The sequence below is a fragment of the Rhea pennata genome, chromosome Z (assembly GCF_028389875.1).
Source record: "Rhea pennata isolate bPtePen1 chromosome Z, bPtePen1.pri, whole genome shotgun sequence".
NCBI classification, from domain to species: domain Eukaryota; kingdom Metazoa; phylum Chordata; class Aves; order Rheiformes; family Rheidae; genus Rhea; species Rhea pennata.
In genome coordinates this window covers 82,138,190-82,282,368 of record NC_084702.1, presented here as the reverse complement: position 1 = coordinate 82,282,368, position 144,179 = coordinate 82,138,190, and the positions used below count along the sequence as shown (strand labels likewise).

General features: G+C 44.7%; 3 protein-coding genes across 12 annotated transcripts; all 3 read right to left on the bottom strand.

Moving 5' to 3' along the window:
- Window positions 1–1,557: 1,557 nt before the first annotated feature.
- Window positions 1,558–7,115, bottom strand: GRP (gastrin releasing peptide). Its single transcript, XM_062600226.1, has 3 exons — window positions 6,953–7,115; window positions 5,231–5,472; window positions 1,558–1,689 (listed from the first exon to the last, which is right to left on the bottom strand). Exons 1-3 carry the CDS (start codon window positions 7,113–7,115, stop codon window positions 1,636–1,638), a joined length of 459 nt encoding a protein of 152 aa, XP_062456210.1. The 3' UTR covers window positions 1,558–1,635.
- Window positions 7,116–20,439: 13,324 nt separating this feature from the next.
- SEC11C (SEC11 homolog C, signal peptidase complex subunit) lies at window positions 20,440–30,005 on the bottom strand. The gene is made up of 6 exons (XM_062600266.1): window positions 29,908–30,005; window positions 25,931–26,040; window positions 24,559–24,708; window positions 22,364–22,483; window positions 21,075–21,132; window positions 20,440–20,655 (listed from the first exon to the last, which is right to left on the bottom strand). The coding sequence occupies exons 1-6, from the start codon at window positions 29,947–29,949 to the stop codon at window positions 20,602–20,604; spliced, it is 534 nt and encodes a 177-aa protein (XP_062456250.1). The 5' UTR covers window positions 29,950–30,005; the 3' UTR covers window positions 20,440–20,601.
- Window positions 30,006–46,656: 16,651 nt separating this feature from the next.
- Window positions 46,657–103,692, bottom strand: ZNF532 (zinc finger protein 532). 10 transcript variants are annotated; one of them, XM_062599175.1, is made up of 12 exons: window positions 103,613–103,667; window positions 100,885–100,993; window positions 94,841–94,934; window positions 83,999–86,358; window positions 77,228–77,409; window positions 74,037–74,213; window positions 66,515–66,677; window positions 63,054–63,332; window positions 60,334–60,366; window positions 51,632–51,744; window positions 49,758–49,905; window positions 46,657–48,475 (listed from the first exon to the last, which is right to left on the bottom strand). In XM_062599175.1, exons 4-12 carry the CDS (start codon window positions 86,336–86,338, stop codon window positions 47,981–47,983), a joined length of 3,930 nt encoding a protein of 1,309 aa, XP_062455159.1. In that variant the 5' UTR covers window positions 86,339–86,358; window positions 94,841–94,934; window positions 100,885–100,993; window positions 103,613–103,667; the 3' UTR covers window positions 46,657–47,980. The 10 variants fall into 10 exon arrangements, with proteins under 10 accessions (XP_062455159.1, XP_062455160.1, XP_062455161.1 ...); XM_062599176.1 differs by lacking the exon at window positions 103,613–103,667 and adding an exon at window positions 86,973–87,084 and having other exon boundaries at window positions 100,885–101,077; XM_062599177.1 differs by lacking the exons at window positions 100,885–100,993; window positions 103,613–103,667 and adding an exon at window positions 95,537–95,578.
- Between the last annotated feature and the right edge of the window lie 40,487 nt (window positions 103,693–144,179).

Here is a 144,179-nt window from a genome sequence, read left to right as displayed (position 1 = left end):
CCGGTTGGGTCCGAAGTCTGAAGTTGCAAGTTGTGGTCCTTTGGAAGCTGGAAAACTTGTGTGCTTAGCTAAAAAGCAGCCCACGGAAGTTATGGGAGATGCTGTTAGCTTTTATAGTCAAGACTCCAGGAGCTGTGTTGCTCAGATAGAAACCAGAAGTTCACAGTAACCATGTTGTGAGAAGAGCCTAAGCCCAGAACTCCCAACTCCTTCATCAAGCTCTTCAGCCATGCAACTGTTACGCCAAAGGAGGGCCTACCACCGGGGAAGCTGGTGCCTTGCATATTGCTCGTGGGACAAAATGCTTAAAATTCAGAACCGCAAATTCCCTTCTGGAGACCGGTCAGCCTCAGAGTGCAAAGCCCAGTGTGAGGTCATGCCAGCATGGAAGTGTGTAAAAAGTCCCTCGTCTTCATCACTAACGGATCTTAGGTGCGTATATGTTTGTGTCTGGGCTTGCTCACAACTATCTGAATCTGGACTGGGCAGGGTGGGACCAGTGAACATCTAAATGTCACAGTGGTGCCTTCTGCTCCTTCCCCTTACAGGGTCCCCAGCTGGCACTCGCTGAGCGTACCTGGACAACCCCTAACCTACTGCAGTAGCGACCCAAGAGCGCCGTGCTCAAACCGCTCGCTACCGGGCCTGCCCGTCACAGAGGGACAAAACCACCTTCATGCCGAGCAGTGACGACAAGTGAGGTGCTCGAAGACCTGGCACTGGACTGCAAGTGCCAAACATGCGGGTTGTCTAGGAGCTGCCCCTGCCTCCTGGCCTGTCCCTCGCGAGGGGGTCGTGTCCTGGGCTCTCGCGCTTAGCTGCTGTCCAGCCCTACGGTCTCACGCGGAGCGCCCAGTGGCGGCTCTCCGGGAGGAGGGAGGAGGTTCTCATGCGGCGGAGCCCACGAGTTTTTTTCCCCGGGGGGCAACGCTCCTCCGTTACCCCCGAGGAACCGCGGTGGCCGGGGGCGGCTGGCCACGTCCTGGGGCGAGCGTGCGGGGGGCACGCACTGCTCCCCGCTCCTGCTGCCTCACCCCTGCGCACAACAGGGGGGCAGGCGATGGCCAGCCGATTTCCCTGCTTCCAGCGTGCAGCCGTGCGCCGCGCGTGGGACTTGGCCCACAGAAACCTTGGAAGATATTGCCACCTTCAGTTCATAGAAAAAATTACAGACCAGGGAGCAATTCAGGACCGAGAAGACTTTCAGTGGAAGAGATGAATCATTCCATTGCTTTTTGCTACTAACTGTGTCATAGATAATTTCCATTTTGTTAACTCAGATAAAAGCATGGACTCAGCCTTTTATTAGTGTTATTTATTGTGAATGTTGAAAAATCATGTAGTTTCAAACTAAGAGATGAACTGATTAGACAGGTAAGTCATAATTAATTGGAAGACCCTTCCTGGACAATTGTGTATACCAAAGCAGTTCAAGTGAGAAAATGGAACTTTGGAAATGAAATAGAGAGTTTAGTCAATGCTGAAACACACAAGAGTATGCATATTTAGATATTTTACACAAAGGAAATCTTGTTTACAGAAAAGAAACCTTGTTGTTTATCTAATACAATCGAGGGCTTGTGAAACATAGTCTCTTACAGAAATTATTCCACTCCTTCGCAGCTGAGAGACCTTTCAACTTGGAGTGCTTTCTTTCGTATTCACAACTTGAAGCAGATACTCCATCATCTAATAAAAAAAAGAGATGAATAGTATTTATAGACCAGCCCTGACAAAAGCCACTCACTAAGTTAATAAGCCTAATATATAACTGCTCTGTGTATTCTCATAACAAACACATTCCTAATAATCTTCCCATAACATACCTCATTTGTTTTGGTTAGCCTAATAACTGACTGCCAAAGTATGAGAGAAGTCATTCTCCCAAGTAATTCTGCCTGCCGTCTCATTTATATAATGTCTCATTAGTGCTAGAAAGGCAAGGCACAGAAACAATTGAAGTTTATTTCCAACTTATTTTTACACTTAGGCCAACTTGCAAAAGCAAGATTTTTCTTCTGATTTTTAACTACTTTAACAGTAACGTATTCACTGAATGAACAGCAGGCAAGGTCTTACCTCGCTTGGTATTAATTGAAAACAGAAGAAAACAGCTCAGGTGCACCACACCACGTCTGAGAACTATTTTGCCCATCTCTGTTTGGCTTTCTTGACTATTTGTATGTTGCAGCACTTTCCCTACTCTGGGTCAGTCTTTTAGAAGGAATTTTTTTCTTTTATTCTTGAGAACTGTACAGCACACTGTGAGCATTAGTGGTGAATAATACACTGAATGTATTTGCGCTAACAAGCCAGACCCTGAATTTGGTTGCTTATTTGGTACATATCTGTATTTCCTTCTGCAGCCTCTAGCTTTGGGGGTAGTAACTTCTGATCTTAAATTTAATATTTAAGTTTTAAATTAAATCAACTAAATTTGCCACAGTCCATGAAATAAAGCTCTCCTGAGTGCATTTATTTCCAACACAGCCTGTCTCCACTTACGTTCAGGAGCATACACATCACACACAGAGAAGACTCTTCGTGGCTAGCATCCCTGCAAGGACACGCTCGAGACTATGAGAATTACAGCCGCCTGATCACAGAATTACAGGACAGTTATTCCATCAGCTGGCAACAGAGTTTACCTTTTCTTGTTTACATTTCAATGCCTCGAGCCGATAGACAAATCCACTGTAAATATGGTGTCTTATTCCTCCTAGAACTTGCTCCTGTTTCAAACTCAAAACCAATATGGCTGGGAACGAATTTAATGCCAAGCACAAACTTTCTCATCATATCCACTGTATCATCATCACCATCACCATCATCAGTTAACGCTACCTGGCCATCTTCTGCCTAGGCAGGTACCTACGTTCATCTCTCCTGTACATGACACCTTTGTCAGCTGTGACGCAGCAGCACATTAAATGAAGGTGTTGCCTAACCAAAGTTTTGGCAACACAGAACCCATCACATCCAGAAAAATCTGGAGAACGAAATCCAGAGGTTACTTACACTCTTTTATGACTGTGTACCAGAATCTCACCTCCATAAATAAATAATGCCTCCTTTATTAAAAATAATAACTATAGTGATTTAAATGTTTAGGAAACTATTAAAGCTCTCTAAAAAGTAAAGCATATTCTTTTTGATCTGCAAGTCTTCTGCATCTAGAAGGGAAATCTCAAAAAGATGCATTGTTTGATTTTGAAATGCTTTTTTTCTTTTACTTAACTGAAGCCGATGGAAAAACAAGACATTGTATTTTAAGAAAGCTGCATATAATCATGTATGTGTGTCCAACCACAGGAAAGCACAAGTTACATATTCCTCTCATGATTATCTTTTACTTTGGGGTAGAGACAAACTAATCGTTGCATGCCAGAGATCGCAGGTTCTACCATACAACAGGGCTTCGCAGGTTGTCGTGTATCTTAAGTACATGAAAAACGTGAATTTTTTTACCACTCACCAGAGAACCCTGGAAAATTAAGGCAATAACTTCATTTATCCATGTATATGGTCAATATCCAACTATGAAAGTGTGAATCAATTAATTTAGGATAAAAGTATATATATATATGTGGATGCGACTCAACTTACTGAATGAACATATAGCTTTAGTAAGTACAATTTACTACTAGATACTTTTAGAAGTCAAAATATTTCTCCTTTTACATAGCATACTGGAATTTGTTCATATAACTTGATTTCATAGCTGCACACTGCAGAACCAAAGATGAGATAAATAGTTTACTTTTAGATACCATTAGTCACAGTTATTATAAGTGTCACTGTCATAAAGCCCTAGCCAGAAAGAAACATATCGACAGCATTCACATCAGTGGGTAACAGACTTAAATCGTGGCTTTATTTAATGGTAAATTTGGATCCATATTCAAGTAAATGACAAAGTATTCATGGCCTTCACTGTACCAGTGTTTCAGAAGGGAGACCAGGGTGAAGTAAGTCCAGGAACAGTCACTGCATCACATCACAAACCTAACATCTTTAAGGGAGAATATTAATCTTTCTATGCCATTTCAGTGTTGCCCAAAATAATTCTGTAGCTGTATCAGCATTATTGTACCTAATGCAATATACAGAAAGGAGTTTTCTAGTAAATGCTGCAAGTTGCGTGGTAATTCATTTATATTCTGATTATTTTTTATAAAATTTCACTTCCAAGTATATTTTACAGGAGTTTCAAAAATAATAGGAGTAAATCTGTTCTGAAGTCTTGTTCTTTTGTGAATCACAGAATCACAGAATGAGTAAGGTTAGAAGGGACCTCTGGAGATCATCTAGTCCAACCTCCCCGCTCAGCACGGTCACCTAGAGCATGTTAGACGAGGTTGCATCCAGGTGGCCCTTGGAGATCTCCAGAGAAGGAGACTCCACAACCTCTCTGGGCAACCTGGGCCAGGGCTCCGTCACTCTCACAGGGAAGAAATTCCCCCTCACGGTCAGGCAGAACTTCCTGTGCTTCAATTTCTGCCCATTGCCTCTTGTCCTTAGAATAAGCACATTAACTTAAAGGAAGAAGAAGTGGGTCCCAGGCACATACAAAATTTACCAGTGGCCATAGTCTCATTTTGCAAGACCAAAAATAACCATGGTAGTGGTCAGCACCATCAGCTGAGGAAGCTGATGCCTTAGGAGGAAGAAGGGTTTGCATGAGACAGAGGTAGAGCTGGGAACAGAAGAAACTCTCCAGCCCAAGGCTCTGCATCCCTGATCTGCAGTACTCGACAAGCCAAACCGCAGGATAACAACAGCCAGATGGGCAACACTAGAAGACATTTAACGTGATGCGACCTTATACACAATACCCTTTGCTTTCTTCCTGCCCTCCTATGCTCACGTCTTTCTCATACTAGCTCGGTTTCTCTGAGTTGATACAGAACTTGGTGTTGATGTGGTCATCTGAGCATGAAGTGCCAGAAAAGAAAAAAAAAAACCAACTACCAAGTGACTTGCATGGAATACGGACACCGAAATCTGCCTAATACTTACCGAGCGTACGCCCAGTAGCAAGGGAATTCATGAAAGATATAATCTGTGATGGAAAATTTGTAATCATGAGTAAGGTCTAACTTTTACCGGAGGACTTATTCATTAGACATACTTTTGCTAATTTTCTGGACAATCCATAAATTAGAGGAAGCTGATATGTTACTGTAAAAGAAATGTTAAATATATAGAATCTTTTTTACCATAAACTTACATCCTTCCAGCTGGTACTGTCTTCTGTCTCCCAGGTGTTCTTTTTAAGCCCTCCTTTTAAGATATGATCACTTTTATTTTCATTTCCTTCCAGCAGCCTTAGCAAATATTTGGACATTTCTTCCCACTGCAGATAGTCTTCCAGCTGCTTGACATTTTCAGGTAACGCTGAAAGTGGGATCTTGTTTTCTTCTTCATCAACATAAGGGAAATCTCCAGTGCTCTTTTTGCCCATTAAATGTCCTATGAGAACAATGGCAGTAGCACGAAATTAAACAAGATGTGAGCGTGATCGTTCAAAAATCAGCTGAAACTTCTGAGGGACAGGACGGGAAGGGAAGGGAAGGGAAGGGAAGGGAAAGGAAGGGAAGGGAAGGGAAGGGAAAGGTTAGATGATACCAAAGTTGAAGCACACCTAGGACTGGAGATTTTGTCACTGTGTCACACACAAGTAATTTTCTGTCTCTTACGCTAAATTGGCAGAGAAAACACTGTTGAGAGCATGGCAGAGAGAGCCAAGCGCTTTGCCTGGACTTGGGGGGGCACCTGGGAAGATCTGCTGGAACAGGGAGCTGGTGGAGGAGGTACCCCCTGCCTTGACACGGGGTGCGGGATCTCCAGTATAAGCCCATGTTCCGGCGCCTTTCTAGGAGCTAAGCTGGCTGCGCCTTGATACCCCACGCTTTGACGTCATTAAAACCAAAATTGTAAATGTTTTGGGGCGATGAAGGAAGGCTAATGAGGGTCCTGGGAGGAGGGGGGGTTCAGGCAGGGCCTGAGGAGCCTCCCCCAGGCTGAGCACCGCGGGCCAGCCCAGGGCTCCCCACGGAGGCGGCTGTGCCTCGGGCGCCGCGGAGCTCTCGGTCCTGCCCAGCCGCGCTCGGCCCTGGGTTTGCGCTCCTGAGCCCCCGGAGGAGGGCGGCAGCAGGAGACAGAGTCACCGAGCAAACACTCCCCGGCAAGGGGGAGCGCTGCGCTGCCCGCCGCCCGCCGCCCCTGCCCGCGCCGCTGCGGCTCCGGCTCCGGCTGCGGCTCCGGCTCCGGCTGCGGCTCCGGCTGCGGCTCCGGCTCCGGCTGCGGCGCGGCAGGAGCCGCGGCCGCGCGTGTCCGGGCGGCCGCGCGTGTCCGGGCGGCCGCGCGTGTCCGGGCTGCAGCGCGCTGCCGGCGGCCCCGGGGGCTGCGCGGCGCTCAGCGCCCCGCCGGACCGGGGCCGCCCCGAGCGGGCAGCGCCGCCGGGAGCGCCCGGCTCGGAGCCGCGGCGCGGCCGGGGGAGGCCCCGCTCCGCCGGCGCCGCCCGCTCGCAGGGGCGCCGGCAGCGCGGCCCGCTCCGCCGTCGGGGCGCTGACGGCAGCGCCGCCGGGGCCGCGGGCTCCGGGGCCGCTCCGAGGGCGGGAGCCGCCGGGGCCGCGGGCAGGCAGGGAGGCGAGCGGCGGCCGGCGGCGGGCAGCACCGTCCGGGGCGGGGGGTCGGGGCGGCCCCGCCGCGGCGCCGGGCCGAGCCGCGCGGCCGCGGGGGAAGCCGGAGGGCGGGGGCGGCGGGCGCGGGTCCCCCCGTGCGGGCCGGGGCGGCGGCAGGGGCCGGGGCGGCGGGTGCCGTCCAGGGAGGCGCGGCGGGGCGCGGGCCCCGACGCCGCCCCTGCGGGAAGGGAGGCAGCCCGCGGCCCCGCGGCCCCGACGGCAGCGGGCGGCGCCCGGCGGGCGGGCCGGAGCCGCGGGCGACTTACCCACAGCCCAGTGGCTGCCGCGGGGGTAGATCTTGGTGAGCGCGGGGGAGCCGCCGGGCTGGAGCGGCGCCGCGCCGCCCTGCGCCGCCAGCAGCGCCAGCGCCAGCAGCGGCAGAGCGCGGGGCCGAGCGCGGGGCCGCCGGCAGTCGCCGCCGCCGCCCATGGTGCCGCCGGGAGCCGCCGTCAGCTGCGCGCCGGCTCCGGCTGCGGCTCCGGCTGCGGCTCCGGCTCCGGCTCCGGCTCCGGCTCCGGCTGGGCCACGCGGTGCCGCCGCCGCCGCCTTTATACGGCGCCGGGACGGGCGCGAGCGGAGCTCCCGCGCGTGACGCCTCCCCGCGGGGGCCTCGGCTGCGGCCGCCCCGTCCCGTCCCGCGCCTCCTTCCTGCCTCCGCGGGGCGGGGGCGGCCGGCGGCAGCTCCCCCCCCCCGGTGCCCCGCGCGGCGGCAGCCGCCCCCTCCGCGGCAGCGCGGCCTCCCGGCGGGGCGGGCGGGGCGGTGCGGGGCGGGGCGGGGCGCGGTGGGGCGGGATGGTGCAGAGCAGGATGGTGCGGAGTGGTGCAGTGCTGGGCGGAGCGGTGCAGGGCGGTGCGGGGCGGTGCGGGATGGAGCGGAGAGGACGGTGCGGAGCGGGCTGGGGCCCCCCCAGCCGAGCCGGCCCCCAGCCGAGCCGGCCATCGGCGGGGCTCGGCCGCAGCTGCGCCCCACTGCGCCCTGCCGGGCTGTGCCCCCCGCGCCGCTGCCCCGGCGCTGCCCCTCGGCCGCCCTCGCCGGGCCCTGCAGGCTCCGTGCCACGTCCGGCCCCCCGGCCCCTGCTCCCCCCGCTCCCCCCGTCTTGGGGCCAGGCCGCGGGTGCAGCCAGCGCGGCGCTTGGGCGATTTTCCTGATTACGCTGGAAAAACAGACCCTTCTCAGGGGTCTGCTGTGCCCTTTGCTCCCTTCGTCTAAGCAAGGCCCGGTGCCCTGCGGTGGAGGGCCAGGAGCGACCATCGAGCGAGCTGGCACCGGCACCAGCACCGGCACCGGCACCGGCACTGTCAGTGTCAGTGGCTCCGGCTCCGGCACTGGCAGCAGCCGGGAGGGCCGGGCCTGTGCGCGACCGCTCGGCGTGACAGGAGACTCGAGTGGGCACGGCCGATGCGGAGAGAAGGGCAGGTAGCAGCGGCCCCTCCGCGCGGTGTCACCCCCGAGCCCGGGAGGAGCCGCGCTGCCATCGCCGGCTGCCTTTCTGCTGCAGGGAGGACCTCTCCGAATTTTGCAGTTAAAATGAATCTCTCTCCCATACAGAAAACACGAACACGTCCACAGAAGTTGTTTGTGGCCTCAAATGACTAAAATAACAAGTTGACCACATTATACAAAAGCTAGTGGAGATAAACAAACCAAATTTTATGCCAGCATTCTTATTTGCACTGGACAAAAAAAGGGCCAGTAAAAAAATTGTAAAATGACAAAACTCAAAGAACATCATCATTTGAAGCTCACTGAAAGAGACAATCTTGTGCAAAGAGTTTCATCTAGTTTCCAGCATCTCATATCTTTGCTTCACAGGTATTTATTAACATGATTCACATATTTACAGGCAGTTCTTGTCTTACACAGAAACCCTGTAAACTTTGCGGAGCTCCAAGGCCCCTGAACTGCCCAACTTTCTAAGAGTTGATGAAAGAAAAAAAATTCTGCCATGGAGCAAGAGGACGGAGAGAGCGAAGAGGAAAGGATGGACGAGCCATGGATGGCGGAGGCAATAGACGACTGCAAAGGCTGTGAAGAGGTGAAACCCTTAGATGCATAGTTTGAGCAGGTAAGAAGTCCCACTGATGTGACGGCGAACAAGTAAGTAGGAGATGGCAACGCAGCCTGGCTTGTCCTGGAGGAGAGCAGGCCCGGGAGGGAGCTGCGAGGCGCCGGCACGGCCGATGTGACGGCTTCGCTGTCCGCAGAAGTGTCGGTCGGGAGCAGGCACACGGGTAACGGCTCCCGTAAGGGCTTTGCCAGCTCTCAGCTGACCCTGTGTAACTGGAGCTGAAGTATACCCAGGCCTCCTTCCCGACGGAAACTCGTGGCCTGCATTAGCGGAATTGCTTTACTGAGCACATTATTTAGTACAGTCGCTTGGGAGTCAATTGTGTCCCCTACTGCAAGGGCTAAATTGGTCCCGTGTTTAGTGTTACCTTATTGCGTCTTCTTTTACTGCTTAATGTGATTCATTCTTTGATTTTGGTTATTAATTATGCATTCTTGTTTAATCAACGATAGTAGTCTCATGCCTCAATTGGGAGCGTCGCTGTGCCGCCTGCGGCAGAGCTGCAGGCCGCACGCGCTCGGGGGGCCGAGGGCAGCTCCGGCTGCTCCCCGCGGGGGCTGAGCGCGCAGGGGATGCTCCGCTTCGGGGAACACAAAACCAAAGCCAGACAGGCTTTCCGAGGCCGGGCTGCCTGTCGGGGCCGCTCTGCCGGGGCAGCGGTGCCGGAGCTGCCTCCAGGAGCGGCTCCTGCGGCCTCGCGCGGGGGGCAGCGGGATGGACGCCCGGCTCCCGCGTCCCCTGTTCCCGGCTCCGGCGTCTGCAGTGCCTGGCTCCCACGTCCGCAATTCCCAGCGCCTGCATCCTCAATTCCCAGCTCCCATGTCTGCAATTCCCAGCTCCTGCGTCCCCAATTCCTGGCTCCCGCGTCCACAGTTCCTGAGTCCTGCGTGTGCAGTGCCTGGCTCCCACGTCCGCAATTCCCAGTGCCTGCATCCTCAATTCCCAGCTCCCATGTCTGCAATTCCCAGCGCCTGCGTCCCCAATTCCTGGCTCCCGCGTCCACAGTTCCTGAGTCCTACGTGTGCAGTGCCTGGCTCCCACGTCCGCAATTCCCAGTGCCTGCATCCTCAATTCCCAGCTCCCATGTCTGCAATTCCCAGCGCCTGCGTCCCCAATTCCCAGCTCCTGCATCCGCAGTTCCCGGCTCTCGGCTCTGTGCCCCGGAGCCCTGTGCCCTGCGCCAGCTGCTGCGGCCCCGTCAGCCCGGGGGACGCCGTTTCCCACCCGTCCTTCCGGACAGCGTTTCGGCTGCCTCTCGGCTGCTCCCGGCGCTTCGGCTCCGTCCCCTCGGGCCGGGCTGCGCCGCCGAGCGGCCCGGAGCGGCCGGACCCTCCTGCCGCCGCGCGCTGGCCAGCGCCAGCCGCGAGCTCTTGCTCAGCGCGGTCCCGCCGGGAAGTCCTCGGTCTCTTTACCACAAAAATTATGCAAACAAATAAGGTTTCCCTGATGTTTAGTATATATGCTACAGGTCTTGGTTCCTTTCCTGTACTAAAGCATATGACTTTACATTCAATCTCATTTCACACCATCTTGGGTTACTTTAATTTGAGACTGTTCCTTGTGCACTTCCCTTTTGTATCTTGCACTGTGGACTTAATAAAAATTTAATTTATTTTGCCCTTTACGCGTTAAAGTTACAGTGAAAAATACTAAGTTACAGAGCTGGTCGAATTTGGGGTTGAATTTTCTTTCTAATTAGCATTGGCTTTTCAAGTGAAGGGACATTTTTTGCTTGGAAAAAACAGATATTTTCATGGTTTTTGTCATAAAACAAGTACAAAACTCTGTTTAACTCCCCTGAACATTCAATCTGGTTTATTAGAAGCAAGCCTCCAACAAAAAATCAGTTGGAGGATTTGAGGATTTTTTTATTATTCTGGAAGAACAGCAATTTTTTCTTCAGAAAAAGGATTTTTCTGAAGTAAAGCAACTCTACTGGCCTATTTATCTTTTTTATTCTTTCCTTTGCTCTTCTACCGGCTCTCACCACCAGCGTCTCCTCTCCGCAGCGCGTGTTTTCGGTGCAAGGCCATTCCCCTCCTCTTCAGCAGGAACGGACCCTGTTAAGCTCTGTAATCCCGCGACTTGCAGAAACCCGCAGACGCCGAGCCGGCACCGCCAGGAGGGAGCGGACACGCGGGCGCCTCCGGGGGAGGGTCGCACGAGGGGTGCGCTGACGCGCTCGCCCGTCCCTGCGCGCCGAGCCTCCGCCGCGCGCGGTGTGCGGCGCGCTGACTGCTCCCGCTCTGCGCCGCGGGGAGCCGAGGGAGCCGTGGGAGCCATGGGGAGCCGTGGGGAGCAGAGGGGAGCCGAGGGGAGCCGTGGGGAGCCGTGGGGAGCAGAGGGGAGCCGTGGGAGCCGTGGGGAGCCGTGGGAGCCAAGGGGAGCCGTGGGGAGCCGAGGGAGCCGTGGGAGCCAAGGGGAGCCGTGGGGAGCCGAGGGAGCCGTGGGGAGCCGCGGGGAGCCGAGGGGAGCCGTGGGGAGCCGTGGGGAGCTGAGGGGAGCCGTGGGGAGCCGTGGGGAGCCGAGGGAGCCGTGGGGAGCCGTGGGGAGCCGAGGGAGCCGAGGGAGCTGTGGGGAGCCGTGGGGAGCCGAGGGGAGCCGTGGGAGCCGTGGGAGCCGAGGGAGCCGAGGGAGCTGTGGGGAGCCGTGGGGAGCCGAGGGGAGCCGTGGGAGCCGTGGGAGCCGAGGGGAGCCGAGGGGAGCCGAGGGGAGCCGTGGGAGCCGTGGGAGCCGAGGGGAGCCGTGGGGAGCAGAGGGAGCCGAGGGAGCTGTGGGGAGCCGTGGGGAGCCGAGGGGAGCCGTGGGAGCCGTGGGAGCCGAGGGGAGCCGAGGGGAGCCGAGGGGAGCCGTGGGGAGCCGAGGGAGCCGTGGGAGCCGTGGGGAGCTGTGGGGAGCCGTGGGGAGCCGTGGGAGCCGTGGGAGCCGTGGGGAGCTGTGGGGAGCCGTGGGGAGCCGTGGGAGCCGTGGGAGCCGTGGGAGCCGAGGGGAGCCGAGGGGAGCCGAGGGAGCTGTGGGAGCCGAGGGGAGCCGAGGGGAGCCGTGGGAGCTGAGGGGAGCCGTGGGAGCTGAAGGGAGCCGTGGGGAGCCGTGGGGAGCAGAGGGGAGCCGAGGGAGCCGTGGGGAGCCGAGGGGAACTGCAGGGAGCTGTGGGGAGCCGTGGGAGCCGTGGGGAGCTGTGGGGAGCCGTGGGAGCCGTGGGGAGCTGTGGGGAGCCGTGGGGAGCAGAGGGGAGCCGTGGGGAGCCGTGGGGAGCCGAGGGAAGCTGCAGGGAGCCGTGGGAGCCGTGGGGAGCTGAGGGGAGCCGTGGGGAGCCGAGGGAAGCTGCAGGGAGCCGTGGGGAGCCGAGGGGAGCCGTGGGGAGCCGTGGGAGCCGTGGGGAGCTGTGGGGAGCCGAGGGGAGCCGAGGGGAGCTGCAGGGAGCCGTGGGGAGCCGTGGGGAGCCGTGGGAGCCGTGGGAGCCGTGGGGAGCCGTGGGGAGCCGAGGGGAGCCGTGGGAAGCTGCAGGGAGCTGTGGGGAGCTGTGGGAGCCGTGGGGAGCCGCGGGGAGCTGTGGGGAGCTGAGGGGAGCCGTGGGGAGCCGAGGGAAGCTGCAGGGAGCCGTGGGGAGCCGAGGGGAGCCGTGGGGAGCCGTGGGGAGCCGAGGGGAGCTGGAGGGAGCCGTGGGGAGCTGTGGGGAGCCGTGGGGAGCCATGGGGAGCCGAGGGGAGCTGCAGGGAGCCGTGGGGAGCCGTGGGAGCCGTGGGGAGCCATGGGGAGCCGAGGGGAGCTGCAGGGAGCCGTGGGGAGCCGTGGGGAGCCGTGGGAGCCATGGGGAGCCGTGGGGAGCCGTGGGGAGCCGTGGGAGCTGTGGGGAGCAGAGGGGAGCCGTGGGGAGCTGTGGGAAGCCGTGGGGAGCTGCAGGGAGCCGTGGGGAGCCGTGGGGAGCCGTGGGGAGCTGAGGGGAGCTGGAGGGAGCCATGGGGAGCCGTGGGGAGCTGCAGGGAGCCGTGGGAAGCCGTGGGGAGCCGAGGGGAGCCGTGGGGAGCCGAGGGGAGCTGCAGGGAGCCGTGGGGCGCCGTGGGGAGCCGAGGGGAGCCGTGGGGAGCCATGGGGCGCCCGGTGCCGTGCCAGGGCAGAGGGCCGCGGCCGCTTGCCGACGGGCTCCCGCGGGTCCCGGCGCGGCGGGGCGCGAGCAGCGCGGCCTGCGCGCGGCCTTGGAGGCGCTGCACAAAGGCCGTGCTTGAACGGGTGCGGTGCCAGCGCGAGTGCCGCACTGGTACGAGTGTGGCGGAGCAGAGCTCTCCGCGGGCTTCGTGCCGCGATCCCGCGGCCGTGTGCGGCGCGGCCCACGGGAGCCGCCCTTCTCCAGCGCGTCCTGCGCCTGCCGCGGCCGAGGGCGCCCGGGCTGGGCCGAGCGAGGAAGAAACCTCGCCTCGGTGTATTTGCTGCGTCTGGACCACGGGGAACAGTAGACCCGATGAATTTTTCATAGGCAGGATTAGTGTCTGCTTTCCGTGGCTCACGTAACCTCGAGCGCAGGAGTCCGCTTGGCCCGGGCAGGCAGGTCGCGCTTTTTAGCACGTGCCTGTCCTTAAGAGCAACTTTGGCCAAAGGGACAGCGCCGCCGCACGCGCCCAGCTGCCCTTCGCGGGTGCAGACAGGCTGCACCACCACCACGCGAGTTAACACGTCCGCGGAGGGAAACAGCCCCGCGGGGCGGCGGGAGCCTGGCGATCCCCGGCGGCAGCCCCAGCCCAGCCGGGGCAGCCGCCCCGGGCCGTGTCCCCAGGGTGGAGACGCCGCAACCTCTGGGCAACTGCTCCAGCGGGTCACCATCCTCGCTGCAAAGTCTTGTGCTCGGGGGCAGTTTCCTGCGTTTCAGTCTGTGCCCGTTGCCTCTCGCCCCGGCGCTGGGCGCCACCGGGAAGAGTCCCACCCTGGTCTCGTGACACCTTCCCATCAGACCGACACCGATGATTCCCACCACCATCGCCTCAAGCTTTCTCTTCCTCTGGCTGAACGGTGCCAGGCCTGAGCCTGTTGGCGGTGCGGCGACGGGGCCCCGTCCCCGACAGAGCCTCTGCGAGCACTGAAAGTGCCGGGCGGCCGCGGCTGGGGCGTCTGCACTCCGCAGCCGTCCCGTGCTGTGCCGTGCCATACCGTACCATGCCATGCCGTGCCGTGCCGCACCACGCCGTGCTGCACCATGCCATGCCACGCTGCACCGTGCTGTGCCGTGCCATGGCACACCATGCCGAGCTGTGCCGAGCTGAGCGGCCGGAGCAGCCCCGGGCGCCCCGGCTCCGTGGCAGGGACCCCGCCGCCGGCGCTCCAGGGCTGCGGCACCCGGGGCGCCTCCAGCCGCGGCTGGTCTCTGCGGCTGTCGCCTCCGCACGGCGGCAAGGGCTGCCGCGGCCCCGGGCCGGGCGTCACTGCGCTGCGCGCGTGCAGCGTGGTTTGCACAGAACTAGAACCTAAAGTCCTAATGTAACCACAAAATGAATGCAGCTTTGTCCGCTCTGCTCTTTATTCATAAAACCTAATCCCACGGAAGGGCTGGCATTTCAAATACCCTCAAAATTCAGACAAAGCCCCATTTGGCTTTTTAGATTAGATTTTATGTATCCGCATAAAGATAAAAAATATATGTATTTATCACGTACACAGAATTTCTGCTGAAGCTGTGGCCACACACGTGGAAGAAAGGCAAATTTGGGTCTATGTACAAAAGCGATGCATGTAGGTGTGAATGACGGCACGGAAGAGATGGTTTATTCTCATTTAAGCCAAGCTGTGCAGCAGAGAAACACGTTGAAGTTTTTATCATGTAGGTGGCTTACGTCTTGTTTGCTGTGGGCCACAAGAGCTGCAGAAAACATTGATAAAGTGTATGTGCATAGAGGAAAGCCTCCTTTTCATCGCTGCTGTTCACTATCTCGACCAAACAAGCAGGGAGGCGGCCGGCTGCCGCGGCCGAGCCCGGCCCGGCCCCAGCCCCGGCGCCGCGGGGCTCCCCGGCGGGGCGAGCGTCGGTGCCGCGCACGGCCCGGCCCGGCCCCGTCCGGTCCGGTCCCGGCCCCGGCCCCGAGCCCCCAGTCCGAGCCCCGAGCCCCCAGCCCCGAGCCCCCAGCCCCGAGCCCGCAGCCCCGAGCCCCCAGCCCCAAGCCCCCAGCCCCAAGTCCCCAGCACCCAGCCCGAGTCCTGAGCCCCCAGCCCGAGTCCTGAGCCCCCAGCCCCCTGCCCCCAGCCCCCAGCCCCGAGCCCCAGTCCGAGTCCTGAGCCCCCAGCCCCCAGCCCCCAGCCCCGAGTCCCGAGCCCCCAGTCCGAGTCCTGAGCCCCCAGCCCCCAGCCCCCAGCCCCGAGTCCCGAGCCCCCAGTCCGAGTCCTGAGCCCCCAGCCCCCTGCCCCCAGCCCCGAGCCCCGAGCCCCCAGTCCGAGTCCTGAGCCCCCAGCCCCCTGCCCCCAGCCCCCAGCCCCGAGCCCCCAGTCCGAGTCCCGAGCCCCCAGTCCGAGTCCTGAGCCCCCAGCCCCCTGCCCCCAGCCCCCAGCCCCGAGCCCCAGTCCGAGTCCTGAGCCCGCAGCCCCCTGCCCCCAGCCCCGAGTCCCGAGCCCCCAGTCCGAGTCCTCAGTCCCCAGTCCCCAGCCCCCAGCCCCGAGCCCTGGCGCGGCCCCGCGCGCAGCCCACCAGGGCCGGGGCACCACCGATGTCCGAGCGCGTGGCGCTAGCCAGGTCGGGGCAAACCCGTCCAACGCTTCGCTCCATTGACGGCATCTGGCCTTTTACTGTTTTCTTGAATCTTAACATGCCTTTCACACCAGAGTAACAAAATCAGTTAAACGCTGAAAATAGCACAAAGCCGTTATTGACAGACGAGGTCTTAAAATCACCCCAGCACTGAGCAGAGCTCTGGCGGATGCGTGCACCTTTCCTCTTTTGCCTTCCAGGAAACTGTCAGCAGTGGCCTTGGATTTCTACATCAGCGACACAGAGATTTGGAAAAACGTGGGATTAACATAAAAGGCTGGCAAAGAGCTGAATCATCTTTTCTCCAGTACGTTAAGAAAGAGGTGAGTGCTAAAACCATTCCTTGCTGGGTGGTAACGTTAACATTCAGAGTAATACAAGTATGACTTACAAAAAGCGGGACTATTCACATTATGCTGAACTGGAAAGCATATCTCCTGCAACAAGCACATGCAATACATTTGTGCATGTCTGCTTTTCTTTGCTTCTGAGAAAGAGAGGTGTGATTAACCGATTGTAATAGGTTAAGATTGTTTCCTCTCCACTAAGAAAAAAAGACTTTGTCTACTACAGTTTAAAAGTTGTCATGATTACTGAAGTGAAAGATTCAACCTGGGGATGGTCCTGGATTTGGAAGACACCCCAGACCCTCAGATTGTTTCATTTCATGCCTGTTTATTGCCACAAACTAGAATTTCAGTGACCGGTGGTGGGAGATGCTGGCTGAAGAGCTGGGAACGTGCAGAGAAGGGCTCAGGTGGGCTCCACCACACTTTTGCGCCTGCAGTTTTGCACGCGAGACGCTTGCCTCGCTCTCCTCTCCCGGCAGAGGGTGGAAGATCCCGTGCTCGGCCAGCTGGAGCCTTTGGGAAGGCCGAGGCTGCGGGAGCGCTGCCAACGGGGACGTGCACATGCACATCGCACTCAGCAGCACGAAGAGCCTCGGCGGCGACAGGCAGAGACTGGGGAACGTGGCGCGTTCAGCGTCAGCTCCATCACGGTCTGATCAATCCCAGAGTCTTGACGTTCACTGCATGGTGTTATTGGAAGATTCCTCACCTAAGGGAACACGCTGCCGTGCCATTTGGCTTCCCAAGTCCATAGCAGATGCAGTACCGACATCTCTCCTTGCGTCTCTGAGATGTCTCCTCCACCACATATGTACTGCAGGAAGAACGTACTTGTTCCTGAAGCACACAGGTGGTAAACACGAAGTTGCATGCTACAGTTGGGCGAATTAGCAGATTGCTGTTCCCAAAGGCTCAACCTGCCTCCGTTCTTTGCCTCTGCCCTGCTCCTAGCTCTTTTCAGGTGCTTTCCTGAGCCTGCTCCACAAGAGCTGCTGGCCTCTGGTTAGGTTTGCAGGTTGTGTTGCCTCCAGCGAACATGAGAGCTGGCAGAGAGACATGGCAAAGTAAGTTGTCTGCAGTAGGATTGTCCAATCTCAGCTGATAGATCGGTTCAGCTGGATCACGTGAGGTCAGCTGCAAACTTGTTCTCAGCAAGACTAGTAGGAAAAGCTCATAACATTCAGTTACAAAACATTTCAAATAGGAAACAGCATTATCTCCACAGCTATAATAATATTTAACAGGCATTAAATCATTCAAGCGTTGTACAGTGCCATTTACTCACAGTAGAAAGAAAACTTCCTCCTGATACGCATTTCACTGTCAAAGCCAATTTATCTCTGTTACCGGCTTGAGAACTAAAAGATTCCATACTTTTCTTTAGCAGAAGGAAAGGGTTTATACCAGAAATTTTGATCTTCAGCAAAATCTTTTGCACTTCTTCCCTCCCCCACTTCTCCTGCAAGGTAACAAACAAGCAACACTGTTACAAGAAATGGAAATGGAAATGGTTTGCTTAAAGCAGCTCAGACAATTATGCGAATCCAAGTCAAAAACAGCGTCGAGGGCAGCCCAGCCCCTTAGGTCAGGAGTAGTCTCTAGCCCGTCGCAGGCAGCCAGTAAAACGGGCCGGAGCAAAGCCGTCGGTGGAGAACAAACCGATGCAATTTATTCACAGAAAAGGTAAACTTGCTAGTGATCAACACAAATACGAGTATGACAAGAAAGAAACTTTAAAACAATGATGTGATTCACAAATCCCCCAAATGTCGTTTACCCTGCACAGGACCAGCTGCACCTCGTGACACTGCTCGTTTTGTCCAGACAGCGCTCACCTCCCAGGAGCGGTACCGCGGCGCGGCGCGGCGCGCTTCTGCTGGCCACCACCCAGCCTCAGCCCGGCTCTGCCCGGGCACTGCCTACGCCAGAGCTGAAGCTTTGTATACAGATCTATACAACTCTGGGCGATTTTTTTGCACTTTATACTTTCTTCTAATGTAGAAAACAACAAATATGCAACCGTGGTGTCCTTTGGCTCCCTAGCCTTGCAACTAGTAATGTTGTCCCTCACAGGCGTAAGTGCAGAGACTCCAGACAGTCTCCTCTAATGCGTGGTGTTTAGCTGGGATCCCGCAAACCACCGCTTCATTTTATGGCGTCCTCCAAATCTGCGGAATAGCCCGTCTGAGCTCGAATTCTCACAGTCATCGCCAACAAAACGATGATTTACTGACACTGATTCCTGGCTCCTAAAGCAAGGAGCCAGGAATAAGTCATCATTACACAATACTTCTTTCCTGCACCCATGAGAAAACATCAGAAAGGAAAGGAGTCACTTGGAAACGTTCTGTTCCCCTCAGTCTGATCTTGGCACAAACGGGTTGATCTCAGCATCAGCAGACTCCAAATGCCCAAAGGTGGTTCGAGCCTGCATTTCAGTAGCCTTACTGTCAGCGCGACTCCTTTACTAACACAGGCAGAAGACCCAAGGGAAGATGAAAAAGTGTGACTCAAAAATATCCAAATTCAGTACAATATCAAAAGAATTACCCCTTTACGGGATTAACCTTCTAACACGGAGGAAAGAAACCAGGCAATCCTTAGGTCTGTGCCACATTAAGGAATACCCAAGAAACCAAAACTTGGGTTTCAACAGATGCGTTTACAGCAGTTTCAGCTGGTGGAATAACTCCTAAACCTTGACGGGAAACTACACAGGCAGCAACTTTTCATATTTATGCGGAAAGAGCAAGCGTTACGGCATCCAGTCTAACCAGCTGAAAAAAGCTACTGTGTATCACAGAGGAAAACACAGATGACCTGTATCCTTGAGCAAGTTTTGTGTGGGGCTGACCGAAGCTGCTGTTGGATGCAACCAGCGTGTATCCCTGCGCCCGGCAAAGACCCGGAGGTCGGAGCGGGCCGGCACCGCCAGCCAGCGTCTCCCCAGGCGAGCAGGGCCGGCAGCACTGGCGGCTGTGTGCCACTCTAGTTTGCAAGCCAACTCTACGTAAGTTTTTAAGCTCTTTGTGACAAATCAAGACATCAGATATCATACCCAACAACTAAAACCCTTTTTTCTGAGCGTGAACCCACATATTTAGATGTTACCTTTCCTCCTCATCACCAATCCACGTTTCCTCAGCAAAAGAAAATTTCCGTGATCATGTGCTGGATCTGTCATCTGAGTTATGTCCAAAATCCCCCTCTCAAAATTAGAGCTGATGGTGATTGCAAGAGGGGTAGAGGGAGAGTGCACACGGGGAGGAGAGAGATAAATTCCAATTTCAGCAATAAAAAGAAAATAAAAATCTTACTACTCATACACTGCCTCCAAAAATTAAATTATTTTTTCTTAACTGTGACAGTACCCTTCCAGGAAGATTGCATTAAGAATATCTAAATTATTATGACATGCCATTTATTATACTCAATTTTATTTCTAACCAATTTGACACCAAATAAGTCATTTTTATAATACAGTTTGTTGTGAAAACTGCTTAGTAAGAGACAAAAGATGTAATAGTACTTGGAAAAATTCAGCAGTTGTCTGCCTTTCAGCACTGGTAGTTCCAACAGAAGGGGTGCCATTATTGTAAAATATTATATTTTTATGTAGGTGAGGGTTTATAGAAGAAACAAAACTCCACAGGAAAAAAGCCTCATGCTGTTCCTTATCAAGGCTACAAACTCAAAGCAAGCAAGGAAAATAATTTCTGCTTTGCTGAAGGTACAATATTGACATTTGAAACCAAGAAGAGAAAAGTCCAGAATTTAACATAAGACAGTTATTAGGTCAAATTTTAAAATGAAAAAAAATCAATGTTATGTTATGTTTAACACTCTTCAAGCATCATATGACAGGAGAGAACAATACATTCTCAGGACTGGAATATGGATGATGTTTTTCCTTATTGGTAGTAACATTACCTAAGTATACTATCGTGCTGCTCATTTAGTAATTTTCAGATGTTAGTAAATCCCCATAAAATGTTTTTAGTAGCTCTGTGCTGCAGCTGGGAACGTGAAGGCAGAAAGGTTAATGGCCTGAATTCTAGAAACATGGACAGTCCATAATCCTAAAATCAGGTTGCAAGGTTTAGGTTGTTGTCCCTAGGCCACAAGGGGGCAAGTTTCAGATGCAAAGAGAAAACCTCAAAGGCTCCAATTCTCAGCTCTCAATCAGAATAAAGGTCTCTTTCCCGTCTACTTTTCTCAGGGCATATTGAAACAACTTCCCTCAGGTGTAAGTGTGACTAAATTCCTACAACTCACTATCTGTTCCAGCCTGTATGTTGTGTCCCTGGGGTAGTGAAAAGAGCAGGGAGCTCACAGACGTTAAAAATAATCAATCAAAATAACTGAACAAACAGCAGGGAGCAAGCTGGTTCAGTTACAGTACTGCTAAAAAAACCCACCCAAACCTAAAAAACCTCCCAACCCTCCCTTCAGCCTGCAGTTTCAGAGCACTGTCTTCAGCAGGTCCAGGAGTGTCATAAGTTACTTCAGCACGTGGCAGTTATGCCTTCCATTTGCAAATAGCTACCTGAAAGCAGTAACTACTTAAGTTGGTAAACAGGCAATTACATAATTAATCAGTCAGAAACTTTACTCATTAGCTGTACAGTTTATTTAGACAAGACAAAAGTTTGCAGTTTTGTAACTGTATATAGAAATTAAAACATCTGAAATATATATATATTTTCCCAGTATATTTAACTTCATTCTTGGAAAAGTGGCGCACTCTCTTCTTTTTAAATTTTTTTTATTTAGGATTCACGTTTCAGTAGTACATATGCTCCCATTACTGCCAGAAGAGCATACTGCAAAAGAAAATAAGGACTGATTTTAAATTCTCCTCATGAAAACTCTGATAATACACATTGCTTAAAAATGTGTCCCCTCCAATATTACACCTTCTACATGAGTACACAATTGCAAAATTACAGGAATATGTTAATGTGGTCATATTTATTATAAACAGGAATCACAACTGTATACTCTTAGCTCATGTTATGCTGATAAATAAAATGCTTTCAAATGTTCTAAAATGCTAAGTTAGATGAGATAATAGACAAGCTTTTTATTTTGGAAGCCCAAAACCCAACTAATTTTACATTAGGCAACTGAGCTGGAAGTAAATTTATTAACCTATGTATTCTTCTTATATGCAAGATTCTTTTCTTATTAGTTTGTTATTTTATAGTTTTATATTTCAATATTCAAATGTTCATATACATACCTTAAATTTTGGATAGTCATTCATTATTATAGTTACCATACCAACATAAGGCAAAAATCTGTAATTGACAAAACAGATCAACATAAAATTAACTCTCAAAAATTATATGAAGATGCTTCAGCTCTACTCAAATTTCATTAGTTTAGATAATTGATTTCAGAGAAATAAACATTCAGAGAGACTGCAAGACCTTTAAAGAGCATGTGTGCTTGACAACGTAAGCTAGGAAGCAAGATCTCAGATTCCACTCTCCTCCCATCAAGTAAACACTTCGCCTTGATGCATATTATTTATAGCACTAGAAATACATAAGCACCACAGAAGAGGCAATGTCATCATAACGAGGGGTAGCAACAACAGCCTAGCATACTGCAACACAGGGGAAACTGGAATTAGTCCTTCAGCGTCTCCTCCTGTTCTGGAGCTATAAAATCCACATCATCTAATGTAGTAAGGGTTTCAACCTAGTATGAAGCATAACTTAGTTGGGTTTCACCTAACCTACCACAATTAAAGGCTTGCAGAGGCACTTGTTTAATTTCTTTTTATTTAACTTGAACGCAGGAACAGAAACAAGAAAAAAACCCCAAGCAAATAAATATTCTTTAAAAAGAAGTATTTGGTACTTTTACCCTAGAGTTTACCCTAAATCTGTGACAATTTGTATCACTCTTAAATTAGGCAAGAAAAAACACAAGCAAGTATATCACTTGATATAAAGAAGTCCTACTTTCCACTAGGATTGGCCTGTGACAATCTTAGCCTAATGGATACAACAGAATTTGCATCAAGTTTCTGATGGCATTGCTAAGTCTCTCAAAGTCCAAAACACACTTTGCAAAAGGCTCTAAGCAAAAGTGTTCAAAATAAGAACAGTGTAAAGCAATCACATCATTTATACTTGCTACTAATACATATTTGAAAGGAGAAATAGGACGGTAACTAGGACGGGGCAAAAAGCTCGAACCCTGTAAAAAATTCTTGTGGGATGTAAAAATAATTTCCTAGTAATTTCTGGTACAAGGATGATTTGGCTAAATTTTTTATTTACTGGTGAACTATTTATGTTGAAATTTACTGTGTTTTAAAAAACTAACCCCCACTCTCCAAATTAGTGAGAGGACTACAGAAAGCAACATTCCCAGGTAAACTATTTCTGAGTTTCTTGAAGAAAATGGTAATTAGATGATTATCAAACAAAATCTAATTTGTAATAACACTGAAAAAAATGATTTGACATTTTCTTTATATATTTCTTACAAAGAACACAGACACATTGCACTACTTACCCTCTTGCTCTTCCAACAACGTCTTTCTTCTCTAACCAGTTCTGACCTTCTTTGTATAAGCCCCTATCATCGACTTCATTATTATCACCTTTAGTCAGAAATTTGATGTCCCCATTTTCTCTAGAAGGCAATGAGGTGATAACTAACTTCCACTTAATTTAAAAATCTCAATTAACATCTACAGAGCACAAAGAGGATGAAAAGTACTACAAGATTAGATAACATTCACTTTCAGTCCTCCTTATTTAGCAAATACCATTAACATTAGAGACTTTACAGACAGAGTCAACAGATTTTAACAAGAGGTGTTTTTTTAAACACACTCCCAGATTATCATTCGATGTAAGTAATTACACTCTGAACACCGGAAGAGTATTTTCTATCCAGAGCAGGCATGAAACTCTGTCAACAAAGCAGTATGTACAGAAGAGGAAAACTCCCCCCAACCCTGTATTTTCAACAGAACAGAAATGAAATACTGAGAAAAACAAACAAACAAACATTGATTACCTAACATCCAAATGAGTGAGAAAAGTTTGGGGTTTAGCTTTAATACGAATTGTTGAGTAAAATCCAGTGATGTCATCACACATTAAAGAATGAATTTATCTGAATTTCAGCAACAAACTTCAGCAAATACAAGGTATACCCTAAATCTTCCTTTAGGAATGGAATTATATACAACAAAATATTGCTTTAAGTAATTTTCTTCTAAGTTTAATATACTTGCTGAACTCATAATAGATTTTGCCATCAAAATAAAGCTTGATGCAGAGAAATCCTGAAGATTTAAGTGCGCTGCATATCTGTGTCAAATTCAGTATTTTGTCAGTAAGACTACACTACAACTTTAGGGCGTTTCCTGTTTATCTGTTAAACAATATAGTGAGTTCCTGGCAAAACCTCAGTTATAGTTGATACCTATTAATGTGGTAAATACAAAAAAAAAGTGCTTGCTCTTTAAATGATATCATGTGGACTAAACATTTTTGTGGGTTTTTTTTTACTGGACTGTACGGAGAAACCTAAGAGGCTGAAACGGTTCAGCAGGTGGCACTCTTCCTCCCACAGGAACAAACGCTCATGGTGCTCAGGAACAGCAGGCTGCTCCCCCAAAGACACAAAACTGAAGTCCTGACCTCTCCCAGCCATTAAGAAGGCTCAAAATTCTTTTTGTAGAAATAGACGTTTTAAATCCTGAACACGCCCAAATCATAGCTTTTCCTTACTGATACAAATGGAAAAAATACTTTACATTTCATTCTGAACATTATGTAATTTAACAATTGCTGTTAGACCTGCCATGTTTTCATCCCTATCAAGTACTAGGCATATGTACAGTTGATGCATATATGACTCAGGTTCAACACTATCATTTAAATAAATTAATTATGTCTTCAAAATGATTTTGCTCCATAATCTGCTAACTGCAATTAAGGATATCAAGAAAAAAAGTAGTTTTTCTGAAGACTGATTAGGTATTTAAATGAAAAAAATAAACTAAACAGGCACTACTTGGACATACATATTTGTTTTTAAAAAGTGCTGAAGGATAGACATCACTTGAAAGATAAACACCTTTAGTTCATTGCTAGAACTTCCTGAGGAACAAAAAAATCAGTGCTTGCCACATCCAAGTTACATTTTCAATACACAGGAGTGGAAAAAGAATTGCCTCTCTTTTGTCTGGGAAGGAACTGTTTATCATACCAAGCATATGCAAAAAAAGTAAAAACAATCTGCCTGTTGCTTTTGAGTATGAATTATTGTGGGTATCGTGACTAATACATGTAAGAAGAATAAGATTGAATCAAATCTCTGCTTTACGGAAAGCTGCCATTAGCAAAGCTCACATACTTGTCAGGTTTCATATACAGGTCTAATTCTGAATCTTCAGGTCCTTTTAGAGATTTGTTTTTAGATGGAGCTATTTGTCATAAGCAAACTCCCAACTCTTCAACAATCACTATGGAAGTGGACTCTGCTCCTATACACATTCCCACTGATTGCAAAAAAAATGTGTATAGCTTGTGTTACTAGACTTCCCTCCTTGGTATAGGTTCACCTGCTTATTTTATCCTACTTTGTATCCTCACTTGCCTTTCTGATAAGATACTACCAAATTAAAATGTAAATGAAAAATCACATTAAAGGAAACTATATTTAGGAGCAATGAAAATACTAAGTTGCATTACTTCTCATGAATTTTGATTACTCTGTGAACTATTGGAATGTCTCTGCCTTCAACTTTAAAAACAACTATTTCACCAGCTCTGATTGGGTCATCATGGAAATTTGTTAAGAACAACAGGTCTCCCCTGTGAAAAGCTGGTTCCATGCTGCCACTGCAAACAAACAGAAAGGGAAAGACAATCGGTATTATGGTAAATGAAAGAATAAACCACAAAAGCAATGAGCGTTTCATCCTTACAGATAAACTCAGGATTTTAATTGAAATCTGTAGCTTCACCCATTCAATAGCAGCATACAGACATTTGATACACAATCCAAACCTTAGTAAGACCCAGGTTGAGACAGCCTGTGGACTGCCTCAACAAAAGAAATAAAATAAATGAGCTACATAGAAAAGTATTGATATTGTTGCTATGATGGAAGGAACAAAATGAGCCATTCTGGTTAGGTTAACCAATTCATTAGTGAAAAGCCAAAAGATGTTTCACAGAAGAGCAAGTGCTGCTCTATATAGAGAGAGCTTGCCTTACACAAACACGACTGATACTTATGTCCGTGATTACTGCTCATGATCTGAAAATTCATGCCTTCTTTCAATGCTAGCCATAATATCTTTTGCTAGCAACTTTTAAGATAGGACTCCAAATCCCATTACTAATTATGTGAACAAACAATTCCCATTAAAATATTATTAATCCTGCATTCCCTGTATGTTCCCTATTGACACACATTGAATCTCAGTATGGCTGAACCTCCCACATACCTTTCTGCTTAACTGTGTATTTGATTAGCACGCAGGGGCCTGTAGGACTGAGTCTTTAAATACCAAAAGTAAGATATCACTGAGAAAGAAGCAACGGGTATGTATAATTAACTCATAAAGTGAGTTTTACCATAATACAATTCTAAAATAAATGTACACAAGGCAAACAAGAAATTAACAGATAGACCTGAAAGTGTTTGGTGTCTTCAGCAAGTGCACTATGCTTATTTAAAGCTTATTTTTTCAAAGACAAGAGAAGTTTCACACGTATTTCTATTAAAGCAGAACTTATTTTTTGGAATCCTAATCCCCACACAGATAGCAGTACGCAATCTTGGGTAGTTGATATCTATACAATAAGGAGACAGACCTAGACTTGCAAAGGTTTCACATACCTACTGCTTCTATTGACTTCAATGAAAACTAGATTGAGGCTATGAAAGCGGCCTTTGCTAGATGCCCCAAAATAGAGCTAAAAGAAAATAACTGTCTGAGCACTACTTTAGGTATGTGATATTCTAAACTCCAAGTCTATCCAAAGGGGAAAGGGAGGAGAAAAAAAGACAAACCACTACTTGGACAATAACAAAAAAGCCTTTACATTGACTTACCTGAGCACCACAACGATAGGGCTTTCACTTCCAGTAATGACAATCAGCCCTTTCCATATCATAAGGGCAGAAGATACTATCATAGCAAAATTTAAGACTTGGTAATACAGCTGTAAGACACAAACAAGAAAAGTGTTTAAAAAAGTCACTGTGCTGTATGCAAAACATAGAATTTCACCCTTTGTGCACAGTGCAACCCTGACGCACAATCCAGGCTTGCTTACTTACATTCCAGCAGAAGCTTCACAGATACAGCAAAACAACTGGGAACACTGGCATGAAATTTTAACTCTTAAGTGTATCTCAGTCTTGGCTTATGACACCTATGGAATATTACGTTTGCTGGTGCTAGAAGCTAGCGAACTTCCCACTGGCAAAGACTTCTAAAATACGTGAAACTTTATGGCAAATGATAAAATCTATTTTTGATTACACATCCCTGAGTCCTACTTGAGATGGTAAGTATTCAAAATATACACGGAAATAATGTAGACTACTACTAAAACCAGAATCAGCAAGAGCCTCTGTAGTTTGAATAGTTTTCTTTGTTTACAGAGAAGAGTTGAGGGGAAAGAAGGAGAATGAGAGAGTGCCATTTTCTTTTACATTCAGACAGGAACTTACTGCGTGCAAAATCTTTTATCAATTTCTTCAATTCACTTCCTGCACCCAAATTCAACTGCTTTACCAGCCCTTACAGTAATGGGTACACTTTCTTCCTATCACCTCTTTTATTTTTTTTTTATTGCCTTGGCAATATGAAGAGATGCTCTGGTGCAAAATGGCTCTCTCCATCTCTGTTCATCATGTGAATCATCTACCTAAAACATGGAATTGAAAATTCTGAGGTCATCATCCTAGTTCAAAGATCTATTTGCTGGGGTTTTCAGCGATATGATTCACATAAGTTATCAGTGGACAAGCTTTTAAATTTGGCCTCAAAAATCTCCTCTCCGGCCTTTTTTTTTGTCGAAAATGGTTATTATAGATATTAAAAAGCAACGAAGGAACTTTCACAGCTTGGAAATCAGGGAGTTTGTCACTAAGTCTCATATTCTTCTTTCCAACTATTTATTCACATAACCATTTAGTAAAGATAAAATTAAGATATCTATTTTAGGCTACAAGTATTCAGAAATACCAGTTTGCTTCCACATAGTATACCTCTAAAATAAAATTAATTACTGACCAGAATGTAAAAAACATGGTTTCTTAAGCTGAAGTGGAGATCAGAAACAGTCTCTGCAGGAAGCTGCGGTTTCTCAGCTCTGAATGAGCGGTACGGCCCCTGCTTTTGCAACAGAAGCAGGTGAATGCCAGACCATCAGAGAGCTGGACATTGTTTGAAGATCAGCAACTGGTGGGGAGAGATGGGATTCATCTCACTAAGCAGGGCACATGTGTCTTTGCCAACAGGTTGGCCAGCCTGGTAAGGAGGGCTTCAAACCAGGTAGGAAGGGTAGAGTTATAGAGAGAGGGTAGTTGCTCTTTACGAGCCTTATAGAGAGAGAGTGGAGTTGCTCTTTATGTGAGAGAGCAACTGGAATGCATCGAGCTCTGCCTAGGGATGGAGGAGGAGGAGGAGGCAGTCGAGAGCTTATGGGTGAGGTTTAAAGGGCAGGCTAACATGGGGGACGCTGTTGTGGGTGTCTACTACAGGCCACCTGACCAGGAAGAGGAAGTCGATGAGGCCTTCTATAGACAGCTGGAGGTAGCCTCATGATCACAGGCCCTGGTTCTCAAGGGGGACTTCAACCACCCTGACACCTGCTCGAGGGACAACACAGCAAGGCACAAGCAGTCCAGGAGGCTCCTGTAGTGCATTGATGACAACTTCTTGTCACAAATGGTGGAGGAGCCTAGGAGGAAGGGTGTCCTGCCGGACCTTGTCCTAACCAACAAAGAAGTACTGATCGCAGATCTGAAGGTAGGGGGCAGCCTTGGCTACAGAGACCATGAGATAGTTGAGTTCAGGATCCTGCAGGAAAGGCAGTAAGCAGGACTGTGGAAGAGGGGACAGGCTGCTTGGGAGGGTATAAGAATGCAGTCAGAGTAGGTAGAGATGGGATGAGGAAGGCTAAGGCCCGGCTGGAATTGAGTCTGGCAAGGGATGTCAAGGACAACAGGAAGGGCTTCTTCAGATACATCAGTAGCAAGAGGAGGACTGGGGAAAATGTGGGCCCGCCACTGAATGGGGCGGGGACCCTGGTGACAGGGGGTGCAGAGAAGGCAGAATTACTGAATGCCTTCTGTGCTTCAGTCCTCACTGCTAAGGGCAGCCCTCAGGAATCCTGCAGCCTGGACGTGAGGGAGAAAGTCTGGAGAAGGGAAGACTTTCCTTTGGTTGAGGAGGAAAGGATTAGAGACCTTCTGGGCAGGCTAGGCATCCTCAAATCCATGGGCCCGGATGGGATGCACCAACACGGTACTGAGGGAGCTGGCAGATGTTGTTGCCAGGCCGCTCTCCATCATCTTTGAAAGGTCCTGGAGAGCTGGAGAGGGGCCTGAGGACTGGGAGAAAGCCAGTGTCACTCCAGTCTTCAGAAAGGGCAAGAAGGAGGACCCAGGCAACTATAGGCCAGTCAGCCTCACCTCCATCGCTGGAAGGGTGATGGAACAGCTCCTTCTGGATGTCATCTCCAGACATATGGAGGACAAGAAGGTGATCAGGAGTAGTCAGCATGGATTCACCAAGGGGAAATCCTGCTTAACCAACCTGATAGCCTTCGAGGATGGATTGCCTGGCTGGGTAGATGAGGGGAGAGCAGTGGACATTGTGTCCCTTGACTTCAGCAAGGCTTTTGACACTGTCTCCCATAACATCCTCCTACACAAACTCTGGAAGTGTGGGGTAGATGAGCGGACAGTGAGGTGGATTGAGAACTGGCTGAAAGGCAGAGCTCAGAGGGTCGTCATCAGTGGCGCGGACCTGGGAATCCCAGTAGATGAGAGATTGAACACGAACCAGCAATGTGCCCTTGTAGCCAAGAAGGCCAATGGTGTCCTGAGGTGCATTAGGAAGAGTGTTGCCAGCAGGTCGAGGGGGGTGATCCTGCCCCTCTACTCAGCCCTGGGGAGGCCTCATCTCAAGTACTGTGTCCTGTTCTGGGCTGAGCAGTACAAGAGAGACATGGAGCTACTGGAGAGGCCAGTGTAGGGCTAGAAAAAGATGATCAGAGGAGTGGAGCATCTGCCCTATGAAGAATGGCGACAGCTCGGCCTCTTCAGCCTGGGTAAGGCTGAGGGGGGATCTGATCAATGTGGACAAGTACCTGAAGGGAGGGTGTCAAGGGGATGGGCACAAACTCTTTTCAGTTGTCCCATGTGACAGGACAAGAGGCAATGGGCAGAAATTGAAGCACAGGAAGTTCTGCCTGACCGTGAGGGGGAATTTCTTCCCTGTGAGAGTGACGGAGCCCTGGACCAGGTTGCCCAGAGAGCTTGTGGAGTCTCCTTCTCTGGAGATCTCCAAGGCCCACCTGGATGCAACCCTGTCTACCATGCTGTAGGTGACCCTGCTGAGTGGGGAGGTCGGACTAGATGATCTCTGGAGGTCCCTGCCAACCTTACTGATCCTATGGTTCTGTGATACGGAAGATCTGGATGAAAAAGCAGCTGTCGGACCAACCCAGCGCACGCTGCAGACTGCACACGCTGGGAAAAGTGCAGGCTGCAGCTCACGCAACACGCGGCCACGCGCTCCCGCGTGCCCAAGCTCTCGTCCCTGCGGCCTTTCGCGGGATCATGCAAAAACCCAAGGCGAAAGCACCTGTCTCGCACAGCCTTCGCCCCGGCGCTTCAGCACAGGAGGCACCGAGCCCCGCGCTGCCGCGGAGCCGAGAGCGGGCGCGGCCCCAGCCCACCGCGCCACGCGGGGAAGCGGCGGGAGCCCGGCGCGCCGCCGCCGCCGCCCCGGCCCCGCTGCCCGGCAGCCCGGCGGGCCGCCCCGCCCCGCCCCGCCCCGCCCCGCGCGCTACCTGCCGCTTGTTCATGCGCCGCAGGTCCCCGAAGAGATCCATGGCGGCGAAGGCGCGCGGCGCGGCGCGGCGCACCCGCAGCCACGGCCCGCCACTGCCCGAGCGGCGGCGGCGGCGGCCGCCCCGCCCCCCGGGAGTTGTAGTCCTCCTTCCCCTGTCGCGCCGCTCAAACTGCAGGGGCGCCGCAGCCGCCGGACTACAACTCCCAGAACGCACCGCGGCGGGGGCCTTGACCACGAGGCCCCTGGCCGCCTGCCCCTGGAGATGTCCGGCCAACTTGCTGTCCGACGCGGCTCTCAGCCGGCGCGGAGGCCCCGCGAGACCGCAGAGTGAGCCAGCCCCACCTGCGGAGCAGCGGAATGGCGGCAGCGGCCTCGCACACCGTACCTCTCGGACCAGGCAGCCGCGGGGGCAGCCCCGCCTGCAGCTGTGGCCGCGTGGGCGCAGCTCATTGGCGGGCCGGGGCCGGGGCGGGAAAGCGACGCGGGCGCGCGCCGGGGCCGGGGCGGGCGGCTCGCGCCCGGCGTCCGTTGGCCGTTGGGCGGGGCGGCCGCGCTGAGGGCGGTGAGGCGGGAGCGGGCGGCTCGCGCGCGCCGTCCGTTGGGGCGGCTGGCGGGGCCGGGGCCGCGCTCCGCTCTCCCCCCTCTCCCCTCCCCAGCCTTGGGTGTCACAAGCTGCAGCTCGCCCTGAGGGTCTGCGGGATAACACGGCTTAACCGGGTGCCAGCGAGCGCCGCAGGCGCAGCGTGCCCGGGTCTGGGTCCGGGGCGCGGTTCCCTGCTGGCCGCCGCGCGTCCCCCACGCCGCTTTGCCAGGGTGAAGCAGCTCGGTGTCCAGCGGTGCGCAGCACAGCCGTGCGTGCCCCTCGCTCCTCTGCAGTGTGGCGGACGGGGCGGGTGTTAGTCTCCCCTTACAGCTTACCAGAAATCTCATGGAAGATTTGGATCTAGCTGTACAGAATCTTTTCTGTTCCTTGATACTCGTTTCTTAGAAGAATACCTCATCATTAGTTTCCCTCAGAGGCTTTGGGCTACTACCACAACATGTAAATGGTAATTTTCATCCTCAGCCTGTAATTCCGCCTTTGAACAGCGTTACCACCTTACACATGCTTAGACCACTTTGTTGTCTTGGTGACTGCCAGGATAAGTTTTTTAGCATGATTTGTTTTAATCCAAGGTGAGAAAATCAAGAGATTCTCCACTGATGTTGCACCTTTTTGAGCAGTCGTGAAAAGAATTTCAGATCCTGAAGAATGGGTAGCTAGCCAGAGCTATCATAAAAGCATAAGAAATCCTTCCGTAGAGCAGATAATTTTCTCTTTACCTCATTTCACTACATACTGATTGGTCAAACTAAAAAGCTTTTTTGTAAGTAGACATCTCACTGTTGTCTTTAAAGGCTTCATGGAGCCCTCTGTAGAGCTTTCCTCTGAATGCGCTCCCCCCCCCCAAAGGAAAAAAAAAGGTATTCTTATTTGCTTCTCAGCAGGTCAGTGGCTCAAGCTGACTCAGCAGCACGTTCAGTAATGATCAAGTGGCAGTATTCAGAAACCTCATACCCTGGAACTTGTAATTCTATGTTAATTTACCTATGCTATTGCAAAGCCTATTTATCTCCCAATCTTTTGTTGTTATAAGCCCCAGTTCTAGGGGACCAGTCACTTGTTCTCAGGCTCTCTCAGTGGATTGTCAGTTGTCAAATCTCGTTCCGTAACAGCACAGGCTGCTTCCATTTAATGCTTGAGATGTGTTCTTGCACCTGATGTTTGCAAGATAGCTCAGAGAACTCACATTACCCTCATTAGATACTAAGTCCTCAATTTTGCTAGCAGACCAGATACATCCCTGTGGAGAGTGATCTACCTTGAAAAGCATTTGAAGCTAGGAAACAGCAACTTACCCCATTAACTTTGAGAGGGATCAAGATCACCTAATTTCAGCAGCAAACTTACACCAAACAACCCTTGAAAAGGGAAACTCACAAAATTGTAGAAAAGCTATACTTTTATTTGGCAGCAGTGCAGTCTCTTCAAAGAATAAGTTTGTGATAATCAGAAAAATTGCTGGCAGCAGTTTGGTTCCTCCAGGGCAGGACAGAGGAAGTTTATACATACAGCTAGTTATTATAGTCTTCTCGTCTTCTCTTAGTTCTTTGTCACACAGGAACTGATATTTGTAAAAAAAAAAAAAAAAAAAAAAAAAAGGTGATCTTGGAGAAAATGATGAAGGAACTGGCTTCATTAGGCGGTGATTTTGTGCATGTGCCTCTCAGCAGCAATGCTAGATGAAGGAGTTTTGCCCATCATGCTGCCCATCCTCCTACTTTTGCAGTGTCATACATACTGTATGACTCTGCAGTGAACTAAATCTTGAGCTGTAAAAATAATCCTAAGGAAGAAGAAGAAAAAAGCATGGAGAGGGGAGTATTTTGAAACTGCATTTTCTCCCAAATCCAGTTCATTGCATGGTTTCACAAACAGACCAGTAACTTGTTAGAAATCATCCTCTTTCCATGCAGAAGGCTTGACCAAATGATCTCTGGAAGTTTATTCCAGCTCTGCATTTGAATGAGTCCATACATCTAAAGTAACAATCATGCAAATACGTCCTTGCCCAAAGCTCATTGACTGCCTAGAATTAATTCCTGCAGATTGGGGATGGGAGCAGGAGAAAAAAGATCACAGTGAAATTCTACTAGGATAAATAAAAAGGAGCCATTTGTCTGAAGGAACACTGGAAAAATATTTCCTCATTGACAGAAGTTGCTGAAGACTTTCTGCTGGCAAACGGTTGGAAAGGAATAACTAAGAGTGCCAGAACTGGCATCAGATCACAAAGAAACCTGTCACTGAATCATGAATGGGCGAAAGTGGCAAATAGACACCAGAAAGAAAGCTCCAAGGACACTAAAAAGGCATTATCTTTGTAAAATCCTTGATCTTCTAACCTGATTATTCTTTCAGTGACGCCAATATTTACTGACTACGCAAGAGTTACTCTAAGTTTACGTTATTTCACGTTAGATTTTTTTTGATAGCCTTTAATGCTCAAAAGAGAAAATCAATATTAAAGCTGTTTTCTGCATTAACCATATATCTATGGCTTGTATTAAGAAGTGTTTGGGGAATTCTGGCATAAAAGGAGAAGCTGAGGGAGCTAGGATTGCTTAGTCTCAAGAAGAGAAGACTCAGGAGGATCTTATCACCATGTATAATACCTGGTGGGAGGGAGTGAGACAGAGGCAGCCTCTTCTTGGTGGTATCCAGTGGCAGGACAAGAGGCTATGGGCACAAACGCAGGAAATTCTATGTAAATGTAAGAAAACCCTTTTTGTACTGTGAGGGTGGTCAAACACTGAAACAAGTTTCCCAGAGAAGTTTTGGAATCACCATCCTTGGAGGGATTCAAAACCCAACTGGCCATAGTCCTGATTAAGGATTGTGAAGACAACTGTCTTACTAGGAGCCCGTAGCAGCAATGCTGGAGAGAGTGCGTCGTAGCAGCCTGCACCCCCTGCACATAAATAGAGAAGAACTGAGAAGTACTGGGAAGAACTTTGTCCATCCAAGCCTCGTGCCCCATGACATATTTGTTTTTTGGGGGTCTGTAGCTAGCATTATGTCTGGCTGCTTTGACTACTCAACTCGACTCACCTAGTTGTCCTTTAACACTAGGAATATCAGTGTAAGTCCAGAATAAGACAGTATTCCCTGGGTGTCCCTGCGAATTACCCAATTTGTCACTATGCCCCTCTGTGCAGACATAGTATTCATAAGTAATTACTAAGACAGACATGGAAAAGGAAAATACACAGGAGCAAACACAAAGGTAGCTATGACCTTTCTGAATTTTGGTTGTATAATTAAGATCTAAATGAAAAAGATGTAGAACAAAGGTATTTAGGAAAGAGGGATCTGCCCACTGAAGTGTTTGATAGATTCTTGCCTAGCAAAATGTTTTCTGTTTCCCCTGGAATAGGTTTTCATACCATACTATTTAGATTGATTAAAAAGAAGTAGACTATTACTCCTTTGTGTATTAAATCTGTCTGGCAATTTCAAAAAAAAAAAAAAAAGTGGCAAAGATTAAAAATGATACCTGGGAAAATATGATCAGGAAGTGCAATCAATAGAAGGGAGACTAACAAATCACAGTGTCTTGCTGGTGACTTTTTTCCAGAGTTTATAGTCACGTATTTTTTTCGTAGAGCTTCTGTGATGCACTGAGTCCTTTTGCAGATTTTACAGAAGTTTCTATATACGACAGATACAGAAAAGGAAAGAGAAAAGTAATAGTTCATGAAGTTTTAGAAGTCCAAATATGTGTAAATTACTTCTCACTTCAGCTACACAAAGAAGTCATGATACTAATGCAGAAAATCATATTGCTTCCATAAAAAACCCAAATAACACCTTTTGTTCCAATGTATCGCACCAAATTCCTAATAGAGTAATATTTAAAGCATATTTTTATTTAATTATATATTTACATTTAATTGTAAATATTTGACACTCTCCTGTTACCCAAGTCTTTTAAGCAGTTTGTGAGAAGTAGGTAATTTTATACTCGTTGTGATTTTCCAGCTAGTGGGGGTTCATTAGGTGTGTATTTTCCAGTAAACTCTTTTGGACTAGTTTTTCTGGTTCATATGACCAGTGCAGTACTGTGATGCGTGATTGTAGCTTGGCTCTCCAACTGCAGCCAAGTCTACAAGCCCCAGATGTTGCTACCACAATAGGAAAAATGGAGAGGACAGGAGAAGGACAGGAACTGTGGCTGATAAGCTTTTGGGCTAGTAGACACTGGGCTGTGGTCTCTTGTGGCTGCTGAGACTCAGAATAAATCGGGAGTCGTTTGAGGCTGCTGCAGGATTTCACTGATGCAAAGCAGCTAGAAAGACTTCAGAGACTTGTACGCATGTATCTGCTTACAACCTTAGCTTGGTACAGTGTCGCTGCAGTTAAGGAGCCAGAAAATTAATGGCTGAATTTGCATATAATGTATAGGACTGAAGCTGCAATGTTGTAACATACAGAATGAGACTGCAGTTAGAATAGTTAGTTATGATAGGAGAATGATCTCTGACTGCTACTGTTTCTAGGTGGTTCTTTAATTCAAAAAAGAGGCAGGCAATGAGAAGATGTCTCTGTGAAAGACACACAAAATTATTCTCACTCTTTGTGGGTTAGTATGGCATGAATTCTTGAGTTTAAATACAAGCCATTTAGCAAGATAATGACAGTATCTTAAAGAAAGTAAATGGCAGACAGGCTGGACAGTGTTAGAATAGTTCCTTGCAGTCCTTCCTGGTGGAGAGGACCGAAAATGAAGTTCACGTGGTAAAAACAAATTTGGTAACAAATTGAGGGAGAAGGCAGATCAAAGCTAGAGAGAATTTAAAAAAGTGAGAAGGCAACTTTGCAGTGAGACCCAGTAGGAGTGAAGCTGCTTAGTTTTTGCTTACAAAGATGGTACATTTATTTTTCTAAGGTATAAAACTGCACTTAATTCTGAGATCATAGTATCTTTGCCTGCTAAATTCCTGTTGATTAGACTTCCAGAACTTTGAGCTTTTAGCTACCCGTTATTGGTGAATCCCGACGAATATGAGCAAAGTGCTTTTCGTTCTCTTCCAGAAATGCTAGGAATCACCTGCACTTCTGTTCGTGGATTTGTTATTTTACTGTCTGGATGATTTAGGTTTTTAAAGGTTACATGTATTTTGAAATCTTCCATTCTCTGAATGTTTGACTTTAATATTTGTACAGTAGATCTTCTGAGCCCTACAGCTAGCCAATTATGCTATTTTTTTAGTACACAGAAAAATATAGCTCTTGCCATTCTGTCTGTTTTGCCAGGTCTTTGCAAACATCCAGGCATTAATGCTACCTACATATAAAATATTTGAATTGCAGCTTTGTTTCTGAAGAGACTCATCATGTGCAAATAGCTAGCACCCTGCACCTCAGATGAAAAAAAAAGTAGGTTAATAGAGAAAGCCATGAAATTCCATTTGTAGCCACTCAGAGTGAAACAGAAAAAAATGCAGTAATTGACTTTCCCAGTGAGCAGTTTTTTTTCCCCCCAAATACATTTGGAACTGTTCTGCTTCCTGCTCCAGAGCTCAGCAGCCTGTCAGAGTAGCCGGTAATGCACACAGTGCCAGCCAAAAGCAGCAGGATACCATTCATACCAACAGTACTCACTCTTCTGTGTTCTTCTAATACTTGAAGTGCTAAGTTACCTGTATGAGTAGCTGCATCTGTGTGCCATAACTGGAAAGCAGCCTTCTTTGTTCTGAAAAGAAGTTTCTGCTTTAGCTCTCGAGTGGTAGCATTTAAAGGGATGAGATGCATGTCAGAGAATGGATGTATTTCAGCAGAAAGGGACTGAAGTATGAAACTCAAAGGCAATTTGGGCAAGTACTGAACACATCCACTCTGAACCCACTGCTGGACCTTGGACAGCAATGCTGACCTGTGCGCACACTGCAGACAATATTGCTTTTCACTTTATTGGGCAGTCTCAGTTTGATTTCCTTTACCCATGTCCAAAGGCAGGATCACAGTCTTAATCCTTTTTCTCGTTACTAGAGTCAGAGGAACTCTGCAAGACTGGATCTCCCTGTCTTCTTACCTTTCCACTCCACATTCTCACCCAACATTATACGCTTGAGCCAAGCTGCAGGGGTCTCCATGCTAGACCCAGCATTAGCATTTAAGCATATATATTTGTAAACTGTTTCTCCTTCTCTTCAATTTTACAAAAGAATCCATACCTAGACATTACACTATGCTCCTGGGCACAAAACGGGGTTGAGGATATGTCATGGGCTAACCAGATTACTGGAAATGTTACTCCATCTCATACCTCCTTCCACATGAAATCACATTCCTGAGGAAGGCCGGGATGCTAATGGCTCCTCTGCAGCAGCAGGCAGGTACCACTTTCCTCCCTGTTGGGTACTTTACTGTGTGGCTTCATTATCTTCTAACACTTCAGTTTCATTAATTTTCACACGTATTTACTGACATACTCAAAGGTTGTTTTCTGTGTGTGTGAAAAACAGTGCAGTGGAATATGACTCAAGGTACACACCTTTGCTTTCAAAAGTGATTTCGAAGTCATTTCAGATGCCTCAGACTGCACACCAAGTAGTCTCAGGCAATGCTGCATGCCTTGCCTTTGAAATCCCATTAAAGGTCACTTAAATTGGACCCCCAACAGGCAGGGCACTCAAAATGACCTGACAGTACTGGAAGTGTAGGCCTTAATGTTTGGGGTTATTAATGGGCCTTTCTGGCTTGAGTCTCACTCGTCTGAAAGGCTATGTTTTCAGTTACTGAAAATCTAAGTACTGACATTTCCTTGGGGCTTAGTGTAGGTCCTGATTTATCTATTATTTTCAGTGCATGCTTCCAAGGGGCTCCTTATATTGCCCGTTGTGTCTCATTTTGGTTTTGTATTGCATTCAGATTTACCTGGCTTTCATCTCAATAATATTTCCGTTATTTGCTTTCAGGATGTTAAGTGCTAGCTGGACAGCAATGCTTTTTTAATTTAAAACATCTCATCAAAGATTCCTTTGTAACTAGTCTTTGAAATTTACTGCAGTGTCCTGTCCTGTCCTGTCCTCTTGTCTCCTCTTTTCTCCTTTCCTCAAGCACCAAGTTGGTGCAAGTTAGACTGTTCTCTTTGATTCACTCTTCTGTTTAGAAAGGAGCAGAAAGCCAACATTTGATAATCCTGGGAGGAATCATAACCATTTCAATTGCTGATGTTTCTATGATGTGGAGAGAGTCCACTTGAATTTGCTGTTCCTCTATATCAGGTCCTTGCTGATGTCAGCTTGGAGCTTGTGGGGTGGTTTTCTGGACCATGAGCTCATCAGGCCAGGTATCTCCCAGGTCAGCAGTTGCATGAAATGGCTGATGACAGTTCCGTGGCTTTTGTCAGTGGCCGCAGTTTGGTCTTGGTTGGCTAGATGGTCTCATCACAGAAATTGCTACTTGAGCTGATTCTGTTTTGTGTTCAGCTGACACTCTGAAGTTGTGTTAGATACCAGTCCATACACTCACCCTGCAGTGTGTATTTCTCAGGAGAGGCTCCCTTTAGAGGAAGTTATGGTGATGGCACCTTCCCTGGGGGAGCAGCTGAAGGAAGCACTTTTAAAACTGCCTGCACCTGCTCTGTCCCAGCCATGAACAATGTCTTTATCTTTTCTGATCAGCCTCAAAAACACCATTAATTTACCCATATCATGCTGGCAGCAGCACACACACGTAATTCTTTGGGGAAGCGATTTCCAAAGGGGGTTTCTAATGTGTGTTCTGGGTATGTGTTGGGATTTTACCCCCAGAGTGGCTGCTGCCTTGCTGTGGCTGGTGGGTGCTGCCAGCAGGAGGGACTCCTGGTATGAGCCCCTGCACTCTGGCAGCAGCCCCTGAGTTAGGAGCAGTTTCTGCACAGTTATGTTTGCCATCGTCCGCAGTAAAAATTTCTGTGTCTCCTGCCACACTGCCGGGAGTCAAAGGTTTCTTTGGAGTGTACATGGTTTTTGTCCTGTGTAACTTTTCTCATGAATCTTATTATCCATCTCGGTAGATAGCAAAGATCTATTCATAGGCACAACTTTCAGACAGAATGTCGCTTTCCATGATCGTATTTCTAAATGTATGATTCAACATTTTTAGTCTGCTCTGCAACCAGTATCTGGATAGCTAATATGATTACAACCGAGTGCATTTTTTCCAGGGAATGTTATATGTGAAAATAATTTGGGGCTCTTTTGGGGAAGAGATAAGGAGAGGGAAGGATCAAAGTATGTAAATATTTGATTGTATTTGACAAACAATGTCCTCTTTTCCTTTCTGTTCCCCTAAGAACTAGGAAAAAAATACCCACAGCAAAATAAGAAATAATTGGAACAATATATATAGACTTTTTAAAGTGGGGAGAAAAAAAGGTTAATTTTGAAAATTGTCCAAGAGTAAATGAGGGAGAAGTAGAAAGTTTTTTAAAAATACTAACAGAAGGAAATATTTCATCCTTATCGAACAGTAATATCTTGATGACCTGGGTTGGGTTTCATTTTTTTTGCGGAGGTGAGGAAGAGAACATTAAGATGGCATTAAGCCAGCAATGTGCCCTTGTAGCCAAGAAGGCCAATGGTGTCCTGGGGTGCATTAGGAAGAGTGTTGCCAGCAGGTCGAGGGAGGTGATCCTGCCCCTCTACTCAGCCCTGGGGAGGCCTCATCTCGAGTACTGTGTCCAGTTCTGGGCTGCCCAGTCCAAGAGAGACATGGAGCTACTGGGGAGAGTCCAGCGCAGGGCTACAAAGATGATCAGAAGGCTGGAGCATCTGCCCTATGAGGAATGGATGCGAGAGCTGGGCCTGTTTAGCCAGGAGGAGAGACGACTGAGGGGGGATCTGATCAGTGTGTACAAGTACCTGAAGGGAGGGTGTCAAGGGGACGGGACAGAAAGGTCTGGGACCCCCATGACGCCTGGTCCCTGAGCTGTGGCTGAGATGATGCTAGCAGAGACTGGCAAGGGTGAGGAGGAGGATGGAGAGCAGAATCACAGAAGGGTTGCGGTTGGAAGGGACCTCTGGAGATCATCTAGTCCAACCCCCCTGCTCAAGGAGAGCCACCTAGAGCACATTGCCCAGGATGGTGTCCAGACATCTTTTGAATATCTCCAGAGAAGGAGACTCCACAAGCTCTCTGGGCGGCCTGCCCCAGCGCTCCGTCACCCTCACAGCAGAGTGCTCCCTCCCCACGGGCTTGCGGCACTGCCCCGATGCTGCGCACTGCTTCGCGAGCCACGGCTGGACACTGCCGTAAGGCTCAGAGCCCGGCTGTAACTGCTCAGCAGGGCAAAGCTCACGTCACCTCTGTGCCTTCGCAGCGCATTTTCTTTCCTGGACAGGTTTGATGTTTTTTTCAAGTTTATCTAAGACTCTCAATTTCTTGGCACCCTAATGTTGTTCTTGAACTATTTATTTTTGTGATCTTTTATACCCTTAAGTTTCTGATCTGTTCTCTCTTCCTGTAACTGTTTTGCCTGGGAATATCAGCAATGTTACACCAGCAGCCAAGCTGTCTGATAATAATACTCATTTACTTTACTATTTGCTTAACCTGTGCTTGAATAACTGAGGCTAAACGGTATCCAAGAAAACAAAAAAGAAACGTATGTGATGGCACTTGGTGATCTCAATCATAGCACCATGTAAGAAGATCTGGTCCCTGCTGAGTTCTGTGGAGACAAATTTGGCCCCTAGCCATAAGGTCTGCTATTTGATGCTTATGCCTTGACTTTTATGAGCATTTGGAAAATGCCCGACATTACGTGAGAGGAGCACATCATGTGTGGGACAAATCTTGGTGAGATGAGTAATTCTGAAGTTGCTTGATAAAGAGACATTTCTGTGCGTATGAAGGGCCCCGTTCATTTCGTTAACAGTGGCAGTATGTAAATGTAATAAGCAGGCGGTGTTTTGAGAAAGTAGCTCCTCCAGTTATGGCCCGATTGCATTCATCAGGAATTGCTCTGCATTTTAACTGAAAGAGTGTCAGTCACTTTAAACAGGAAATATCATCGTGCTTGACCTTGAATATCAATGTGTCACGCAGTGCGGTGGCAACGCCAGCCAGGCCGTGGCCAGACTGCCACTTGTAATGCAGTGCATCCGTATCAACACCGTCGTATTAGAGTCTGTGAATGCAGAATAGCAGGATCTGAGAATATAAAATAAACAAAACGGATAAAGGCTTCTGCCAAATCACATTAAAGGACACATCTGTGGGGGATACAAAGTTCAGATTATTTTGCTAATAGTTACATTAGTGCTCCAGATAAATTTTCTCCTTCAAAGCAGAAACCAGGGAGTCAGAGAAGAAAACTGCAGTGCCTCCAGTTCATTTCCCAGATGAATCTGGGTCATTTTCCCCGCCTTGCCGGGCCCTGGGGCTGGTGGGGCAGGGTGGCCGTGGCCGTGCTGCATGGGGCGGAGGGACAACCCGTCCGCACCCGTGCATCCCTCCGCGTCACCGTCGAAGCCCTGGCGGTGTTGCGCTGCGGCCCCCTCAAAGGGCCGCTGGACCCCCGGTAAGGAAAGCGGTCCCGTTTCCAGCGGCGGGAGGGATGACAGCAAAATAACCAATTTCTGTGCACTCACTTGTAGAAGAGAAAATACAATTTCTTTCCAAGGGAAAGGGGACACAGGACACCCAGTCTTTCATACTCCTTCTGCAACCGCCTCTGGCTACAGATCTGGTTGTAAGAGACGCCAGGGATGTAGGTCGAGCACCTTGTGTTTGCTGTGGTCTATACTTCTCTTTTCACTCCTTTGGGGAGCCTAGACAGATAACCTTTTAATAACAATCTGAAATTCAAATACAAAGAATTCACTCCTAAAGTGTCCTAATATTTGAGAAAGGTTTTAAGATAAAATAGGTTTTTTCTTTGTCCCATTATTGGCCTCGCAGCTGCGTGTGTGTGTTAGGTGTACCGAGAAAGGTAATATTAGCAGAATGGAAAGGTCAGAGTTATATAAAAAATCCTTTTCAAACTAAACAGACCTGACATACCGAATTCCCCGCAGGTGCGCAGACGTTAAGAATGGAGAACATTTGGGCCTCTGGCAGGTCGCGCTGTGCGTCTGTAAATGGTCTCCAAAAACAACCAAAGCCGAGTCCCAAGTGCAGCAGCCGTGGCCAACGGGTCGGGCCCGCGGCGCGGCGAGAGCGCCCACGGGGCACGAGCGGGCAGGTCCCCCGGGCACGGCAAGGCAAGGGTGGGCCGGGCGGCGCCGCGGGCCGCTGCCACGCGGGCTGGCGTGGCGGCTCGCGCGCGTGCAAGGCGCTGCACAACCCAGGGCAGCTCTGCGCGGGGGCCGAGGTGGCCGTGCACTGCACGGCCGCTCCGCGTCACCCGGCTCGGGCACGTCTGCAGCTGAGCTCAGAGGCAGACCGGGGAGCACAGCCCCACGTGCACCGTATCGCGGGGGCTGCTGCACCGATGCGGGCGCAGACCCCGGGGGCGCGGGGGACCCGCTGCCACGTGCCGGCCCAGCGCGGCCGTCTGCGCCGCTGCCGGGTCTCTGCGCCGGGCAGGACGGTGCAACGCGCGAGCTGCCCCTCACCCCGGCGTCTGCGCTGCCCGGGCCCTTCGCAGCCCGGACCCCTCGCAGCCTGGACCCCTCGCAGCCCAGACCCCTCGCAGCCCGGACCCATCACAGCGCAGACCCCTCGCAGCCCGGACCCCTCGCAGCCCGGACCCCTCACAGCCCGGACCCCTCGCAGCCCGGACCCCTCGCAGCCCGGACCCCTCGCAGCGCAGACCCCTCACAGCGCAGACCCCTCGCAGCCCGGACCCCTCGCAGCCCGGACCCCTCACAGCGCAGACCCCTCACAGCGCAGACCCCTCGCAGCCCAGACCCCTCGCAGCGCAGACCCCTCACAGCCCGGACCCCTTGCAGGCCGGACCCCTCGCAGCCCGGACCCCTCGCAGCCCAGACCCCTCGCAGCCCAGGCCCCTTGCAGGCCGGACCCCTCGCAGCCCGGACCCCTCGCAGCCCGGACCCCTCACAGCGCAGACCCCTCACAGCCCGGACCCCTCACAGCGCAGACCCCTCACAGCCCGGACCCCTCGCAGCGCAGACCCCTCACAGCCCAGACCCCTCGCAGCGCAGACCCCTCACAGCCCGGACCCCTTGCAGGCCGGACCCCTCGCAGCCCGGACCCCTCGCAGCCCAGACCCCTCGCAGCCCAGGCCCCTTGCAGGCCGGACCCCTCGCAGCCCGGACCCCTCGCAGCCCGGACCCCTCACAGCCCGGACCCCTCGCAGCCCAGACCCCTTGCAGCGCAGACCCCTCACAGCCCGGACCCCTCGCAGCCCGGACCCCTCGCAGCCCGGACCCCTCGCAGCCCAGACCCCTCACAGCCCAGACCCCTCACAGCGCAGACCCCTCACAGCCCAGACCCCTCACAGCCCAGACCCCTCGCAGCCCGGACCCCTCGCAGCCCGGACCCCTCACAGCGCAGACCCCTCACAGCCCGGACCCCTCGCAGCCCGGACCCCTCGCAGCGCAGACCCCTCGCAGCGCAGACCCCTTGCAGCCCGGACCCCTCGCAGCCCGGACCCCTCACAGCGCAGACCCCTCGCAGCGCGGACCCCTCGCAGCCCGGACCCCTCACAGCGCAGACCCCTCGCAGCCCGGACCCCTCGCAGCCCGGACCCCTTGCAGCCCGGACCCCTCGCAGCCCGGACCCCTCACAGCGCAGACCCCTCGCAGCCCGGACCCCTCACAGCGCAGACCCCTCACAGCCCGGACCCCTCGCAGCCCAGACCCCTCGCAGCGCAGACCCCTCGCAGCCCAGACCCCTCGCAGCCCAGACCCCTCGCAGCCCGGACCCCTCGCAGCCCGGACCCCTCACAGCGCAGACCCCTCGCAGCGCAGACCCCTTGCAGCCCGGACCCCTCGCAGCCCGGACCCCTCACAGCGCAGACCCCTCGCAGCCCAGACCCCTCGCAGCCCGGACCCCTCACAGCCCGGACCCCTCACAGCGCAGACCCCTCGCAGCGCAGACCCCTCGCAGCCCGGACCCCTCGCAGCCCGGACCCCTCACAGCGCAGACCCCTCGCAGCCCGGACCCCTCGCAGCCCGGACCCCTTGCAGCCCGGACCCCTCACAGCGCAGACCCCTCGCAGCCCAGACCCCTCGCAGCGCAGACCCCTCGCAGCCCAGACCCCTCGCAGCCCAGACCCCTCGCAGCGCAGACCCCTCGCAGCCCGGACCCCTCGCAGCCCGGACCCCTCACAGCCCGGACCCCTCACAGCGCAGACCCCTCGCAGCCCGGACCCCTCGCAGCGCAGACCTCTCGCAGCCCAGACCCCTCGCAGCCCGGACCCCTCACAGCGCAGACCCCTCGCAGCCCGGACCCCTCGCAGCGCAGACCTCTCGCAGCCCGGACCCCTCGCAGCCCGGACCCCTCGCAGCGCAGACCCCTCACAGCCCGGACCCCTCGCAGCCCGGACCCCTCACAGCGCAGACCCCTCGCAGCCCGGACCCCTCGCAGCACGGACCCCTCGCAGCCCGGACCCCTCGCAGCCCGGACCCCTTGCAGCACAGACCCCTCGCAGCCCGGACCCCTCACAGCGCAGACCTCTCGCAGCCCAGACCCCTCGCAGCGCAGACCCCTCGCAGCCCGGACCCCTCGCAGCCCGGACCCCTCACAGCGCAGACCCCTCGCAGCCCGGACCCCTCGCAGCCCGGACCCCTCACAGCCCGGACCCCTCGCAGCCCAGACCCCTCGCAGCCGGGACCCCTCACAGCCCGGACCCCTCGCAGCCCGGACCCCTCACAGCGCAGACCCCTCGTAGTGCGGATCCCTCACAGCCCGGATCCCTCGCAGCGCAGACCCCTCGCAGCGCAGACCCCTCGCAGCCCGGACCCCTCACAGCCCGGATCCCTCGCAGCGCAGACCCCTCGCAGCCCAGACCCCTCGCAGCCCGGACCCCTCGCAGCGCAGACCCCTCACAGCCCGGATCTGAAGCTCTGGAGGCAGAGCTGAATTTCCTATTTATCCCAAATGCCCGGGACAAGGTATTCAGCAGCTTTGTGTTTCAAATTTGCAATGTAGAATAGGAAATTCTTCCTAACTCCAAAATGTGTGTATAGGAGAAGAAATTCTCAAGGTTTATTATAGGTTTGATATGTAATAACCTTTGGGTAAGATTTACAGGCAGGTAAATTATGAGCCAACAATCTCATCTCTTTGGTTCCCTCTCATTCATCAATCCTTTCTGAAAACCAAACCTTGCCTGTGGCCACCTGGAAATCCTGCTGCAGGTGTGGAGCAGATTTGCCTTCCTATGACTCCTGTCGCTCCTGCCATTCCCAAGATTTGGAAGCCTCTCCAGAGAATTCCCTACTTAGGGCTTATTTCCTTTTCTTGAAGGAAACAACTTGAATTTGCTGCTAACATAAACCAAACCAGAGCTGGGTTCATTCAGACTGCAGCTGTGATGTTCATTTTCAGTTCATGCCTCAGCAGTAGCTTTGGGAATAGCCCAAATCTGGGCTATTGGGAAGGTTTTAGTTACTCCCCTTTCAGCCGAGCAGCAAAACAAACAGGATGAAAAGGAGGAGAGGTCACAAATTTGTTTCCTTCCTTCTCATTCCCCTTTTCAGCACAGCTTGCCAGCAGCTGTCCTTGATGCTGAGACCACTGCAGTTGTGTGGGCTGCTTCATACTGGTTTGCTGGTATCAAAGACACACAGGAAACATCTCATACATTCCCTTCTTTGTGCCATCTTTGCTGGCTGTGGCAATATGCTGTTTTTTTCTTTTTTCTTTTTATAAATAAATTTATTGGAAATTTTGCCATCATTTCTGAAAGGGTCAACCAAATAAGAGTGTGAAGCTTGCTTTGTGCAAGACCAAGCAAAATTCCAATAAACAAGTCAGTCAGTCAGTCATTACCAGGAAATCACTAGTGGAGTAACGGTTGGCGATCAGTCTGCATGAAGAGGTACAGTTTACCCTGGAAGGAAGGAGAGGCGACCTAACATTGCCAGCACCGAAGAACCTTGAGTTGCTTAGAAGATGCAGAGGGAAAACGTCACCAAACTCCAGAGGACGAGGCAAGTCATACCAGGCAAGAAACATCATGATATGAATTGCCCTACCAGATCTCTTTTTTGAGGTCCAGCTGGACGTAAAAAGAAACAACAAACGTCCGTGAGAGAGCTCTGACCCTTGGCCCAGCTGCACAGATTTCCATCTGCCTGGAGACCTTTGGTCAAAGCAGTGCCAGGAAGCAAAAGCTATAGTTTGTGCTACACCCTCACGTATAAAAATGCTGATACAGACGTCTCAGGACAGTGCAGGGCAGTTCAAGACCCCCTATCCACTAACCCTTCCGGAGGTTCCTGGAAGGAGAGCTCCCAATTAAAAAATCCCCCCAAACTGGAGAGAGCCAACTGCCACGCAGCTGAACCCCACTCACTTGCCCTGGTGAGATGAAGTCCCAGGCAGACGCTCAGGGCCAGTTCGGGCAGCAGAGGCAGCGCGGGACCTTCCCTCCACTGCTCCCATCTGACGCAGGAGGACTGTGACCACTGAACGACTCCACGCAGCTGCCCCGTAACTTTCAGAAGACTTTGAATCACTGCTGGCTTGTCTCTTACTGCTGACGTTTGGCCTCTGGGGACTACAAATGGTGACTCAGCTACTGGCTCACAGTATCCTTGGTAGGTGCAAGGCCAGGAAAAGAGAAAATAAATAAAAAGGATTAATAATGGCTGTGAAAATTTAACTTTTATTGTCTGTTCACTGTATACAAAACACCATTCTGCATAGTGATAACTCATTTGTTGTACAGTTGACAGTGCACATCAACAAACAAGTGTTTAAAGAGGTAAACACGTAATGACAGGGCAGTGATGGCCGGTGCGCACTACACACTACGACCGGCAGCGCCGGCTCTACGCTCTAGGAGGGAGAAGCACCTTAGGACCACGCGATACCCGAGTAATGGAATGGGGTAACAAGCATTTACCAACGAACCAAATCAGGAGTGAGGATGAGAGAGAAAGCAGAACTGAGAGATCTGACACACAATTTCCAGAATGATTAAGAACGTTTACAGAGGAAGGTGAGAAGGACCCATATTTTTTCCAACATTTCAGTCTTTAAAATTGTTAAAATTTAATGATAAATAACAGAATCTCACAAATCTTTAGGGGCAAAATGCTCCACATTTATTTACATATGAAATGTGTTTAATACAGTTATAATGGACATAGTGTATAATAACATCTGACAGCAGCAAGACTTTTAAGGAACCGAACAATTACTACTGTATTTCATGCAGCTATCTATATATACACAATTTGTTTTAAAAAAAAGTACAAAATTTTTTAGGGATACATACAAGGTATAAAATGCAAAAAAACCCCAAAACCAAAAAACAAAAATATAACTCTCACAGAGAACTATATATGAAAGGGACAGTATGGTACCATTTCTGCTCTTCGTGAAAGCATAACTAGTGATATTAGATACACGTTTGAAATGATTGAACTAGCTTCATACGGTCTGTGCTAAAGTCAAAAGGCCCAGTTGTATGTACATAGGCTGGTGTGTCAGCTCCTAGACAGCTGTGGTTTCACCTAACACTGAGCACCAGAACATTTGGCATTTGCATACCGAGCTGGGAAGTATCAACCCCTGCAGCAAGGGTTAACTATTTTCTTTCAAGAACCAGAAAAAGGAAAATACATAATGCTGTTTACTCACTTCTATATAATGTTTAATAAATTACATGACAAAATACATCATAATTATAAACCTAGTCCTCTAGTTATATCTTATTTTTTTAATCCAGAGCACCTGATGGCAAGGCCTAAAAAATTACTTCATGATACATAGTTGTGCAATTATACTTTTCAGAAGTACTTTATCATTCTAAAGGGTCTGTACCTGTTCCTGTTCCGCAGTTGCTGCTTAAAACCGTCACTGCACGCTACACGTGCAGCGATAATTTTTTAGAGAAAGTTTAAAAGCTTCCTTAGCCATTTGGAAGCAAAAGTCTGGTGGAATTTAAAACTGCTCCTTAGGCTTGCTTGCCCTTTCTGCCCTCCCGCAAGCACTGCCTGCGATGCACTCGCATCACCCAACCTTTCTTTCAGAAGCATTCATGTAAGACACAATTTAAGAGAACCCACCCAACTGCCCCAGCACTAAGAACTCTGTTTTAAAGAAACTCACTACAAAAAACAGAAACTAAACAAAAACAGATTTTCCACTAGATACCAATACAAACACGTAACAAAGAGTATAAAAGTTATTAGCTTAAATATATACAAACTCTTTTCAACTCAAATACTGCTTTAATGGTTTTGAGAGCATAGACAATGAGGTGAAGAGGACACATTTATGCAGAATATATTGCAACAGCCTGAACAGTACTGTTAACACTATTATACTATGAACTTTCTGTAACAAAAATGTCATTAATATTCCAATGTGGAGAGAGATTTCTGCGTCCTAAATAATCTGATCACTTTTCAGCTGAACTCATTCTTTTTGACTTAATGAAGGCCATGCCATGTGTTCTCATGTGAGTATTTAAGGCCGCTTCAGTTTCAAAAGTCTTTGCGCACACTTTGCATTTTCTGTCCGATACCGAATTGTCAGATGAGTCATCCTCATGGCTGGGTTTATTTTCTTGCTGATTATCCTCTCCAGACCCATTCTGTTTTGATACTGGTTGAGGCTCCTTCAGCTTATGTACAATGAAAAGATGTCTGGAGAGAGACACATGAGATGTGTAGCAGAGTCCACATTCCCTGCACTGGTATGAAGAGCCATCAGACTTATGCTGAGGAATATGTTCGTGAAACTGGAGAAGATTTTCTGTTGTGAAGCCACACACAGCACACTTGTGAACTTTAAAAACATTTATCTTCAGCTTCTTCAATGGCTGAGTGATTGCACCTCGTGGAGGCCTGAACTCCAGTACAGGTTCCTCCATTTTACGCTTTGGACTAGGAATCTAAAGAAGACAAAGAGTATTTCACGTAATCATAAAAACAGAGTTCATTTCTTAACTGTTTGTGACTTGCAAACTTCAAAATCCTTCCCCGGGTAGATGCCAGTAAAACTTGGATAAAGACAGTATTTGAAATCATACAAGCAATTACATTTTGTAGATATCAGATTTTTTTTTACTATAAATTATATGTAAAATTTATTTTGCCAGCTCTGATTGAGTTATAGTATCTAATGCACTGGATAAACATGAACAAACTTTTGCAAGTATAACTGCATCCAACTACACAATACAACTACAATTACATAATGTAGAATGTTCTGTCAGAACATCTGAACTCTTTAGCACTACCTTCAGAAACTACAATTATAATTTTATTTCATGCATAAAGTTTCATATGGCAGGTCATCTCCTGACTGTTAATAGCTACACTAACATATTGCCAAAGAATGAATCAACATGTACAACCTTTATTACTAATTAAATGGATTGCTTTTTATTCTCCTTGTTACTGCACTGACAAGAATATTTCTCAAGAATCCCTGCATTCTCTTTAGCTCACATATGCCCTATGATGCTTCAAAAAGACAATGTATATAGCAGCCATATTTTTAACATTTAAATAAGCAGACAATATATTGTGTTGAAAAACAGTCATGTAAAAGACAATGAACAGTACATTTTTAAAAACATCTGTGCTTGTGCCTCTACTGTCAGCCTTTGATATGGTATCACAAGTGAAAAGTTTTACCACACAGAGCACTTGAAAAATGCTGTTAACAATCTCCCCATGTAAAAAGTTTTTGGACAGGGCTGTCTTCTTACAACACTCCCCTAACATACTTCCTCCTATCGCTCAGCATCAGATTGAAATCAATTTCCCTGTACAATCTGTGACCAGTAAATCTGATGCTGAAGTACCTCTTCTGAGTCTTTGGAAGCAGCTCACATTGCTTTTATGTAACCTGTAGTTTGCCTACAGCTATGAGAGGACTTAGTTGCAGGGTTCTGAAAGATGGTCTTAAAACAAATCACCAACATAAAAGTGCCATCACAACATATGCTATCATTCAGTGACTAAAATCAAACAATGTCTTTCAAGAACCACGCTCCAGTTCAAGCATGACAGAAGTTCTTCAGGGAGCCTCTCAGATTCTTGGGGCAGGACTTCACAGAAGATGAGACTTCTGTGGGATCAAAATAGCTGTATCTATTTAAAAATCCTGAAGGTATACCCACAAAAAAATCCTCTTTTTATGACAAGAAGAATTTTCTAAGTGATTACCTTTGTATCTTCTTTTACTTCCCTTTCCTCTATATTGGTTGATTCAGTCATTTCTTTTACATCAGGGTCTTTAATGCCATGCATTAACTGAATATGTTTTTCCAACATCAACCGTTTGGTGAAAGTACGTCTTGAATCTGGGCAGTGCCTACATAAACACAAAGCAAACTGACTCAAACATGATCCTTAACAGTATTCTGATGAATATAAATAGGATCTGTAAATAAGTCCAGACAAGAGTACAATCTATTAAAGATAGCACCAATCTTTTTCCAATCAATTGCACAGTTACGTATTATAACAAAATAAGCATAATTACAAAATAAATTTAAAATGTTTGAACAACTTAAATTTACAGCAAATGAGAAGTTCTTTTGAGGTAATATCCAAAATTTTACATTGTGTAGGTCAGAATAAAAGCTGGGAGCACCTGAGCTTCTTTTTGCACATCACCAAATTGTACATTTCTATCATACACTTTCCAGAGTTCTCCTTAATCTAAATTTCACTGGAAAAACAATCATCATCCATATAGGATGAATGCTAGCTTCAAATGTCACCTAATTCTGCATTCATGTCTAAACTCTTTATCTGCTTGGAACTAATCATCCCTTCTCAGCTCCCTTTCCAACCTCAAACTAACTAGCAGAACAAAACTACCCACAATCTGCTTTGTTCTCCTACACAGAACCAGCTACAGCAGTTCTGAATCACTCACATGATTCTGGAAGGTATGTGATTTCTCTTGAGCTCTAACAATGATATAACATATTGGGTAGGTGGTATTGTGCAAGTGTCTGGAAGAGGGATGGCCAAAAATAACTAAAAAAAAAAAATGCAGGGAAGAAGTTAAACTGCAGCACTCTCTTTCAGAGTCTCTCTCCTGAAGTTTTAAGTTAAACGAAACAGTAAACATTAAAAAAAAAATAAAAAAAGTCAGTATCTTTCTCTGAAACAAACTGTAGAGATTCTGAGATGAAAACAGAGAGCTACAATATGCTTTCCACTAAGAAGAATTCAAAAAACCCACAGGATCTTGCTACTCATCATATTCCAAGTGAAATAGTGCCTAGGCTAGCCGGTGCAGGGAAGGCCAAGTGCAACTTCACGGTTCAACAGAAATGAGCAGATACACAGGCCGTGTAAAGCAAAGATGATGCTGGGAGACAGGAGGTTATACTGCACTATGTTTGAACACTACCCACGACAGTGCTTCACGTTCCCACACCACTGCCTCTTTACTTTCCACAATAAAGCACAGGTACTAAGGCAGAGAAGGGATTGTTACGATCTCAACCACAGCGAATGGTTGCAGCTTGCAGCTCCATTTTCATAACTTTAGTTCTGCAATATGGACATACATACTAGAATAAGAATGGAGAGATAAAATAGAAAGTTTGTATTTTCTATCTCATCTGATTGACATCTCTTTCTACCAAATAATGCATCACCTCTCCAGCCACTTAAATTTGATTAAGCATTTTTAGACATTACAAATTGTTTTATGTTAATACTGGCTTCTATAGATTAGGAGAGAAGGTTGTGTATGAGAAACCTAAAAAACAAATTAACCACTGTAGAACTATAAGCTATGGAAATTCTCAATTCAGTTAGATTTCTCATTTGCTTATGAAAGCATGTGAAGGACAGCAAACTTTACGTCATGTACAAGCATTTTGAGTAGCTTGCTACGTTTTATGCACGCAGAACAGCCCAAATATTTTGGCTCATCTGTGTATCTGTAAATAACTGATTAATCTGAATCAATGACACGCTTTCATACAATCAAGAAGAGAAATTCCATGAAGAATGTTTCCTGCTGGCTTCTTCCCTGTCTCTATGTACCTTTAAAAATCAACAAAAGTAGAACTTACGAGCATGTATAAACCTTCCTGATGCCTTTGTGTTTGATACGATTGTGACGACACAAACTATGGGATGAGCTGAAAGATTTGTCACATTGTCGACAAGGATGTTTCTTCATTTGCTTTGGAGAGGGGAGAAAAAAGAAGAAAAATATATTAATTTAAAAAGGTAAGTGAAAGTAGTGCATCTGTTCAACCCTTTAGTAACAGGAAGGAAACATCACTTACCAATATCTGGTATTGTATCTTCAAGTAAATACCCTTCCTACAGCAACACTGTAGGAGTCAGGGGTCCCAGACCACTTTCAAAGCAGTACGACCAGCAGGAGTTACACACACACACACACACACACACCCCATCCATCAACGGTAAACCAGTACCGCAAAGTGCAGATGAAGTGATTTTCTTCCACCAAGGAAGCAGTGAAGATCAATGCGTTATTTTTGGATCAATAAAGGCTGTTAGTGAGACATCTGCTCTCACTGTAAAGTAACCTCCTCTTTCTCGTTACCAAATGACTTCTGCACTTGCTGACTGAGAGAGGTTGTGTGTCACCCACAAGACGAAGGGTGAAGGGCACCTATTAAACAGGGACCAAAGCAGAATACTAACGGGGCTTAGAAAAGTCAGGAGGAAAGGAGAAATATGGTCTGTTGTCAGCTTGTGGGATATCTGTTTGTGGAAATCTACTGGTTTTGCATTAAAGTTTATTAAGTGGAAGAAGAAAAAAAGGAAGGAATGAAAAAGATTAGTAGTCTCTATCTATGGCATTTCAGCCAGAACAGACAACAGGAGTTCCAGAATCCGAAGAAGTAACACGTCTCCAAAACTGTGGCCTATAAAAGTCCCAAGAGCAAATGACATGGTCCTACCCTTTAAATTACTAGCACATCATCAGTCCTAGATCTCAGAACTGAGTTCAGATGGCCTGTCCTATCAGCCTGAGTAGCTGAAATAGCCCCCATCAAATTTCCTGCTTCCTATCACATACATGTGGATTTTTCAAGCTCAGATCTGTAATTTTCTGCTGTCTTGGAGCTTGTATAGAAATAAGAAAATCCAAACAGTGATTAAAAAAAAAATCAAACTTGACTTCCAACAATCTGGTCAGGACCAAGATCCTGCACTCACCATTCAGCGTAACAATTTCTGCCAGACTCAAGGCATCCTGAGTCTGAAGAAGAAATAGGTTTTACTGGAAACCTCTGCAAGAAACTCAGATCACTTAGACGCAGATTTCAAGTCTTCTAGTCTGAGAGGGCTTACACTTGCTACTCAGGTTCAAGGGAAGAAACAGCAGAGTCTCATGCAACCAGTCAAATGTCTAGAAGGAAAATCAGATTTCCTGGATCTCTTTTTCTTGTTCTAGCAGAGATGGTATTTTTCTTTAACAGAGTCAACAACCTTCTCTTTCCTATGTTTATTGGAAAAATTATGTAATTTGGTTCCACTATTCCAGGTGAGGTCACTCAGTGAAAGTCTTAGATTAATCACAGAATCATAGAATCAGCAAGGTTGGAAGGGACCTCTGGAGATCATCTAGTCCAACCTCCCACGTGCTAGGTGATCAGCACGGTCACCTAGAGCATGGTAGACAGGGTTGCATCCAGGTGGGCCTTGAAGATCTCCAGAGAAGGAGACTCCACAACCTCTCTGCGCAACCTGGGCCAGGGCTCCGTCACTCTCAAGGGGAAGAAATTCCCCCTCATGGTCAGGTGGAACTTCCTGTGCTTCAATTTCTGCCCGTTGCCTCTTGTCCTGTCACATGGGACAACTGAAAAGAGTTTGTCCCCATCCCCTTGACACCCTCCCTTCAGGTACTTGTCCACATTGATCAGATCCCCCCTCAGCCTTCCCTTCCCCAGGCTGAAGAGGCCCAGCTCTCGCAGCCGTTCCTCATAGGGCAGGTGCTCCAGCCCTCTGATCATCCTCGTAGCCCTGCGCTGGACTCTCTCCAGTAGCTCCATGTCTCTCTTGCACTGGGCAGCCCAGAACTGGACACAGTACTTGAGATGAGGCCTCACCAGGGCTGAGTAGAGGGGCAGGATCACCTCCCTCCACCTGCTGGCAACGCTCTTCCTAATGCAGCCCAGGATACCATGGGCCTTCCTCGCCACAAGGACACATTGCTGGCTCATGGTCAACTTGTCATCCACCAGCACCCCCAGGTCCTTCTCTGCAGAGCTGCTCTCCAGCAGGTCAGCCCCCAGCTTGTACTGGTGCCTGGGGTTGTTTCTCCCTAGGTGCAGGACCCTGCACTTGCCCTTGTTGAACCTCAGGAGGTTCCTCTCTGCCCAGCCCTCCAGCCTGTCCAGCTCTCTCTGAATGGCAGCACAGCCCTCCGGTGTGTCAGCCCCTCCTCCCAGCTTGGGATCATCAGCAAACTTGCTGAGGAGGCACTCTGTCCCCTCATCCAGGTCATTGATGAAGAAGTTGAAAAGGACAGGACCCAGTCCTGAGCCCTGGGGGACTCCACTAGCCACAGGCCTCCAGCTGGACTCCATGCCACTGATGACAACCCTCTGAGCTCTGCCTTTCAGCCAGTTCTCAATCCACCCCACTCTCCACTTGTCTAACCCACACCTCCTGAGCTTCTCTAGGAGGATGTTATGGGAGACAGTGCCAGAAGCCTTGCTGAAGTCAAGGGACACAATGTCCACTGCTCTCCCCTCATCCACCCAGCCAGGCATTCCATCAGAGAAGGCTATCAGATTGGTTAAGCAGGATTTCCCCTTGGTGAATCCATGCTGACTACTCCTGATCACCTTCTTGTCCTCCATATGTCTGGAGATGACATCCAGAAGGAGCTGTTCCATCACCCTTCCAGCGATGGAGGTGAGGCTGACTGGCCTGTAGTTGCCTGGGTCCTCCTTCTTGCCCTTTCTGAAGACTGGAGTGACACTGGCTTTCTTCCAGTCCTCAGGCACCTCTCCAGCTCTCCAGGACCTTTCAAAGAGGATGGAGAGCAGCCTGGCAACAACATCTGCCAGCTCCCTCAGTACTGTGTTGGTGCATCCCATCCGGGCCCATGGATTTGAGGATGTCTAACCTGCCCAGAAGGTCTCTAATCCTTTCCTCCTCAACCAAAGCAAAGTCTTCCCTTCTCCAGACTTTCTCCCTCACGTCCAGGCTGCAGGATTCCTGAGGGCTGCCCTTAGCAGTGAGGACTGAAGCACAGAAGGCATTCAGTAATTCTGCCTTCTCTGCACCCCCTGTCACCAGAGTCCCCGCCCCATTCAGTAGCGGGCCCACATTTTCCCCAGTCCTCCTCTTCCTGCCGATCATGTTTAAAATTGGACCCATCTTGACTCTTCCAGAGTATCCATCCTACACCTGTCCCTATGCTTAGCTCCAAAACACAAACAGTTAAGGTTTTCCTCAGAGAATAACATTTAAGGTTTGGCTCATTTATTCTTGGCTTCTGAAGAAGTGACCAATTCCTTACAATGGAGATGTACAATAATTTGCATGGACATTTTAGTATGACATGAGTCATTTTCTGTGCCTGATCTAAATTAATAATAAAAAATAAATCCTCAGTTCTAAATACTAATAAGCTCAAGCCCTATAGGAATGTTTAAGGAACTGAAAAACATTTTTCTTGTATTTGTTGTCTGAATGCTGCATTTCATATTGATATTCATATTGTCCATAGTGGCTACATTGCTCCTGAACTGCTACAACATCTAAAAGGCAGCAGAGATCTGTAGGGATGATCTTATTTCTGAAAATCATCATTTCCTTCAAGGTCTGGAATGAATCGTGGAAGGTTTGTATAAGCAAAAAGTGATGGCTGGAATGACTAAAGAATAAATGTAAAGACAATTTCAGTGAGACCTCTTACTATCAAGATCAAAATCATATAGGAAGAAAGAATCACAGAATCACAGAATGGTTGAGGTTGGCAGGGACCTCTGGAGATCATCTAGTCCAACCCCCCTGATCAGCACGGTCATGTAGAGCATGGTAGACAGGGTTGCATCCTGGCAGGCCTTGAAGATCTCCAGACAAGGAGACGCCACAACCTCTCTGGGCAACCTGCCCCAATGCTCTGTCACTCTCATAGAAAGAAATTCCTCCTCATATTCAGGTGGAACTTCCTGTGCTTCAATTTCTGCTCATTGCCTCTTGTCCTGTCACATGGGACAACTGAAAAGAGTTTGTCCCCATCCCCTTGACACCCTCCCTTCAGGTACTTGTCCACATTGATCAGATCCCCCCTCAGCCTTCCCTTCCCCAGGCTGAAGAGGCCCAGCTCTCGCAGCCGTTCCTCACAGGGCAGGTGCTCCAGCCCTCTGAGCATCCTCGCAGCCCTGCGCTGGACTCTCTCCAGTAGCTCCATGTCTCTCTTGGACTGGGCAGCCCAGAACTGGACACAGTACTCGAGATGAGGCCTCCCCAGGGCTGAGTAGAGGGGCAGGATCATCTCCCTCGACCTGCTGGCAACGCTCTTCCTAATGCAGCCCAGGAGACCATTGGCCTTCCTGGCCAAAGGCAGTTTTGAACACTCTTATGCAAACACAAAACATCCCAGTTATTAAGAAACACGATATGGCAAATGTATTGGAAGTAAGAGGGGATAGTCTTTACCATAATGCTTTTTGAGGCACAGTATTTCTCAACCTAGATTTCTCTTTTTATAAGCCAATTAAAAAAAAGAAGGAAAATCAACATATTTATTCCTTAAATTGTTAAAGGTGAAAACCTGATACTGTGTACACAGAGCACATCCTCATTAATGTTAATGGATTAATCAATACATTTTGCAGTACGGTTTTGCAGTATGCTTATGACCACAATTCTTTGGAAAGAATTTATAAAATTTATAAAATTAGTATCTGAAGGCATATTATGGCTTCTCAAGAAACAGCAAAAATGAGAGAAAAAAATGGCTTACACTTAACACACTTAATGAAAAAGTACAGCATCTTTTAGAAAGTCTCTATTTAACAATAGTTTCTCTCTCCTAACAAGAAGCTAGACTGAGGCAGAGAGGATGCAATACTAAGATAATAGAACACATACTGCTGCACACTGCAGGCATTCCCAAGCTAGCTCTGAAGCTGAAAACAATATACCTGTGCCACCTCTATCCTATATCAGAGTTGCACAGCTTTTTAGTATGGCGATGATCACCATGTGGCCCTGCACTACACTGCACAATCATACCAGCTCACCCAAAGCAGCTCAGGCATCTCTGCTGAGGCCACTGTACAGTACGGATGCATCCTCAACCACTTAGTCAGCAAAGCAGTGGAACGACTGTGCTCAGCAGGACACTGTCGCTCTCAGAACACGAGGAACGCTACCTGCGACACCATCCATGACGCTACGCTTGTCCTAAATTTGCTGGAATGAATCTGGGTAACAACCCAAATAGGACTCTGGACACTTCTGTTTCTGCAATAATAGCTAAAAATGAAAGAACAAAAACAGCTAAAATCAAGCAAAAATATTAGTATATGAAATTAAATGAAAAAGTGGGTAGGCATACTACCGTCTCAGCTGGTATAGAGAACAAGGGCGCATTTCACCTTTCCACTGATGCACTTTACCTCCAAGAAACTCTATAAAAATAGGTTTAACAGAAAGAAATGTTTCAGGAATGGACAATGAGAATGACTAGTGTCATGAAAGTAAGTTGATATCTGAAGATAAACCAGAAAGATGGGCTTTCTAGGAAAGAGTACGACAGTAAATTTAAATGTGCCTTGCCACTTACTAAGTCACCAGCATGAAGAGAGCAAAACAGGCTAAATATTATATAGGTCAAATTTATGATCGGTCATGCTGCTGCACTTTGAAGAAGCTATGAGCAAAAGAAACGCTTTGCTGACAACTTGGCAAAAAGCGAATTAAAAGTCACTGAGCAATTTACTAAACAGCGATTCCATACTTCCATAAGAAGTTAGGTTGGAAGCTTCCATTCTCTCTGACTTCCAATATGAAAAGATGATATGCAAATAAACTGAAAAGCAGAAAATTCAGAATGCAAAGGGAGGAAATGCCTTTCAATATGAAGCACAATTAAGCTCGTCTGTATATCTCACTGACAAGATTCCACTGAAGTCAAGAGCTCATCAGAATTCAAATCGAGATGCAACATTTTATGTCTAACAAAAAACCCACAGTTATATTGCTAAGTACTTAACATTTGGGAGTATTATAAATTCACATGCTATAGGCTGGCATGTTAAAAGGGGGTTGGATGTTGAGCAAAAGTCTATTAAACTTCTTTAAAAAAATTCCTCGAGACATAAGGAAATCTGTAACTGATGAACTTTACGATGCATCTTTCCCTGTAGGTACACTGTTCTGCAACTAGGCACAGCAGGACCTCTTGTACAGCATCTTAGCTGTTTCTTCCTCTCTTAGCTGCAGGAAGAAAGAGGATGTCAAAGCTAGTATGAATCAGTAAAACAACTCCTACTTAGAAAACATCTGTCTTTTCATGCACAAGTCCTAAGAAACTAAATGTATTTCTACCTAGCTGAATGCAAACATACATGAACCAGTTTCAAGCCAGGAGCTGTAAAGCCTTGTTAGTACCATCCTTTATTAAAGTAGGCTAGTAACATTTTTTTCTGGTAAACTGGGCTTTTAAGACAAGGTGGAGAGTGACATTAAGGTGGCCACAAGTTTTCCTACCCTACAGCTGGCTTACCTTCAATCAGCTCAGGAAGAGGATACAGCAAATGTGAACCTCTCTGTACCTGTCTGTGTATGTATTTCCCAATAAGGTCTGGAAACTCAAGAGTCTGTCCAAAGAGGATATACATGGCAACACCTCTCCTATGTCTCAATAATCCAGCCTGGGATCAGCTAAAAAGGGTTACAGCTCCAGAATTTTATTGTGAACCTGCAAGAGCAGCAGTTAAAAGTTTGAAACTAGTATCTTCAAATACCCTTCAAGACAATGGATTTTGTGAATAGCTCATGAATTGCTTAATTAACGTTTTCTACAAACATTCCACATACGTCATTTTAGCATACTTAACCAACACCTAGCATACCGAAGAAAAAAACTATCAATTCATCCCGCAGTCTGGGATTTTATTAGACCCATATCGCATATCTTGTTATTTTACACTCATTTCTAGTCTCTCTACAATAAAAGGGAGCCTTGAAATTTTAATTATTGAATATCGTCATTAATAAAGCACAATAATTATCTGACGTTCCATAATAATGACTGTTCCTGAAGTAACATTGCACATTCCTTATTAAACATCATATATTAAAAGACTAATATTTACAAAGCATTATCAATATGGTACTAACCTTACTTTACATTCCTGCTGCCACTTTGATGTAGATTTGGTTAGCTGGATGTGATTCTCTAGTTCATTCTAAAGTGACAATATCACAGGGAAGTTGTTCTGTTCTGAAGAATTGCATCAGTGTAAAACATAAGTGTATCTGGTTTTAAACCTATTTCTGCTTGCCATTAAAAGCATTGGTGTGTTACCATCTGAACTAACAGACAAAACAGATGGAGTCAGTATTTTACACGCTGCTAAGGAGACTGGTTCTGACAGAAAATAAACTATGGTTGTGTGAGTGTTAAAGGATCAGAAGTATGCGTTCACTTCACAGGCACACTACAGGGACTGCAGCACATTTTACTGAGTTTCTTTATAGGTATTACATAGTAAAGAGTCATGAACATGCCTGTTAGGCTTGAAACAGAAACAATTAACAGTTCTTTAGGAACTTCAATGGATGTAAATGCAGAAATGGGCTTTTAGAGCAACAGGAAAAGAAAATGGGGATCACATGATCTCAGCTGTTCCTCTGATTTTCATGCCCTCAAGCCATAAAATGAGAACGAGGTAAAAGAAAATGTACTTCTGTGAGTCATAATCATTGTTTGGTTTTGTATATTCCTTTCCAAGGGGGCCTGGAAATGTGGCCGTGCAGTCTTAACAATAAACAATTCTTTACAGCAGGAAGGCAGGTATTTCAGACACAGCTGAAAAATGGAGTGGGAGTTCCTGAAGGCAAGAAGGAACATGGAAACTGCCTCCTTTCAGATAGGCTTGGATGTTTTTTGCTTGTAGTTGTCATAAGAAAATTAGAGATGACACTCAGTAGTCTGGTATTTTCAGCTTTTCAAAAAAATGTTTAGAAACAGAATAAAATAATTTGCACAACTGAGAGTTTCAGAGATAAGCACTGTAATTTGAAGGGACACATACTCTGAAAACATACTGGCATTTATTGTATCATATTAGCATCCTGAAAATTACAGATTTTCACTCAGGATGATTCTTTTCCACTTAGACAAAATGAGTCTGTTTTCCCTTCCAATTCTGCTCCTTTTCCTCAGTGCAGCACAGAACTTTAGTCTGTCTAATTCCCTACTTCTCAGCTGAGGAAAGCATCAAAGCATTCCTGCTGGCGAAGGACAGGACTGCAAAGCGGACAGCTACCGTGTGTCAGCATCTGCCCACAGCTCACTGCAGCCTGCCTCTGGGCCAGCCCCAGCTGAGGATCCCAGGAGACAGGCTCCCGCCAGGGCAGCGGCGGTTCCCGTGGCCACCCGCCAGCCTCCCCTTCTCTGAATACAGCCTGCCTGTAACACCGGCTCCATGAATGCTCCTTGAAATACCAACTCCCTCGCATCTTTTCCTTCCATGCAGCCTTTAATCATTCTAGATGTTTTGGTCAATACAACCTTCAGCTTTTCTGGATCCTAATCTTGGCTCACCTTGATAGCTGCCTCCTGGCTCCAACCCTGGTTCTAGGTGGGCACAACATTTTTAACATTGACAGCAGTTCCAATGTAGACAAGGCAACAGGAAGCAAAAAACAAAACAAAACAAAACAAACACAGATTAAGGGAACTGAAATCTAAGTCGTGTTATTCAGTCCTTCATTTCTCCTATTATGTTCTCTCTGTTTGATAGTAAGTATTTTGGCCTCAATCCTGTAAATGTTCATGCACTTGAGTGGCCTTACATACACAAATCACTACGTATTCGCTAAGAACAGCAGAGGGCCTGACTCAAACTGAATCAGCCCAAAGAGCCTCACTGAACTGACTGCACTGAACTTTGGATCCAAACCCAGTGTGAGGTTATAGGTAAGTATAAAGTCTGAAATGAAGATGGACAAAACTGCTTCCTTTTTTACTTTACTCTTGTTTACAGCAACACAATGTATGAATGAGGACTCCTCAAACTCCACCACTGTAAACACAAGTACCACTGAATATGCTCTTGCTGTAAAACAAATTGAATTGTTTCTGTAAAACTCAGATAGCAGCATCTTTAAACAGACATTTAACCAGAGAAGACTTACTGTACAAAGTTCTCTGTTAAGCAATGCACTTCTTGGTAGCATCTCAGAAAGTATATGTTTATTGTATCAGGCTGTAAAATCTTGTCTATGATGAACATCATCTACCTAGGCACCTATCTTCAAATATTTAAGTTGGAAGTCAAGAAAAGTATAAGGAAAGGCTCCTCCTGGAGATTTAGAATAGGATTCTAAATTACATACTTCAAATTGTGCTCTGGAGGAGCCTGTTTCTCACCTCTCTCCAGAAAAACAGTCTAGGGAGTCAAGTCTTCTAATTTAAGAACCTACAGCCTAATGAAAATGGTACAAACGCACCTCAAAATCTGACACATACTCCACTTTTCCATGCTTTACTTTCTTTATCCTAACTAATTTCCAATACCTAATGCCTTTGCATGGCAAGTTTTCTATACCTCCGCCCTACTTCTGAAAATTATTCTTGCTTCTTACCTGTACGAGAGAGGTAATACACAACTGTGCATTATTTTTTTCAGTTCTGAAGAGTTTGTTTGAAAAATAAAACCAAATAATAAACTCATGTACCGTATTGCTACAATTGGCTATCTTCACTCTATATTTCCCAGGATCTTTACAGATTTTTTTTGCACTGCTTTTTACTTTGCTGTCTATGCTGTTCTTCTCTATGAGCAGCAGACTCATGCTGAAATTACAAACTCATCTTAAAAAGCACAGAAACAGTTTGCTCTGCAACATGACTGATGTTGTACTTTTAAAAGCACATATGTTTTGTTAAATGTGTGGTATTTTGAAGTGTTTTCTAATTATCTTTAGAAAACTTTTCATATTCATTAGAAGAAAATAAAATTTGGTGAAAAGTTTTGACAAAAATCTGTTCACAGTTCCTGTCTACAATCATCAGGAATTTGTTAAAGATTTTACATAGAACCAAAATGGTTACTCACACAGTTTCTGGCATTCATTTACCTATTCTTACATTTTCACACCAGGTATCACAGAGAAATTAATGTTTTTTACATTCAAAAGAACTTGTGCTGCTAATGGCCACTGCTCAAAGACTGCAGAAATTTGTGAAACAATTTGAAATTTGAACGTTTTGTTAATAACACTGCAAACACTGTTTAATCCTTTGTTTTTAAAGAGCTACAGTTGTTTCAGACATACTAAAATTCTCTAGGTGCCTTCTTGCTAAAAACCCAAATTTTATTGCTGACCAATTTAAAAAAGAGAGCATTCACAAGGATCAGAGGCAAATATCATTTTATGTCTTATCTCTATCAATCTACTTCCACCTGTATGGAGAGGAGAGGAGGCAGGATACACATCAGGATAATTTTCTAAATGATGAAAAAGGAAACTGAACCAGCTATGAGATTACATTTTCTATTATCCTTTTCCTTTTGAACACAAATTTAACAAGTCAATGTTGTAGCTCTCTTCCCTGCAGCAGTAACAGAGGAAAATTGTTCAGTTCCACTACTGCTCACCTGTAATCCTTTAAAAAAATTTCACTTACTTGGACAAGCTAGGAGTTGCAGCAAGGACATCAAGCTGTCTTTGCTGTCTTGAGAATACAGCTTTCCCATGTTTTACTTTCAATTAATTCTGAGAAAGTTATCTTAAATCTAACCTTTTAAATAAAACCTCAGCTTGCTCAACTAAGCTGACTTGTTGACAGAACCTGCTAGTGTAAGAATTAGAACAATGAACTGACATTAGAATGAGTCTGTATTTTAAAAAGAAATTGTTTGGCACTCACTGGGTCAGTAAAGCAAGATTTGACTCCCTGGATCAAGCAGTTAATGAATTTTGAAGAGATAAGGAACTAAGGAAGGCACAAAGGAAGAAAAAGAACCTGGATCAGATTCGATGACTCAGAAGAAACATCTTTCACTCTTTCCCTCTTGAAGAAATTTTTGTACTGGATGAATAAGCCTACAATTAACTGAGAATGGGTGGATTTTCTTACTACGCAGAAAATGACAAAAACTAAGCAGCATAAAAGAGAAAGATAAAATCGATATGAGAAAAAAGAATAATAATGACAGAATTTACAGGAACATTTTCAAATATACAACTAAATTAGAAAAAAATACTTCATATTTCAGGTTTAATTCACTTTTCTGTAATTTAGTATTACTCATTTACCTTTCCATGTTCTTTCCTCATGTGGGAGATGTAAACGTCCCTCTGAGTGAAGAGCCTATCACACTCCCAGCACGTCCATCCAGGATTAGAAACTTTTTTAGGCTCTGCTTTCCTTATGGGAGAAGGAGATTTCTTCTCTAACTTTTCTGTTCCATTGACAGATTTTGTGTCCTCTTTGTTGTGACCAGCTGCGTTCTGAGTTGTAGGTTTAGTACTGAGAGGCAAATTTATCCCCAGGTTTGGTGGCCCCTCAACACTTTTCAAAGTTCCATGCATAGACTGCAAAAAAAAAAAAAAAAAAAAAAAAAAAAAAGAGAGAGTAAAAAAAAATTAACATAGATGTATACATACTGTTGTGTCGGCAAAATGCAGACCTACACTTCAAAATGCAAATTCAGACCTCTGAACCAAAACCCTTCATTTACTTCACTGTTATACTACAATTCAGGATCACATTCTTAATTTAAAGAAATGATTAAAAAAAAGCAAGCTCCAACATCAACAGAAACTAGCAACAATAGTAACAGACACAAGACAGTTAAAGAGTATTTTTCTTCAGTCATTTGATATTATTACAAAAAATGAGACTGTTTATGTGAAGTTTAAATGGCTGTTTAGTAGGGAGGAAGAAAAAAGGCTAAAGAAGTCCTTTATGTTAAGTTTAATTTCTCACTTTACTTGTCTAATTTAGTTAATTAAGTATCCTCCTTTCCAACTACACTCTCAGAGATTTCCAGAAAGCAGGCATTTTTTTTTTACTGACAAACTTTGACTTGGTACATTGGAAAATAGGACAAGAAAAGGCAACTCTGAAAAGATGAGGCAATTATCTTTATTAGGACATATTAGTATTTTATGTCAAGCCTGGGTTAAGCCCTACCTTATATGAATGAACATTACTAACACAGTCCTACGGATCAAAGGTTGGCAGGGTGGATGGGATCCCTGAGACAGGACAGCTACGAGGTGGTTATCAAGCTGCCCTCCAGCACCCTGCAGTTGTTTGCTAGTGATCTGTCCTCACTGTTTTATTTCTAGAATTTAACATTAGGTAAACAACGAGCCAGAAGGAAAGAACTCCTCTGCCTCCTTCCCGTCTGGTTTCTGAAAGCAGTATCATATAGCACTGAGCCTACAAAAGAGATGACTGATTCAGGCAGAGCTGGGCTTCAGCTGTATTGCTGAGATTCATACATGAATGCAGACCCAACGGTGGTAAGTCAGTATGATTCTGGGCCAACATAGGTGACTGAAGCCAAGAAAATTTAACATATTGAACACAGGTTTGCTATCAGGAAGGTCTCTTTTCCATCCAAAAGACTTGCCCATTACAATGGCAGTGCTCTAATGGTCTCCTGGGCTGCCCTTTAGTACAGTCCTCTCCCGGATTGCATGTCCCGGCATCCCGAGCCTAATTATTCTTCCTATAAGCGACTTCAGACACCAAAACATTCAATACCTTCTTGATTCAGAGACTATAAGAATACTGTGAAGTCCTTTAAACATAATCCTTCTACTTTAGTTTCTTATTTCATCAAAAACATTGAAACATAACATATTACCATAGAACTGGGAGTGCTAAATCTACAGTCCAGATGTTGGCCACTTGTTATAACTAGCTGTTAACAATTCTCTTGTAGCTAGCAATTAGAGGAAAGTGAGACATTTATTTTGCCAGAAAGATACTCTCCCATCTGCAGGAATTATTGTAGGTTATTTCTATAGATTTAAATGATCTCCTCCTAAGCATCTCTCTATCCCTTTCCGTTCTATTTTCCCCCAGGTCTTCGCCCTGTTGGTTCATGCCTAGCCATGTCAAACAATTACCCTTCCTGCAGCTGGGCTGCAGCTCTGCCCTTAAGCAGCATTCATCTCCCTGCATGCTCTTCTGCTTTTACCTACACCCTGTTGCTGTTGTTTGCTTCCCTCCTGCCCAGTTCAATTAACAATTTGGCCCTACTCCTATACACACATCCTAAATGTAAAGACCCTAGCATTTCTGAGTAAAAGCAGTAATACTGAGTATGTATTCTGATTCTCTAATTTTGTCCTCACAAATGTCTGAATCATTTGCAGTGAAACATGCTAAAAAGAATACTGGTCAAAAGTACAAATATTGCCATGGAAAACTACAGCCAATGCAGTTAAAATGTACCCAAGTTGTAAGCAACTGAGAATAATTCTGTAATGGGAGACGCTGACAAATCCTAACTTGTGTAAGCATAGCTCCTAGCTCTACCTAAAGTCAGATAACGCTCCTGAAGAAATTGTTTTTTTAAAGAAATAAGTATCTACAGATATAAAAATGTTACAACAACATCTGAATAATAAAAAAAGCCTAATTACATGAATAAGGCATACATTGCAATATATGGAATTTGCCTAACTAGTTAAAAAAGCAGCAATTACTAGTAGATCAAATGAAACCGAATATAGGACTTTCTATTGCTGTACGAGAGCACCAATTAAGGTATCTAGCATAAGTTTGAGACGATTCTTAAACAGGAACTAGTTCAAAAACAAAATATCTGGGCCTTCTACGTCTAAACACCTTTGGTCTGCCTTCCACTCCTTTCTCTAGTCTTTAAAAAATCAGCCATTTTTCCAGGATTTCTGATCTTGTTTTCAATGTAACCTCAAAAACCACAGAGGTTGCAAGTGCCGCAATTGAGCCAAAAATGCAGAACACTGGTTTTAGCAACAAGAAAAGATGTCTGATTTTCCCATATGTTGTATATTTACTGAGTCACTGCAAGATAATCCAACTCAATTATGTGCTATTATTCTGGATTATCGTACTTCACAATGGTGTAATAACTTCAACTGTTACCCAGTGTCTTTTGATCAAGCAAATAAGGTACAAGAAATTTCAGCACTGCTAACAGATTTGATGTTTTAAAAGCAAAGTAACAGAGTATACTTAAAAACATATAGCTAACAAATTATAGCCAGGGGGCTGATGATTTGCAAGGATGACAGAAAATGTTCTCCAGTAAATCCATTCATTCAGTTACAAGGATATTTTTGAGATAATTCATTAAGTATTTTTTCAAAGTGGCATGTGTTTGGGTACATGTGTGCACACACACACATACACAAACAGAGAAATATATTCAAGAGGTATACTTGTTCCCACCACTGAGTTCTGAAAATCAAAGGCTTGATTTTTGTAACATACTCAGCATCATCAGCTCCTCACAACTGGAATACTAATACTAAGAATACTCTAACTTAGTAGGCTCACTACTAGGATTGCACTAACTTACCTCCCTATACCCAGTATTATTTTTGACAAAATGACATACGGAGTGCAATGCACTGAGATATTACTCCTGTATCAAAATCAATATTCACACAGAAAAAACTTCTGTGCCTTTTACAGTATTTTCTGAAAGCATCTGACACATATATGATACATGACAAATGGTATCTAAGAATGAAATGAGAAAATGCCTACAAACCTTTATATGATCCATCATAAGCTGCTTCTGTGCATATAGAAGGGAACAGTCTGGACACTTGAAAACAGATACCTTCTGGTTTTCAATGTGCTGATCAAAGTGGCGATAGAGTAAAGGTTGTAGAGTAAACACAGTGTCACACATAGAGCATTTATATATTATTCTAAAAATAGAAGTACAATAAATAATGTCAGTTTTGTTTATGATCTATTTGAAAGAATCATGTTAACTTTTTTCTCAGCAGACGTAAGATCTGACATGTTTAAGCAACCATTTCAGATTGTCTGAAAACCAGTTAAAATGAAACTAAATCAAAACATCCTCAAATTCCAAAATAAAGGAACAATCAAAACAATAGAAAAAAATCATTAGGCAGTGCAAACAAGAAGCCAAACTCCACCAGTGTATGTCAGTTACACACACAGAGCCAACAACTGCTTAAGTTGCTGTGAAAGTGGAACATCTCGAACTCACGTTATAATTAAAGGACAAACAATATAACTGTTTCAGGTGGCAAGGGCAATATGTTGAAGGAGTTATTAATTTAATCATAATCAGTAAAATACTTCAAGATGAATTCATTTTTGGCAATACACATGGTTTTGAATTTCCTGAATGCCAAGTCTAAACTCTTGCTCTTAGCCATCTGAAGATGGAACTTTATAGCACGATAGTTCCCCATTTCACAATTACAATCCTTTAAGAATTGCTTTCTACCAAAGCAATGCAGAGACACCACCAAAACCACAATCTCCTCTCTCAGAGCTTATACAGCTTTTGAAATTAGCTACCTAAATCTCCCATTCTGATGGACAATATTCTAAAAAAAAACTGTAATAAAATTTATTTATGTTTTAGTAGCTGAGTAACTGGTGAAGAACTGCATTAACCTAATTTTAAAAGTGCTTTACAAACAAATATGCCAATTAACAAAGAAATAGGTAAGTTTTGGACACTAACAGCACAGTCCCTGCAACTAAAATGACAGCCAAATTTCTGTATCACAAAATCATAAGAAAGTTATTTAACAACCTGAAAATAGTTGTATTTTTAGCAGATCTTTGACAAGTGTCCAACCAACAGATAAAAAACAGACTGAAACCAGAAATTTAGTCCTCTCATCTAAATGCCAAAACAGCTATTATGGAACAATAGTTTGAAATTTACTTCATTTTACTGATGATTTTATAATTAAAAGTTAGTTTACATTATTCTAGATAATAATTTACTTGATATTTTGCTTGTTGATTTTGCTTATCTGTATGTTTGATTCTGTTAAGAATTACTTTGCTGCCAATTAAAAGCAGGCATCAAGCTAATCCATTCAAACTGTAACTCTTTTATGCATTCGTTTATAAATAGTAAATGACTGATTTTATTCTTTCAGAAACATCACTTTTTTTTGGGGGGGGGGGGAATGAAAGAAAGGAAATGACATAAGAAAGAAAAGTAACACAGAACATTGCCATCGACCATCAGACGACAAAGGCAAGTCCGACCCATCAGCTCGCAGTAGTTTAGGTAGTACTGCAGATAAAATGTAAGAAACCCAACTGCAGAAGCTCAGTACCGCTGCAAGCACTTCGTCTCTGGAAGAGCTCGAGAGACCACTGTTCACCGGGCTTTGAGCAGAACAGGGACATTGCCCCAATTTCCTAGCCATTCAGTGTTTTCAAATATTTCAAATAATGAAACAGCACACTTATTAGCTGTCAAAAGTATTATTTTTGTGGTATATGACATGTTTCTGTTATTCTGGCTACATTTTCCTCTCTCTGCTTATGACATACACTAGAAGAAATCTATTATTTGCACAGCCTCCTCTTACAACTTGCGTGTCCACTGCTTTCTGTAATGAACCTTGCATACGGATTGCACAGTCTGCACAGCTACCGCAAAACTTACAACTGCTGACTGTATGGGGCCAGACTCTTTTCAGTGGTGCCAAGTGACAGGACAAGAAGTAACAGGCACAAACTGAACCACAGGAGGTTCCACCTGAATATATGGAAGAACTTCTTTCCTGTGAGGGTGACAGAGCTCTGGGGCAGGCTGCCCAGAGAGGTTGTGGAGTCTCCTTCTCCCGAGATACTCAAAACCTGCCTGGACGTGATCCTGTCTAACATGCTGTAGGTGACCCTGCTTGACAGGATCTTGGACTAGTTGGACTAGATGATCTCCAGAGGTCCCTGCCAACCTCAACCCTTCTGTGATCCTGTGACTGCACCCAGTGAGTACAGAGTTCTTATACAGACGAACTCCCCATTCTCTCCCCCTAACTACTGTGCACAAAAGCTTCTTAAACATTATTCAGAGCAAATATTTCAGTTCATCAACTTTATTACTGATGCATACTCCTTTAGAATCCAAACTTCATGGATAATTCCTCTATGAAAGGTGTAAATGAGATTCCCAGAAACAGGGTATCTTTCTTGACTTTAATTAGTAAGGGAAAAATATTAATAAAATGTAGTTTCACTTCACATATCTCATGTCAATAAAAACTCACTTAGGTCTTACAAACAGTTGTAACGGAGATTGTAAGAGACAGCCTATGGAAGGGGAGGTAAGGATCACCACTCTGGCAGATCAGCTCAGAGGGGCACAAACAGAAATGGAGAGTGAACCTTCCCCAAGCACGGTGCTATTACAGGCACGCGCTATGGGAAGCACTGGCTAAGCGCTAAGGGACAGAAAGAGCCGAAATACTCACTTTGCGATGGATCATTTCCCTCGGCCACACACAACAACTGGGCAACTACACTCACTCCACCAACATCTTGGTCTCACCTCAGCAAAGCAGCCAAAGGTAATGTAAAGTAGTGACTCTACTCACAGCTTTCTTCACTCCATCCAAGAAAAGACACAATTCCCTCAGAAAAGTACTTGATACAGTTCTGTAGTCAATCTGTAATGTCCCAAACTCATGAAAAACTGTAAGACTATTTTCACAGAGGGCCGGTATTAACTGCAAGTATTCCCAAATTCTGTAGTACCAAATACTTTATTTTTGTGACTTAACTCCTGTCTCTTAGAAATACTGTCTTACACCTCCATGACCAAATTTGCCTACAAGTCAGGAAACATCAAAATTGGCTAATACTAACCAGTAAACTGTGGCACGAGACTGTACATCAAGACCTTGTCTTTGGCAGGGTGATTTTCACCATTCTGGTTCGTTACTCACAAACCACCAGTAACAACCAGTATTTCAGACTTCTGGAACCTTTGGCTAAGTACTAGACCATACGGCTGGGCTCTAACGACGGATGAGTTAAATTATATCACTCCAAGTCAGCAAGTTGCAAATAAAGACTGGTAGAATTCTAAATAATTCTTTGATATCTTTGATATCTTTCTTTATATTTTTATTAGAATCATATCTTGAAAATAGATACATGAGAAAGTAGAAACCTGTTTTATCATCTGTGGTAGAACTAGACTGTGATCTCTGCTGGAACTATTTCAGGTCTATAGGATATATAGTTATTGTCACAGGCTTACACAATTTATCAAATAAACTATGGCATATTATTTGCCCTGGCTTCTTCTCATGGTATCTAAAGTAAATCAATCCCTAAATGATCACCTTGATCCTTGAGTAATGCAGTATGCATTATTGATAACAGCTGCTACTGACAGGAAAAGGTGAACTTGCCACGGGAAATTCTGGCACTGTTCAAAATTTAATGGAAATAAAAATTCTATCTTTTTAAGAAAAATCAAGTCCTGTATACTCTTATTTTCTATGTAAGCTACAAAGTCACTACCCTGCTTTCACAGAAGTACAAGAACTGCCTGGTGGAGATCCAAGCTTCAGAGTTAGCTCTTTGAGAAAAAACTGTATTAATTTAAATTTCTACCAACATACCTAAGAGTATGTGTTGTGGCTACAACTACTTCATTACAAAGCATCGCTTTCAACTGCATTTAAAAGCATGACTCTCAATGCTAAATTGCTAAAATGCAGCTGAATGTGCTGGTTTTATAACTGTGGCAGTTAGTGTTTAGTGAGTATCAGCTGAAAACCCTGTCCGAAGTTTTGAAGGCAGTTATGCTCACGCAGGACGTAAGTTATGACAGCCTCAATCCAACAAGCTACTTGAGTAAGGCAGTTAGTCGCACCGTAATCACAGAACCAGGGTGATGAGCTACTACTCACTAACTGCTTCCTCCCCCTCCAGCAGTAACCGCCAGAATAGCCACTGTACATTCACTTTTTCACTGGTCAAAAATATGGTTAATACACATTCACGTATTAATATACATTTACGTATTATCTTAGAATAAATACACACACTGCAGAGGAAGATACTTTCATATAACTTCAAATATGTTAAACATTTTAAAGGCTTTTCCACTAGAGCACGGTATTTCTCCTTCCTATAATTTATTTCTCTAAAGAAATAGTACCAGTGGGATAATATACTGTGCATCAACAGTACAGCATAATCTGACTTAATAAACAAGAATTTCTCCAATACCCAAAAAGAGATCAGCCATGAAAAAATATCTTAAAGTTGTTCGTAAGAACTTATACTATTTACTTAAAAAAAAAAATCATATGTAAGATCTGGTTTTCCATTAAAACAATTTATGTATGCTACAAGAGGGACCTGAAAAGGTCAAAAGAGAAGACAGCCATCCACTTCTATGTATTAAAACAACCTAATTTCATCCCATAGAGATTCACTGCTTGTAACGTCATTTTTCTTAAGGCTAATTATTTACAGTATCTATTTTGATGAACAACCATTTGTAACATAATTATAAATCATGTTATTCCAGTAAATGCCAGGGGCACACAGCCTTTACCAGTGAGCCTAATTCTTGTAAATAAAAATTGTATTAACAAGTAAAGAGATCCTCAGGATTGGGCTGGGTGCAGCCTATTTATAAGATGGAACTAATAAATCTTTCCTAGCTACCTTGATTTGTTCATCACACTGACACCTTGTATCCTTAGGCACTGCTGTGACTTCCAGAAGAATATCTAGGTTACCAGGCTCCTGGTTACCAGGTTCCATAATCATGCAGGAGTTGAGAAGCATTGCTTATGAGGGTAAGCTTTAAAATTCATGTTTAAAATATCAGTTTAAGCCTTTCTTTTATACACCAAATGTGTATAAATCTCGAAGGCTTCACATTTTCAACCATAAAAGGCTACTGTACGCTTCTTGGATTTGCTTTAAAATTTTACTTCAGAAAAAAAAAACATTCAGACGAACTTATATAACCGTATCTGCAGTGTTATATATTTGCTTCTTTTCAATTATTAATTTGTTAACCTTTTAAAATGTATGCCAGCCATATGCAACATGAAAGACAGGTAATACAATACAGATAAATCTGTAGTGGCAGATTCTTCAAATATAACAATAGTTCTTCAAATATAAATACAGAATATTACAGCAGATAAAGCAGAATTTGAGATATGCCACATACTCTTGATGTTACTCAATCAACATATTTTAGAGATATCCTCAGAAAACAACTAACATAAATAACAAAATCATTTCCTTTTTAAGTTGCTACCGAGCAGCATGAATACATTTAGTTAATTCTGAGGGAAACCTCAGGTCCTGATAGCTTGAAATAAACTTCATTAAATGGTGAAACAGCAGTCAGTGCAAGCATCTTGACCGTTGGCAGTGACACTGTACTACCTACAGGTGTTTGTGAAAGGGAAGCAAGTAACTCCAAGTACTGTGTATACTGGGAAAAACATACTAGCCATTCTGCATGAATTTAAGACAGCATCCTGGATAAAATGCTAAATTTGAAGAAAACCATAATGTCTTAAGAAGAGCACTCAACTGCAAATTCTGTCCGTAATTTACTACAGTAGTATTTCTTAAAATCTTTAGTCTGTTTATAAACAAATTTCTAGACGTTCATAAAATAATGTAATTATAAGCACATCTATACAAAAAGGAAACCAATGCAAGATATTTAATACGCAAAGTTGACCAGAAACCATTCAAAAGATCCAAACACAAGTCAAGAAATCTTTTGCACTTCTCCTATGCAAAACACCTTACACGACTGCCTATTTTAATCTTTTGGTTTTTATCTGATGAAAGTTGTGGAAACTTGAAACAAATTTTAGATTAAATGTTGGTATTTCTGAGCCTACTATTGAAGATACTATCCTGAATTAAAAGAAGGTAGGGTTTCACACCACTGAAAATGTTAACTTAGTATGTTTGTTGCTATTTTACATTGATGTAGGCTTAAACTCCTGATAATGTGTTAGAAGAAACAATGTTAAGCCAACTCTTTGTGAAATCTGATCTTAAAAATACATGGTTATGTCGTGTTTCTCACTTTCTTGAGTCTCCCAGTTGGTTAAATGCACTAGTGTGTTCTGTGCACTTTGGAGAAACAAAATAAAGCTAAATATTTGAGTATTTAATCTCAGTACTTCATTTGTACCTGCAGAGGAGAAACAAGACAGAAGAAAAAAAGCCTGGATTAGAGGGCAATATGCTGTAACTGATAAGATTTGGAGTCCAATTTTCAGAAAGTAGTTGGAGCTGCAGCTCCCACTGACTCCAGCTGAGGATTTGGGCAGTCAGCAGTTTTTTAAACTTAGACCCTGAAGCTGAATTCCTAACTGCCATATGATTCTTCTGCTTTCTTCAGTAAACCATCTACTGCAATTATGCCTGATGTCCTAATTGCAGAATGGAAACATTTCTGCCTTAACTCAGGCTGGAAAAGGTTTAATGGCAGGCACTTCACTTAGTAACACACTAAAACTGTCTCCTCAAGTCATGAGAGTCTTGGGGAAGCAAAAACCTTGTCACCAGTCCCAAAACCTGTGGCTATCATTGAGGAAATGAATAGCAGACAGGGAGAGGAACAGGTCCTGCAGGAAAAACATTGACAAGAAAGCAGCTACCTGATCAAAAGAACCCTGTATTGCAGAGAGCTCTACCGTGAGGTCAGCCCAGAGAAAACGACTGGTACTTCTAAACCGATCTAACACAAATAAATACCCTAACTCCCTTACTCCTGTGATTTGAAGGTACAGAAGGAACCATGTTTCTGGTACTCAACAAAACTCTCTCAAAGTATGTAATAGAGGAAATCATTCTTTCCTGCCTTTTCAACCAGATGTTATGAAATCATACCTCTACCTAAGTGCTGAGGTGTCCTAGCAGTTCCTTTTGGAATCACTTTATCTTAGTTCACAGTAAAATGCAGGTGAGATAATTACATTAAAAATAAGCAACACAGATGAGTAACTTGTTTGAAATGTTTTTGTAATTACTGTATTACTGTCTTGTGCAGTGCTGTGTTTAAAGAACTGTTATCACTACATTCACGGAAACCTAACTTTTACCAAATAAATTGCCAGCTAAAAACTCATGGATACATAACATGTATTCCCACACATTACCAACAGGATGACACTATGCAGAGTATGTGACTTACAAGATAATAAATACAGGAGAGAATGCAATTTCACAAGTTATTAAAAGGCAGGCAAGTGCAGTAAAAGATTAATTTTGCTTACTTTGGTTCGCCTATCTTGATACCCGGGTGTTGTGTATAAGCATGGGAATGTGTGCTGGGAGCAGATTTAAATGCCATGGGACAGATCGGACACTTGTAAAAAACTTCACAATGAGAACCTTGAATATGAGACTTGAGAGCCGCCACGTCAGAGTATACGACATTGCAATGTACGCAGCTGCAAAAAGAGTGGAAAAGAGTCAGTTCAGCCTAGCAAAACACAGTATTAAAAGAAATGGAATCAACACTGATTTTCAAGCAAGTGGAAGAGGTAAACCTATATACACAAATTGATAAAACTACACTATTCTGTCAATTTAAAAGTATAGACAACACAGTAAGAATCAATCACAGATTTGTATATCAAAGAGGAGGAGTAAAGAAGTTACCCAAAGATGATTTGAAAATTGAAGAGTACGTTTCTGTGGTATTACAACAAACAGACTGAAGGGTCAACACAGGAATACTGTATTGATTGTAAAAAGAATGCTTAAATCCTCTGCAGATTTGTAAAGAGATTTTACAAAAAGCATTTTTATCACATGCAATGGATTGTGTGAAGTACACCACAGTAATGTAGAAACTACCACCAAATGGAAAATCAGTAAGCAAAACATTCCTATCATTTCCCTTGCTTAGATTTTATGAAAACATTGATAATGATTTTATGTGCAAGCGATCAAATCAATGCTCAGATTTAAGAAAAAACAGTAAATTTTAATTCAGGACAACTAAACTTGAGCTCTACAATCACATCAATATATCAGATTGGATTTCTGAAAATATTTTTCAAAAACATACTTCTGCAATGTCGAAAATTTGTGACCCTTCCGCATCTATTCTAAAAAACAATTAAAAATTTAATTAATATTAGAATGTAGTAATTTCTGAACACAATGGCCCCTTTTATGCCACCCATCTCCAGTGCTACATGCCACCAAAAAAGTCCAAAAATACACTGCATTAGGCAATTACAGGATAATCTTTAAAAAAATTCTTATTGAGCAGCATTTTTCAGTAAAGGATTTACAGTTTAAAAGGCTTCTACCTTTCAAAAATTTTAATTTTGGCTTATATCATGGTAGCATTCTTGTTGCCATATACATATCAAGTAATTTTTGATACTGTTCTAATGCCTTGCTAATGGCAATAAAGCATGAAATGCAATTATACACTGCATGCTGTAATCTTGTTTTCCTTCATACAATGTATCACCTCTGATGTTTGTGAAATCATTCTTTTTTTAAGCACTTAGTTTACATTCCCAATTCCATTATTTTGAATGTTCACACGCACACACACGTTGAACTATATTGTATCCACTTACCAATACATTCTCTAAGGTAAATGGTTCTCATCTTTTTCAGATCTGTTAAGAGTTTCTCTCCTTATACAGCGATGAACATTTCATCACAGTGGTAGAAAGCATGATTCTCTCATTATAGTGAATCTTTATCAGTTCGAGCCTGATGTATCACCTCAGGAGAGCTGGGTTCTATCCTCTCTCTTTCCCCCATCCCCCCCGAGTCCAAATCCCATCTGGATTTTGTTCTCCAGTGACATTAAATAATAAATGATCCTCAGCATCCACCGTTGTATATTAACAGAGCTCTTAATGCTCAAGCCTTTCTTTCTTGGAGTGTTACAATGGCTTTCTTGCTCGCAAATTGCAAGGCTTAAGGCTAAATTTTTCAGTTGAATTAGCTCCAGTAGCTGGCTTGAACCACTGAAATCAAACTGGCCTTGCACGGGTCCTTTGGAAAGGCAACAAGGGTTAAGTTTTTCCTCAAAAGCATGCTCCACAGTGGTAAGAAAATGAGGAGTGGTCCAGGAAGTAAGAAAATAGTTTTTCCAGATATTGCTTTTCCTTGTCTGTACATTTTTGGTTTAGCTTCACTGTATAAAGAAATTTTGACTCAGTATGGTATTTTTAAAAATAAATCTTGAAATTTTAGTAACACTACCATTACCAAGTTACCTACAACACTATGATGATTCACAGGGCAAGGTTTGTGAGCCTTCTGGTGTTACCGGTACAGGCCATGAGTCCCTGAAGAAGGTTCTATGTCCAAACTCAAGAAATGATACAGACTAGAGGAAGGAGTGATGGAACGGAGAGAAAAGACACATAAGAAATTTAGGGCAATAAAGATCATTGCTTGAGAAAAGACTAAACAGAAGAATGCAAATAAACATTGAAAGAGCTCAGAGTTGAATCCATGGTCTGATACAGTCTGGAAACAGACTGCCATAGCAGCTGGCTCGATGCGGTAAAGACGCCTTCGTCCTTTTGCAGAACATTTCACATCCATCCTAGTAAATGAACTGCAGTGCCTTGAGGGGAAAGAAGTTGCCTACTAGTAGGATTTTAAATCACCCAGCTCTAGTCAGGTAAGATGAAATGGGAGTGTTTGAGGAGCACTGAGCAAAGCCCAGCTGCACAGGTTGCTCTTCTGGACTGCTGCTGTGCTGCCATTCAGTGACAGTAAAATTCTGTAATAAAACCATCTTTCAAGCCTTTCGAAACTTGAAATTTCCAAGAAATGCCTCCTATCCCCATTTTCTCAGGAAATGGTCATAGCGGGGAGGGGGGGGAGCGGCAAGGGGAATGCAAGACTAAAAGAGGAACTGATGAGCACAATGAAGAACCCAAACAGCAGGACCTTTGAATGAGAAAGGACAATGGTCAAGTGGTGCAAAGCTGAGAATCTTGACCTCCAGCAACAAAAGAAGAGCAGAAAGAGTTGCTTTAGTGATGCTAATAGAAGGTGCAATATACCCATCAGTATTTTGACAGAAAGTTCTAGCAATACATACTGAAAATGACTGTTCTACCAGCGAGAGAACAGTCTAAAATTCAATGGACAAAAAAAAGTCTTAAGAACCTAAAATTAGGACAACACATCTGAATTCTCTAGCTTAGAAACTGTTAAGTCCTGAATCTGACATTTTATGGCTGAGTGAGATTAGGTAATATTCTGATTCAGTAACTCACAAGAGCAGATGTCCAAAACAAAGCTGAATTCTAATGCAGTATTTATTCCAAAATTTGTTGTACTAACAGCACTGTTGCCATGACAATTTTAAACCAATGAAGCTGTACTCTACAAACAATGCTTATGAAAATGGGAAATTACTTTTGAAAGCATAAATTATAAATAAATTGACAACAAAAGTAATCATTATACTGACCGAAAACCAACTCTTCGTGTATAATGCAGGCAGTTCTTAGTGACATGAGTCTGGAAGTGGACAGATCTGCAGATTGCTCCACATTCAGGACACGTGTATGGAGATTTATGCTGATGAATTCTCTGGTGTGATGCAAAACTGCACTGGTTAGGAAGCAGCATCTGGCAGATATTGCATGTCTTCTAAACGATAAACCAAAATAGATGAAACAAAAGGTTTGGTTCAGCTACATATAATTTCTTGTGTCAAGCACTGTAATATATTAAATAAAAGATTAAATGTTATGATTGTGACGTGAACTAAAAGAAGTAGACAAATTCTAAATGCAGGCCCTACTGACAAATCTTGCAGGACAGAGGTGGTATATTGGACATATTGCCATCCTAGGCCCAGCTCTGATCCAACAAAGCTCTTGCATGAACGCTGGCTGTGAAAGAGGCCATATGGTTACTACAAATTCTATTTAGCCCCCCCCCCCCCAAGATTACCTTAATAGTGTAAAAATCTTACACATAACCTGCAACTCAAACCATGTGGTTTTAACTCAGTGTACCGTAAGGAAAAAAAAACACCAAGTACATTATATTTAGTTTCTTTGATCCTTGCCCCTGATGAATTCTGATGATAATATTCATAAAACCAGTAAATTAGTGTATTATCAGGCAGCAAGTGCATAGATAATATATTTCTCAGGCAAGAAGAACACATCAAAACATTGTACATTTAAATAAAAACTATAAATAGATAAAACAATTACGAAATTTTTCTTCCAAAGTGCGTTAAGTTACTTCCTAAACTATTCTTTTCTAATATTTTGTTACACAAAAATAGTAAAAAAAAATCTTATACAATTGTTGATCATTTGCCAAATCAGACACACAGAAATTCTTAGGGTGCTTTGTGCCATTCTTGGGATGAAATGCAAATGATGCAACCCAGCTGTAAACACAGGCTTCAGTTCAGCTCACAGTTGCTTTCCATCACTGGAGGGCACAAACAGACAAAGAGTACCTGTAAACTGTTCCAGAAAATGTTTCATTTATGGTAATGCATCTCTAAGATCTCTAAGCAGATAGTTGACATCCTGTATGGAGCTATGCTTCTGTTTAACTTTGATCATGGAAGCTGCTTCATTAATGGAAACAGTCAGTCTAAAAGTCAAGCACACACACAAGTCTTTGCAGAATAGGTCTTTAACTCAACTTCATTTCATACTTATATTCTACTGAAGGGTTTTTTATTATTATTTCCATATGGGAAACAAATTACAAAGAAAAACGTAGTATTAAAAGAGTAATCTAGGACAAGAGTGGTAAGCCCTAAATCTGCACCTAAGATAAAAATCAACCAGTAAATCTTATAGGCCCTAAACAGTAAATCAAGATTGTCTAGAATTTTGTTGTTTTTCAGCTTTTCTTATTATTTTTTAATAAACTTAGAGGAGTTCATTTCCAATGAGAAATGTCACTGGCTGAAAATAATTTAAGCCTTTAAAAATCATTATTATTGCTTTTGGTTTGGACTTATGAACCTCTTCAGTGACTTACAAACATTTAAAAACTAAGGCTCCTTCATGACATGGAAATTTCTGAACATGAGACTTGCATATATTTAGAAATGTTATCCTTAAGAGTCTTGCACGTGTAGCGAGACGTACATTTTGTCAGAACACAAAACAGAACAAAATCTCCAGAGCTGTATTATAAATCATTTACTGACCTACACAGAAAGAAAAACTGAAATAAATAATTAGGATATAATGCTTTTTCTTGTGATAAAACGGCTTCTTTCGTAAAGACGGGTACTTCATGAAAAGTTGCCTCCTCCTTCCAATTTAGGCTACCCCTTTAAATCTCTTTTGAAAAGCAGTAAGATTCAAAGCATATAATACCAGAATCAAAACTACTGTTCTCAAAGAAACAGTAGTGTCACAAACAGATTTCAAAGGAGTCTGGCTTACCAATGCTGGCAACTACGCCAGTACACGTCTACAAAAATTAATCTGTTCCCATTTGCTCAACAGGAGACAGATATTGACTCCAAAAGCAAAAAGAAAAAAGTTTTACTAGTCATCATAAAAAAGGATAATTTTCTTACAAATAGAACACTGTTTAATAAAGATCTAAAATGAATTCTTAAACAGCTTGGCAATTTGACAATATTGCTGATATTCTAAGAACTAGTGTGTTTTTGTATTAGGATCTGTACGCTTTTTTTCCTTCAAAATATCTTGATCTAAAAGCTTTTCTGAGGCTGTATGCAAATACTCTCAAAAAACCCTGAATAATTTCAAGCAGAAATTCACACATACTGAAGCGAAAAGTGTGTTTTTATACAGTTCACTTTTAATGTTTCCTTTGTGATCACAACGGCCTGATGTGTTTGAACACAGCCCCCATCCAAACATACTCCTCAAATGTCCTCACAATAGCAAGATGGTAAAATACATAACATGAAAATAGAGAAGTTAAGCAAAGAAAATCTATCATCACTCAGATTCAGTATTAGCACTACAACCAACTTAAAAGACTAGCAGATAGCATTGAACGCACCCACTACCCTTGTGGAAGGCTTTGCGGGAGGGTAATGATCTGTGGGGATTTTGAACTATCACCCCGATGAGAACCTTTGGGACCCAGTCCAAGTCCGAGATTGCGCTCACACACATACACATATTCACTTTGAAATGGCAAGTATTTATCCTTAATTGACCAAACAGCTACGGCCTGAACCATTCATTTATGACTTTCAACACTGAACAGACCCTGTTTTGGGGTATTAACTCTGTGTTCAGCACAGGCTTAAGGGCAAAAGCCTGACTAACCTTAACTCCATTTAAAATGTGCTTATCACATTTCTTTGGCTTCAGTACCGTTGCCATAATTTATCTTTTGCCACCTACAAATTAATAAGCTGTAATACAATACTAGAGAATCTGGAGTGTTCTTTGATCACATAAGAAAGTGACAAAACAAAACTTCTTATTCTAGTAACACAAATATATGAGTTTTTCATAGTCTTTCCAAAGTATCTTTGTCTCCAGCACTACAAAGGAAAACCTGGATGCTATGCCACAAAAAGGCCAAACACCATTCCAACCCTAACCAAGTTTAACTCAAGTTTTGAAGTTGCAACAAGCAGTCTGCAAGATCCATCTACAATGGTAGTAACTCAGACTGACACAAAATGAAATAATGCTATTTGTTAAGGTCACAGGTTTGCTACTTTGACAAGTACAGTAAAATGTTTATTTGTAACTGATTACAGTAGAACATGAACAAATCTACTGTGAAATCCTAAAATTCAGCACTTTTGCTTACCATTTTGGGCTTAATGTGGCATTAACTTCCAGTTCTCTCATTCCAACCCATACCAAAATAAAACAGTGTGTGTGAAAATCATCACCTTCCTGCATCCAAAGTCAAAGTGCCAGAAAAAAGAGGGTTAGAAGAAAAAAAATAGTGGAGGTAGAAAACAAAGATATTCAAGACCTATGAGTATGAAGGGAAATGAGCTATGTAGATTCCATGAGAACTATACACTAGTATTTATAAATAAGACTAACATTAATTATCCCAGGCTTACTGCTTTTTTTCCTCCTACGAAGCCTATCACTGAGTGGCCCCAGTCCTTTTGATAAACTATTAACAGAAGTAAAACTATTTTGCAGTATTTGAGGATTTGTTATCATTATTTTTATGGCAGACATTATAGAAAGGTAACAATTTTATAGGAAACATCTTTTAACTGTTAGGGCTATTTTTACTGGTGTTTATTTTAAAGGCAATATTCTATCTTTACAACAAGAGCTTAAAAAGAAGAAAGAAGTAATAGCTACTTATTACTTAGACATAATGAAATGCATGCAATTGCCATTTCAAGAACAATTCAGTGGGCAGTAGGAAGAATGGTAATCTGCAAATAATACTTATTATATTTTCTATTATTTGTCTGCAAAATAAAAAAAAATCTTTTTCTTTCTTTCTCCCCAAATAAAGTCATCAATTTTATCCAACCTTCCTGTCTCCTCCTCCCAAAATATTGACAGTTTTAGAACAAAAAGCCAGTGTAAAGCACTAAGAAGGACAAGAGAAGTCAAATAAAGTATTTCTCTTTCAAGTGGAGAGGTAACATATCAGGAAAAAATATCAAAATGTTTATTAATTAAGTGCCTATTCAGAGTCTTTCTTCCACAACACTATTCTCATAGCAATGCTTATGCTGACTGATGATAGGACGAAACAATAGCATGGCAGGAAAGCAGGATGTATTGTTCTCACTAAAGCAAATGCTCAGTTAAATTGCTTCTGCAACGGGCACTTTGGTATAGCTGTAACACTACAGTAGGTAACATAACATAAAAAACAGCAGCACAGATGTGGAAACTGATTCTTGACATATGAAAAGGATGAAGCAAAAAATTAATTTGTTTTGAAAAGGATATCGCAACACAGGAGTTTCAGAACATTTAAAATTGTATTTATTAGAAGTGTTCTTTTAAAATGAATCAACATGAAAGTTGCTTCTTTTCCTCCAGTGCTTTGCAGAAACTTTGTTGTTGTTGTTTTGTTTTAATCTGGAAATCTATGGCCCAATAAGTGGATGTTAAGGCTTTGTGGACACCTCAACTCTTAAAAGATAGTAAACATCCAATAAGAGATAAAAACACATTGGTAGTTAGTAGGCAATGCAGACCTTTTTCTGTACATTCATAAACTTTCCTCCTTTAAACAACAGGCTAGGTGTATCCAATACTTATCTTTCTACCTACTTGCTGCTACATTTTGATAGTCCACAAAGTTCTCCACTCCTTTCCCACAGTAAGTCACCAGAGCAAAGAGTATCTAAAGGGACATGCATACAGAGCAAAACCAGCAGCAACAGGAAGAAGCACCATGAAGTGGCAGGAGGAAATGGCAAAAGGTGTTACTGCAAACCGGGCTAGTTTACCTATCCACACTGAAGAGGGTCACCAACAATTCTCCCCACTCCCCAAAAAGCTACTACAGCACTTTTTATCTTCGTGCTTCTCTGTTCCATTTTGTTCATTTTGTCCTTGCTTCGTCCTCCCAGCCTATTCTCACTGCATTTATCTCTCTCATTCACTTGCTCTGTCCTGTGAACTCCCTGCTTACAGACTGCCTTTTTAGTCACCTGTTTTTATAGTACCAAGCATGACAAGGTTTTCACATGGACAACTGGATCTTATCGTAACACAAATGAAAATTACAGACCTATTATGGAAAAAAACAACCAAAAAACAACAACAACAACAAAAAAAAAAAAAAACCCTAACACACACCAGGATAGGAGTTTGCTAAAAAACAGTTACTGAGTATTAAGCAACTTGTGCAGAATATATTCATGCTCAGTCATCAGAAATGGTTTAAAACTGCAGCGGGATCTAAGGATGGAATATATTGTACCAACTTTTCTGACATAAAGCTTAAACTGTCTTTATGTAGGTGTATCTACAGAATTTTACGAACAGCAATTCACTCACACGGCATTTCACTGTGAATCCAGGCTACTTCAGCCTAGATCTGCTAGCCAGTCAGTGAAGCAGGAGCCGAGGCAGAGTTACGTACCGCACACCGTCAAGATCATTTCCACTTTCAAAGGTCTTTGCCCACATTGCTATCTGAGGTGGTGGGCACAGTGTGCCTGCTTCAAGGCTCCACAGTAAGTCTGAAGTTTAGTAAAGAGATCCTGACAGGAAACCATCTGCACTTCTATTACCATTCTATTACTAGGGTTTCCTCCTAAACTTTTTATCCTGCTCGCCGCTATGACATTTCCAAGGATATTCCCGGGACATTCCTCTCCTGACCTGTCTGAGCATGTTGGCAGGCTTTCAGCTTCCCACAGAGCAAGGAGCTCCAACATCTAGCTCAACCCCATGCTTTGAAATACACTAGAATCCCTTTTAATTGGCACGCCCCAGTGGAAGTCCAAGTATACCATTTAATTAATGATCTTAACTCTTATAAGATTATAAAATACATCGCACATTGATTAATATTCATTTTTATTGAAAGACGTGTTTCTTTCAGATTAAGCAACATACAAATGATTCTAAAATTCTTTATTGAAGTAAGTGAACTCATAAGCAATTTTAAGTAGAAGAGAAAACCAAAACAAATAAACAAATGGTCACACAGCAAGAAATGCATGCTAGTGAACACTACTTTTTACTTCTATTTAAGAAAGACCTGAAGAAAACAGCATACATATCCTTTCAACAGAATCTGTGTGCCATTTATTCATTGCCTGGAGTTCCTGTGGCTACAACAGAACTGTCTAGCTCATTTATGGTCCTATATAAAAATAATGAAAAGTGAAGTCAAAATCACTTCAAGTATCACCTAAAACTATCATTCAGATTAATTACGTGTGCAGTTAATGAGGGTGCCAATTAAGTGGATTCCACTGCGTATTTAAATTCCAAAGCACAGAACAAATCATTAAAAATTCTTAGTAGAGACCATTTAAATATTATAAAGTTCATCTCTAAGAGCTGATGTTCAATCTTAATTAAGAATATGCATCAGTGTAAATTTTAGACTTTAGGGCCTAAAAAAATTCTAAGAAAACTTTAATTTAAAAAATATTGACATTAACTATGTAAGTGTTTGCAAGACTTTTTGTGATTTTAGTTTATATTTTTAATCATGGAGGTTCAGACAATTAACATCTATATGAAAGTAAAAACATCCGAAGTCCCCTAGGCTTATAGACGAAACATTGGAATTTAAACATATGATACTCTACTTGTCCACTTGTGTCTGCAGCCTGCTGGAAATGTGTAGCAAGAGATGTCTCATCTTGGAAAACTTCATTACACTCCAAACACTTTAGACTATGTCTACAAAGTTTCGAAGGATCTTCATCTAGCGGCATAGCTGGAATGATGGGTGTACTTGCTGGGGCTGATATTACTGTCCCAGTTATGCCAGACTGTATCTTTGTTACAGTATGTGTGCCAACTCCCACGGGGCTTTGAAGCATAGAGGATGTAGCAGTATTGCTCGAAGGAGATGCTATCATTTGATCTGCTGGGACTGGTTTTAAAATCAAGTGGGAACACTGCATTACAACTCCTTTTTCCTTGTGTCCACGAGCATGGGAAAGAAGACTGCACTTATTGTAGAAAACTAGATTCTTTGTACAATGATTACACGTCACTTCAATTCGTACACTCCTCCTGTCATAATGCTGGGTCAGGCTCTTCTCGAGAGCAAATGAGTCGCCACACTCCAAACACTTGTAACCTCGTGTTGGCAATGTTATGCCAGCATTGGCAGGGGGACTGAGGTTCGGGATGTAAACTGGGACAGGATTGACGCTACTCAGCACCTTATTGAACGCTTCCACTACAGAACTCTGTAGAGACGATACCACCTGGACTCGAGACACTTTTTTAGAAGGCTGAGTGGCTGCTGCAGAAATTATTGCCTGCTTTATTTGTTGCTGAGGTTTTGTTAGCACTTGGCGGAGTTCAGAGGTGGTTTGAGCACCTTGAGGCAGAAGATTAAGGTTGGCAAGATGGACTGTCTTTGGCACAAGTTTAGCACTGGCAAGGCTTGATGCTGGCACCACAACAGTCTGCTGCTGTATAGCATTGGCAGCTTTTATAATGGCGCTACTGGCACTCTGCACTGAAGCAGCTGATATTACAGTGGCTTTCACTGTAGTATTGTTAGCAAGCTTCAAATTAATAACTTGTGATCCTGCTGTTTTAACCGCTGAAACTGGGAGAAAGGCAGTAGCCACAGGTTTGATAGTGACCTGTTTTGGTGCAAGTTCTGCAGATGCAACTGCATTGGTGACAACTGCAGACTGGAGAGGAGCTCTCGGAGGGGAGGAAAGAACAGCAGCAGAAGTTGGTGAGGACAGGAGAGATGTCATGGAAGTTACCATAGAAGCAGTCTGCTCTAGCTTTTTACCAGAGTCCAAATCAACTTCTGGTAACACTCTAGTAATAGTTCTCTTGATCTCCCCAGAAGAAGTCTTGATGGTTTTTATACGAACTTTAGGAATTGCTGGTGTTGACCCTGCAGGAGAAGATGGAGATCCTTTGCTACTGTTTTCACTTGATACACTCCTGGGACTATCAGGCTGTTTGACAGATGGTTTTTTAGCACCATCAATGAGATTCTGAGATTCAGGTGATTTTTCAATAGCCCGGGGACTTTCATTCATGTCTTTTGGTAATGGAGAAGATTCTCCAGAATTAGACTGTAAATCCTTACTGGTATCTGTAGCTGCCTTTTTAGCACTCAATGCTGCAATTGCAGCAATGCATGAAGAAAGCTTTGCTGATGACTTTGCTTTGGACTGTGAAATGCTAGCAAGATTTGTTTCACTTTTTTCAGCACTCAGTTTTCCATCAAGTACCCTGTTTTCAAGTAGCTTCTCAGAACTGTCTTTCAGCGATTTTTCCTCTACCTTTCGAGGTTTAAAAGGCTCATAGACACTTAAATTCACAGAGTTTGTCTCCGTCTCTCTTTTACCAACTTTATTTTTATCTATATTACTTGAAACTGGGATTCCAGATTTAATCAAGTTCTCTCCGCCAAGTGTCTTTAGTTTCTCATATTCCTGCTGAGATACAGATCCTGTCAAAACATTTGCTCTAAAATTTCCTCGCATCTCTTCTTTATCCGGAGGGTCGTCTACCTCAATTTTTTCATCATCATCAAATTCTTCAGCACTTGAGATTGGGCTAAACTGGTTGAAAGCTGAGTCTTTCAGGGTAGTCTCAGAAGCTGACCCATCGTCTTTAAGACACTTCCCTTCATCTTTACTGTAGCTATCAAGAGCTGATGTTAGAAAACCATTATGCAAGCCATTGCCTGTGGAATGGTGGCTATCCTTGTCCATTCCTTCAGAAGAATCAATAGTACGTACATTTTTCACAATAACACTCACACCAACATCAGATGATGATGGTGCATGAGAATCTTCATCTGCATGAGCATTTTGTTTTATGTGGCTCTCATGATCATCATGTCCAGACTCAATAGCTGCTTTTGGATCTACCATATCTGGTATGTCAAAGGCTGCAAGAAGGTCATCAAAGTCTGGGGTCTTCATATCCCCCATGGTCATGTATTTGATCGTAAGCAAATCTGTAAAATAAGCAGAAAGTCATCACCTCAGGTATTTAAAGCTCTAATACCTTACTTTCATACAACATAAACTTATGCAAAAAGGTGTTAGTGCACTTTTCAATTCTAAAGTAACACTTTCAGAAACATACATTACAGAATAGCAGTTCAAGTGCCAGTATACAGTCAAATCACTACAGCAAGAGCTATAGTATCTACCAGCTTTCACAGGTTGTATCTACATTATTCCTGACAGATGTCTCATCTGTTTTTGAAAACCTCCCATAATAGACTCTACAACCTCCAATATAATTTATTCCAGTCCTTCACAATTTCTGTCTGTGTTCTTTGTTGCATAATTTGAATCTTTCCTGGTGCTAGCTGAATGAATGATATGTTGCTCTTACCTGTCCTCTTTGCAACAGCACTTTAAGCCAAGAGCATTCAGTCTTCTTTTTTTTTTAGGTTAGGCAACACCAAACTCTTGGTTTTTCCTCACAGATAACATTTTCCACATCTTACTCTTTTCATCTTCCACTGGCCTCTATCATTTGCTCTTCCTCAATCCAATTCCAACCCCAAATATGTAACTCAAACTTAAACCTTACCAACGCCATGTGAAAAGGAAAACTAACCATGAGCATACTTTTAGTTTATAAATCCCACTATGAGGTTTGCCTTTTCAACAGACACTTCAATAGCATGCAAAGGTGTGCTGCTGAATCCAGGTGAATCACTTGTAGGGATCTAAAAAAAAATCAGTTAGAGACAGCCCAAATAGACAGTTTTCAATTCTCTTTCATAAACATGCACAGATATGATTTGTACTGTTGCAACAGAGCTGATTTTAATGTATTCTGACTGTTCAGAATTTTTAAGACCTAAGTCAGTGTTCAGTGTGAAAAGGTATTTAAACAGTTAAATTTTATTGTTAGAAATTACCCATTTAGGGAACATGCTGTCTGCTTTCCTGTTTTTGTATCAGTACTGAAGGACTGAAAAACATTCCTACTATATAGCTCCATGTTTTTTCTCCAGTATCACTTATCATAGGACGAGCCATCAGAGAACCAGTGTGACTATCTGTGACAGTGCTCTCCAAGCTCCAAAAATTAGTTCAGGTAATAGAGAAGCTACTACAACATATCCCATGGCAAAAGGTCTGTTGGAACATACTTGTCAACAGAAATACAATCCTATGGATTAGTATAAGTAGAACCCAACCCATTGTGTTCACCACGTAACATGGCAGCTGCCATCTTCTTATACCAAAGCATGATGATGAGCACACTTACCCACAATGCTAGAGACCTAGATTTTATTCTACCCTCTGCCTGAAGGATTTCAGGTTCCTGAGAGAGGGCCATAATTACAAAATTCTAATCTATATTCTAATAAATATGACATGTCACTAGAACAAAGACAGGCAGTATCACTGTTGTTTAGACATGTTAAGATTATTAATTCACTTCTGGACCCACACTACCAGTAAGACAGAAATACTATCAGAAATTCAAAAAAACATAAAAAAAAAAATGAGAGCTTTGTGAACATAATAAACGTACCACCAACAAGAATCAAGACCTCAAAAGATACGCAGAAATGGCCAGGATCAACACATACGCATAGCTGAAGATTTTTTCATCTGTCTCTTGACCATGCCTGCCAATTTAGTTTACATAAAATGAATGTTCCAGACAGAATTTTTCTGTGTAAGGTTATATGCCTATATCCTCATATAAAACTCATTTTGCTAATGATATAAAGGCTCATTTTTTGACTAAACTTTATCTTTTCAACTTTGCAGTCACCCATCACAGTATAAAAAAATCTCCAGCTATCAAAAATAGAGGACACTATTTATAAGTTCACAACAACAATGGAAAAAAGAACTTTCCAGTATTGGTGATATGTCCCAAGATCTTCAGCTAAACTATACTTTAAAATGTATGGTATTAATCACTCATACAGGTTATTGGTAAGATGCTGAGAATATTTCATCAGGCTGGTAAATTTCCTCAGAAGCGTTTTGTTTCAGGAGCAAGCGCCATTCTGTAAAGGCCACAGCTCACCATTCTTTCTCAACCGAGTTTACAGCATATGGGCAGGGAAAGAACAGTAAATGCAAGGTCACGATGCTTTATTTTTTGATGATGCTAGCTGGCTACGGAATGACGGCTGCTGTTGATTCTCTGTTCACCCAGATGAGTGGCATTTAATACTGTAGCTAACAAAGGCTGTCAGTGGAAGGCAACACACGACCTGATGGTTCATTTCATTTACTGCCTCCTGAAAGATCCCAGTGGGTAGTTTTAAGAAACTATTTGTTTGATCCAAGAGCTTATACCACAAATACATAGTGCGTGCAGAAAGGAAATGGGCCATGAGGGTGAAAATGGAATCTTATGAAGCAGTGATTTAGGATGTTCTTGTGTCCCATTTCAAATATCCCTCTCACACACATTATCCCTGACCAGTAAAACAGATGCATTAATATTTAGATCAAACTCACGAATTTGGTAAGAGTGAACAGATGCTTATCCAAGCAGTATCAAAGTAAACAGAAATAAAACAACAAAAAAAGGAAGATTATGCACCTTCCCTGTCCAGATTCCAGGCTAAATTTAGGCTGTTCAAACAGCAGCAATGGCTACAATTGTGTTTCCATTTTGCTACATTAAAACCACTTTGTTTTTCTTTCACTTGAAACCACTCTCTTTACTATTTCAGGAAAAAAACTAACAGACTGAGTTCTAAAATGAGATAAATCAAAATCACGTGGAAAAAATCTAAACCAGTATGCAGCTACGCGTTTACTACAGATTTCTTATATAAAGCACAAAACACCAGTGCACACTGATACAGTTTGGCTATCAGTTTAGTTAGGTGTTTTTCTTCAAATGGTCAATGATTTAGGAAGTATTTGTATTACAAAAGACAACCCTCACTTAACTTTACGCATCTATCATATGGCTAGCTGCATCTCCATTCACCACAAGCTCTCTTTAAAGAAGTGTGAAAGAAACAGGCTTTCATGTGGCCTATTTTAGAAATCTACTTCAGAATATGTCGAATTGCACATTACAACTGCCTATTTCTCCTTCTTTCTTAAAAAGTCTTGTAAAAAGCATCTAGCTCAGATGAAGATGTTTATCTATAGCCTTGGCAACATAACTTGGGATTTTGTGTCACTTAGAAATGCTGAAAGCCCAACTGATATCAAGAAGGAAAAAAGGGCAAGTATTCTGTCAAAAAAATGTTTCTGAAGTCACTATGATGATAACCCCTATTACATTTGGTTTACTAAAGCCCAGATGATGAAATCCACCTTTTTCACATGTTTAACTGAAATGCTGCATTTGAATTTATTACTGGTAAAGCTGGAAGTATTTTCCCACGAATATGATTAATCACTGAATGATTGTGAATGTTATCCACTGAATGGTGTACTTTCAGGCTCAGATCTCAGATTATTGCTTAACAGATAAATAATTTCAGAAGTTCACCTGCCATTCTGCTCCCTTAACTCCCTTGAGAATGAGCTGCAACTATGTGAATCTGAGCTCTTATAATTCCATCTTTGATGTAGTAAGTAATACATTTTCAGATTCAGTCTCAAAAGCTTTTACAAATTGAACACCGTAGAACAGAGAAGAAAAAAGTACATGGGAAAAGACAAAAAAGAAGTCTATACTGGCATAAATTTTTATCTATTTACATTTTTACATTTAGTCATGATTTCTTTCATGAAGCTTCAACAGAACATACAGGTTTGATACAGAAGTTACTGAGTGAGATTATTTGGCTCAAGTTTTGCAGAAAGTCAGAATAGCTAAACATAAAGGTCCCTTCTGGCCTTAAAAGCTATTAAGTTACCCATCTAAGACGAAAAGAAACAGGTCAACATTTCTGAAATGCAAAGATCTTTACATAATCTATGGATTAAAAACTGTAATAATCACTTGCCTTACAGCAGGAATGGTATTAGCAAAAAGAGAGAAAGAACTGAAACTCTTTACAGAACGTCTTCTTTTAACTGCCTACAAAACATGATAGGGAGCCCAAATGTACAGTCATAATTCTGTTACTGGGACACAAACTAGTTCATTTAAAACTGGCTTAGATATCTCTGTATCACAGCGTAATCAGCAACTGTAGTTTACACCTAACCCAGAGTGGCATGGCAGTACACTGGTTACCCTGAACGCAGTTACCTACTGGGAATAACCTGCCGAGGAGAGCACTGCCACACGAAGGCGGCGCGCCCGTTCACAAGGAGCCTATCCTTCGTACAGCTCTGGAAACGCACAGGCCTGCTGTTTGGTCCTCCTGCTTTTTAGTCTTGTAAAGACACTATAATAAGAGCTCTGCTCAAACACAGTGACAAAGGTAAGAAAAGACATTTTGCTGGTTTGAAAAGGGGGAAGAAAGGGTTGCAAGTAAAACATTAAGCTACAATGAATATCAAAGATCAAAGCATTACTGGCTTTGGAGACAGTCTAGCAAAACAGTCAAGGATGCAGGATTATCTAAAACTAACAGACTGATTTTTATCCCTCATTTCCATGTGGATGCACAGCTTATCATACATAGAATGTGAAATAGGGAAATATACTGAATACACTACAAGGAAAACAATCTTAAAGATAAATGTCCAAAACGTCCCTTTTATGCCCCAGCTACGTTTTATTTACAACACAGATAACCAGAACCCCTGGTAACATAACCCAGGCACCGGAACAATCCAGTATTGAAGTAAGTTGCTACCTAGATTAGGGAAAAACACTGTGGATATTTCAGTAACAGCTCACTTCGAATTACAATTTCAATACTATACTTCTAAATTACTGTGCAAAGACTGTCTGCTGAGTTACAAGTTATTAGTTAACATCCTTGGAAATTTAAATGTTTACAAATAATAAGAAAAATCACATACATAATATGAATGTTACACAGGAAATTCTTCTAAAAATTAAATGGAAAAGATTCTAGAGACCAATCTATATCAAATCCACATAAAACCACACAAACAAAACCTTAATTGACAGAGTTTTTCACAAATCAATACGCTAACTGCACTTCAACTTTAAGTCTGCCAACAGGAGTCTACAGTTATTATACACATTCTAGAAGAACTATAAAATACTCCCAGTCTAACACTTCCTCCAATTACATATATTAGTGTGTTACACTCATCAACAGCAATGAATTAAGTAAAGGCCACTTACATAGTACTTCACCTAAATCTTTAGGACTGCAACTCTGCATAACAGAGAAGATACATTTGTGCTTTACCAAGTAACTCAGTTAATGCTAATTCCACAGTAGAAAAATAGCTTAAAAGAATCGAGAAGTCTGCAATTTGAGGTAAGAGCACAAATTTCTTCATAGAGTGCACACTGGCCATCGTCAAGCTGTACATAGAACAACTCCCATGCTCTAGCACAGTGTGAGAGTGGAATGGTTTCTCTTACATGGGGCACCCAGGAATACTACTCCCCTTATGAGGAACTTCTTCAAACTTCTAAAATAATCCAAGTTAAACAAGAAGAGACTAAGAAGTGGCCAGTCTTGTCAAAAAAGTACACAAAGTTGCAGCCTGGGTATTTTATTCAACTCTTTTTCTCTTTTCTAGACTATCTTTTAGATTCAGTATATAAACTCTGTTTCCACCGCATCTGCCAGGACTCGGAAACCATATTCCTCCCTTTTTTCTCCAGATACCATTCAATAACCCTTGGAGACAGAACTCCACCTTTCATCGAAGATTAAAATCAACCAGAGCCTTGGCTGCCAGACACGGTGCTAGCTATTCCTTCTGTGGGCCAACGCGAAGCCTGTAAGTAGTTCAAAAAAGGAAATGAGGCAACTTCCTGGTTCACTAGGAAATTGTGAATTTCCAGAAACTGGAACTTGAGAACTGCTTTCAGAACTGCTGAAAGCAAAAATTGTTGTTTCCAAAGAGACAAACACAGCTGTGAAAAACCTAGTATCAGAGGACTGCCATTAAAATGGGTACATTTTATTGTTAACGGCTTTTAAGTGCACTTAACAAGGGAAGATTATCTTCAGAATTATTCTGAGATAGTTTGCAATGTGTGTAACATTCCTCAGAATAAACAAAGAAAATTTATGAAACAAGCAGTAAAAATTCCATCTCTTCAAACATCTTTTTATGAAATGTTATTTTTTAATTTTTAGTTAAGAAACTAAAGACTGCTGCTTTTTCTACATAGAAGAAACCAAACTCACCTCAGAATGGGGTACTGCTAACTTGAAGCATGTATTATGAAGCATACTGCCTGGACTTGACCATAAATTAAACATCTCTAATTTGGAGGATACTAATATGGAGAATCAGTTCTTATATTTATTGAATTCACCTGTCCAAAGTATTATTTCATTTTTCAGACAACATAGTCTCACTTTATACGACACCTCTTATTTCCTGTGGATTAGCTCCATTTCCTTTTTCTCTGTCTGGCTGTTTACTCATGTTTACTGAAAAAATGTCCTGGGAATAGCTATCATTTTTGTCTTAAGATTACATCTTTCAGGATGCTTGAAATACTTTAAAAAAGTTGAAAAAAAACAGTTTCTTTAAAAATTCAGATATTATTTTGCTTACTGATTACTCAATGACAGTAGGAAGAAAAAAAAAAGAAAAAATCCTGGATATGACCAATAGAAACTATACAGCTAGAGAACCAAGCAATGTGAAGAACAACACTTCTGGGTTGTTCTTCTTGATGGTGGCTGATAGGACTTCTGGTAAATCTAACAGTGAATCTTACAGACTCACCATAGTGGATTCTGAAATGTCTATGGATATAATTAAGGATTTCTATTCATCTCTTTGGGGATAAAGTTCACCTTTACATGCATATCAGTATCTTATTAAAATGTAAGGTCTGAAATAAATTCTGAAAGAGAAATTAAGATTGCTGTTTTTCTGTTCAAAGTTCTACATTTTTCTTTCTTTGGAAACACATCTCCTGAAGTGAGTGCTTCCTATAAAGAGCATGAAGAGGATGAGCCGGTTTCAGCCAAAGAAGATAGCACTTTATTGTTCCACTGCCTTATTTTCCTAGTTGCCCTTTTTACTCCAGTTCATCTGATAATACATTCCAGTGAATTATTCACTTGGATAATTATGTCAAAACAGGAACCAGTTCCAGAGAACTCTCTAGTGACATTGGAAGAAGCAAGCAGGACAAGAATTTTTTGCTATATCCATGAAAAATAGTTTTGCTATACCCATGAAAATCCCTTTTAAATCTTTCGGGGCCTTCATACCGTGGCTGTTAGATGGAAAGTCTAAGGATGTATTCAAAAGTTTTAAAAGGCTGACATTCAGAAAGATGGAATAAAGTCTGCAAAACAGAGTACATCCAGAAGCGCCTCCCTATTAACAGAGATTCCAGAGACCATTTTGAAATACTACCTTCTTACATAGATTGTTTGCTTAGATGAGAAGAAGGCTCAAATACGTACTGACATTAAGTAGCAACTGAAGAAACATCAGTGCTTAGAAGCAGCTACTTGCTTCTGAACAATTAATGGAATACTGTTTTGTTTTAGTAAAGGAAATTTTTGTCACTCCTCCTCAGGCCCTGTATGTGTACTGGTTCCAGGCAGAAGGACTCTAGCCATATGAGAAAAAAAAAACAAACAAAACGACCCTTTCACAGACTCTATCAAGGGGAAAGAAAAAAAGCCACAGAAGAAAATGTTTTTCCTATCTTTTCAAATATGATTCATCTTGTAGCTTGGGCTTTAAAACTGCTGCAGATGGGGCACATTATTCCCACAAGAAAGACCAAGTCGCTTATAAATTGCTGTTGAAATTAAAAGGCACTTTTTGATGTAAAGCAATCAGTAAAGTACTCAGACTCTAAGAAGCGCAACAGCTGACTGAAGACAAGAGAACAGAATGGTCTGGCAACTCCCAGACAGGTTATAGCTCCAAACTGGTAGCTCAAAAGTCTGATTTCATCTGTCAGGTATAAGATCAGCTTCAAGTTCTCCAGACCCAGTAACAACAGATAATCCTTTCTTTCCAGCATTTTGCCAATGAACCTTCTCTATGCCTAGAGGTTTCTAACAACCTTTTCTTGATCCTAAGCATGGCCTTGCATGCTCAATTTTTACTCCTTTATTTCATCATTTGCTTTCAAAAAACTGACCACTCTTTCCTCCTAGAAACTCATACTCCTGCCCGTCGAAATCTCTATTCCTCAATCACAAGTCTGGTAATACTTTAACTGTCTTTACTGGCTCCCCACTTTTCTGCTGTACTAAGTTCAACTTCCTAACTTTCACCTCCAAATCCCACCTGTTCTTGTTCAAGCAACTACTCAAAGCAAGCTTCTTTCAGCAGCAAGTCTATTATTTAAGGAAACAGGAAAAGAAATCAACACATAAATTTGCACCTACCAATGGAATTTGCATTGCTGTGACTACAAACCTTTATCTTCTGTAAACCCTTCCTAAGGTTTCTTACCTCAAATGGTATTATATACTGTTGTAGACTTCATTTTTTAGGACAGAGTTCATTTCTTTCTATTCGTTCTCTTAAGATTAGCATCCTTTTGGTACTGTAAGAAGAACAGCATTGAGACAACATTTTTCAATTTCTGGCATGGCTATACATAACAATACTATTGTCAGACTGGTATAAATTCCCAGGTAGATATTCCATTCCAGAATAAAATTCTGATAATCTGGTATAATTATTCTGCTTCAAAACACAGGTAATTACACCGAATTTACATCACGTTCAGTCTGGAACAAAATGCCTATGCAAGAAGTAATAGGGTATAATAATTTTTTTTTAATTTCTGTATTGTTATGCCAAGAAATTTTATCATGTAGAGAACACTTAAGTATCTCAATCAGAATGACAGTAATATATCCTAACATTAGCCAAATATTAGCCTAAAACACGGCTTATAAGCAGTTTATTATTCAACATATATAAGTAATGATGACTGATTAACACTTCTCATTATTTACTTTGAAAGCTAAGTATCTGAAAGAGGCAAAAGCAGTATGCTAGTTAGTTCAACCACCAAAACTTCTCCAGGAAATGAGAACCACATCTCAAACCATGACTCAGTGTGGTTTGAAATACTCCGTAGGCAAGGAGGATATGCAAGAGGCCACTTTAACCACAGTCACCAGTGCCTATCATACTCACATAAATACAGGCTCCTCTTGGCTTATCAAAGATACCACAATCTGTTACTGTTGAAAAAAACAGAAACATGCCCGGTTCCAGACATATAGCTTTCATAACAGGCAGTATTTTGATTTCTTAGGATAAAGGTCTTATTTACCATCCATCGTATCAATAAAGTCATGCCAGTCCTTAGATTTTTACACATTTTTGTGAAGTACTTGGGTGTTCTACAGTTTAAAATCATAACGAAGAATCCGATATTTCAACACTGTACACAGTGTTTAACTTAAAACAGACAAATAAACAAAAAACAAGAACCAAATTTGTCTCTATGTACTAATTTCAATAACCTGAATTTGTGTCTCTGGTTTTCAAAGAGAACATTACATCAATTTTCTTCCCTCTTCACTGTTCCACAGAAAACATAGCAAGGAAAGTATTAAACAATCTTTTAAATATATATATATACACATATATATACACACACACATACATACACAACCCCCCCATATATATGTATTAGCTTACATATATATATTAGCATACTATATGTATATATTAGCTTTTTTTCTTTTACGATGAATGATAAGGAAAGTATTCAATGCAATAATCCTACTGTTGACAGCTTTGGAATAATTTCAAGATTTATTCTTTACTGCCCCCCACCCCAACTTTTCAACAAACATTCTGATGAATTTCCTGTCCATCAAATCACTAAAAAAATAGTTGAAGTTGACAGGGACCTCTGGAGATCATCTAGTCCAACACCTCTGCACAAAGCAGGTTCAAATAGAGCAGGTTGTTCAGGACATGGAAGTGTTGGGTTTCTAGTACTTCCAGAGATGGAGATAAAATTAAATGAAGCATTTTGGTTTTCAGCATAAGTTATTTCCATTGGCTTAGACAAATGAAGATGCTACCATACAGTACCAAAAACCTGAATCTAGAAGTAGACAGCACAAACCAGTATATTACAATACTTTTCTTCTTCTGAGACTAAAGTTATCGGTATGCAGGTAGGTGCTAAATGAAACAGCTTTAGAACATTTCCACATTCTCCTGTGTTTTTAACCACAAAAACAGTGAACAACTAGAGATACCTGGTCTAAAGTAAAGCTCAGAACACATTTGACTGGGGTCTACTTCTAAGCTAGCTATAGAATTAACATGCTATAAACAAACCTGGATGCCTTACAGACGAAAAGCCCTAAAACGTAAATTTTTCTCAACAGTTAATCTAAAATAGTATTGTTAGTTATTACAAACAAAAGACGGTATGAATTTTAAATAATTGCTACAGTATTTATGAAATGATAAAACTTGATTGAACAAACTCATTCCTTCCATTCTGCTTTTATTTGTCTAGTTCTAGGATACTACAGAACCTTGTTGACCCACATACTGGCTGCCAGATTTGTCTGTTCTCAGCATTCATTATTTTAAAACAAGTAATAAAACCACCAAATCACGGCATTACCAAGTGTATTCTATTGATTTGAAGAAAAGTGCAGTTTGGTTGCTATTATCTACAATCTTTTAAACTTTTCAGTACTGAGGTGGATTTTTAAAAAATTTTAAAGTTCAAAATCACATACTATGAAAGCAGTTGTAGCAACTTATGTTTGGAATGGCAGAAGATGAAGTCACGTAAATATCACAAAGATTAAGTCATGGAAACATCTCAAAGATACTGTATTGCATATGCATAGGGTTCATGGCGTGTTGCTATAATCTGGCACAGAAGCTCACCTAGAGCACACTGAGTAGGCATGTAACCTTTTTCCAAGTGAACAAAATAATCTGGGAGTCCCCAGAGGTTGTAAGGGTGATATCTACTTCCACACATAGAATGCAGATGAAGTTGCAGACTGATGTTTGCAAATTTACTTTTCCCAGTTTCCAGTTCCTACATGCAAAACTTTTTCCAATCAATCTGCTTGTGGATTCAAGTTTTGAGCCTCAGAACTGTAACAATCTCTGCAGAGAATTCTCTTTAACGTGTCTTTAATGTGAGGTATGGCAAAGTGGTATTTGTGTTTATTGCTTTAGCTGAGTTTTGCAATTACGGATTATCAAGCCATATCAAGCCAACAAATAAGATATTCATCTCTGAAAGAAGCTGGTTTTCAATTGTAAGTTACTACAGCTTTCAAAAAAAAAAAAAAAAAAAACAATTCCTGTAACAGATTGTAAGAGAGCAGATAGCTGCTGTTGTTCTTTCTTCCTACTATATCCTGCATCTGGTAATGGACCTTACATTATCTGTCCTGTTAAAAACCTAGCCTTTTTTCCTTGCAATAGGTACTATTAAGCAAAGACATTTAGTGAGAGGTTTTGTTTTCTTAAGCAAATTTCCACCAGGAATTTTCCACCACAGCAATAAAATCATTTGTAATTTATGGCTGCTTAGAAGGCTGATCTTGTTATCTAACTCTTTCTTAAAATTTGAAAAAAAAATGGTCTTTTTTTTTGGGGGGGGGGAGAGTGGGGGGAAACAGGCATCTCAAGTTCTTTGGGGAGAACAGCACAGAGGACAAAGAGAAAGAAGAGAGATATTTTCATCTCTGTCCATTTCCTCTTCTCATACCACTGCTGAACTACCTCCAGTCCATTTTAAAGAGCACCAGATCCAGCTGGTTCAAAGTTCACTATTACCAACCTCTGCCTGGCAGGAAGAATGAGGGTATTTCAGCACAGAGGTAGGGTATCTCCTTTTCCACACCATACGGAGCTGAGCAGACCACCTCTATCTACAGCTGGCCAACGGAAAACTGCCTACATTTGCCAGGAGACCCAGTTAAAGTTTTGGGCCTAGCAGTTTCCTAAATTTCTCTTAAAATGAGGATGAATTCATGAAGCAGGTAAAACCCCAAACCACTCTTTTTGCATGCTAATTAAGAATGGATTATAAAAATGGCTTTCCTAGTTTTTTATATTTTTTATATGTAAAATTGCCTGGGACAGAAACATGCGAATGACTCAGATGTACTGCAGTAATGAATAGGACACTAAGATTCCCAATTAAATGCAAATTTGAATCACATTCTAAACAACTCTTTCTTCCTGTCTATTTCCTCTACTCAGGTTAATATACTCTTTTTCAAAAGTGAATGGCAATTCTTGCTTGAAAATAGCATGAAGCAGCTGCAGACAATCTCAGTGAGAGCACTCCAAGTCAGGCAGGGCCTGCCTGTGCAGCTCTAGCAACAAACAGGCCTTAAAACAGTAGGCCTGTTTCAACATTTTTTTTTACATTCACTCCCAGGAATTAGAATGCATGTTTATACTGTATCATACACTCATACTTCTGAGGAAAATAAACCTACTTATTTCACTCAAAAACAACCTCGAACTTGACAAATCATTACCCTTACTTTCAAGATCAAATACCCGAGACAAGCCTCAATGCAAGATGAGATCATCATTACTGACACACAGGACTAACCCTCCAACAATTAGCATCATTTTCCGTTGGAAAGCTGGCCTATGTGCAAAATCAAAATCTGGTAAAGAGAGTTCATGAATATTATTAATCTAAAAAAATAAAACTCACCAAGAATACTGCAGACTCCAGCATCTATTCAGGTTTCTCATCTTACAGCCTAAAAAATCCCTGCAAATGCAAAACCTCCTGTGCTAAAAATAAAAAAAACATAGTACGGATCTTGTTCCAAAATCCAAATCAAACAGATACACTGAATTTTGTGACAATTCAAGTACTTACAATTTTAAAGCAGCCTACTATTCTGGTAGAGGAAAAAATTCTAAAAGGTGCTCTCATGTAACATATGATTTTTAGCTGACACTTGGAAAAGAGCAAGCAGCAGTAATAGACACTATTCCTATCATGCACCATAAATTCATGTTTGCAAGCATAATTCTGCTACAGATGTCTATAGTCAAATACAGAACCTCTGCATTCAAATTACGAAAAATATGAACAGAAATAAGCACAGTGATCTGCTAGACATTTTGCTCCACCATGCATCTTATTTACTGCCCTATGAAATCTGAGAAACAATACATTCTATCTACATTAAAAACTACACAAACACATTTTCAGGCTAAACGTTAGCATGCTACTTTCACTCGGCTACAATTCATTTCTAAATGCCTTATGTAATCTACTGCAGTCAGAAATAAAAAGGTTCTATTTGTCACTCTTTGATGCAGAAGCCCTACCTAACATCAGCTACCAACTTACCAAATATCCACAATCTCTCAAGGCTTTTAATGCTGTCTACTTTATTTTCCTGAACACAGAGGAAAAGACCCTCACTGCACACTAGACTAAAACATTTTCAATGTTTTTCCTCCATATTTATCTTGATTGTAGACTACCAAAACAGCTAGCAGCCAGGACTGGTTAGACTGTTTAAAATCATACTGGATAAGATTCTAGAGTTGCTGATTTCCTGTTATAGGAAGTAACAGTTCTAGCAAAAGAATCCCCAAGGCAAAACGTTTAGTGTTCCAATGTGTAAGCTCTAACAGCCTTTGTTCTTCCCTTTGCTATATTCATTACTGCTTTCTTCTCTCTGCCCCTCTCCCTCTCCCTGAATCCTCCGCTTTCAGTATAAGATGCAAATGCCAGCTCAAATCTAAGTACACATTTATTTTTTAGATGAAGGAAAAAAAAATACTATCCATTATCCATTGCTGTGAAGCTTTGAGTTAAAAGTAGTCATCCCTCAGGAGCTGATGCACTGCCCATCCGGTTTCCTATTCTTATTTCATTACAGCACAATATTATAATTCATGCCACTAATAATTCACTGGAGCTCCATCAAACCTCTAAAATACATCTTTCCACTTGGCTGCAAAATCCTCCCTGGGTTAAAACAGTTTAAGAAACTCCATCCACACAATTTATTTCATATATTTTCATATATTTTTCTATGTAGGCTATATTAAGTACGTGTTTAACAATGAAGACCTTAATTCAGAAATAAGCATCAGGTTATTTAGACATGGCCGAACAATCAACCTTTAAACAATTAAGACAGCAAATTCTGAATGTGTAATGCTGTAATGCAACACAAAACAGTTCACTGCCATGTGGTCCACAATTTATGATTGTCACTCAGAGGCCTATTCTTTATGACTACATTGTGATAAAAATGTATATCCGGATGTGTGATATTTAAATAAAGACCCTGTATTTAGCCAAGATAACAATAAGTCTTTACAAATAATAGCTTTAATCCTATTAAACCTGGAGGAGGTTAATAGTATTTCTTTACTAACATCTAAACCATTGTCTCTTTACTAACGTGCCAAGTGTGCAATCAGGAGCCAGATTTACTTTTCACATAAATGTACTTTCATGCTATTGTTATATTCATACCCAAAACATCATGTCTCACCTTGTGAACCTTGACCTTTGAAAGATATTTTAGCCAATGCTCAGTTACTGTCACAGATGCATTACCTCTGCAAATATGAAAGGGTTAAAGGCAGCCCCAATCAATAGGCCTACAAGGAAAAAAAAGGGAAAAAAGAAGAGTATGCCTTACAGCATCTTTGCAATGCTTTTATGCACAATTCTGCAACAATACTGTTTCCTCTTGGCCTTTCAGAAACACACAGACATCCCCCCCCTTAACGTCTCCTAAAGAAGAAAACCACAAGACAGCACCCTGTAAATAAAACAGCATGCAAAGCAGCATTCTTCAGTCACAAGCATAACTACAATTACAAATCATTCAATCAATTTTATTTAGTTTAGTTTAAAATAGACTGCATAACCAGTGTCCCACCCTTGCAAAGCAAAAATATTTTAATAAGGGTCATAAATCTCAGCTCTTGCCCATTCCTTAAGCATAAAAAGGCATGAAAAGCCAAAGTAATCTCAGTTACTGCAAATATGTACATTCACATACAGAATCCTTTATGACTACATTAGCCACATACCAGTGCTGTGTGTCTAAAGTGTGCATTCACATACTGTTTTGGGCTGGTATCTGTCTGCAAGCTCCTCTGCTTTTGGCTGCCATGGAGGGAGGAAGCTATCCCCGTGCAGCAGCTCAGTGACTGCATTGTGCTCGGAGCTGATCTGCCTCAAACCGGTTCCAGCCGGTTCTGGTCACCCTACATAAAAAGCTATGGCAACCCTCGCTGAGTTGCCAACAAGCCCCTGAAAGCCGCCGGGGCCGCTTCTCCTGCTGCCGTGGCCGTGGGGCGCGTGGCGCTGGCGCCGTCCCCGCGCCCGTCCCCGCCGGCAGCGCGCCCCACGGCGCCCGGCTCCGTCCCGCGCTCACACGCTCCCTTCTCCTCCCCCACTTACCTCCCACAACCTGGCGGGGAGCTGGGAGTGTGTGCCTGCGTGTCTGTAGCTAACAAAGAGACCGCAATAAAAATCCTCACAGGATCTGCCTCGCTCGCGCGGCGGGCTCGGCCGCCGCGCGGGGAGCGGGCTGCCACGCAAGGACGCCTCGCGCGCTGCTCGCCCCGCTCCCCGCAGGACGAGGGTGGCTGCGGCGCAGCGCCGCGCCGGCCCCCTCGTGCCCACGGCCGTGGGGCGCCCGGCGCCCGCTGCCCTCCCCGCTGCTGGCGGGCTCGGGGCCGCTCCAGCCGCGCGTCTCCCCTCTGTACAGCATTAACTACAAAGATTATCCGCACGCACGCCTCCCTCCCCTCAAGAAAGCCATTTCCGCAGCAGCGAGATGCCTGCAAAATAGTTCCTTTACCCCCTCCTAGCAGCACCGAGTTGGCTGCCGAACCGTTTTTTTTTTCTTTTCGCTATTCAGCCATCCCGGAGGCACACAAGGGAGCGGAGCTGACAGCCCCGGCGGCCCGCGGCCCGCGCGCGACGGGCGCCGCCGTGCCCGTCCCAGCCCTCAAAATGGCTCCTGGCCCAAGCGCCTGCTCGCCTCGCGGCCGGCCCGGGAGACTCCTCGGCCAGGCTGCAGCCTGCTGGGGCGCCCGCGCCCTTCCCGACCCGGCCCTCGCCCCCATCCGTGCCCGTGGCAGCCTCGTCCGGGCCGTTCTCCTTCCTCCCTCCGCGAGGCAGGGCCTGCGCGCCTGGCAGCAACCCGGGAGGGGGACGCAGCCTGCCCGCTCTGCTCGGGCAGCTCGCCCGGAGCTGCGGGCGCAGCAGGCCCCGCTGCGCCAAGCCCTGCGCGCGCATCGGGGCACATGAGGGAATGGGGGTGGGCGGGCATCGGGGAGCATGGCCATCGGGGCGTGCGGGCATCAGGCCACGCGAGCATCGGGGCACATGAGGGAATGGGGGTGGGCAGGCATTGGGGCACATGAAGGAAGGGGGCATGCAGGCATCGGGGAGCATGGGCATCGGGGCCTGTGGGCATCAGGCCACGCGGGCATCGGGGCGTGCGGGCATCGGGGCACGTGAAGGAAGGGGGCAGGCAGGCATCGGGGCACACAGGCATCGGGAAGCGTGGGCATCGGGGCGCGCGGCCATCGGGGAGCGTGGCCTCAGGGCACGCGAGGGCATCGGGGCACACGGGCATCGGGGTGCGCGGGCTCTGGTGCGCGCGCGGGCGTTGGGGCGGCTGCCCCCGGCCGTGCTGCCGGCCACCCCAGGAGCCCCGCGCCCCAACCGCCGCCCCGCACCCAGGGGCCGAGACCGGGCACCTCCGTGCGTGCGGGCCTGCGCCCGGCGCTGGGGACGCCGCAGCGTCCTCCTGGGCGGCCTCCGCGCCTGCCCTCCCTCGCGCGGGGCCGCAAGGCCTCCGCGGGCCCCGCCGCCGCGCCGCGCTCCCGCGGGAAGCGGCCGCGGGGCCCAGCCGCGCGGGCCCGGGCGGCGAGGCAGGGCCGGGGGCCGCGCGGGGCCCGGCCCGGCCGCCGAGGGGAGGCCGCGGCGGCGGAGGGAGGCCGCGGGGCAGCCACGTCCCCGCCGCGCTGGCCGCAGGCCCTGGCGGCTCCGCGGCCCCGGAGCGGCCGCCTCGCAGCCTCGCTGCCCGGAGCGGCGCGCAGCCGAGCGGAGCCGAGCGGAGCGGAGCGGAGCCGAGCCGAGCCGAGCGCGGCGGCCGGAGCCGCAGGCCGCGGCGGGGCCTGGGCGGCGGGCGAGGCGGGGGCCCGGCCGGGGACGACCCCCACCGCATGCAACGGCGCCCCCCCATGCAAACACACCTGCTGCGGCCGCGCGGGCCGGCCCGCGGCCGCCTCTGCCGGGGCGTCAGGCGGGCATGGCCGGGGGCTCCCGCCGCCGCAGCAGCCGGCGGAGAGGCCTGGGCCGGGGACGGTTGAACATAATGGCAGAGAGCGCGCGCGAGGCTCTCGCCGGGACTGCGGAGGGGTGGGGGTGGGGGTGCCGCTGCTCGCACAGATGGGGGAGACGCTCCCGTGCGATGCCGTGTGAAGCGGCTCCCTGGAGCGCGCCGGGGGCGGGGAGGCGGCGCGGCCGCCGCGCCGGGCCGGGCCGGGCCGGGCCGGGCCGAGCCGCGCCGCGCCGCGCCGGGCGGCACCGCGGAGGTCGCGGCCTCCTGCCGGCGCGGGGGCTGCCGCGGGCCGTAGCCCGCCGGCGGCGCCAGGCGGCGAGGGCGGCCCCCCCGCGGAGCAGCCGTGCGGGCTGCAACGTGCGCGCCGCCGCGGCCGCTCCGCGCTTCCCCCGGCAGCCCGGGCCCGCGGCCGCGGCGGCGCGCCGGCGGCCGGCCCCCCCCCCCCCCCCCCCCCGGCGGCCTGCGCCCCCCGGGTCCGGCCCCCCGCGGTGATGCCCCCCGGGGTCCTCACCGCCCCGGGGTCCGCCCCCCCCCCGGGGTGATGCTCCCCAGGGTCCTCCCCCCCCCGGGTCCTCTCCCCCCCCGGGGTCCGGATCCCCGGGCGGCCTGCTCCCCCCCCCCCCCCGGGGTGATGCTCCCCGGGGTCCTCTCCCCCCCCGGGGTCCGGATCCCCGGGCGGCCTGCTCCCCCCCCCCCCCGGGGTGATGCTCCCCAGGGTCCTCCCCCCCCCCCGGTCCTCTTCCCCCCCCGGGGTCCGGACCCCCGGGCGGCCTGCCCCCCCCCCCGGGGTGATGCTCCCCGCGGTCCTCCCCCCCGGGCCCTGCACCCCCGGGGAGTCGCCCCCCCCCCCGGGTCCTGCCCCCTCCCCCTGGAGGTCGCCCCCCCCCCGCGGGATCCTGCCCCCCCCCGGGGGTGCTGCCCTCGGAGTCCCGCTCCTCCCCGACTCGTGCCCCCCCCCGGGTCCTACCATGTCGAGGAGCAGGTTGTGCCATTTCCTTGTGCCACAGTCTCATCGCTTGTAATACGGGGGCACCATTTCCTTACTAATTCCTGGTGTCCTAGTGCTTTCAGATGAAAGATGCTCTAATAAAGTAAACAAACATATACTCTTAAGTGGCGGAAAGGGAAGGGGGGTCTTTCATTAATTCATGTTTGGTTGCATAATATTTCATTAGCATTGTTTTGATTTTAATAAAGGACAGGTGAAATTACATGCTTTTAAATCAAGCGTTTTGTATCAAAATGTTAAATGCTTCATAGAAGTATTGCTATACAACATGGCATCTCTAAACATTTAAGGTATCAGGCCACTATTTTCACTGTTAATGTAGAGTTGCATTTTGTTTAGTGTAGGCATGGGAAGCAGTTTGTAAGGGTCAATCTCTGGCTATGATCTCTTGTGGCAAGTTTACTACAAGCTGCATTTAGTAATAGCCTATTGTTTATTACAAAGCAACCTGACATAAATTCCATTATTCTGGATTTGAGTATGAAATTTCCTCCCTTTCTGCAATGGGACAGCATATTTTACAACTGTGCAGCATGATTTTTAGAATTTAGGTTTTAAACCTTAAATTTTAGAATTTAAGTTTTGCCTGTGAATCACTTTGTAGTAGCATGATAGTCGCTTTAAGACATATGCAGTGAATTAATAACACGCTTCTCAAATTTATGATATAAATTTGACTTTTTGTTACAGAATATGTAGAAAATAACTGCATATGCTATTTGTAACAATGATGTTGTATTAACATCTCTTATAACCTTACTGATAATGCAGCAGCCCTACTGCGTTACTGCTAGAACAGCGTCTTGTGCGAGGATGCCCTCCTGGAGGCCACGTTTGCAAGCACCGACTGGGTGCTGCTGTAGCCTGGATCCTCCACCCCAGCACATGCAGTTTCATGGGATCCCAACTCTGACTTGGTTACAGCCTTATCGAAAGCAACAGTAGCTTGTAGAGTTACCAGCTGTGGCAATCAGTGAGCCTGATAAGTTTATAGAACTTGAATATAATAAATTGATAAGTTATTTTGAAAATAAACAGATTTGTGTTCTGTACTAGTTTTAATTTCAAGAAAGGCTCCAAAATTTAGTTTGTACAAGCCTGCAAGTGACTTGTAGAATCAGGCTATAATATTATAACACAATATTGTCTTCCTGATTAACTAGTAGACTTCGTTTTGATGAAAAAAGTGAAAACTACAGTGTGTTTTCTTATCCTAGATTTCTGTGGTCTGCTTGCATAATGCTATAAGGAAAATGGCAGCTGCTAGAAGTATTAGTATCTAAAATATAATGTTAATTGATTTCACAGTTTATACATGGCATAAAGGTCTCTGTGCATGCTGTCTTTCAGACTGATTTACTGTTTTTCTTCCAGCCAGGTGTCCGTGACATCTCCATGGAAGGAAAAGTCTGTCATTGCAAGTATTTAACTGTGAAATAATAAAATTAAGAGAATTTATAGTATCATTTACAAGCGGTGCCAGGATGACAGCCCTTTCCTCAATTCTTTTTTTGTTTGAACACAAAACAACATGCAGTCGCAATGCAAGTGTCCCTAAAAAGCTAAAGCTAAAAAGCTCTGCCTTTGCTTTGGAAGGATTCTGTAGGCTTTTTAGCACAATGACCTTATACTGTAAGTCTCAGATTTAACCCCTAAGTCACCTCAGGAGCAGGTAAAGTCAGACGCTGGCCAGCCAACAGGTAGTTTAAGTTACCGAGCTTTTCCACAGAGGTAAGATTTGTCCTACCTCAGCAATTAGTACAAATGAGACCATCAATGTATTCCAGTTATATTCCAGAACAGCACTGAGACAGTGGGAATGTTTTGTCACCTGCACTGAAGAAGCAATAAACTTTGCTATTAGGTCACATACCATATATTTCATTCTCCCAAGAACTGTCAATTTTTAACCTCACCTTTCCTTTTCCTGAAAAAAGACAGATACAGCCTGCTATTCTCAGCAGTCAGCAGGAAGGAATGCTCCAATTCAAGACATTCTCTCTTTGATGTTGCAGTAAATGCTGTATTCGTGCACAGTAATACCTTTTTAGTGATTTATTTTTTAAAGAATTTAAAGACTCTTAAAATCTAGATCTCTGAAACCTGGTGCATTCTTCCTACTTTCTGTGCTAGAAAATAGCTTCTAGCACAAGAACACCCTAAAACCTGAAAATTTGTCATGCAACATGTTTATCAAAGTGCTATAGCTTTTGGCACCTGGCCACCTAGTAGACTCCTGTGCTCTGATTTACAGCCAAGACTAGACCTGCAGGGGGACATAGGAGTTAAATATCACCTAATTCTCGCTATAGATGCTTGAATCTGACCTGTAATTCTCTAAACTCCCACATAACCATCAGCTAACCCCGGGGGGTTGTATTAATTCCTGTCTCATGCCTGAGCTTTGGCACTGTTCAGAAGTGGCACTGGTCTGTATCTGAGCTGAAGGAACCACCACTCCAGCTGGCTTCCTTGCAGCATGGCAACAGCAGCAGCTGCACACACACAAAGCATCGTTAGAAGTCATTCTCCCAAATACTCCGTAGCTAAGAGTCTTCCCAGGATTTAGGAGAGTCATATTTGTTCCTTTGCAATATTTGAACCTACATTTCCTATCTCCTAGAACGTACTAGACTGGAAGGATACTCTAGTTGACGAGCTTTGCTTTTGTGTTTGTACTGCCACCTTGAATGGAGAAAGGAGAGGAAGAAGCCACGACCTCACCACCCCTCAGTGCAAATGGGGCATGGGTTTTGGGTCCGTGTCACTGAATACGTCCTATCAATAATGTAACAACTGTTAGCAGTCTGGACACTGTGAGTGACTGACTATCTGTCATGCAAGAAATATTGTGCTGCTCCATGGAGGATGGAGCCACGTTCTCAAAAGAGATGATAGAGAGTACATTATCACCTGATGGCTAACACACCCTCCTGAGGTATATAGGCCTGAGATGGGTGCTCTTCTAGTCCGTCTGCAGACTGTCACCTCAGGTGTCTTCACAGACACCCATGCCTAAGGAATTCAGGCTCCCCTTTAGGACTGTGAGGCATTTTCCCTTATGCCTTTACTCTCCCTCTCCTGCTGCAAGTTAAATCCATTATAAGTCACATGCACTACAGAGAACAAAGGACCCCCATGCAAGATCTACCTTTCTTTTTTCAGGAGGAGGCTTAGTAACATTTTTCAAGGATACTATGCAGATTTAGACAGCTAAACTAAGCCCTTTGTTGGACCTTTACTAAGGTGCTATATTCAGAAAATAGTTTAGACACCTTATGTATAGGTATAAATGAAGCCCCACTCTCAGCTGTTGCTTAATGCCGACCCCACGCATTTCCAACATTAAAGCTTTTTTTATTAATGGATTCCAAGTCGTACATATTATTTCAACCAAGCAGAAGTCAGAAATGGTAACTCTGCCTCCAATGCCGAGGTGAGGACTTCACAGGCTCCCTGTGTCCCTATACCATCACTACAACCTGCCTGGGGAACAACTGCAGCATCTGTGGTGCAACATCTGCTACAAGGTGCCTGGGGTCACCCTAGCAGAGGCAGCGTGCAGAGCTGAATGGGGGAAAATTTGGGAGGATCTGGAACTTCAGTGGAGACAGCCTTTTAGAGAAGCTAATTGTGTAAGGAACTGTCTTCCATGGCTACAGTACATTATCCCACTTGCGTCTGTTAAAATAATGTACACAGTTGCTAACCTTTAACAGAATTTGACACAGAAGAGTGTATCAGTCAAATCTGTTTAAACAGAACAAACACAAAACACAGTGAGACTGGTCTTCCAACAAATAAATAAACAGACGTTTACTTAGGTTTTAGCCTTCATTTTTAAACACAAATTATTCAAATATACCAATTCTATAGGATTTTTGAAGTATAATTTCATAATCCTTGTCAAGAATATTCTGCAGAAGCAATGGAGTTTGGGGTCCATTTGAATTATCTCCAAAAAAGAGCAAGGAATTGCTGTCAGCAAAAATACAGTGATAGAAAACACATGCAGAATGTGTACAAATGTATTCTATCTCCTAACCTGACCAAAATAGCACCTACCTCAGAACAACTGACAGTTTTGCGCATATTTTAAATGTAAGTGCAGACCTCAACAAACTGTGGTTAAAACCTGCACAGAGCAAATATAACCCATAAATATATGTGTATTTGAAAATGATGCTGAATGAGAATTATGGTCAGAAAGTGAAAATATATTAAAACCTCTTCTTAAGTATGTTGTTTTTTAACTACATTTGTACATTAACTATGTTGTACATTACTACATTTGTCTTGGCCTTCTCCCCACATTACAAGCAGTTTTGAAGACTGTCTTTCAGAGAAGTGGAAGAGGAAAGGAAAAAAGCACAGTAAATAGATACAAACTAAAAGAAATGGACACAATCTCTGAGCAGGAAGAAAATGCGAGAATATAAATATTAGTGCATTCTACACAGGGTAGACCACCTTCAAGTCATACCACAACTGCTGGATGACCTGTACTTGTACCCTCCAGCAAACTCTGCCTATAGCTATGGAACAAAATGTTCACAATAGGCAATCTCCCCAAAATTTAAAGAAAACATTGGACAAAGGATAATGAGTATGTATAAGTCAATAACTCCTATCACTCATTTGCAGGGAAAAATCGCTAACTACAAAGTGAAAATTTACAATTTCAGAAATAGTATGAAGAGTGAGAAATCCTAATAATTCTCAAGATATTAAGCCCTGGAAAAAATAAAATTATGTTAAAAGTCTTGTACAATAAGAGTCTCAGAAGATTTCTAATTATCTATAGAAGAGATGTTGAATTCAGATACAATACAAAGCCAGGAGGACTGGACAGGGCTTAATAATTCTTTTTTTTTTCTTTTTTCTTTTTCTCTAGCTGTTAACAAGGCTGAGCAAACCAGTCATTATTCAAAGAAATCACACTTACTTAGCAAGAAGTATGGCTTTAAAATCATTCCGTAAGTAATGGAGTTATAGACAATACCTCTGCTTTTCAAAATACACTGAGCGATATTAGCATAATAGCATGCTAAAGAGGTCACAGTATCTATGAAACTATCAGCAGTCACAGACCTGTTAACTGACAGCTGTGAAAGGCACGCTACTTTTTGCCCACATAAAAAGGCAGTTAAACCATGTTACTCAGGGGATAGGCTGAAAACACTGACAGCTCTCATCCTTACGGCTTTAGGAGAGGCTGGAGCAGAGGCAGAGAGAGGAAACGGCCCTGATGGAAACGGCTGTCTGGGAGGCGCTGTCTGGTATGCAGCAGGGCAATCCTCTGCCAAAGGGAGTCGGCGGTGCTGCAGCCAACCTCCCTAGCAGGTTAGGCATGGGATTCCCAGTGCTGCCATCCTCGCATGCAATCTACTCTTCCTGTGCATTCACTGTAACAGAAATGGACTCTGCCACAGAAATACTTCACAGCTCTCATTTATTTTTGCATCTACAGACCAGTTTGCAAGGCCCTAAACATTAACTAGCAAAGCCAGCTGAAGAGATTGCAATAGTGCAACTCACATCTGCACTAATGATGTCTATCTGGGAGAGCCATGCCATGGACATGAAAATAGCCTTCATCTCAGGAATCACTCAGAGCAGATGTGAGAAGGCTCCATAAGTTGTTCCAACAGCAGTATTAAATTGCTGTGATTTTCTGAGCACTTTCTTCATTTGCTTTTCATGATGCACTATTTTAGAAGTGAGGCTGCATTCACCCAAGTGACAGACAGACTAGCTGAGCTATTTTAGCTGATCTCCATTGTAGACTTCTTGGCAAAATTCTCCAGGCCAAGACTGAAGTTGCTTTGCCCTGGCAGGGCTTTCCTGGCCTAGCCACAATCGAAAGGTCTCCACTGAGGGCTGCATGTGTGAGGCATCCTGTGAGTCCATTGCTACTGCTGCCAAGGACTGCATGTGGGGAGGCAGACACAAGCAGTGTGAGGTGCTGACCTCTCTGCAGCCCTGTGCTGCAGAGGGACTCCTCAGCCGCAGGTCACTCATGGCAGTAGCCTTGCAGCTCTTCCAAAGGCCAAACCAGAGGATCTGTGTGCTCCCTGCAGCAAGGGCAGGCCCACATCGGGCTCTACAGCATGGAATTGATAAATAGCTGAGCAGCAGAGATATTTTCTGGAGCCCATACATGCCTTGATCCAGCCCTCAATTCAGCTGTGCCTGTAACTCCTGGCAGAAGTGTGGATCTCATCCCGTCCGGAGCATCCTGCTGAGCTATGGCTGTGTCTGTAATGCAATATGACGAGAAGGGATGCAATGGCATCCTTCTTCATTCCTTAGTACTGCATGGTCACTGCATATATAGATAAGAGGGCACATTTATGGGGAATTTGAGGCCCAGTAATACCTATACAGGGGGAATGTTCCTTGTCCTGAAGAAGAGAAGAAATTGAGTATCTGAAAAGTACTGAGTCCTCAGAAAAGAAGTACAGAAAATACTACAGTATTCCTCACTGGAAAGGTACCTAATACAGGACACCCAAACCTCCAAATCTGCACTGCGCCCTTCCAGTAGTGCTGCTAGGACGGCTGGACGTCACGCTTTGCAGCACCAGTGTCTTTATCGTGAGCTTTTAAGCACAACACTGGCTCACTGACTGCTACTGAGGTTTTAATGCAGTCAAAAAAAACTGTATGGATTACATCAGTGCTGGACACAGAGCTCTGACCAACAGTGGTCTCGGGACAGTCAGGTTTCCAGCCCAGAATGTCCTTCTATTTTTAGAACACGGTTTACAGTTTGGTTTTAGACTGGTGGGTAGTCAAAATGACTTTTATCCCACTCATTAGAGATCAACAAATATCATATTTATTTTATAATGAACAATAGAAGTTTACAAATGAACTTTATAGTGATTGTCAAAAATTGGAAAGGCATTTCTTCTGTGCTGGAGTGCCACTTTTGAAGAACTCAAGATTTAAGACAGGAAAAGGAGAGGTACAGGCCTTGATGGAAGCACCCCTGCTCCAGCTCCTCTCACACTACTCTGTGCCCCCCCTACATGAGCATGTCACAAAGGACTTGCCTTTGCTGCCACGCTGGCTTGCATTAGCCACGCTTTGCCCACACCTGCAGGCTATTCTTGGTTTGCACTAAGACATTCTCAAACAACTGGAATTGTTCATGGTGTCTGTATCAGCTGCACAGAGGCCCTGCTGAAAAATTGGCTTGACAATTGGCATTGCTAATGTGCCACACCATGTACTCCAGCAGAACATTAGTTTAAAGTGAAACACTGGCTAACTCCAGTGATAGAGGTGCAGGTGCATGTACGTGGGAAGGAGCCAGGTGAGGGACAGCACACATGAATCGAAGTGACTTGCCCAAAAACACAGAAGAGCACTACAGAAGGCCAGAATGGGAGCCAGGTTTCCCTGGCCATCAGCTCACAAATTCAGTCCTTTACCACCAAATTGCACAGCAGGGCTATGTACAGATTACAAAATGCAGAGCTAATGGATCTACTCATGAGAACTATGGTCTTTTCTGCTTACTAACACCTTCCAAATGCTGGGCCAGAAACCTCTCACTCAGCTCTCTCTGCAGGCATTAGCCACCTGCATGATTAACATCCAGTATAACGAAGCTCATCAGCCTAAGACATTGAAAAATGCCTGTTTTGTTCACTTAATATGCCATATGTATGAGTTTTTTCTTCCCTTCTCTTGATATTTATTCAAAGATACAAGGATTATTTCTGAATTATTCATCATACAATATCTGATTAGACTGTGGCTCCCACTGCTTAATGAATGAGCCATTAGCCTTTTGCAGATGGTGCTATCAACAGCTATTTGAATGTTGCACGTTCACCTGCATTTAACAGTGCTGTGAGGAAAAGGTTGGAACAGAACCCTGCATAATGTTATGGGATGATTTTTTACTGTAACATCCGTTAGGTGTCATGTACAGTATTCCCTGGTTCACTCACCATCAGATCATCCTCTGCATGGCATTGCCTTGCTACGTACTCTCTATAGGAACTGTAGACACAGCCTTCCAAACTGCATCTTCTGAATGTATCTTCTCTCAAGCTTGGATCCTGTAATCAGGACAAGAAGAAAAAGTATTTATCCAACACATACATTTTGTTTAAAAAAGTACCCAATACAGTTTTCTCAGAATATAAAATCTTTGTGTAGTTGAGTACGTATCCTAATAACTACCCATTACATCACTTCAAGCAATGAAGCAAGTACATAGAAGCAAATTGCCCACAGATAGAATTATTCACATATATGCTGTCCTTCTACCTCCAAGTGTCCTACAAGATTTGGTCTCTGTTGCTGCTTCTGAGCCATGGCTTGCCTGCATGAGCAGAGGCAGATGCCATCAGTGACCCCCTTTGCTGCTGCTCTGCCATGAGGAAGTGAAGGACTCCCACGCCTCCCTCCACTCATGTAGTCATCAGTTGTGCTGGAGGCTAGTTCAGAGGAACATGGCCCAGCCCTTCTTGCAGGTCTGGGGAAGTCACAGCAATCCAGATGCACTAACCCCTCTGCATCTCTGTCTTGTGGACAGCAATGAGCCACACTGCTCACTGGCCACAGCTGTGGCTGTCACCACTATGCTCCCCTCAGGGTGCACTGGCCTTTTACTTGCAACAGTTGTGCCACTCACAGCTGAGAAGGTGCAATGACCTCCTGGGTGGAAAACAGTACCAAAATAAGCACAGCTTGGAGGCACAATGTCCCCAGAGCCTGTGGATGCTGAGCATCTCTTGGCATGAGCCCAGGGCAGACCGTGGTATGGGGGGACATCTGTGGCTATCAAGTCTGCAGTTTGAAGGGAGAAAAATCTAGGAATAGCAACTAATGAGCAGGAAAAAAGGGATCCATTTTTCTTACTAAAAGCAGGTGCAAAAACCCTGCACTTGATTGGAATCACAGAGTAATTTAGATATCAGGTTGGAAGTGGGCTGGGAGAGCAGGGCTGAACCACTCCTATTCCTGAAAAGCATTTCATGGAAACCTCGATAACAGTAACTGTGCAAGATTCTGGCCCTCGCTGAAAATGCCAACTTTAGCAACTCTCCTATTATGCACTAGGTACAAAATCAAAATGGTTAATTCCACTCAATAGCTGCCTTAAAGCTAATTTAGCAAAACTCAGACCCATGATGACACAGAAGTACCCAGCTAGTCTGTGTCTGCCTACTGAAGAGAGGTTGCTTCTTGCAGTAAAGTGATCAATATTTTCTTTGAAGTGGAGCAGGAAAAGCAACTGCTGGACAGAATAGCCAAAGAGAAAAGTAAAACTAATCCTAGAAATGACAGCAAATAAACCCAAACCCTTCAGCTTTCTGGAGAATTGTTTTTGTCATAGCCCTTTCTCTCTTTCTCTCTTTTTTCCCTCCTCTCTAAGAAGCTTTTTCACACAAATCTGCAGCAAAGAGACTTGGCAAACTTAGAGCTAGGAAATGGTTTTGAAGCCATGGATATATGCAAGGAAAAGCATGGAAATATTCTGAAGTATTCAGCTGATTTTCCCCTTTTTGTTGAACTTTCTATTGCTGGATCAGGTAAACAAATAGCAGGCTGAAGGCTGAAGCCCTATCCTTGAATTCTTTTCTTCCCTCCTCCCTTCCATGCTTTCTTGGAAGCTGTAGGCATATGTGCATCGCTGCTGAAGATTATTCCTTTCACTTTTGAATGCAGAGTGGGTGAGGTCTCATCCCCTGTGTGTACCACCAGCACTCTTGATAAGACAAAGCACTGAGAAAGAGGGAATACACTTGCTATTTGCAACTCAGCACAGACAATAATCCATTTAGGCACTGGCCACCTGGCTTAGCCGCATTTGCCTGCAACATACCACATGCAGCTTCACCAACTGAAGTTCCCTACTGTTCCCCAGTGCCTGCAGATTTGCAGGGAACATCTGCTGCTCTCAGCCGCAGGTTCACTGCAAGAACAGGTACCAATTATATACGACTCTGTACTCTGGATATGTCTTTCTCCTGAAGTTAGAAACTGAGAAGTGAAAGAAGACATTATACTAACTAACCCAATCAGGGGATTGAGAACAGGCACACTGGTACTGGCACATCTGTCTTTTGGGAAGATCTGTGACAGATGTTAGAAGAATGTTTCCTTACTTATTGCATTTTATAACACCACACAGCTCATGCTGCCGAAGAGCTTGTGAAATTCAATGTACAATATAGAGAGTACTTGTACACCTCTTTCTGCAGGGTTCCTGTTAGTGCCCTGAAGGCCAGCCAGGCACAGAAACAACCGGAAACTCGGATGGCTGGAAGGTGACAAATGATGGTCACGCTTGGCTCTGTGCAAGTCCCTGGTATCACCTAAAGCAATATTTGCCCATCCTCTGGAGGCAAGGTCAAGCAGGCGTTAGACACCAGCAGAAGGAGTGCTTTTACTTCTACCTTTCCAGAGCTTGCCCCGTAAAATGGAACAAGCACGTAATAAAATAAGGATAAAATAAAATCTGCAACATCCAGAACAGGGATCTGAGCAATTCATCAGCTGAATTAAGTGTGAAAAGAAAGCCCATAGTAGCCAATTAGGAAACCTTTAGACCTGCAAGAATCTGAATTAGGTACAACGTTGTTTCCAACAAGTGTGATTTTTCTTGCTTTTTTTTTTTATTGTGTTTACCTCAGAAAACACTGTCCTCACAGAAGAAGATACCTCTAGCAGCTTTGCCTGTCTGTGGTTGCTGATTTTTGGCCATCCGTTTTGTTTTTCCTACAATTGAAGCAAAAATAAAAATAAAGGGGGCTTGCTGATCTGCAGGCGGCACAGCCTGCAGATCTTTCCAGCGATCTCAAACTTCCTCTGTTGATTCTTGCTGTCTCCTGCCGGAGGAAGGACATCTGATTCATCACCTCCAAAGGTTATAAAAGATGAGTCAGGATTATACAAATTCCGTTTAGCTTGTATAACAACACTACTTTCTGTACTTGAGGACTTCCTTTTCCGCTGCTGTGAAGATCTCTGCTGAGCACAATCCTAAACACACGGGGGCTGGGGAACCGCCACCCCACCTGGCTGCGGCCGCTGCGCCTCAGCACCCGTGGGCTCAGCACCGAGGCGGCAGGCAGCTGCTCGCTGCGGCGGCGAGGCTCATGCTGCAGAAGGCAAAGCGAACCCGAAGTGCAGCAAAACTTCCCGGCTGCAGAGCTCATCAGGGTGCGTGAAAAGCTTTCCAAGGGCATCCTCGCATGGCCTTGCCTTCCAGGCGTCCAGGCCCTGGGATGTTTCAGACTGAGAAGAGGGGTGGCGGGATAACGTAGGGAATACTCTTCCTCAAACAGGCGAGGAGGGGCAGGATCGGCCTCCCAAGCCCCAGAGACCTGCCGTCCCTCCGTCACCCGCGTGTGCCACGCTCACGCGCGGGGACTCGGGAGGGCGTGCAGGCCGGCACGCCTCGCCTCCGCGCCCTCAAACGCGGCCGCCCGCCTCCGCTGCCGTCCCGGGGCGAGGGCACGGGTGAGGACGCCGGCCGCAGCGAGACGACATGCAGCGAGGTGGTGCGAGGTGACATGAGTGTGAGACGAGGCAGGCGAGGTGACACGCAGGGAGGCGACATGAGCGGGAGGCAGGCGAGGTGACACGCAGGGAGGCGACATGAGCGGGAGGCGAGGCAGGCGAGGCAATGTGGGGCGGCATGAGGTGGCAGGATGAGATGTGAGGCGACATGAGGTGACGAGGCAACACGAGGCGACGTGAGGTGACATGAGATGACATGAGGTGACGAGGTGATGTGAGGTGGCAGGATGTGACATGAGGCAACGTGAGGCGGTGGGATGTGATGTGAGGTGACGTGAGGCAACGTGAGGTGACGTGAGGTGATGTGAGGTGACGTAAGGTGACGTGAGGCAACGTGAGGTGACGTGAGGTGATGTGAGGTGGCGGGATGTGATGTGAGGTGGCATGAGGTGATGTGAGGTGACGTGAGGTGATGTGAGGTGACGTGAGGTGACGTGAGGTGACGTGAGGTGATGTGAGGTGATGTGAGGTGGTGGGATGTGATGTGAGGTGGCATGAGGCGGCAGGATGCAACGTGAGGTGGCGGGACGAGACGTGAGGTGGCGGGATGCGACGTGAGGTGGTGGGATGCAACGTGAAGTGATGTGAGGCGGCAGGAGGTGACATGAGGTGGTGTGAGGCAGCGTGATGTGACGTGAGGCAGCAGGACGTGATGTGAGGTGACGTGAGGCAGCGTGAGGTGACGAGATGCAACATGAGGCAGCAGGATGTGATGTGAGGTGGCGGGACGTGATGTGAGGTGACCTGAGGTGGCGTGAGGCAGCGGGAGGCGATGTGAGGTGGCGGGATGTGACACAAGGTGGCGGGATGTGACGTGAGGTGACGTGAGGCAGCAGGAGGCGACGTGAGGTGACGTGAGGCAGCGGGAGGCGACGTGAGGAGGCGGGATGTGACGCAAGGTGGTGGGATGCGACGTGAGGTGACGTGAGGCAGCGGGAGGCGATGTGAGGAGGCGGGATGTGACGCAAGGTGGTGGGATGCGACGTGAGGTGACGTGAGGCAGCGGGAGGCGACGTGAGGAGGCGGGATGTGACGCAAGGTGGTGGGATGCGACGTGAGGTGACGTGAGGCAGCGGGAGGCGATGTGAGGTGGCGGGATGTGACACAAGGTGGCGGGATGTGACGTGAGGTGACGTGAGGCAGCAGGAGGCGACGTGAGGTGACGTGAGGCAGCGGGAGGCGACGTGAGGAGGCGGGATGTGACGCAAGGTGGTGGGATGCGACGTGAGGTGACGTGAGGCAGCGGGAGGCGATGTGAGGAGGCGGGATGTGACGCAAGGTGGTGGGATGCGACGTGAGGTGACGTGAGGCAGCGGGAGGCGACGTGAGGAGGCGGGATGTGACGCAAGGTGGTGGGATGCGACGTGAGGTGACGTGAGGCAGCGGGAGGCGACGTGAGGAGGCGGGATGTGACGCAAGGTGGTGGGATGCGACGTGAGGTGACGTGAGGCAGCGGGAGGCGATGTGAGGTGGCGGGATGTGACACAAGGTGGCGGGATGTGACGTGAGGTGACGTGAGGCAGCAGGAGGCGACGTGAGGTGACGTGAGGCAGCGGGAGGCGACGTGAGGAGGCGGGATGTGACGCAAGGTGGTGGGATGCGACGTGAGGTGACGTGAGGCAGCGGGAGGCGATGTGAGGAGGCGGGATGTGACGCAAGGTGGTGGGATGCGACGTGAGGTGACGTGAGGCAGCGGGAGGCGACGTGAGGAGGCGGGATGTGACGCAAGGTGGTGGGATGCGACGTGAGGTGACGTGAGGCAGCGGGAGGCGACGTGAGGTGGCGGGATGTGACACAAGGTGGTGGGATGCGACGTGAGGTGACGTGAGGCAGCGGGAGGCGACGTGAGGAGGCGGGATGTGACGCAAGGTGGTGGGATGCGACGTGAGGTGACGTGAGGCAGCGGGAGGCGACGTGAGGAGGCGGGATGTGACGCAAGGTGGTGGGATGTGACGTGAGGCGACGTGAGGCAGCGGGAGGCGACGTGAGGAGGCGGGATGTGACACAAGGTGGTGGGATGCGACGTGAGGTGACGTGAGGCAGCGGGAGGCGACGTGAGGAGGCGGGATGTGACGCAAGGTGGTGGGATGCGACGTGAGGTGACGTGAGGCAGCGGGAGGCGACGTGAGGAGGCGGGATGTGACGCAAGGTGGTGGGATGTGACGTGAGGTGACGTGAGGCAGCGGGAGGCGACGTGAGGAGGCGGGATGTGACGCAAGGTGGTGGGATGTGACGTGAGGTGACGTGAGGCAGCGGGAGGCGATGTGAGGAGGCGGGATGTGACGCAAGGTGGTGGGATGCGACGTGAGGTGACGTGAGGCAGCGGGAGGCGACGTGAGGAGGCGGGATGTGACGCAAGGTGGTGGGATGTGACGTGAGGCGACGTGAGGCAGCGGGAGGCGACGTGAGGAGGCGGGATGTGACGCAAGGTGGTGGGATGTGACGTGAGGTGACGTGAGGCAGCGGGAGGCGACGTGAGGAGGCGGGATGTGACACAAGGTGGTGGGATGTGACGTGAGGTGACGTGAGGCAGCGGGAGGCGACGTGAGGAGGCGGGATGTGACGCAAGGTGGTGGGATGCGACGTGAGGTGACGTGAGGCAGCGGGAGGCGACGTGAGGAGGCGGGATGTGACACAAGGTGGTGGGATGCGACGTGAGGTGACGTGAGGCAGCGGGAGGCGACGTGAGGAGGCGGGATGTGACGCAAGGTGGTGGGATGTGACGTGAGGCGACGTGAGGCAGCGGGAGGCGACGTGAGGTAGTGGGATGTGACGCAAGGTGGTGGGATGCGACGTGAGGTGGCCTGAGGTGGAGTGAGGCGATGGGATGCAATGTGAGGTGACATGAGGCAGCGGGAGGCAACATGAGGCAGTGGGATGTGGTGTGAGGCGGTGTGAGGTGGTGGAATGTGACGCGAGGCGGCATGGAGTGAGGCGGCACAAGGCGGTGTGAGGCACCATGAGGTGAGTCCTCTCCAGTAGGAGTCTGACCTCATATTTCCCAGGGCCCAGAGAGAGGAGGGCCCCAACTGTCAGACTGCCCAGAGGCATGGGACCTCTGCTTCTGCTCTGTTTGTGTCAGTGCAGAGAAAACAGGAGCCTCCCCAGGGCCATGGCAATAGCAAGACTCTTGTGTGGCACTGAATGTGCTGACATGTGAGGTGAGACCTGGGACTGGCTACAGACCTTGAGCAAACTCCAGTGAAGATCTTCAGTACTGCTGCACTAGAAAGAGGGCTGCTCCTGTAGTTTTTTGGGGAGCCCAACCTGCCAGCGAGGTATGCGCTGGAGCCTTGCCACACCAAGTGCCTTGTAGGAACAAAAAACAGTGCTCCCAGGTTCGGCTGGAGGGAGGACACTGCCACCCAGCTCTGCCAGCTCAGACACACTGCTGAGCATATGCAATGATCAGCTTTCTCATATGCAAAGGGCTCCTAATGACACAAAATGCAGTAATTCCCACTGCAGCTCTCTAGCATGGTGCAGCTACTGATCAGAGACGCCTACACCGTTTGAGTGACAGCTGGTCTCACCCTGCACCCTCAAATGCAGGCAGCAGGGAGGCAAAGCAACCCTTTGCTTCTGCCCTCCTGACACTCAGACAGCAGCATTTGAGAACCCAGCCCTAAGGGTAGGCATATATATTCCTCATGTCTATATATATGTATACAAGTATGCAGGATAGAAAAATCTAAAATCTTAGATTCACTAATCCTTATCAATACACCATACCTGCCCATAGCAAGTTTTTAAGCCTTTTCTTGAGAAATTTTCTAAAACCAGAAGACAGGCCAGGGAACAGACCTGCCCTCAAACACAGCACTGTGGAGAGTTTTAGGATTACATATAGTAGCTAAACGGCTAACTACAAATGAAAACAAGGCAAGTTTATAAATATTTACATAAAATCTTCTGAGGAAGATAAAATGTCTGCAATCATCAGCCGGAAGAAAGTTATGAAAGTTTGCATGTTTGCAGACTTAAACGAAAGGAAATCAATGGCATTAATAGACCTTTAGTCTGCTATCAATACGACAATCTAAGTGTCTGCTGCAAACATATCTCTAGTTCAGGCAACATCTGCTGTCCTTACCAGGTACCTTAACTCATTACTGGGTTTTGGCATTATCTCCATCTGCATGCTCTACCCTAGATAACTTTGCATATATTTGCATGGTGACAGGGAAGAAGTTGTTCTGCCTCAGAATGACCTGCTTTGAGTATTTTAAAAAGTGTTATAAAAGTCTTAAAAACATCCAACAACCTGAAATGCCAAAAATATTTTAAAACACATCCAATAATCATTTCTGAGAGGGTAGGGAGACATTTCTACTCACTTAATGCAACTCCATATAGCATGCAGTCCTACTAATTTAATGTGCCCAGCACTGGAAACACTCCTCTCCTATTTGACATAAAAGGAGGCAGAGGGATCAGGTCCTACAGAAGAGGGAGGAGATGAACCAGAGGATCATCCAGTCCAAGCACAGGCTCAGCCCAGAGGGTTTCAATGTCTGGTGGCAGCCCATGTTTACAGTTTCATCAGCCTTCTTTGAGACAGTCTCTAATGGTTTTACCTTCTTTTGTACAAAAGGGCAGGTGGTATCTTCTGGTTTGTTTCAAACAAAAGGAACAAATATAGGATAGTTATCTTGCTGGAAGGGGTCCACAGGTGATGGAGTGGTCCCTGTGGGATGATGAGGTGGGTCAGCAGCACGTCCCCACCCCCAGCTGCTCTGGCCCAGTTACCTCCCAACAAAATGAATGTGTTTTGCCATGCTGTATGACGGCAAATGGTTATTCCCTGGCAAGACATCCATTGCTGTCAGTGGTTACAATGCCTGCATCTGTCTGCACCTGCTGCGGCCCTGATTAGATTGTGTTTAATGTCAGCCTGCTTGGGGAGATTACAAACACGTTGTGGGCATTGGCTCCTCCAGCACGTGCACACATTGTGTGTGGGGGCTAATCCACTGTTTCAGACACAGAGTATCTTGCCTCTTTGTCCCTTCTCTCCTAAGAAACCTCTCAGAAATTACTCTCCCACGCAGCTGTTGCTCCCTCCCCAGTGCCTGCCTACACCACAGGCCTCAGCATTTGTGATTTTATTCCAGACTGGACCTCACTGCACCACTGCCATCCCTTGGGGTCGCACCCTGTCCCCCTGCCAGCATGTCCTGAGGTGGCAAATGCAGCCTGGTACAGGTGGGGGATGTTGTAGCCCCATGAGCACCAATCCTAAAGAGAGACTCTCTGAGGTTTTGGTTCCACAGAAAGACTTTCTTTTCACTACTTTTGAATGGAATTGAAGTTCTCAAAAACACTTCTTACATAGCATAACCTTAATAATTAAATACTAGAAATTCACATTGTTACCCAAATGCGTACTAGGAAAAGAAGATTACTAGCTCAGTTAACCAAAGAGGGCCAGGACAGACCGAAATGCAGCCCAATGCAGAAGTGTGTCTCTGCAGAAGAATGTTGACACCTGGTGGCTAAATCAGACAACTGCTCAGGAAGCAATTAGTAATCTTGGGTAGATTATCAGACTTTGTGTCAAAGGAATTTTAGCAATGGAACAAAATAATTTAAAAATAAATAAAGCTTTAATGGCATTAACCATGTGTTAACCTGTGTGCGCATATGGGAAGAGTGGTGTACAGACTTGGAGGAAAGTGCGAAATGGAGTTTCTGTCAATGAGCCTTTAAAGAGCTGTCTGCAATGACAGCAAACCCAACCTGCTCAACAATACGTGCAAACGCATTAGAGCCTTAGGCCTAAAAAGCTTCCTCTAAGACTGAACTACTCACCTCTAAAAATACTGCTTTAGGTTTCCTTAGTGACAAAGAATAGCATTTATTCTTTTTGAGCTACTATGTTACATTTCCCCATTAATCATCTTACCCATAGGATTCTACATAAATAGAAGATCTAGAAACAACAGTTAAACTCCTGGGCAACAAATCGCACTACTTAACTAAGCAGAGCCAGGGCCATACTCTGGTCCTGAGCCCAGCTGGCACATACTGGCCATCATGCAATTCAATCAGCTTCATTTTCAGAATGAGGTGGCTGCGTTGCAGCTACTTTAGTTAGGAGCATAGGAGTCTCCAGCAGGGCAAAAACCATGCTCTGGGAGACAGGATCTTACATTAAAAGCAAACAGAAAAAGCAATAAGGTCATATGACCTGTTTGTCTTTGTTTGCAGGTGTCTATGGATAGTCACATCTATCCAGGGACAATGTGAAATTTCAGGCTCTGTTTGTAAAAAAATATTTTACATGAAAAGGAGTAAGAACATGACTTTTTTATTAGTACCACATCTCCCTCCTTCAGAGGCTCCAAAAATTAATTCATTTCATTAGCAGGCACTCAGACTAGATGCTGATGAATTCCAAAGAAGAATATGATATGGGCAAGATTTGAATTAATAAGATGAAATGCATTGCTATTATCACTCTAGAATTAGAGCTCAGAAATAACACATCTGTACAACTCAGTGGCAAACTTAAAAAATACTGGTTTGTTTCAGGATTATCAAGCTCTAATGTGCTTGTGTATTTTGTTGAGGATGTTGGGTTTGTTGCTGTTGGAGGCAGCTCTGTAAAGGCTCATTGACAGAAACTCTATTTCATATATTTCCTTATTAATGAAGAAGCACATTTAAGACTCTCAGAACAAAGGTATTATGTCAACAACAGTGTAAAAGCAAAATATCTTTTGTTTTACTGAAACAATTCCTTCTCTTTTCTTGTCAAAATTGTTTCCTAAGCATTAGTCATGACTGCATGTTGGTGACATCCTCCCCCACTTTCAATCTGTCTGAGTGATGTGAGGAAGGAGGGAACAAACTTCTGACAATAAAATTGATGCCTGGGTTTTAACTACAGTTACAACAACACTTAGAAACCCAGAACAAGACTGAAGAAGCTGAGAGTTTGAGATCTGAAACTCAGGTATTAAAAACAGGGCCCGAAGCAAAGGCAGATGGAGGAGCACAGCAAGGGCTTCCAAAGCCCCGCTGCCAAAGACGAACCCAGCACGTTGTGTTCAGTTCACATGCACAGCTGTGACAGATCAGGAGCTGAGCACACGGACCTCGGTCCATGTCTGCCTGGCGTCCCCAGTGCCCACCGTCCGCGGGGGCTGGGGGTGCAGGACACACTGCAGCAGCCCTGGCTTGCGCACAGCAGGGGGGGCGCCCAGTTTGCAGGAGCGGCTCTTGCCTGCCAGGAGCTGCCTCTTCAGACAGGTTAGGAGCGAAGCTGAACTGTGCCTGACTCTACACCCTCGTCCAGCACCACCCATGCCTGAGGTCCTGCTGTTAGACTAGAGGGCAGAGAGTGAAACCCTGTGTCATGGTTTCACTTAAACCTTGCTGATTGAAGGAAAAATAAAGCCAAAAAAAATCCATTGAAATCATATAGAAAGTTAAACAATTGAATAAAAATTACAGTTGGATACAATGTAAGATAGTCTACTGACTTCCCACTGGGGGGGGTCACTCAGTAGGTTATTTACTGATAGTAGTACTGATAGTCCTCCCAGGCTGAGTGGCAGCCCCAGGGCACAACCAAATTGGTCTCGAGGAGGGTCTGTGCTCCGTTGTCCCAGGTGCAACAGTGCCTGATCGCCAACATTTGAAAAGTCAGTTCATTTAAAATGCAAAACTCTAAGTTTAGAGCCCCTTGAAATTTGAGAACCAAAAATAACCATCTCACAATGCTATTATTAACATTTTGTCCACTAAAGATAGGTAATAATTATTTAATTAGTGAGTTTTGATAACAAAAAAATAGTAAGCAGCAAAAAGCTCCTCTACACCCTGCTTGGTCAACGCCATAACATGACCTTTGTGGGCAGAGGAACTGGATTTACTCATTCTGAAAGCCTTTCCTGACCACCCTTCTAAGGGAACAGTACAAATAATTATGGAGGCCTAGCGTGCAAGAAATGGCTTGGCTTCAGATAAGGCAAAAAATTACATTTTGCACTGCATGCATGCAAGGAATAATCTAAAAGTACCAAAATAAACTATCAGCATCATATCTCTGTGTAGTGCATCACTACACTTTTTATTCCCTCTCTTCTAAAATCTATCCAAAAAAAGCTGTCTGTCTTATACGGTAAAACTAACACTAGTTTATGTTACATCAAAATTCTAATTATAGCTTTTGTACCCATATATATAACATAGTTTCAGATGTGACAGGCAGATGAAGTTTAACAGGAAATGTTACATCAACAGATACTACTACCTAGTTATCTTTGTTCAGTTTGGGAATAATTTGAGGGGTAAAGCATGAAAACATGTTTTGTTCTAAGGCCATCATCTGCTAATTTCAGAAGCAGCTGTCACTGATGACTCAGTATAATTTGTATATGTAAAAGTATTACTAATATCATTCTCCAGGTATCTATTATTATATATTCATTACAACAACAGACTAGTACCAAGATGACAGCATTAAAAAAATTGTAATTAATGATTCTGAAAGGAAAATAACCTTGAATAGAATTATTTGAGAAAGGGCAGGGGGATTTCATAGGGAACTAGAAAATAAGGCTTGTTTTTATCCTTTTTCCCCATCATATTCTGTTAAGAAAGGAAGATGTTTGTTGTTTGACAACAGATAGAGCTTTTCCAGTTTTGGAAAGGTATAGTCTTCACAAAAAAAAAAAAAGAAAAAAGAAAAAGTGTTTGCTTATCAGAGCTTATAAAGAAAAGAAAAAGAATTATTAGATTGCCAGCAGCAGTGATGACAAGTTCCAATGACTTGTTTTATAAAACGAGACGATGGCAGACAGCAAGGTGTAATGGTGTCACGTAGCTCATCCAAGGGAGATTATAAAAAGAAAAGGGAAGCAGAAGAAAGGAACGCTACAGAGCGGAGGGTTTCACTCCCACCCAGCTGAAACCCAAAGCTTTGCATATTCTCTACGCCCCATCCAAGCTGACCGGCAGCTGTGCCTGGGATGCGGTGAAGAGCATGCCCTGGCCTGGGTGAACCCCACGGCAGCTCACAGGGGCACGAGGCTCAGGCCTTGCTAGCAGCACCCTGCAGGCTCCTTTCTTGGCCAGCAATCGGTAACCCCTCTCTGCACTGTGCTGGGAGAAAAGGATCTCTATCACGTGCATGGAGGGGTCGTCAGACTTTCAGCCTAAGCCTTGAGGTTGCCAGCTTCCAGGAGGGCACTGTCCGTCGCCCATGTAGTAAAAATGTGGTAAAACCCCCACACTCTTTGCATCCATTAAACAAGTAAACTTGAAACCATAGTCCAGGGAGGTTTGCATTGTTTGAATTCTGCGGTGAATACGTACAGAATCAACCACAAGCCAAATCCAAGGACTAATCTGACTTAGAGCTGTATATATATAATGAATTATCTTTAAAAATTCACTTTTCTTTCCACTGCCCATTGTGCTGTGCCTGTGCCAATTCACACCAAGTACATTCACAGGTCTTCCCATCGTACTGGCTGTGTTTGATCTTGTTCCATTGCTCCAGTAAAGCACCAGACTATCACACCAGCCTGGTGATTCAGGCCCTGGACTCACTTGACTTGAATTCAAGAAAAACACATATGTTGGCAACATCATAGGAGAGACTGCATTGCCATTCTGAGTAGACCAATATCAAAATGATATTAAAAACGATTTTAATGATAAATGCTCTTACCTAATGCTGCTAATGGTGGTAACCTTTATCTACGGTTACTACATCTAGATTATTATCTAGACTAGCAAAATGTTCTGAAAAGAAATTCAGTTCGCTTTGGTCCCGAAGAGCATTTTTAGCCTGTCTTCTAATACCGTTGTGGTTAAAAGGCACAAATCCTATATCGCTCGGGATGTGCAGAAAGCCAGCGGTAGGACTACACATTGATGCTAATCTGTTGTCTTACAGTTCTGGGCTTTATAAATGGATGCAAGAGCCTTTTGTGGCTAGTTTAACTGCTTTGTCCACTAAATTCAAAAGCATCTGAGTTTATATTTTAGCATTTAATAAGGGATTTTCAACAGATCTTTGAACTGAGTGGAGCCCTCCTGGGAGCCAATACCCACAGAAAGAGTTATTTGGACTCCAAAATCCTTAAAAAATCCAATTTCAAAGAATAAAAAGAAATAAAAAGGATGCTCTGATAATTTTGAGCCTTCTTTCCCTTCCAAAACCTTTTGAATTGGGAATTTTATTAAAATTGAGCCTTCTTTGTAAGGATTTGGGTTCAGGAAATCTGTTTTTTAGGGGTCCAGGGTTGGGGGAAAGGAGTTGATTGGGGGAAAAAAAACCCCAACTCTAAAACCCTCTGATTCACTCCAGGCACCATAAAATCGTCACATTTTGGAAACCAGACATTAAATAAGGACTTACTTTAAGCATTAAAACATACAGGCATTTCAAACTATAGGTTTTGACTTTTCTTGTCAAAGTTGTTTGTGATCAAGTAAGTAGCTACCTCAGATCTCTTTGAAAAGATGAGGGTTTATGTAAGTTTTTGCTGAATTAGTGATGTATGTGATAAAATTATTTCATTCTAGTACAGTGCAGAGCCTAAATAACTGAATGTGATATTTGTTTTTGATTTCAGTGTTTCATATTTAATTGTCTCTTAACCACAATTTAAGCGTCTATGTTTGTTGAGGTTTATTTTTCTCCAATATAAATATACATATAAATTAATTTTTCTGTCATGTTGCTTTCAGTAAGCAATAATGACTCCAAAGTTTTTCTTCTGTAGAAGCTTGTTAATCTAGAAGCTCATCCGCTTCTTGGTAGTTACTTAATTCTTGCATCTTTCACAGCCAAAAAGGAAAGAGAACTTGCAGCTTTCAGGACACCGGTAAGTTTCTGTCCCAGGCAGCTACTTGTCTACCATCCCTGAAGAACCAACAACATGCCTGGGCACCCTTCAACTTTCTCAAAGAATATGAATATTTTCATTCAAAGGTCACGTGCAGCCCTGAGACTCCTCAGAAGCCGCAGGTCAGTCTCTGCTGTCAAACTGCACAAGCGGATGTTGTGAACAGAGACAGCGACGTTCGCTGCTTTTCAGCAGCTTTCGGTTCTGCAGGTTGGCTCTCTCGGTCACGCTTCACCTGACACAGGGCTTGCTGCCTCGCCTTGCCCCTCTCTCACCAGCGGGCATGTCCCGCTTCTCAGGCGGTACGCCTGCAAGCAGAGCATTTCGATTGTGCTTCTTTTCTGTTTTTGCCTTTTCTGTTCACTCCCCGCTCCTGCCAATCACTCCAGTCTCTCACTCTCGCGCCCTTCACCCCGTCCTCCACATCACATCCTCATCTTTAACAGCAGCAACATGTGTAAGTCCAGCCCCGGCCAAAACAGCACCCTCTAAAGAGCAGGCGGTTTTTGCGAGGTGCTGAGTTCCCTTGCCGCCCTCCGTGGGCAACGGGCGTGAGGCGTTGGATGCAGCTCCGCCGCAGGGGCCGGGAGGGCCCTCGCAGGACTGTGCCGCGGACCAGCGGCTGCACGCCCTGTGCGCCGCCAGGGACTGCGCAGCACTAACACAGCAACAGCGCCAGGCTAACAACAGATCGCATTTTCCACAGACACAGAACACCATTTATTCTGTGAAAAGAAAGAGACTGTCACAACCTTGCACACCAGAAGTACCTCTCGTTTTGGCTCCAAGGTTCCTGGGCTGGAAGCAGGTACCCGACCCCCAGCTCTGCTCTTCCACAGGACCTCTTCTACATTCCTAGAGACAGGCAGCACATGCAGACTACTCATCAGTGACATTTAAAACAACACAGCTGGAAAGAAAATTCCTGCTTTTGATGTAAAATTGGGTTATCAGAATAATTGCACAACTGTCTAAATGAGGCAAATTTGATTACACAACCCAAGATCTTCTAATGTAGTTTTGACATACAGTGAATGGAGAGGGGCATCTTAAGCTAACACGTAGCTGCCTTTACTACATATACCATATATAAATGTGTACCATGTATATATGGTACATATACCATATATTTGCAGTTATGTATAGAAATACTCAGTACACCACTGGCATTAAAAACAATGGCAGTTTGTAAAAGTTAGTTTGTTTTGATGCCAAATACTGGTAAGAACAATAGGCTGCTAAATTACATGTTCTCAGATACAGTATAAAACAAGTCATTTTAAATGTTGATTTAAATGAAGTGTACCAGACAAAAAGAAAAAAATAATGTTAATTTCCCTGCAGATTTGTTGTGGTAGCATGATCTACCTCGTACATGGCCACTTTCAGTGCTCACGGTCTCTGACCCAACGGTGCCAGGGGGGAACGATGTTCTCCATGTCCTTTCTGACCCTTTTCTTGATTTCAGCCTGCCTGCTGGGACCCTGGTTGTGGAGTAGGAGCTGTAGAAAAAGGACAATTAAGAATAAGGTAGTCACTCGCTTTAAATAGCACAGCACTACAATGACTGAGAGCAACATGAACCAGCAACGCAGAAGTGAGGAGCTCTCCAAATAGACACCATTTCCTGGCCTCGGCCATGTTCATTTTCAAGCTGCTTTTTTAGTTGCACCAGAAAAGTGCAACAACAGCAAATAGTGAGGAAGAGAGTCCCTGCCATTGCAAACCAGAGTCCAAATACTTTCTTCTTTTGTAAAAAGCATTGAAGTTTCAAAATTTCTACTCTGATGGGAACAAAACCAAGAGTATCTTTGTACTTTTACACGAAATATCTCCAGACAGACAGAAGGGCAGTGCAGAGCACAGTAATGCTACTTTATGTGGCAGTAAGCAGGTCAAGCTCCTGTTCAAGTCCCTTCCACAGCCCGGATATCCTGACCGCTGAGCTAAACCCAGTACAAACTCCTCAGCCGGAAAACCCTCGATGGGCAGCTCCTCAGGCTGATAGTTGCTTCAGCCCTTTTGTAGGCAGGAGGATTTCTCAAACTGGAACTGGATTCAAACGCTGGGCAGAACCTGGCTGTTCTCTCCCCTCCAGAAGTTTGCTTTCAGGTTTAAAATATTAATGACAAGTTTTTCATCACAAGCAGCGTATTTTTTTTGCAGAACATAGCTGTAGGTAGAAACATCTTTTTTGATAGAAAAGCTTCTTGTTAAACATTTTTACACTAGCTCTTGTCTTCATTGTAAATGACTTTAGTAGCAGCATGGTTCCATGTCTCAAACTTGGTGACACAGTCTGGATCTGAGAGATCTATTGGCATAGTTTAAGGGAGTTTTTTAATGGCAGTAACTTTCTCACATGAGAAATCTCTCAAGATGGCAAAATAAAAATCCGATGCTATGTTAAAAATTTTGTTTATAAGCTGCTATTGTGGAAGTTCATTATTGCTGCAGTTACACTTTGTATGCCACAATAAACAGCTGCATAAAAGATTATGAGCCTGTAGTAGTAAGTAGTAAGTAGTAGCCTAAGTAGTAGTTGAGTTCATCAGAAATGATCTTTTTTTGCAACCCAGAGAATGACTGGCCTCTCAACATAGTCAAGAAGTCACACAGAAGCCAAAAAACCTAAGAGATCCAGCTGTGAAATATCAGTCAAAAGGTAGAGGCCAAGTCTAGAGGAGCCCCAGCAAAAGGAAAGCTATGGATCTAGACAAATTTGATAGCTAAGCTTATTGTAGATTATGTAATGTTAAAGATCTGAGCTGAGTATGACAAATCCAAAGCAACAGACATCTGATTACGTAAAGCAGCATTACAGTTGAGAGAGGATGATCAGGGATAAGAGGCACACGAGCTGCGACCTCTCCTAACCTCTGAACAAGCAAGGTTTAGGGAATATACCTGCTTCAGTCTCGTGTCTCCTTCATGCAGTGTTAGCAGGAGCGATGGAAGACTGAAGGTGTAATTAAATCTCCCAAGTCAAGGCTTATGCAGCCCAGCCTTGTGCAAAAAGTAATCTACCAAACCAGGACTACTGCCATTCACAGAGAAATTAAACGGCAGGGTTTAATACTAACGCTAAAAACCAAAAAGACTGCGAAGTTTTGTAACTCTTCAGTAGCTGCAAAACGGGGTAGCTACCACTCTCTGTCTTCGTATCGTCCTCAGAGAAAGGGGTTGCACTGCCCAACACTCGCGCTCGCAGCGGAAACGGAGGATGACGTGTCAGCTCTCGAGCTGGCGTCGGGGGCAGTCCCCGCAATGTGAGCCCAGCGTGCGGGATCAGAGAGGTACAGCTGGAGGAACGATGTCGGAAAGAATCTGGATACTCGGTGGATAACCAGATCACCTAAGGATATCCTGGAGCTTCTCAAGAGGAACCGTGCTGGCTGTTGCCAAATCAACAAATGCACAGGCAGTAGTGCCAGACTTAAGTGCCCAGATGTGAATTATTTAAGTAGAAATCAATGAAAAAACAGATCATGATGGAAAGGAAGATGAAAATTCTGTCGTTGTTCATCATATATTTCTAATACTCTAGAACTCCCAATACATTTTCAATGCTTTCATTAGGAGAAAATACTGCCTTATATTAAGGCCTGTTCAAAACGATGAAAATCATATACACATGCACATGAACTTTGTATTTTTAGAGCAAAATGTGTAGTACCTAATAGCTATAATGCAAAAATATTTATATGATTTTTAAATTAAATTTATTAACATTGCACAGAATTCTTCAAAAAGCATCCTTAGAATTTACTCTTTCAGGTAGTATTAATAAATTAATTAATTTATTAATTAATAAATGATCACTTTGGCTCATTAGGTGAAAGAGCTCATGACTTGATTAACTCTGTGCACTTAATTCACTCTTATTTTTCTATTGTTTATGCACTTTTGCAGGCACTTTTCTCCCCCCTGCCGGAAGAGTTAGATTCCAGCAAGTGCGCGAGTTAGCAGCCCTTGGAGTTTCTGCCTCTGAGGCCCCTCACTGAGTGACAGCGCTTACGGTGGGAAACTCTGCCAAGCGCCTGTGTCCCGGCCACCCTGAAGGGCTCCCCGGGAAAGGCCCGGCAGGGGTGCGGGAAGCTGCGGCTTGCTGAGCGCGGCCTCCTCCAAGGCTAGAGCACCGTCTAGCGGACACACAATCCAGAGATGAGGGCTAGCAGCGGGCGCAGCTCTCATTCCCTTGCCACTTTTATTCTCCCAACTGGGATTTGCCACACCTTCTAAAGCACTATAGAAACAGATTTTTCTGTCTTTTCTGAACCTTACACAGGATTCACAGGTTTCATTGACATTTATCGAACTACTTCTGTTGGGTTTTCTGTTGTCTTATGTGACTCCCTGGAACAAGCAGAAGTCCTCAAAAAATAAAAGCAAAGCAAAATATATTGCTCTATTAATTTAGGAAAATCTTTAGAGAGAAGAAAAATTTAGCTACTTCCCTTATCATCCATCAAAGAATGCGAATGGACTGCCAACACTTCTACTACACAGAGAATAAAAACACCGGATGAATTTAGTTTAACACAGATCTCTTGGAAAGAAGAAACGATATCTTCATCTCTGAACTGCAAGGGAGACGTACTGAGAAATACTAGATATTAAGCAACTTACCCATTGCAGGCATAATTACAAGAGCACCATCATGGTATGTACAGTTAAAGCATCCTGCCTGCGTAATCAAATACCACATTTTTGACTCTAGCAGCTGTGATCATGGATCAAGTCTTATTATCTAGCAATTACCCCAGCTGAGCTTGAAATATAACTTTAAGAATCTCCTAGTATGATATAGCCCTTAAAAGAACAAACTGCATGTACTGTATGTCTTCTCTCCAACTAATCTCCGGCAACTGCATGTCAGAGCCTCAACTTTAATTGTAATATTTGGCGTGACACATTATCCAATTACCTGACTTTTAAGTGAAAATTCATGTGCTTCCAAGGATTACAAGTAACATCAGCACTATTCAGAAATAAATCAGCATCTCCAGTGACTTTCATCCGTGTCATTCTGCCACTCACACGGTTATGGCAGCAGCACTACGAACCTAGTCCTTCTCCGCCAAGACATACACACGTCCAACCTCCTGAGCAACATCAGCAGCGTCAGTGTCCGTAACATCATTCAGTGTTTTTGACTTCTGAGCAGTTCACGCCAATAAGGAAAGTGCATTTTTAAATATTTAGCAAGCTAAGGATGATTTCTTTTCAACTCACCAGTTCAGCACAGATTTCCCGTGGCTTTGGTACTGCTCTGCCAGAACAAGCAGTGACTCAGGGAGCTTTCTAATTCAACCACTGTATTTTCTTGTTAGGTTCCCATGCCTGAGAATCTTTCAGGAGAGCACACTGGGAGCCTTTTTTCTCTTTCAGCTGTTTGACAAAGCTAATGTTACACTCACTAAAGCATCTCTGTGTCCCCAAAGAGAAGAAACCCCCACGCTGTGCTCTCTACTTTCTTTTGTTTAAGAGTAATTCTCTCCAGGGGGGCAGTATAACACAACCATACAGAGATTCCTTGTGTCAGAGAAGTTCTTAAACATATTTTCTCTAGGCAGCATCACTGACAAAAACAATTGTAAGCAACACTCTCAGCAGCAGGAGTAGCTGACGCATGAACAGCATGTGCTGAACACGGCCCAGATCCCACTTTGAAAAGAGTACCTGATTCCAGACGCATCGACGCGCTTCGTTATGCAGGTGATATGGCACAGAGAGGACAAAAAAAATCTCTCTGTGGTGGGGCATGGGAGGCCTGGTCTCCTGTGACCATAACACAGAGTTACTCCGTGCATTCGTGCCGTGTGCCGTGGGCTGCGGGAACAGAGCGGGAGGTACCAGGATGGCATCGACAGCTGGACCATGCACATAGCTGAGGTGGAAACACCGGTTGCAAAGCAGTGGTTCTCGATCTGAGCTGCATACATGGTCCACTTCTTAAGAGTCTGCAAAAGAAAACTCTTTTATTGACAAAAATCTTTCACTCCTCCTGCATCATCCATATTTCCATTGCAAGATCTTAGTGAAAGTGATTATTTTAGAGCTTGTTGGGCTGGCAGAATGCATCAGCATACAAGCTGGTCGTACGACAAGGAATTCTGATTCACGTCTCCTGGGTATACCGGCATGAGGACATACCATCTTCCCTGAAGTGTCAGAAATACTGATGCCATGGCAACAATCACGACAAAACAACGTGCACTACAACTAACACCAACCTGGACCATGCAAGTACAGTGCAATGACTGTCCGTTCCTAACAGCAGCCTTTCAGGGTGCAGCTGAGGCCTTATGTCGCTAAGTCACACTATAACCACGCTAAAAACCAGTGCTACTGATTCAGAAGCACAGCCAGCAAATGCTCTGCTCCCATATACCCCACCACAAGAAAGTGTGTTTTAATACACTGGGGCTGCCATCTTCTAACAGGGACTATGGCAATGAAAGCAATATGAAAGAAACCAGCAGGGGCTCCCACTGTAGTGAATAGCAAGAGGCCTACCCCTGATTTATGTACTACAAAATCCATTCCGCTATCAAGCAGAAAATTATTTCTGTGATTACAATGCAGTATGCAAACAGCTGTAGTTCTCTGCCCGCTAGAACAGGTGACCAGCTTGGCATGAAGCACAGCTATTTTCTGATTAAAATGATCCCATTATTTCCATTAAAAGCACAGCTGATAATCTAATGTTTTTCAAGGAAAATGTTTTCTTTGCAGCTGCAGTGTTAAAACAGACTCTGCAGCAGTTTCTTTTTTATTACCAAGATACGCATAAAGTAAAACCCACAAGCCTTTGGGAATCAGCAAGTCAAAATTTTATAGTTACTCTCTACTTCCTTCAAAATATGTAACAGTTCTTACTGCAAAAACACTTGGCACTTTGACAATCTCAAAACAGTTCTTAAAGACTGCTGGATCGATCTTCAGTTGGTCCTGTGAGATAAGTGTCATGGGTAGCAGTGGCATTCAGCAGATGGGAAAAGAAAGAAGAAAAGAAAAGGGGAAAGGCTAAGAAAGGCATGAAGAAGATAGGAAACGAACCAAGAAGAATCCTGGGATGGGCAGAAGACTTCAAGCAAACAGCAGGGGAAGAGTCAAAGAGGTGCAGAAAGGAAGGTAGTTTCCTCTCTTCCATCACTGCTTTCTGTTTTTCCTGTTCACTGTTCTTCTTGAGTGATCTTTCAGAGCTGGAAAACTGTCCATTTCCTCCTGGCAGAAACTGATGAAGACCTTCCCATCCTGCATGGTGGACCCTGGGAGAAACAGAGGCAAGAGGAGCACAGGAGCTTGCGGGGGGTAAGCAAATTCATCTTTCACAAGATGCATTTCACTTTTCACACTCAGGTAGAGACAGTCTCATCCATCCTTTCAGAGCTAGATCAAAAGGGCATCTCTTCAGTGGGAACTGGACGTAATCCCGGCGTATTATCAGCATCCCTCATTAGTACATATACAAATTTATTGCTTCATACACACAGAATTATGAGCATTCTCCCCAGATTAAAACACTTGTCATCTAATTTAGGAGGCCAGTTACTAAATGATTTTCCCTTTCTCCCTTCCCAACAGAGGGAAACTGGTGCAGCAGTATTACTAAGGGACCATGGATAACTACCTACAGACAAATTTGGGATCACATTTCTTACTATCTTGGAAGAAAATGAATTCATTTTTAGCTCACTTATGAGATAAAATATAATGACTCGTGTCATTATATTTATATACAAAATATTTTGTATATGCAATATACAAAATATATATTGTATAAAAAATTATATATTATGTATTGTATATTGCATTATATTGTATACAAATATATAGCATACAAAATATATATTTATATACAAAATAAAATGATTTATATACAAAATATAATGATTCATGTTAAAGCATGAAAATAGTTCACTAATTTGTAAATCACTAGTTGGGAAGTTAAATAGGACATCACTTAAGCACTCAGTGCCTATCCTCATGTTCAAATACATGGTAGGATGAAGTACTAGCAATGACAAAATGGTTTAAAGATCCATGAAATGGAACTAACCTCAAGTTAGTGGACTCTATTTTTTTTTAAGGAAGAGGAAATGGATAGAAAACAGGGGGAGAATACTTCCTGTGGCCTTGTGCCAATCTCTCTGACTTCTAAGTCAAAGAGTCCAGGATATATTTTGTTCCTAAGGAGAGGAAAAGAAGAAAAGGCTTTACCATAACTACATTGGCATGGCCATACCAATGAATTCTCAAGTACAGATTCATGCTCGTATCAGCAAAGCAAATCAAAATGCTTCTATTTGTCAGCTGCACGCATACTCTGCTACTGCTCTTTATACAAACCAAGCCTAACTGTCCAAAATTAGTCATAGCTCTACCTGAGGTATGACTGTTTGAGCAAAAAACAAGCTGTATGAATAACGGATGCAGCACTATAATTTCACATAACAGCAAGTAATAATAATAATTGTGTTGTTATACACTGTTAAAGAGTCTTTTGTCAGAAAATTTCAGAGCACAAACTTCATCTACAAAATTCTCCAATAGGAACCGTAAACACAACTTAGCTATGGTAGAGCTGGGCAGAATCTAGGAATTCTGTAAGACATTGCACCAAAAAGATAGCTGGACTGTGCAGTCTGCTCTTTCACACATTATATGCTGTTACATGCCTTTATGACCCAAGTTCTGTATTGAAGCTAGAAGGAATTTGAAGTCAGATCTGAAAACGGTTTATCATTCATGCCTCCGTGCTACACGTATTACTAAATATCTACAGCACTGAATAACAGAACATTCGGGGGTACTCTCTGACCAGTTTTTGCTTTACAGAGGTTAGGATAGGCTTATTTAAGCTCTCTGGCTGCCCTACCACCATCAGAGAGAGAGGTGCCTACCTCCGAAAGGTGGTTTATGCTATCCTACCTCACATACCCACGGCAGGTAGAGTGAACTGTATCCTCTTGTAAGATGGCACGATAGGACAACGAGAAAGTGCAGCTGCCTAACCTTCAGAGAGGTGAGATGAACCCTAACCACCAGGTTAAGTCATAAGAGAGCCGATCTGAGAGCTGTTTGATCTCATGGGGTTCTTCAGTGAAATCATCTGCATACCAGGTTGATGACTTTTCATACTAATTTCAATCAACTTCAGAAAATGAAAGCAGAGATGCTAGCAAGATGACTAAACTGATTTCTACCTAAAAAAACAGACAAGGAAGTCCTAGTCATTTCCTCCTGCATTTGCTGTAACACTTCTGAGTATGTGCGGGGGCTGGTTGCTGCGGTAACACATACTCCACAAGAATTGTGGTCTCTCACACTCACTGCGCACAGCAACAAAAGTGGTGGGAAACAGCGTTTTTTTTCTTGTCAGCTTTTAAAATAAGCCTGGTATGACTAAATTTCAGCAGTGATACCTTAGAAATTAAAGAACTGCAAAATTTTGATAACATGCAGGCGTTCTTACTCCACTCCTAAACTACTGCAATTACTAAACTGATGAACTTAACCCGCTCACCAAAAAAAACTCCTCAACTCTTCCCTCTTACACCTAATACTCTAAGCCTATCACCAATTCATAGCCAGCACACTGGATCTCCAAATGTTATACCTGAAAAAGTGAGTAGATCTTACTCTGAACTAAAATTCTGTGCAAGGAGGGGTTAATACTGAAACGCATTGTACTTACACTAGTCTGTAATACACATCAAGATGAATGTAGCCCTGAGGGCTTAATTTATGAGAGAATTGCCAAAGCTATTCATTAGCTGACAAGGAATGTGGAGAGTAGTTGATGCATGAACAAAAGCAGCATCTACAGAGACAGCAAAACCTGCCCTGAAACCTCTTAGTGATTACTTAGTGCAGTTACATAGTGCAGATGGTCTCTGAGACAATCTAAGGACTCTCAAGATCTAAGGCCTCTCTCTCTCTTTTATTGAGATGGTGACCTGCAGAGCTTTATGTAGATATAGAAGGTACATGCACTGATACCATTTCTGTGGAAGATCAAGGTATTTCTCCAATTCAATAATAACAGTGCTTTGCTCCAGGATAATACTCAAATACAACAGGAAATGGATTCTGTGATTGAAAAGACAGCACTGTTCCCTCTGATCTAGGACTATCCAAATGCCTCTTGCTGTTAAACTAGTTGCATTTTGAGAGAACTAACAGTGTTTCACCCTGTCCAAAGAAAACATTACAAACTGTATTAGGTGAATGCACTATGCGAGCTAAAACAAGGATAAAACTTAACCCGTTGTATTTGGCTACTTTCTTCCCAAAATCTCGACATTAGGTACGAAGCTAACTGTTTTCTGTGAGTTCTGGTGTTAGATGGAAAAAAACAGGGAAACCAGCTAATAGTCTCTAACACAAGAAGGTTCCAGATCTCAGCTGTGCCAAAGACAAGGCCAGAGAATTACTTCACTCAATACCTGTAAGCAGGGTCGACTTGAATTCCAATGAAATATTTTGGCCATTTGATGGATCCACCATATAACAACTGTTCTGGCATTCTCACCGCATATGCTATACGATTAAAAGCACAATAGGGCAGATTTATACAGGACTATAAGAATCATTCCTCCTAAATCTACCAACTACATTGTAATTCTACAGTGTTGCTCAAGACACATTTTGAGAGCGAGGACATATGCCCTATAGAACTTATCCAAACTGCAGAATGCAGAAAATGAAGCGGAGTAACAGAAAAAGATGCTCACAGGGGACACACGAGCGTTTCACCTTTTTAAACCATATGGATCTCCTTCAGTAGTTTGCCTCTGCACAGAGGTGCACAAGAGGACGCTCACCCAAAGTCAGCAGCTGGTACAGTGTTGTCCTAGCACTTTCTCCCGTGGATCAGAGAAGGGCACGGCCAGTAAAATAAGCAAAGGCCAGGGACATGAAAAAAAAGGCCAAACCAAAGGCCAAATGAATCCCCAAACCATTAATTTTGGAAAGTTCTTTCTTTATAAGCCTCTCGTGCTCCTCTGCTCCCATCACCTGCCCCCTTCCCCCACCTCTCCCTCCAAAAAAGGAAGAGTCTTAGAATTTAAATGCTGCATTAACACTAGCTTCTTGCATTTACTTTATCCGGACTTAGCGCAGAATGAGGAGGAAGAATGAAAGGAGGGTAATGGCCTTTCTGAGGTGCAGGAATGCTTTTGCCAAAGAAGCCTGAGCTTAAAGCATTTCTTCCAAATCTATGCAACTTTCAAAAATAAATCACATACTCAAATAAATCACACAAAAATCTAAAGCTATGAATAAAGCAGCCAACAAATTAACTCAATTTAGTAGATACTTCAAGTCAAAAATAAATACTATTCCCACACAACCATGCTTCAGAAAAAAACCCAAGGCTTCAGTTCAGAAAGGGCATCTCAAGCCAGGGAGCTTGAACAAATGCCTAAGTTTAGTCATGTATTTTAATCCCACTGACTTCATTACGACTTAAATGTTGGCTTAATTTATGCATACTTAATTACTAAAGTGCTTTGCTGGGTATGGGCCAAAGGAAATGGATGCCTCTCAGAATTGTCCTAAAGAGCCAAAACATTTCACCCTAACACAGAACAGATCAGAACAGCTAAAGCAGGTCCCAAGGGCAACAAGGCACTAAGAAAATGCCTTCCTATAAGCATCCCTTTTTAGTTAGGGTCAGGATGACAAAGCTCTCCCCCACAGATCCTACAGGCACGGGCAGGAGCGCAGTCAGTAACTAGCTCCAAACCTAACCATGGGAATTGCTCAAATAAAACAGTTCTGGTGAGGCCCCAGCAGAACTGACTCAGATTCTAGACGCAGCACGCAGCCCTGGGCAGGAACGTCTCCCGCATTTTACAGGGGACTGCATGCTCCTTTCCATTCTCCTGCTGTGCCGGGCTGGAGAGAGCCGCACCATGTCACTGTGGTCCTTCCCGGAGAAGGGAGGAGAGACGGCAGACAGGCATCAGAGCGCGAGGAAGGGCTCTGCTGCCACTTAATGACATCAGATCTCACAGATTACAATTTATTGAGGAACTCACTGGATATCAGTGTCATCTAGTCCAACCCTCAGCATAGCCCCATACAGGGATTGAACCCATGGGCATTAGCAGCACCACACTCTAACCAACCGAGCTAAACCTGGACTTCAACCATGCTGGACTCTAAGGAGCGAAAGAAATCTCTGCGCTAAGCAGCTAACTAATGTGACAGACATTCGCAGTGTCCAAGGGCTTAGCACTGGAGAAGAGGAAGGAATAGCTTCAGAAGTGCCATGGGCAAAGCTTTCAGATGCATCTATAGGTGACCGTCTTTCAGCCCTAAGTCACTGAGCCAATCTAACAGCTTCCTGCTGATGCCTAGTGGTGACTCCGCTCCCACCTTTCCTCTTTGCTTCTCTTCCCCATCTGGTGGTCCCAGGCCCTAATCCCATCTTCCATCATACTGACTCTTAACTCATCTGTCCCCTCAAGTGAGCCAATTCAGAGCTCAGCTGGTGCACAGATGGGCCAGGTGAGCCCTAGAGCCAGCACAACGGAAGGGACGAGACCGTCCTTCCGGCAGGGTGTTATCAGTTCAATTGTCTTCTCTTTGCCATGTTCAAACACTTCAAGCGTATTAGGTGTAGGTCCTCAGAGGTCAATCGGTTCCTACATAGGTCAATAAAGATGGGTTTAAATTCATGTTTCAGACCATGTACTAAAACATGGAAACTAATCAACATACATTATGACCCCTTAGCAGTGGAAAATTCCCATACCACTGACTAGCTGTTCTACTGTAATGCCCCAGACAACTGCCCATAGTTAGTTTCAACTCATACCAGGAGAGTTACTCACACACACAGCATCGCTGCTCCTGCAAACCTGTCCTGTTATGAAGTACACCTGCAGAAACATGCAAACACAGCCGGTGAGTCCCCCTGCCTTTCTTCAGGCTACTTTTAAGGTTTAGATTCTCTCTCTATCCATATTTCTCAAGCAATTTGACGACATATTACTGAAATCAATTTGGACATCTTTGTGAGATGATGGAGAAATACCACCTAGGCTTAACCAGCAAGAAAATCAAGATATCACAAGTTAGAAGACATATGAACTTGTGAAAACTGGGTGCTCAGTTTGAAAAATGTGCACACGTCCAGAGTACATGTGAATGTCATTATTCAGTACAACTGAATGTTTCACTTCAGTTGAAGCTCATGGTTCAGATCTCCGCTTCTTTCTCCTTAAGGAAACTTTACTCCTACTATATGCATTGTTTTAATCCAGTTTTGTTTTTTTAAAAAGAGTAGGAGGAGCACAAAAATATGGTAACTACATATCTACAGACATATCTTTTTGTGGACCATAATTTATTGCAACAGTAACAAAAGGAATATGTCTCTATATAAAACGGAAAATTGTGACACAGCATCAGCTAAATATTACAGTACTAGATCATATCTCAAGCTATAATTCGATTTATAAGTCAATTACACAGAATAATTAATGCATAGGTACATCTCATTCATTAAAAAATATCTCACTACTTAATAGTCTCCAAAGCAGAAAATTAGAAAATCAAGCTCATTTGTAGATTACTTCAATCATGTCCATCATTATGGAAATAAATACACTAATATCCATGTTTATCTGCTAGCAAAGTATGTCCATCTTTCAGCCTAGACAAATTTGAAGATCAATAGATCTAATTAACGCTTCTGTTCATACTCCAAACTGGACTAGACTTATAACCACAAACAGCAGCTCCCTTTGCATCCAGTCAAAACATTGTAAGGCTCTATAAGGCTAGATCCCACCAGAAGGCAGCATTCTCAGCTGAAGAGTTAATCTGGTTTCTGAACTGCGTCAGTGAAAATCAAATATTCTTTTTTTATCTTTTTTGCTATCTATTTAATGTAAAGCACTACAATGATTTTCCAAATGTCAAAAATTATTTCAAGGCAAGGTAAATAAATTAAGTTTTCATCAAAGCAATACTGCTTGTCAGTATTATCAGGGCAGGAGAGGATACTGCCCATATTAACTCAGTTGAACAGTAATTACCTCACATACTAAATATGTTTATCCTTTCAAAGCATCAAGACTTTTAAAGACCAAATCAAACATCTCCAAATGTTCTCAAACTAATTGCCAGACATACACACGTACATAACAGATTTTTCATTATTTTGAAGCAAACCCAAACATTTAACAAGTTAATGTGGTTTTTTTGAATGGAATTATTCAACCTGAACATGCAAAGCAGTTTGCTAAGCACTAAGTGTACTCTTCTGAAAACAGATCAAAAGCTTTGACCAGCTTCCTTTCCCCAGACAAGTACCCGTTAGAAGTGAGTCACCTCAGGTCGATTCCTTCATCGCATCTAATCTGAGGTATCTTGAAAGTTAAGCAGCTAGCCCAAGTTAGCTCCATATACTCCCTTTGGTCAAACAAGTAATCAAGCACCACAGGAAAGCAGTTAATTAGCAGTTATCCCATGTCTTCCAGCATGGGATCATTTGCCTTCTGAAGATGCCTTTGCCTCCATGCTGAATAGTGAAATTCTGGATCCCAGAGTCTAGAGGTCCTAGGAGACCAGCTTACCTTTTACACCGAGGCTATGGAGAGACGAACTTCATCTTTGAGCTCCAGAGCCAAGGCACATAGGTGGAAGAAGCTGCACTATGATATACAGTAAGTATCAGGTCGTGAGAGGAAGTGCATGTCCTTCACCTTCTGCAGATTGGATTTAAAATAGTTTTAGCATTTATCTGTTTGTGTGCTAAAATCATTAACCCGGGTTTTCACAGCTGCGCTCAAGACTCTTCCTTCTCTTCCTTCAAAATTTTTATTTGAAAGAATATGAATAAATTTGCCTGGAAAGGAACTGAGCAGGACTTTCTTTTCATTTTACCTAACTACAAAAAAGGCAAGGGCTAGTGTCCAGGAACATCATCCCTGCACTTAAGATGGACAAACCTCGAAGTTTTCATTCATCTTGCCCCAATATCTTCAGTCCTCAGCATGTCTTACGGTGAGATTGACCACACACCCGTTCACTTGTTATGGATAGAGAGGTACTTTTAACAAGCATAAAACTTTTATTTAATTACATCTCACATTTCAATTTACTAGTCATCCTGAACAGAAGACCACCTCTTCACAAATCGGATCAATAAAAAGCTCAGAAATACAATTTATTGCTCATTTTGAACAGACCACCTCTCCACAAATCAGATCAAAAAAAAAAAAATCAGAAATATTTGACATGAAAGAAAGATTTTTGTGAAAGAAAGATTTTCATAACAGCAATCTACCACACTACAAATCTGACTTTGATCCTCTGATGGATTGTAATCTAATGCCCTTAAAAAGGGGATAATGCTAGTTTACTGGCCAAGTTCCTCTTTCCTCCTCATGTTTTATTTTCCCTTCACTGCTCTTGGTAGAACTGTCAGGTTCTACCAAGTATTGAACATCTGACTAGAGAGGAGAAAGCAGAATGCAATAGAAGTTGATTACTAGCCCAAAGCAGACTTTGGGCTCTTCAGAGACCTACTTGGAGGAGTCTCATCGGTTAAGGCCCTAGAAGGAAGGGGGCTCCAGGAGAGCTGGTGAATATTCCAACATCACTTCCTCCAAGCTCAAGAGTGGTGCATCCCTCTGAGTAAGAAGTGCAGCAAAAGGGGCAGGAGACCTGCATGGGTGAGCAAGGGGCTCCTGGCCAAATTCAGACAGAAGAAGAAAGTAAACAGACTGTGGAAGAGGGGACAGGCTGCTTGGGAGGGTTACAGGAATGCAGTCAGAGTATGTAGAGATGCAGCGAGGAAGGCTAAGGCCCAGCTGGAATTGAGTCTGGCAAGGGATGTCAAGGACAACAGGAAGGGTTTCCTCAAATACATCAGCATCAAGAGGAGGACTAGGGAAAATATGGGCCCATTAGTGAATGGGGCGGGGACCCTGGTGACAGGGGGTGCAGAGAAGGCAGAATTACTGAATGCCTTCTGTGCTTCAGTCCTCACTGCTAAGGGCAGCCCTCAGGAATCCTGCAGCCTGGACGTGAGGGAAGGGAGGAGAAGGGAAGACTTTCCTTTGGTTGAGGAGGAAAGGATTAGAGACCTTCTGGGCAGGCTAGACATCCTCAGATCCATGGGTCCAGATGGGATGCACCCACGGGTACTGAGGGAGCTGGCGGATGTTGTTGCCAGGCCGCTCTCCGTCATCTTGGAGAAGTCCTGGAGAGCTGGAGAGGTGCCTGAGGACTGGAAGAAAGCCAGTGTCACTCCAGTCTTCAGAAAGGGCAAGGAGGAGGACCCAGGCAACTACAGGCCAGTCAGCCTCACCTCCATCGCTGGAAGGGTGATGGAACAGCTCCTTCTGGATGTCATCTCCAGACATACGGAGGACAAGAAGGTGATCAGGAGTAGTCAGCATGGATTCACCAAGGGGAAATCCTGCTTAACCAACCTGATAGCCTTCTCTGATGGAATGCCTGGCTGGGTAGATGAGGGGAGAGCAGTGGATGTTGTGTCCCTTGACTTCAGCAAGGCTTTCAACACTGTCTCCCATAACATCCTCCTATACAAGCTCAGGAAGTGTGGGTTAGACGAGCGGACAGTGAGGTGGATTGAGAACTGGCTGAAAGGCAGAGCTCAGGGGCGTCAGCAGTGGCATGGAGTCCAGCTGGAGGCCTGTGGCTAGTGGCGTCCCCCAGGGCTCAGGACTGGGTCCCATCCTGTTCAACTTCTTCCTCAGTGACCTGGATGAGGGGACGGAGTGCCTCCTCAGCAAGTTTGCAGATGATCCCAAGCTGGGAGGAGGGGCTGACACACCGGAGGGCTGTGCTGCCATTCAGAGAGAGCTGGCCAGGCTGGAGAGTGCGGCAGAGAGGAACCTCCTGAGGTTCAACAAGGGCAAGTGCAGGGTCCTGCACCTAGGGAGAAATAACCCCAGGCACCAGTACAAGCTGGGGGCTGACCTGCTGGAGAGCAGCTCTGCAGAGAAGGACCTGGGAGTGCTGGTGGACCATTAGCCAGCAATGTGCCCTTGTGGCCAGGAAGGCCA

Coding starts and splice junctions, on each gene's coding strand:
- GRP (XM_062600226.1), bottom strand. CDS start 7,115: ATGGGCGGCGGCGGCGACTGCCGGCGGCCCCGCGCTCGGCCCCGCGCT. Junction 5,473..6,952: donor CGGCAGCCACTGGGCTGTGG/GTAAGTCGCCCG, acceptor TTGTTCTCATAG/GACATTTAATGGGCAAAAAG. Junction 1,690..5,230: donor ACAGTACCAGCTGGAAGGAT/GTAAGTTTATGG, acceptor TTTTTTTATTAG/ATGATGGAGTATCTGCTTCA.
- ZNF532 (XM_062599178.1), bottom strand. CDS start 86,338: ATGACCATGGGGGATATGAAGACCCCAGACTTTGATGACCTTCTTGCA. Junction 74,214..77,227: donor ACACGAAGAGTTGGTTTTCG/GTCAGTATAATG, acceptor CTCTTTTTGCAG/CTGCGTACATTGCAATGTCG. Junction 51,745..60,333: donor GCCAGGAGGCAGCTATCAAG/GTGAGCCAAGAT, acceptor CCCTCTCCAAAG/CAAATGAAGAAACATCCTTG.
- SEC11C (XM_062600266.1), bottom strand. CDS start 29,949: ATGGATCTCTTCGGGGACCTGCGGCGCATGAACAAGCGGCAG. Junction 24,709..25,930: donor CCTATCGTTGTGGTGCTCAG/GTAAGTCAATGT, acceptor GTTTGTTTGCAG/TGGCAGCATGGAACCAGCTT. Junction 21,133..22,363: donor GTTGTTGGAAGAGCAAGAGG/GTAAGTAGTGCA, acceptor TGTCAATTACAG/ATTTTTGCCTTATGTTGGTA.